Genomic DNA, 144,179 nt, shown 5'->3' on the forward strand with positions numbered 1-144,179 from the left:
TTCACATGGAAAAATATTAAAAAATGCATACAAAAATACTTGAATTTATAGAAAAATTAATAACAGGCAAATTGTCCATCGGAATGATGGGCAATAAAAAGAAAAAATGTTCAAGAGAAGGTGGAGGTGAGGGTTGTCATATCAAATTGTAGTTCTGATGCGAAAAAGGCATGTTTGCATGGAAACACATGAAAGGGACATAAAATTCTTCAAAAATTAATAATTCAAGATCCGTGGCTCATAACAGGGGGCTGTAAAAAGGAAAGGTAGCTAGGTCAAAGGGACAAATCGGGCTATTAGGTTGGATGGGAGTTTTGGTGAATGGAGGATGCGTGCACATGGAAAAACATCAAAACAAGCGATAAAGGAAAACAAAAAAGGAACGGTCACAAGAAGGGGGTAAAGAAGGATGTGTAGTGAACGGGGATCACGGGAACATGGCATGGGAACATACCAGTCACACTGACGGTAAATAAGGTGTAAGAGGGTATTTTGAGGCATCACAGAAATTATCAAGAAACTCTCTTTTCACCTTCTCAAGCTTCCATGGCTTCTTCTTCTTCTTCCTCTTCTTCTTCCTCTTTCCCTCTTTCTCTCTCTTCTTCTTGCCTTTCTCTCTCCTCTCCCTCTTCTTTTGCAGTCCTTCTCTCTCTCCTTCTCCTTAGTTAGGACAGTTAGGTCTCTTTCATTACAAGTGGTATCAGAGCTTTGTCCTTAATCCTTCTCTTTCCCCATAGATTTAGGGCTCTCACAGCTTCCCACAGTTAGAAAGCTCCAGTTACATCTCTTTCATAGGTACACAGGAGTACTCAGGCAGGCTATCAGCCCTCTTCAAGACTGTGGCAGGCTTTCTTGGAGCTTTCCTAAGAACCATGGACAAATCTGGAGGCGGGCAGAAAAATTTGACAGGTCGTCATTAATTTTCATACAAGTTTTTTAGGGTTTTGGGCAAAAAGGAGGGTAGCATAGTTAGAGAAGGCCAAAAACTCAGTTACTTTTCAAGAAGACCTTCTCTCTCCTCTTTTCCCCAAGCTGTCATGGAAGCTCTAGCCCAAGAAACTCAGAAATCTTGCTCTCCCCCTCTTCCTCAGCAAGAATGGTTTGTCCCAAGGCTTTCCCCTTAGTTGGAGCATCACATTGAGCAGCAGCAAGCCTAATCTAGCCTACCTGTGGCCACCCCAGGAGCAACCCGAAATTTGCGGTGCAAAAAATGGGCTACTTCCTGGCCTGCAGGACAGCCCTCCCAGCCCTCCTCTCCTTTCTGGCTTCACTCCTGGCTCTTGGCAACCTTCTTGGGCAGCATTAGAGGCATCTTCCTCAGCCCTTGGACTCCCCTTTGCACTTCAAGAAACCATGGTTTGGTGTAGTCCATGGCAGCTATGGAACCTTGGCATCAAGCTCAAAAATCTTGAAGATTTTGGTCGCTTCTTGGTCCCCGGGAGCCCCTCTTCAACCTAGCTCAAGATTTCAGCCAATCAACAAGCACAGGAAGAAGATTACAAGCAAGATTTGAGGGCATGCACTTGTGGGCAGCCATGGCTATGGAGTAGGACTTCAATTTTAGCAAGAACTCCTCATGGGAAGGTCCTGAACCATCCTGCCCCAAGCGTGACTTCACCCTTTCTTGACGGAGCACAACCATTTTGGAGCTATGGAGCATGTGGGATCAAGTGGAGCTCTCATGAAGGACTGAAGTGGCATTAGTGACTGCCTTCTTCTCCAAAAGACTCAAGGTAACCGATTCTTGGCTCTCATTCTCTCCGTTTAAGCCTCTTGTTGAATCCCATCCACTTGTTTGAGAGAATGTATGAGTCCAAGTAGATAATAGGAGTCCCAGACCTTGAATGCATGCTGAGTATTAATCCCAGTCATTTCCCTTTGATCTTATAGTACTGAAATGCATTTTACTCATGCTAAAGCTTCATTGTGATTATATTTTGCTTACCCATAACCCGTTTGGCTTCTTGTTTATTGGCTGAGCCAAGAAGTGATAAAAAATCCATTGTATAAGGGTGAGTAGACAGTGAGTCACTGCCGGTAAGCTCTCTATCCCTATTTCCCATTTCAATTCCATGCACTTCATGAAAAGCCCAAAATTTTGATTCCTGAAATGCATCTCATGTTGGTTGTTTAATTAATAAATGTCTGCCATGTATATTCCAGGTGAGGAAAAGCCCGATGCCAGGCGAGGTGGCAAGACAAAAGAGGGGTGACCCCCCCTTGCCATCAAAGACCCTGAAGGGTGCACAACCCGCGGCCCGGGGGGAACTTTGCCCACCTCCCGGTGATCCGGAGCCCAAAGAATTATTGCAGGTGCAGGTACATTTGATGGAATAGCTCGAACCCTGATCACTTGAGTCTACAAGCCCCTACATGCATTGGTAATGTCACGAACCACTTGGTAATGTATGGTGGATGCAATGCAAGAAGGGCAGGGTATGCAGTTATGGAATTGGCCTTAGAAATGAGCTATGAATGCAAAGGATGTATGGCTTCATGGGGCATTGAGAGCCACTGTTGAGGCCCTGGATGTCTGGGATAAGACCCTCAACATTGGGATAAAGTATGCTCCTTGAGGGAGTCTTTGCAGGGTATTGCAGACAGCCAGTCCTACACAATCAGCCCGTAAAAGTTGATTACAGCAAAGCCTTCTTGTGTGAATGAGGCAAGATCTATAGCTTGATTCGAAGAGGGCATCTTCCCCTTCGATCTGAGCTAAAAATATCCCCATTCTGCCTTACGGTTTGGGAGATACACTCAGTTTTGTGCTCAGAGGTACTGTGGGACAGGCAGTAGTCCTACACAATCAGCCCGCAAAACTTAATTATAGCAAAGCCTTCTTGTGTGATTGAGTGCAAGCTCTATAGCTTGATTCGAAGAGGGCATCTTCCCTTAGATTTGAGCTAAAAACCTCCCCATTTTGCCCTACAATTTGGGAGATACACTCAGTTTTGTGCCCAGAGGTACTGTGGGACAGGCAGCAGTCCTACACAGTCAGCCCACAAAAAGTGATTATAGCAAAGCCCTGATCATTTACTGTCGGATATATTTTTACATAGCCTCGTAGAGGGGATAGAGTCTTTCATTTGAATCAGAAAGTTTGGCAATCGGAGTTCCCTAGCTCAAGTTATCGTCATTTCTGTAACAAGGGGTCTGATGGACTACACTTGGGATGGCAGGCCACAAGGGTAAAGCAAAGGCCCAGGAGGAATTTCAGCATGAAATAAGGGACTCCCGTGCCTCAATGAACGATCCTAGCTCAGCCCAGGAGGATCCTGAAGACATGTTTGAAGAGGGTGCCCCCGAGATAAACCGCTTATCTCTGCTCAACCAAACCTTATGCCAACATGAGACCCGTCATGCTGAACGACATCGAGAGATGGAGCAACGCCACAGGGAGATGGAAACCCGCCAAGATCACCATCATTCCGAGATGATGGCCAAGATGGACTAACTCATAGAGTGCATGGGCGCCCTCATCCCCACCATTTCCCCCCCCCCCCTCGGATCGACCCAAGGAGTATGTCCCTCCCCATGAGGCTAACCACCCTCCCCCCTTGGAGACCGGGCGCAGCCCACAAGGTCTCGGTGGTACCCATGGCATTCCCCATAGAACTTATGAGACGGGTGAGCCCTCCACTCAACATGATGAGCCCCTCCTTCCCTCCCCCGTTACGAATCCTTCAAGCCCATCATTGGCACCCCAACTCCCCCGTAAGGGAAGCTACTTGCACACTCAAGGGAATGGCTCCAATGCAAATCTTGGGCAACATGAAATGCACGGAGTGCATGGGCATCATGCACATGGCAATGGGTAGCATGCATATGGCAATGGACAGCATGCATATAGCAATGGGCAGCATGTATATGGTAATGGGCAGCATGGACATTTTGGACAGCAAGGTCCTAATGGGCAATTGGGTCCTCATGTAATGCATGGGCAGCATGGCCCCCATGGGAATTTTGGACAGCAAGGCATGTATGGGCAGCATGTAGCACGTGGCATTCATGGGCAGCCAGGCCCAAATGAGCTACGTGACAAGATTGTGTTTACAAAATTCAATGGGCAATCCTCATCCCCAATTGAACTAGAGGAATGGACCTCTAAATTGGATGCTTATTTTCTCATCTACCCCCGTACCGATGAGGCAAAGATCATTTTTGCCTCCCTTCATTTAGAAGGTTTTGCCACACATGGTGGAGATTTGTTCAAAGAGAAAATCAACAGTTTCGTGATTGGGAAGAGTTCAAGATGCATATGATCCAAGTTTTTGTCTCCCTGGTGAAAAAAGAACGCTTGGCCAGGCAGTGGTATCATTTTGATCAACAAAATCTCACCGTGAGGGAGTACACCAACCAATTTATGAACCTATCCATATATGTTGTGTCAAGATTGTGGGAGAGAAGGAAGGAGTCTCACTTGTAGCTTTCTTGCTTGCACAATGGGGGAATACACACAAAGGTGGAGGCTGAAAAACAGTTTTCCTCTTCTTAGTTGTGTAAGCCAAAAGAACTGAAGTACATAGAAATAGAAGAACCCTATATATGGGTCTCAAACCAAACTCAACTAACTAAGGTGGCATACTAACTGAGCCACGAACTAGAGTAGATAAGGATAGCTGTCATCTAGCTATTATTCATGGGCGGTGTACCAACCGCATCTGCAACTGACAAGTCGGTGACATAAATGAACAACGGTCACCCTGGCATATCACAAGTGGAGCTCGATATCTCAACACTCCCCCTTGAGCTCAATCCCAATTCCTACACACCAAGCAGGTCTCTGAACTTGCGCAGCTTCTCTGTGCCCAATGCCTTCGTAAATATGTCAGCTACCTGATCCTATGTGCTGACATAAACTAGATCAATAAGGCCTAGTAAAACCCTTTCCCGCACATAGTGATAATGCACCTCAATGTGCTTTGTTCTAGCATGATAGACTGGGTTATTTGCCAAGTGTATACTACTCATGTTGTCACAATAAATGACAACTAGCCCATCTGTAGGTTGATGCATATCATAAAGTAGCTTATGCAACCAAGCTACCTCACATGCAGCCATTGCTGCTCCCCTGTACTCAGCCTCCGTGCTCGACAAGGCAACTGTAGGCTGTTTCTTGCTGCTCCAAGTGACTGCAGCACTCCCAAAAGAGAACACATATCCACTGGTAGATCGTCTATCAGAAATACTACTAGCTCAATCAGAATCAGTGTATCCATACAACTGTATCTGAACCCCAGTCTCATAAAGTAGTCCATACTGCAATGTGGACTTCACATATCTGAGTATGCGTCTAGCCGCATCTAAATGCGGTTTCCTTGGAGCCTGCATAAACTGACCTACCAATCCAATAGCATAGCTCAAATCTGGCCTGGTAATAGTCATATAAATCAAACTTTCTACTATGCGTCTATACATAGTAGGGTCTTCCAGAAGCTCACCTGCATCTGCGCTCAGCTTCACATTCTGCTCCAAAGGAACTGAAATAGGCTTACAGCCTGTCATCCCATATTTGGACAGCATGTCCAATCCATATTGCCTCTGTAAGAGCCATATCCCACTTGGCGATCTAATCACCTCAATGCCCAAGAAATAACGCAGCTCTCCCAAATCCTTCATCTCAAACTTCTGCTTCAATAGCATTTTCACATGAAGGATATCTTCATCACTATCACCTGTGATAATCAAATCATCAACATAAATGACAAGCAGCATAATACCTTTCTCTGTTTTTCTCACATAAAGTGAGAAATCTGCCTTGGAAATCTGGAAGCCAATAGTGACAAGATACTGTTCTATCTTGTCAGACCATGCTCTAGGTGCTTGCTTCAAGCCATACAATGCTTTCTTCAACCTGCAAACAAACTCAGGATGAACAGCATGGACATAACTTGGTGGCTGCTCCATATATACCTCTTCTTGTAAATCACCATGCAAGAAGGCATTCTTTACATCCATATGATGTAAAGACCATTCCTTTGATGCAGCCATAGCAATGACTGCTCTTACGGTTGCCATCCTTGCAACCGGACTGAATGTTTCTTCATAGTCAATGCCATATGTTTGTGCATACCCCTTGACTACTAATCTTGCCTTGTATCTGTTCACAGAACCATCTGCATTGTGCTTCACCTTATAAACCCACTTATAGCCAATTGCATTCTTATCTTTAGGCAAAGGTACCAATTCCCATGTAGCATTTTCTTCCAAGGCATCCATTTCTTCATCCATGGCTTTCTCCCATTTTTCTTTTCCCATGGCTTGCTCAAAAGAAGTGGGTTCTGGTTCATGTATCACTTTGACCATATAGGCATAGTGAATGGCTGTAAATCCATCATATTTCAGCCTATCCACAGGATACCTAGCTCTGGTAGACTTGCACAAAGTAGGTTCACTCCCAGGTGCTCTCAAAACATCTTTGGTCTTCCTTACTCCAGGTGTAACAATAGAAGGAATACCCAACTCATCATCAATGCTCTGTTCTGAGCCACTGGATTCACCATCCACATAAGAGTGACCTGCATTCACATCAAACATGGGCTGATCTACCTTCTCTTTTCCTTTTCGTGAAACCTACATACCACTATCTGCATTGTTTTGAGAAGATTCTCCTGATCTCAATCTGCCTATCCATGGCAAAGAATGTGAACCACTGCTAGAGGACGCTCCAGGTCCACTAATATTTTGTGATTGCTGCTGTGAATTCTGTGCAGCATTACCATTTTGTGCATCTACATCATCAATCACATTTACTGGTTTATACTACTACTCATCTCATCAAAAACAACTTCTCTGCTCACTGTAAACTTACGAGTAGAAGGGTTATAGCATCTATACCCTTTCTGCCGCGCAGAGAGTAACCAATAAAGATGCACTTCTCAGCTTTTGGATCCAACTTGGATCTCAACTCATCTGGCACATGAACATAGGCAATGCAACCAAAAATCTTCAAATGAGAAATATATGGTTTCCTACGAGTATACCTCTCCTCTGGAGTCATCCCATGTATTGCTGCAGTGGGAGTCCTGTTCATTATGTAGACTGCTGTAGCAACTACTTCAGCCCAGTAAAAATCTGGCAAGTCTTTTTCATTGAGCATGGCACGAGATACCTCTCCAATATGCATGTTTTTCCTTTCTGCAATTTTATTTTATTGTGGGGTATGACGGTATGAATATTGCTGGTTTATGCCATGCTCTTGCAGAAACCTTGCAAACTCATTTGAGAGGTACTCTTCCCCTCCATCTGACCTTAGGCATTTTATTTGCAGGCCTGTTTCTTTTTCAACCATAGCTTTAAGAGTTTTGAAATTCCCAAAAACTTCACTTTTCTTTTGCATAAAATACACCCAAACTTTTCTACTATAGTCATCAATAAAAGTGACAAAATAATGACAGCCTCCAAGAGATGCAACTTTAGTAGTCCACACATCAGAGTGGATTAATTCCAATGGCTTCTTACTCTCTTGAACATGTCTAGGAAATGGTTTCCTTGCCTGTTTTCCAAACTGACAGGCTTCACATACCTTATGCATTTCTGCAACCTTGAATTTAGGCAATCCTGCAACAATATTTTGGGCCTGCATTGATTTAAGTCGCTGTACATTAACATGACCAATGCGTTTATGCCAGATATCAATATTTGCAACTACATCGGTCCCATGTGCAAACATTGTTGCACTCAATTCAGACATGTCTGCATCCAACGTAAACATTCTGCCCTTCTTCTTTCCTTTTGCTATCAAGCGACCTTTATTTTTCCTATCCTCAACAAAGCATCCATGAGGATTAAATATGACCTGCAAGCCCTGCTCAACCATTTGACCAACAGAAACCAAATTCTTGGTGATATTCGGGATATGAAATACATCGGACAGGTATTTCTTTTTCCCATCCTGCATAGATAAAGGAATTTTTCCAATCTGCACAATAGGATGTGTAGTATCATCACCAGTCTCCACAAATCTTGGTTTTTCCATTTTCCTTGCATCCTCCATCCATTCTGCATGACCTGTCATGTGGTTGATGCACCTGAGTCAACATACCATACATCGTTGCTTTCTTCTGCACTTGTCACAGAATTGTTCATGTGCTGCATCATAAACAAATGCTCATTTCTGTCATCACCCTGCCTACTAGAAGATGGATAATTGCCTTGTTGCAATTTCCCATTCATGATGTCATTCTGCTTTTTATAGCAGTCTTTAGCCATATGACCCATTTTACCACAGTAGTAGCATTGAACATTGCTGTTTGCATTTTGGTCTCTTTGCCATCCACCACGACCTCTTTGGCTCTCCCTGCCTCTAGAGTTACCACGTCCTCCTCCATAGGACTAGTTTTCTTGAGTTTGCTGCATATTTTGATTTCTACCACGGCCTCCAGATCGGCCTCCTCTACCTCTGCCTCTACCTATTCCAGCATTTGAGTAGAAGACATCTTCTTTTGAAGTTCCTCCTGAAGAAGATGCACCACCATTTCTCTGCTCCTCAGAAATTAGAAGAGCAATCAACTCCTCAAAATCAGGAAATCTTTCACGGACGAAAATGGATGTTCGAAACTGTGCATAATCCTTTCCTAGACCATTCAAGGTCACAGAAACTAAATCATCATCTTCCACTAGCGACCCAATGGAAGCAAGTGCATCTGCAATCTTCTTCACCTTCATGTGGTAGTCATTGATGCTCATATTTTCTCTTTGCACATTGTGCAACTCTTGCTTGAGCTGCATTTTCCTGGCTTGCGTATTTGTGCTATACATTTTTGACAGAGTATCCCATGCCTCTTTTGGCGTACTTGCATCTTGAATATGCACAATCATAGAGTCTGAAATGCTAATAGACAGCCAGTACATAACTTTTCTGGCTCTCTCATGCCATGATTTAAATGCCTGCATTTGCTGTTGATTGGAAACATCAGGAAGAACTGGTTCTTCTTCATTTCCTGCAACAAATTCCCAATATCCTTTTCCCATAAGGAAATTCGTCATTCTGAACTTCCATGCTTGGAAATTGTTCTTGTCAAGCTTTTCAGTGACAATCTGTGAAAGAGAATCAGATGCCATTACAGAACACTGCAAAAAATTTTGTCACTGCAAAGAACACAGCTTCAGCCTCACAAGGGCAAATCTGCAGAACTGACAAAAGTGGTATTTGACCACACAGTCACTTCCTAGTGACAATTTTGCATCAACAGGCAACAAGGATGATTCTGTAACTCCCAATGTCTCTGTGCACAGGTATACGATGCAATTTCTACAGTAACTTTTCACTGACTTGTAGAACAGTGGTCGCACAGCATAAAACACGGCCTTTTCCTGAGTGCGTGCAGAAAACTTCCGCCTCCAAAATAGGCCCCGAAACGGCCTCAAATCAAAAAAACAGGGTCACCAAGGGCTAAAGCCCTTACCCGCAACATATACTGCCCTCTTGCTTCACCGCAAAGGGCGTCTCAACCTGAGACAATGCACTCTTGCACTTTCCGGCTGTGCTACCTGCAGAGACTTGCTCCCAAAACAGAAAAATGAAAGCAACACTAGTCCTCTTATCAGAGCACCGCGAACTTGGCTTGTTTTCTTGAGCTCCTTACCACGAACAAGGCTCTGATACCATGTCAAGATTGTGGGAGAGAAGGAAGGAGTCTCACTTGTAGCTTTCTTGCTTGCACAATGGGGGAATACACACAAAGGTGGAGGCTGAAAAACAATTTTCCTCTTCTTAGTTGTGTAAGCTAAAAGAACCGTAGTACATAGAAATAGAAGAATCCTATATATGGGTCTCAAACCAAACTCAACTAACTAAGGTGGCATACTAACTGAGCCACGAACTAGAGTAGATAAGGATAGCTGTCATCTAGCTATTATTCATGGGCGGTGTACCAATCGCATCTGCAAACTGACAAGTCGGTGATATAAATGCACAACGGTCACCCTGGCATATCACGAGTGGAGCTCGATATCTCAACATGTTGAGGCAGTCAGTGATGAGGCCAAATTGCATAAATACATTTATGGGCAAGATGCGCATCTTTCAGCTGATGTAATGGCTCAAAAGCTAGCCACCCTGTTTGCAGCCATAGAATTGGCCGAACGCTATGGTCAAAAATACCGCCGCAATGAGAGCATGCAGCCCATTGCAGGACAGCAAAGATACCCTATCAAGCAACCCCCATATGCTAATAATTATCGCAGCAACAATGCAGGGAATGGAAACCCCAAAATTCCTACTTACCCCACTTTTAATGCTGAAAGGAAATATTGCAGTTTTGGGACAACACCACCCCCCAAAAGTGACCCAAAGTATGCTGAAAATAAGGCAAGGAATGGCTTCAGTCCTAACCATCAAAAATTCATTCCTCCTAAAGTTGTCAAGGATAGAAAAGCCAAAAGGCTTATGCTTTAAATGTGGGGATAAGTACACGACTGATCATGCATCCAAATGCCCCTTTAAGAACGCCACTGTCAAGTTTAATAGCATGTACATGCTGGAAGATAGTGACAAGCTGGAAGAGGACATGCATGATAACTCTCCAATAATGACACTTGCTGAAAATGTTGAATATTGATCCTGATCAGTTTTATGACTCACCAGACGGGTTCCCTTTTGAGCCCGGTGGCTGCCCCATTGATGACATGCTTGGGAATGATCCTTGGCACCCCTCATTCACCACTATATCAGCCTGCTCAATCTCCATGGATGCATGGACTGGCTCTAGGAGCCATCCTCATAGATAGTGGCAGCATGCACAGTTTTGTAAATAAATCAACTCTTGGCTGTTTGACATGTGTTCCCACTGAATTACAGCAACCTCTTCGGGTTCAAGTGGTCAATGGAAATGAGGAAGTGAGCTCCCATGTATGCACACAAGTGTCTCTTATGCTGGCTGAAAATTACACAGCAAAGGTGGACTTAATTACCCTTGATATGGGCCCCCTGGATGTTGTTTTGGGATGTGATTGGCTTCAGCAGTTGGGAAAAATCTCTATGGACTTCTCTCAGCTGTATATGGAGTTTATAATGCATGGGTAGCTTGTACACTTGGAGGGAATAAAAGAAAATGTAGATTTTCAGCTTATAACAGCAAGACAACTCAAAAAAGAGTTCAAGAAACACTCCCAAATCTTTGTATTGCATTTGCATAAGGATAATGATGACCAACACACCTTGGGGAAGTAAAATGCAGTACTAAAAGCGCTTTTGGCTGAATATGCGGACCTATTTCAGCCCCCTACTACCCTTCCCCCTCAGAGATTGGTGGATCACCTGATTGACTTGGAGCCCCATGCCAAGCCCATCAATAAACTCCCATATCGACTCTCTAAATGTGAGAGAGAGGAAGTAGCAAAGAAAGTCAAGGAGCTCACTGAGATGGGATTCATAGAGCCTAGCTCTTCCCCTTATGCCTCCTCGGTTCTATTGGTTAAGAAAAAGGACAGATCTTTCCGGTTGTGCATTGACTACCGTGATCTCAATAAGATCACCGTCAAAAATAGATATCCCATCCCTCGAATTAATGACTTGCTTGATGAACTCAAGGGAGCACGCTACTTCACCAAGATTGATTTGCGATCCGGTTACCACCAAATCAGAATGAGGGTGGGTGATGAAGACCGTGGCTTGTACCATTTCCTTGTCATGCGATTTGGGCTCACTAATGCACTTGCCACATTTTAGAGCTTAATGAACAAGATATTGCAGCCATGGCTTTTCCAGTTTGTGTTGGTATTCTTTGATGATATACTCATTTACAGCAAGTCGGTGCATGAGCATCTGAAGCATGTCAGGAAAATTTTTGATGTACTAAGAGAGCACCGGCTATTTGCCAAAGAAAGCAAATGTGTCTTCATGCAAACAGAGGTTGAGTACTTAGGACACATCGTTAGTGAAAAAGGCATCCAAGCTGATCCTAAGAAAGTGCAATGTATCCGGGAGTGGCCCACCCCCACTACCACTACCTCCTTGCGTGGTTTTCTTGGCCTCTCCTCCTTTTATCGGAGATTTATTCGCCATTATGCCACGATTGCAGCCCCGTTAATAGACAAGTTGAAAAAAGAGGCTTTCCTATGGGATGAATTGGCTGACCGTAGTTTTCAGTAGCTAAAAGACTTGCTCACTTCAGCCCCCATCCTCGTATGCCTCAACTTTTCAAAGGATTTTACCATCCAGTGTGATGCTAGTGGACGGGGTATTGGTGCAGTCTTGCTGCAGGAACATGGGGTAATAGCATTTGAGAGCCAAAAAATGGATGATAAAGAGAGAGAGTTCCATGTTTATGATCAGGAGATGTTGGCAGTCATTCATGCTATCAAAAAGTGGCATCACTACTTATATGGCAACAGATTTAAGGTGAAAAGTGACCACCGTGTGCTCAAATATTTCTTGACTCAGCCCAACCTCACTCCCAAACAACGTAGATGGGTGGCTACCCTACAAAACTATGTTTTTGAGATTACGGCCCACACCCGTGGCAAGGACAATGTAGTGGCTGATGCACTCTCTCGCATGTGGGCATGCAAGGTTTCATCCATCACTGAACTCCACCATGATTGGATTGAAGAGCTCCAAGAGGCATACTTGTTGATGCTGAATTCAGCCCTCTTTTCCAAAAATTACAGCAAGGTGTCATGGATGATAATTCCCAATATCAGCTCCAGAATGGCCTCATTTGGACCCATGACCGTATTGTGATTCCCCATGCCTCTCCCTTCACCCAAAGAATCCTAGAAGAGATGCATTCTTCACCGATTGCTGGCCACTTAGGGGTCTTCAAAACATATGACCGAGTTTCAAAAAGCTTCCATTGGAAAGGCCTATGGCGGGATGTTAAAGACTTTGTGTCTAGATGTGTGCCTTGCCAACAAAATAAAGATAGCTCTCTTAAACCGGGTGGCTTGTTGCAGCCTTTACCTATTCCCGAAGGAAAATGGACTCACATTACCATGGATTTCATCACTAGTTTACCTACAACCAAGAAGGGTTGGGATAGCATATATGTGGGAGTTGACCGACTCACTAAAGCAGCCCATTTCATCCCTACAAAATCCCAGTTTACAGCATCCCAAGTTGCCACTTAGTTTATGGAGGATGTTTTTAAGTTGCATGGCTTGCCCCAAGTCATAGTACATGACCGAGACACCAAATTTATGAGTCAGTTTTGGCAAACCATTTTCAGCTCCATGGGGACCAAATTGGCTCCGTCCACAGCCTATCATCCCCAAACGGATGGGCAGACCGAGAGAGTCAATAAGTGGCTTGAAACTTATTTGCGACATTTTTGTCATGATGTGCAGAATTCTTGGGACATATGGCTGCACTTGACTGAATTTTCTTACAACAACTCCACTCATTCGAGCATTGGAGTCTCTCCCTTCGAAGCATTGTATGGTTATCGGGTGACCTTTCTGACCGTGATCTTCAATGAAAAGCTCAACCCCCTAGGAAAAGAAGAGTTGGACCGCATGCAAGCTCTACTTCAACAATGCAAGGTAAACCTCAAAAGGGCTCAAGAGCACATGAAGCTCCATGCTGATGCAAAAAGAAAACCCCTTGACTTTCAAGAGGGTGAAATGGTACTCCTCAAGGTTCCCAAGTCCCGTTATGCCACGCTAAAGGACGGATCTTGTAACAAGTTGGCACACCGTTACTATGGGTCCTACAGGATCATTAAGAAGGTCGGGGACTTGGCTTACCGTCTCCAACTCCCTCCCACCACTAAGATCCATGATGTCTTTCACGTGAGCCAATTGAAACCTTTCATTGGCACTCCTAAAGATCATGTAGAGGAGCTACCACCCATAGATGAGGAGGGCCTTATTCAGTACATTCCTGAAGCGGTCATTGGGCAATGTGAAAAGCAACTCCTCACCCGTTCCATACATGAATACCTGATCAAATGGCAAGGCCTACCAATAGAGGAAGCCTCTTGGCACCCAGCATCTATATTGGATGAATTTCCACACCTCAAGGAGCCTGTGTTGGCTTGAACTTAACCATGACACCTGTTTTGGGCTGCAGTCTGCATCTGGATAGCCACCTGTTTTGTACAGATTTGGTCCTGGTCCATTTTCAGCCCTATCCTCCATACATGGGCTGAAAGTACACCTCGAGGGCTCCGTGCCGACACCTTACTTGCCCCGATCAGAGTTCCCTAGTGGAAGTTATGGCTGTTTTTCTCTAGCCATACCATCTCGGACTACACACTAGTGTTTACAAACCATCCCATCTCATAAAGTTTTTGTCCTAAAAAACAAGGGATGTAGTCATGGACTGTAAGATGTGCTGTAGGAAATCAGCCATAATTTTGTGTAGGAAACTCCGAATGGGACAGTTGAGGTGTCATTACGGAGTCCATGAGATGTACTTTCAGCCCATGTGGGTGGGGTGGGGCTACAATCACTAGTAATTCCTGATTGCAGCCCCGCCCCACCCACATGGGCTGAAAGTACATCTCATGGACTCCGTAACGACACCTCAACTGTCCCATTCGGAGTTTCCTACACAAAGTTATGGCTGATTTCCTACAGCACATCCTTACAGTCCATGACTACATCCCTTGTTTTTTAGGACAAAAACTTTATAAGATAGGATGGTTTGTAATGAATGGGGATCATGGGAACACGGCATGGGAACATATCAGTCACATTGACAGTATATAAGGTATAAGAGGGTATTTTGAGGCATCATAGAAAATATCAAGAAACTCTCTTTTCACCTTCTCAAGCTTACATGGCTTCTTCTTCTTCTTCCTCTTCTTCTTCCTCTCTCGCTCTTTCTCTCTCTTCTTCTTACCTTTCTCTCTCCTCTCCCCCTTCTTCTGCAGCCCTTCTCTCTCTCCTTCTCCTTAGTTAGGATAGTTAGGTCTCTTTCATTATAGGATGAGTGGGTGGGGAAGGGAAACTATTAAAGTACAATTGGGACATGGTATACATGCATGATAAGATCATAGTATATGCATGAAGGTATGCAACATTGACACGCATGGACGCATCCCCATACTTAAGACCTTACCAGGAAGGGTGAATTGAACATCAAGGACCTAAGACTGCACATTAGATCCAACTACAGATATCTCCACACTTAAAGCATGACTGTCACTAGAAGCAGAAGGTGTAGGGTTAGAAAAACTTGGCCAAGGATTAAAGTTGATTGTCAATGTCACGTGCTGTGTCACCATCAACTGCAAGAGGTACCAAAGTATCTTCACATCACATGTTCAGCAAGGCAGGGACTATGTAGCAGCACCCAGGGAGGCAGCTATGTTGAGGGAATTGTGGGAAATCGTTGATGGCGAAGGATATTGCACTTGGCTCACAGTCACTTATATAAGAATGAAAGAAAAGTCACTTGCCCCACAATGGACATTGCTCGATTGAATAATGATGGAAACCTAGTCTCACACTGGTTTAGAAATTGATAAGGAAAATGGTTCAGAGGGAGTATGCCAGTGTGCATAGTTGATGGTGCATTAGTGCATCCATCCTTGTCTGCCATAGGTGCAAGTAGAAAGGCCAATGAGCCTTGTAGTGCAGTGTACCAAATAGGGTGATGTATCCTGTGGTGATGGCAGGGACCCATCCCGTATGCGCATAGGGAGATGAGAACGTTCTTGACACCAAGTGTCATAATCTCCCTCAATGCGCACCTCTCAATAATTGTTTGAGGAAATATCATTCACACTCAATCCCCCCTCTATCTCACGCTCTGTTGATAGATATAGAGGTTTTCCCATTCCTGAAACCCATTGATGTTCTCCTCAATGTCACATGTGCAGAGGGTGTATGCCTTGTGCCCAATTGATGGTACAATTATGCATCCCACCATGTGCTGGCATATGGTGCAAGAAGGAAGGCTAAGGAGCCTTATAGTGACGGGCACATGAACAAGTTTGTGCTTTGTGCATTGAGAGGCCCATCACGTGTGTGCAATGCTCCATTCACACCTCTCACCTCCAAGTTGGATATAAAGGGTAAGGATTGGTCACTCATTCCACCCTCTATCTCACACTCTGTTGATAGATATAGAGGGTAGCCCATACTCACATCCCCATCCAGTTAGGATGAAAGCTCACAACACTCTAGGTTTGTTGATGAGGATCAGCTTTGTTTTGTTGATGGTGTCAACCTAGATTGGTTGATAAAGAGGAATACCTAGGGAGGTAGCCAACAAGTTCAATGCTTGGATTGCATGTTGGAAACTTAGTCTATTGTAGGAATCAGAAGCACTGATGAGGTTACAGAATTCAACGCACCAAGGGAGGCAGCTCAAAGACTTCTTCTATAAGATTTCAGCTGATCTTGGACTGCGAGGTGTTACTACCTTTTCCATAACCAACTTCCCGTACAATGGTGTGTGGCACCTTTTCTTGGAACAAGCCCTGTTATGTCGGAGAATTGCTTCCTTTTCTCCCATAACAATTTTATCTTTATGTTTTTTTTCTTCTCTTTTTTTTGCCCTATTCCCGAGGTTGTTTCCACCTTTTCCCGAAGAATAGGTTGGCATGCCAGGGACCGAATTCCTTTTATCCTATGATCAATATATATATATATATATATATATATATATATATATAAGATTGTTTTTGAAGAGTAGAATGGCAGGAATGCCCTATATCAGAACCATCCTTGCCACCTCTACTGCATCATACGAAAAGGAAGCCGAGGAGGAGGGAAAGCTGGCTGCGAGGGGCTATCAGAATGAAACCACATCATCAAGATCAGCAAGAGGGTTATCAAGAGCATTAGATAAAGCTGTATTGAGCGTCAATAAGGAGTGAGGAAGATATTGATGGTGATTGTCAGGATCTCTAGGGAGAGTAATACTTCTTGAGGTGTTAGCCATTGATAAAGAAGGGATCATCCAAAGCATCAACTATCTTTGAGTCATTAGGATTGATGACAAGTACCTTATAAGGGCCCACCCAACATTGTTGAAGCTTGCATGGAAACTTACCAAATTGAGAATCATAAGCGAGGACTAAGTTGCCTTCCTTGAACTCCTTCTGCTTAATGAAGCTATCATGATAGGCCTTTCTATGAGCTTGCGTGGCTTCCATTCACTCTAGGGCCATCCTGCAAATCTCATCGAGATACTCCAACTGTAAGAGACAATGTTGCAGGGACTTGTCATCTAACAATCATTCTTTGATGGCCACGTGCAAAGAGGGTAGCTTGCGTTCAACAGGAAAGACTGTTTCTGTTCCATACACCAGCTGGAAAGGGGTTTAGTTGATCATCCCAATCACAATGATATGCGGCTTCGTTCTTGTCAGAATCGAGTAGAGGATGCAATTGGTAACTTTGAATTGGCCATTGGCTCTACGTAATAGGGTGTGGACTTACAATGACAGATCTTCTGTCAACTCTTCCATGATCTTGTTAAGAAAGTGGGTACCTCGGTCACTGACGACTCTAGGGGATTGCCAAAATGGGTGATGATGTTCTCATACAAGAACAAGGCTATGCTATTACCATTGCTCCACTTCAAAGCTTTAGCTTAACACCACTTGGTTATGTAGTCTATACAAACCAAGATGTATCTATTCTATTTCCTTTTGGTTGGCGGATCAATGGGGCCCATAAAATCAATTCCCCACTTCTCGAATGGCTTTAGGAGAAGAATAAGTTTTAGGGGGATGGCACTAGATTTGGTAGGCTTTCCCATTCATTGACAAGCATAACACCATTTGCAGTAATCATAAGTATCCTTATGGAGGGTCGGCCACCCACCAGTATCATGCAAGTAAGGCCTTTTTGGCTATCGCCTCTCCTGTGAAGTGTCCACCACAGGGTTCATCATGGCATACTTTCAATACGATACCAATCTCTTATCTTGCCACACATATTTACAAGACTTCATCCTTGTCTTTCTTGTACAGATCACCTCCCAACAGGGTGTAGGGGGCTGATTCTAATAGAAGCTTCTTCTTCTCATGGCTCGAGATACCTAGGGGTACTGTTGGGTTGCCAGGAGGTTGGCCAGGAGGTTGGCTATGTTTGCGTACCATGGGATAACTATTTCAACTAGAAACAAGGAATCATTAGGAAGGTCTGGATCATCTTGCTCTTCTTCATCATTGCTTTAAGGGATTTACAACAAATGATCAGCCAGAACATGAGATCGACCAAGTTTGGTAACCACTTCAAAGTCGAACTTCTAAAACAAAAGAATTTATCACATCATTCTTCCCTTCACATCGGACTTGCTCATCAAGAAGGATAGGGCTTCATGGTCCACATAGAATCTGAAGTGCATTGACAATAGATAGTGTCAAAACTTCTCCAAGGAAAACACCATTCCAAGGCACTCAAGCTCCATCACTGTGTAGTTTTGCTCTTTGTCGGTTACTTTCTAGCTTGCATAATAGGTAGGTTGATCTAAATTAGACGGGCCCTTTTGGCATAAGACTACACCTAGGCCTTCAACTGATGCATCAGTGTGTGCATGGAATGTCAAGATTGTGGGAGAGAAGGAAGGAGTCTCACTTGTAGCTTTCTTGCTTGCACAATGGGGGAAGACACACAAGGGTGGAGGCTAAAAACAGTTTTCCTCTTCTTAGTTGTGTAAGCCAAAAGAACTCTAATACAAAGAAATAGAAGAACCCTATATATGGGTCTCAAACCAAACTCCACTAACTAAGGTGGCATACTAACTGAGCCACGATCTAGAGTAGATAAGGATAGCTATCATGTAGCTATTAATCATGGGCGGTGTACCAACCGCGTCTGCAACTGACAAGTCGGTGACATAAATACACAACGGTCACCCTGGCGTATCATGAGTGGAGCTCGATATCTCAACACTCCCCCTCGAGCTCAATCCCAATTCCTGCACACCAAGCAGGTCTCTGAACTTGCGCAGCTTCTCTGCGCCCAATGCCTTCGTAAATATGTCAGCTACCTGATCCTCTGTGCTGACATAAACTAGATCAATAAGACCTAGTAAAACCCTCTCTCGCACATAGTGATAATGCACCTCAATGTGCTTTGTTCTAGCATGATAGACTGGGTTATTTGCCAAGTGTATACTACTCATGTTGTCAAAATAAATGACAACTGGCCCATCTGTAGACTGATGCATATCATAAAGTAGCTTATGCAACCAAGCTACCTCACATGCATCCATTGCTGCACCCCTGTACTCAGCCTCTGTGCTCGACAAGGCAACTGTAGGCTGTTTCTTGCTGCTCCGAGTGACTGCAGCACTCCCAAAAGAGAACACATATCCACTGGTAGATCGTCTATCAGAAATGCTACCAGCCCAATCAGCATCAGTGTATCCATGCAACTGTATCTGAACCCCAGTCTCATAAAATAGTCCATACTGCAATGTGGACTTCACATACCTGAGTATGCGTCTAGCCGCATCCAAATGCGATTTCCTTGGAGCCTACATAAACTGACTTACCAATCCAACATCATAGCTCAAATCTGGCCTGGTAATAGTCATATAAATCAAGCTTCCTACTATGCGTCTATACATAGTAGGGTCTTCCAAAAGCTCACCTGCATCTGCGCTCAGCTTCACATTCTGCTCAAAAGGAACTGAAATAGGCTTACAGCCTGTCATCCCATATTTGGACAGCATGTCCAATCCATACTGCCTCTGCAAGAGCTGTATCCCACTTGGTGATCTAATCACCTCAATGCCCAAGAAATAACGCAGCTCTCCCAAATCCTTCATCTCAAACTTCTGCTTCAATAGCATTTTCACATGAAGGATATCTTCATCACTGTCACCTGTCATAATCAAATCATCAACATAAATGACAAGTAGCATAATACCTTTCTCTATTTTTCTCACATAAAGTGAGAAATCTGCCTTGGAAATCTGAAAGCCAATAGTGACAAGATACTGTCCTATCTTGTCAGACCATGCTCTAGGTGCTTGCTTCAAGCCATACAAGGCTTTCTTCAACCTGCAAACAAACTCAGGATTAACAGCATGCACATAACCTGGTGGCTACTCCATATAGACCTCTTCTTGCAAATCACCATGCAAGAAGGCATTCTTTACATCTATCTGATGTAAAGACCATCCCTTTGACGCAGCCATAGCAATGACTGTTCTTACGGTTGCCATCCTTGCAACAGGACTGAATGTTTCTTCATAGTCAATGCCATATATTTGTGCATACCCCTTGACTACTAATCTTGCCTTGTATCTATTCACAGAACCATCAGCATTGTGCTTTACCTTATAAACCCACTTACAGCCAATTGCATTCTTACCTTTAGGCAAAGGTACCCATTCTCATGTAGCATTTGCTTCCAAGGCATCCATTTCTTCATCCATGGATTTCTCCCATTTTTCTTTTCCCATGGCTTGCTCAAAAGAAGTGGGTTCTGGTTCCTGTATCACCTTGACCATATATGCATAGTGAATGGCTGTAAATCCATCATATTTCAGCCTATCCACAGGATACCTAACTCTGGTAGACCTGCGCAAAGTGGGTTCACTCCCAGGTGCCCTCAAAACATCCCTGGTCTTCCTTACTCCAGGTGTAACAATAGAGGGAATACCCAACTCATCATCAATGCTCTGTTCTGAGCCACTGGATTCACCATCCACATAAGAGTGACCTGCATTCACATCAAACATGGGCTGATCAACCTTCTCTTTTCCTTTTCGTGATACCTGCATACCACTATCTGCATTACTTTGAGAAGATTCTCCTGATCTCAATCTGCCTGTCCATGGCGAAGAATGTGAACCACTGCTAGAGGACGCTCCAGGTCCACTAATATTTTGTGACTGCTGCTGTGAATTCTGTGCAGCATTACCATTTTGTGCATCTACATCATCAATCACATTTACTGGTTTATACCAGCTACTCATCTCATCAAAAACAACATCTCTGCTCACTGTAAACTTTCGAGTAGAAGGGTTATAGCATCTATACCCTTTTTGCTGCAGAGAGTAACCAATAAAGATGCACTTCTCAGCTTTTGGATCCAACTTGGATCTCAACTCATCTGGCACATGTACATAGGCAATGCAACCAAAAATTTTCAAATGAGAAATATCTGGTTTCCTACCAGTATACCTCTCCTCTGGAGTCATTCCATGTATTGCTGCAGTGGGAGTCCTGTTCATTATGTAGACTGCTGTAGCAACTGCTTCAGCCCAATAAAAATCTGGCAGGTCTTTTTCATTGAGCATGGCACGAGACACCTCCCCAATATGTCTGTTTTTTCTTTCTGCAATTCCATTTTGCTGTGGGGTATGACTGCATGAATATTGCTGCTTTATGCCATGCTCCTGCAGGAACCTTGTAAACTCATTTGAGAGGTACTCTCCCCCTCCATCTGACCTTAGGCATTTTATTTGCAGGCCTGTTTCTTTTTCAACCATAGCTTTAAGAGTTTTGAAATACCCAAAAACTTCACTTTTCTTTTTCATAAAATACACCCAAACTTTTCTGCTATAGTCATCAATAAAACTGACAAAATAATGACAGCCTCCAAGAGATGCAGCTTTAGTAGTCCACACATCAGAGTGGATTAATTCCAATGGCTTCTCACTCTCTTGAACATGTCTAGGAAATGGTTTCCTTGCCTGTTTTCCAAACTGACAGGCTTCACATACCTTATGCATTTCTGCAACCTTGAATTTAGGTAATCCTGCAATAATATTTTGGGCCTGCATTGATTTAAGTCGCTGTACATTAACATGACCAATGAGTTTATGCCAGATATCAATATCTGCAACTACACCGGTCCCATGTGCAAACATTGCTGCACTCAATTCAGACATGTCTGCATCCAACGTAAACATTCTGCCCTTCTTCTTTCCTTTTGCTATCAAGCGACCTTTATTTTTCATATCCTCAACAAAGCATCCACGAGGATTAAATCTGACCTGCAAGCCCTGTTCAACCATTTGACCAACAGAAACCAGATTCTTGGTGATATTCGGGACATGAAATACATCGGACAGGTATTTCTTTTTCCCATCCTGCATAGACAAAGGAATTTTTCCAATCTGCACAATCGGATGTGCAGTATCGTCACCAATCTCCACAAATCCTGGTTTTTCCATTTTCCTTGCATCCTCCATCCATTCTGCATGACCTGTCATGTGGTTTGATGCACCTGAGTCAACATACCACACATCGTTGCTTTCTTCTGCATTTGTCACAGAATTGTTCATGTGCTGCACCATAAACAAATGCTCATTTCTGTAATCACCCTGTCTACTAGAAGATGCATAATTTCCTTGTTGCAGTTTTCCATTCATGATGTCATTCTGCTTTTTATAGCAGTCTTTAGCCATATGACCCATTTTACCACAATAGTAGCATTCAACATTACTGTTTGCATTTTGGCCTCTTTGCCATCCACCACGACCTCTTTGGCTCCCCCTGCCTCTAGAGTTACCACGTCCTCCTCCATAGGACTGATTTTCTTGAGTTTACTGTATATTCTGATTTCTACCACGGCCTCCAAATCGGCCTCCTCTACCTCTGCCTCTACCTCTTCCAGCATTTGAGTAGAAGACAGTTTCTTTTGAAGTTCCTCCTGAAGAAGATGCACCACCATTTCTCTGCTCCTCAGAAATTAGAAGAGCAATCAACTCCTCAAAATCAGTAAATCTTTCACGAACTGAAATGGATATCCGAAACTGTGCATAATCCTTTCCTAGACCATTCAAGGTCACAGAAACTAAATCATCATCTTCCACTGGCGACCCAATGGAAGCAAGTGCATCTGCAATCTTCTTCACCTTCATGTGGTAGTCATTGATGCTCATATTTTCTCTTTGCACATTGTGCAACTCTTGCTTGAGCTGCATTTTCCTGGCTTGCGTATTTGTGCTATACATTTTTGACAAAGTATCCCATGTCTCCTTTGGCGTACTTGCATCCTGAATATGCACAATCATAGAGTCTGAAATACTGATAGACAGCCAGTACATAACTTTCCTGGCTCTCTCATGCCATGCTTTAAATGCCTGCATTTGCTGTTGATTGGGAACATCAGGAAGAACTGGTTCTTCTTCATTTCCTGCAACAAATTCCCAATATCCTTTTCCCATAAGGAAATTCGTCATTCTAAACTTCCATGCTTGGAAGTTGTTCTTGTCAAGCTTTTTAGTGACAATCTGTGAAAGTGAATCAGACGCCATTACAGAACATTGCAAAAAATTCTGTCACTGCAAAAAACACAGCTTCACCCTCACAAGGGCAAATCTGCAAAACTGGCGAAAGTGGTATTTGACCACACAGTCACTTCCTAGTGACGATTTTGCATCAACAGGCAACAGGGATGATTCTGTAACTCCCAATGTCTCTGCGCACAAGCATACGATGCAATTTCTACAGAAACTTTTCACCTACCTGTAGAACAGTGGCTGCACAGCATAAAATTGGGCCTTTTCCTGAGTGCGTGCAGAAAACTTCCGCCTCCAAAACAGGCCCCGAAATGGCCTCAAATAAAAAAAACAGGGTCGCCAAGGGCCAAAGCCCTCTCCCGCAGCATATACTGCCCTCTTGCTTCACCGCGAAAGGCGTCTCAACCTGAGACAATGCACTCCTGCAATTTCCGGCTGTGCTACCTGCAGAGATCTGCTCCCAAAACAGAAAATGAAAGCAACACTGCTCCTCTTACCAGATCACCGCGAGCTTGGCTTGCTTTCTTGAGCTCCTTACCACGAACAAGGCTCTTATACCATGTCAAGATTGTGGGAGAGAAGGAAGGAGTCTCACTTGTAGCTTTCTTGCTTACACAATGGGGGAAGACACACAAGGGTGGAGGCTGAAAACAGTTTTCCTCTTCTTAGTTGTGTAAGCCAAAAGAACTCTAATACAAAGAAATAGAAGAACCCTATATATGGGTCTCAAACCAAACTCAACTAACTAAGGTGGCATACTAACTGAGCCACGATCTAGAGTAGATAAGGATAGCTATCATGTAGCTATTATTCATGGGCAGTGTACCAACCGCGTCTGCAACTGATAAGTTGGTGACATAAATACACAACGGTCACCCTGGCGTATCACGAGTGGAGCTCGATATCTCAACATGGAACTCCTCAAACAGGAGGTTGTAGGATGGGTGCTTCAATCAAACACTACTTTAGGGTGTTGAATGCCTCATCACAATCAGTGGTCCATGTAAACTCGACATCTTTTCTAAAGAATTTCTGCAAAGGGGATGCCTTTGTCGCAAACTGCACAATGAATCTTCTGTAATAGCCCACATGGCTGAGAAATCCCCTCAATTGTTTCAGGCTGATTGGGGTTGTTAAGGCAACAATATTCTCAACCTTAGCAGGATGTGTTGCTATCCCTTATTCTAAGACAATGTGGCCTAGAAGAACTCTTGATGAGACACCAAAGGCACATTTGTCAGGGTTGAGAGAAATCCCATACTCTTGACATATGTCAAAGCACTGCTCTAAGTGCCCCCAATGCTCACGAATTAGGCTATAGACATAGAAGTCATCGAGGTACACCTCAATGAAATCATCTAGATGGTTTTGAAAGGCAGCCATCATCACTCATTAGAAAGTAGCATGAGCATTACAGAGCCTAAAAGGCATCACTCTATAAGCATAGGTTCCCCATTCGGTTGTAAAGGTTGTTTTTTATTGATCTTATTTTGAGACCTGGACTTGATTGTATCAGCTGAATCCATCCAAGAGGGAATAGAGCTCATGGACTGCCATTATATCCAACAGTTGGTCTGTGAAAGGGATAGGGAAATGATCCTTCTTCAACTTGGAATTTAGCTTTCGAAAGTCCACACATATTCGCAGTTTTGCATACTTGTTAGGTACTACCACAATGGGCAAAACCCATTCACTCTTAGCCATTGGATAAATGAACTCAGCTTCAAGGAGATTCAATAATTTGGTCTTCACTAGGATATAATAATTTTAATTCATACACCTTTGTCTTTGCCTCTCATGTTTGGCATCAAGCTCTAAGTCGATGTGGTGTTGGCATATTGTGGGATCAATCCCCTTCAAATCTTTGTACGACCATGCAAACACGTCTAGGTTCTCCTTTAGTAGGTCTCACAAGACCAATAGTTCTTCTTGTGGAAGATTTAGACCCACTTCAGGTGACGTTCAATACCATCAACGTCCACGAACGTCAATTGATTTTCACCTTTCACTTTGCGGATGAATGTCCCATGGACTGCTTCTAGGTAAAGGTCTGTGACTCCTTCAAGGGAGCGGTCTCCTCTGCTAATAATTCACTGGAACTTATGTCCTGTTTTAATGGAGGCTTAGCTTGTTCTTTGGGAGGATGAAAGGGTATCATTGTGGTTTCTAGTTTGGGTTGGGGATAAGTTACTTCTTAGCTCGAGGACTCATCCTCTGAAGATGCATCCAAGAATGTCACATAACATGAACCTTCTATGTTCTGTTTGAACTTACAAACTTGGGGTTGTTGGCAAGGTGCATTATCATCATCTTCTCTTAGGAAGGGTAACTTTGGGCGAGAAGAGCCACTGTTGAAGGAAATACCGTTCTTCTTAATCCATTTCTTATAAAGGCTTTGCTTATGACATGACTCATTAATAAGTGGTGCACAGATCGGACGTCGTATGCGTGCGTAGTGAGCGTCAGAAGGTCCCCAAGAACAAAAGAAGTTTACTTTTGCACAAAAAACAAGGAAGAAAGCTTGCACGACATGAGACAAGAGACTAATTGGGTGCAATCTCCCCCCATACCTTGTGTGAGCACTCCACAAAGCATGTATTTTATATATTATTCATCTTGAAGCTCAAAAAATAGCCCAATTTACAATTAGCACGCTTTAGCTTTTGTGTTTGCTTTTGTGCCACTAAAGAATTAAAGCTATTGGGCGCCCAAGGAGTCAGGCGGTACCCAAATACAATGTCCAATACAAATATTTAAATCGTCCGCCCATGCGCATACAAAAATAATAAATAAATATCAAGCGCTTTAGTAAATAAGTGCGACAAAATATGGGCGCCATGCCTAAGATACGCGCCCATCAAAAATTGATGATAATTTGAATACACGCTATCCTCCAATGCTTCCCAATGCCACCGCTGCTAGCTCTATACATCAACTGAAGCATTCACAATTATTAGAAAAATAATACAATTAAACTGACAAAAGTGAATACCTAGCAGTCTTCAGCTACAAAAATAAACTGGTTAGAACTCAATCCTAACCTTAATTTATTACAAGTGCGCACTCCAAACTCATAAACGTTTATTAATTTAAATATGTATTTTGCGGAATCACCCGCTATGGAATCACCCACTTACACATTAAATTAACAAAAACCCCGAAAAAGATAGGCATCCCCATCGACTTTTCGCACAAAGAATCCACCTTGTGTATGAGCCCCGGTAATAAAATTTTACAAAATCCACCGCAAAACCTCACGGAATCCACTGTGGAATATGCCTCCTGGCATCATATCCCGGAGGTGGGATAGCAATTGCCCTCAATTGCTATTAGCTCAATGTGGAGCTAACAGTGTGGGGAAAGCACTTAGGTCTCTAGCGTGCATCCATTGGGCCTCTTCAATAGGATGATTTTTAAACTTGACCAAATATCTAGAATATCTACGGCCAGTTCTAGTGGTCATAAAGTTAGTATCTATAATAGTTTCAGGCTCAAGGATTTCAGTTTCGTCGTCTAGCAAAGGAGGGTTTTCATAGACAAGGTATACAGGTAGTTGTCCTCTAAAGGGTCATAATAAACTGATATGAAAGGTGTTGTGGATTTTCCAATGTTGTGGTAATTCTAGTTTAAATGCATTGTCGTTGATTTTGTGTATGATCTTGAATGGTCCATAAAATCTTCGTAACCAAACATAATCATCAACTTTAAAACTCATAGCTTTTCTTTTCTTGTTTGCTTGTTTTGTGTATGATTGCTGGCTTTGGCAATCATATCTTTAACTTCATCAAAAATAGTAGCATGCATGTTGGCAATATCATCAACAGTTTGAATTTTGTTTGATAATGATGTAACAGGTGTAGGCAAGTGATATCCATAAATAATTTCAAATGGTGCTTTCTTTGTAGCTGTATGTGGTGTGTTATTATATGCAAACTGAAGTAAATGTAGATATGTATCCCATGTGTGTGGTTTTAAAATTGTGTAAGCATGCAAAAGATCTAAAATAGTATTGTTAATAGCTTATGTTTGACCATTTGTTTCAGGATGAAATGCAGATGAAAAATCAATCTTTGTTCCTACGTTAGCAAACAAAGTAATCCAAAAATTATTGCAGAATCTAGAATCATGATAAGAAATAATGACTTTTGGTAAACCATGGTTAGTAAAAACAGTTTTCAAAAACAATTGAGCAGTTTGAGATGCAGTTAAGGTTTTCTTGCATGGAATAAAATATGCTTGTTTGCTAAACCTGTCTACAACAGTTCAAATCAAATCATATCATGATTAGCTTTAGTGTTAGGTAGATCAGTGATAAAATCCATTGAAATCTGTTCCCATGGTCGTGATGGAATGGATAATGGCATTAGTAAACCATATTGTTTACCATGGTGTCTTTTAACTCATTGACAAATTAGGCATTCAGATACAAAATTAGATACATCAGTGTCCATATGTGGCCAATAAAAATCTTCAATCAATGTACGCAAAGTAGATATAATTCCTCTATGACCTTGATATGGGGGACAATGAATTTCATGCAAAACAAAAGATCGAAATGGAACAGTTACACATAATCTTTTTTCATAAAACATAAATCCATTAGTGTAAGACAATGAATCAATAGGAATCCAATTATTTGCAACTAGTTTATTCCAATCAGCTTGAAAAGTAGGATCTTGGTGATAAGTATCTTTCATAGGAATAAGGGAATCAAATGATATCACATAAATATTTTGAATTGTCGGTCTTCTACTCAAAGCATAAGCAACAACATTCTCTTTTCCAGGTTGATATTGTATAAGGGGATGAAAACTTTGAATAAAAGTAGCCCATTTAATGTGTCGGTGAGATATTTGTGGTTGACTAAGAAGATGTCTAATGCTTTGTTGGTTAGTTTTGATCATGAATTCAGATCCCATTAAATAATATTTCTATTGATGTAAGGCTTGTACTACGGCTAACAATTCCTTGTCATAGGTAGAATATTTAAGTTCAGATGGTTTGAGTTTGCAGCTAGAGTAAGCTATGGGATGAGAATCTTGCATAAGGATTGCTCCTATTCCAGATTCACTAGCGTCAGTAACTACTAAAAAGAATGGTATATTGAAGTCAGGTAATTGTAATACAGGAGCATGAGTTAAATCATGTTTCAACAAATCAAAGGACTTTTGTTGATTATTTGACCAATTATACACGATACCCTTCTTTAAAAGTTTTGTCAAAGGTAATGCAAGTAATGAGAAATTGCTCACAAATTTTCTGTAAAAGCTAGCAAGACCTAGAAAAGAACGTAATTCATGCACATTTTTGGGTATCAGCCAATTTAAAATTGCTTCTATCTTTTTAGGGTCAACTTTAATACCTTCTGATGAAATAATATATCCTAGATATTCAATTTTTGTTTGGAAGAATTCACTCTTTTCTGGATTAGCATATAGTTGATTGTCTTTTAATAACTTAAAAACTAAAGACAAATGTTCATAATGCTCATTCTCATTTTTACTGAAAACTAATATGTCATCAAAGAAAACAATGACATAATGCTGATGTTTTAGAAATATGTGATTCATCATACGATTGAATGTGGCTAGTGCATTAGTTAAACCAAAAGGCATAACCAGAAATTCATAGTGTCCAAATTGTGTTCTAAATGCAGTTTTGAATATATCAGATTTTTCCAATCTTACTTGATGATATCAAGATTTAAGATCTATCTTACTGAATATGGCAGATCCTTGTAGCTTATCCATAAGATCATCTATCCTAGGAATCGGGTATCTATTCTTAACAATAATTTTAGGGCACGATAATCAATGCACATGCGATAAGTATTATTTTTCTTCTTCACTAATAAGACAGGTGCACCAAATGGAGAACTACTAGGTCTAATTAATCCTCTGTTAAGCAATTCGTCTATTTGGTTTTGAATTTCCTTCTATTCAATTTGGTTATGTCTATATGGTGCTTTACATGGTGGTTGTGTTCCAATAATTAAATCTATCTTATGATCTTCAAGACGTGCAGGTGGTAATCCAGGTGGTAAGTCAGCAGCAAAACAATCTTGGAATTCGGAAAGAAATTGTGCATGCCTAGGATGCATATGTTTTTCTTTAGCTTGAATTTCATTCACCCATATTAAATAGGATTTTCTACTTTTACGTAATGCACGTTTCGCCTGAGTATGAGTAAGCAATGGAAAATTATTGGAAGCATGCATACCATGCAGTGTGATTTGTTTTCCTTGAAAATCAATTTTAATTGAATGTGTAGAATAATCTATATCAGGATTGTATTGATGACGCCAAGGCATTCCTAAGATAATGTCACTAGACTGCAAAGGTACAACTAAGAAATTTCTTCTCACCAATTTTAATTTCTAAATTATGCACCTCTCGTGTTCCATTATATCTCGTACCTAGGAATGCAGCCTTGATGCGATAATGTGTAGAAACAGTATGTAAATTCAATTCTTTAACCAATTTTGCAGAAATAAAGTCATGTGTGCTCCCATCATCATGTAAAATAGTATTTTCTTTACCATGCATAGAACATTTCATTGTTAATAAGGAATGGGGAATTGGCATACCTGGCAAAGTATCAGAAGTAGTACCAATGTTGTCATCTTCTTCCGTAAAGTCTGGCATCTCTTCACGTTCTTCATCTTCTATTGCTCCCTGATAATTGATATAAATAGATGGCTTTTTGGATTGACAATTGGCTGCTAGATGTGCAGGTTGATGACATTTATAACAAACTATGGGTTTTGCTTTAGATACATTATTAGTAATGGTAGGAAGTTTAGGAATGTTGGGATTTGATTGTAGAGATGGCTTAGGGTTCGGATTTGTGTTTGATGGCAAGGCAGGTGGTCGTGCCCAAGATTTACGGAATGAAGATGGAAGAAAACGACGTTGATTGAATCTTTAAAAATTTGAATTGAATTGTTTGGAACCAAAGTTACCATTAGTTGGGAATTGTTGTGGTCACTTGTCTCGTCCACGAATTTTGTCTTCAGTGTCATGGGCCAAGGAAATTGCATCTTCAAGGGTTGTTGGCTTGAACATATTGACCTCCGCATAAAAATGTCCAAGTAGGCTAGACATAAACTTGCGTTTATGAGTTGCTCCAGGTACATCTTCGAGCATTCGTAGTTGCAATAGAGCATTTTAGAAACGTTCAGTATATTGTGAAATAGGTTCGCGATCCCTTTGTTATAGAAGATCTCATTGTTTGATTGCTTTTTTGTGGAATTGGGGAGGAAGGAAATTCTACAAAAATTTCTTTTGGAAAGTCTCCCAAGTAGTGGGACAATCAACGCTTTTGCGGACCACAGTCCACCATAAGGATGCTCAGTCAACTAAATGCTTAGTGACACATTTAATTTTTTCTTTCTCAGCATATGTTTCTTCATGGAAATAATCATCAAATTGACTGATAAAAGCAAGGATAGTCTTTCCATCGCGTGATCCATTGAAAGTACGGAATTTGAAGTTTTTTTTACTTATCTTTGTTTCTTTCCGAATAGATTGGGCTTCAAGTGTTGCATCGATGGTACGTCGTATAAGATCTTCAGGTTGCGATCCATCTTGGTCAGTGGTAGATCGTTGCAGATTGGCCAATTGAGCTTGCAAAGCTTGTCATGCTCTTCGTTCTTCTTGAAGCTGCATCATAATCAAATCCAAATTTTGCTCCATTGTTGGTTCGGGTAGATCACCTTCAGCCATAAAATCTTCCATAGTTTGATCAGTCATCCTGCAAAATTCCAAAAGACCTCACACACTCGAAACCTTGTTACCGGGATGAGCGTAACTCAAAGGCAGGTTTATAAGGCTTGTATATATATTTTTTAGTTTGGATTTTGTAGTATTTCTCCTTTACGATTGCGAAATTCGATGTCACAATCACCTTCCAAGAAAATAATTATGCGTATAGTTTGCATATAGACTGCGTATAGTCTGCGTGTTGATGATTGTTTACTGTAATCTACTTCTGTTAGTTCATAGGTGTGAACACGGGCTTCCAGAGGGTAGTAAACTGATTCATAAGTTGCTGAATACGAACTGCTGCTATAGTAGTTGTTGAAGATGACCTTTATGACCTTAGTGACTTGGAGTGACTTGGAGTACTTGAGGGTTTAGTCTTTTATGACTAAGCTTGGATTTTGAGGACCTGAGTATGTCATCGCCAGATTCGGCGACGGGAAGTACGTGCTATCGCTGCCGACGGGTGAATTTGAGTAATGAAGCTTTTTATTAAGCTTCTTTTGAAGCCTAATAAGCTTATTATTAAAGCTTGAAAAGCTATGGATGAAATTTCTTATCTGTTCTCCACGACTTCATGAAGAATCTTCTCGCGTGGTCCTCTACCTGCAGAGGCCGGTCCCTTGTGATCTGAGTGTACAGCAGGGGGTTCTTGACTACCAGGAACACGCTGGTATCGATCGTTTGCCACGAGACTGATTGTAGAGCTTGATCGTTCCAAGAGCTCTGCCTTCACGTGTGATGGTAAGCAATTGGAAGCTCTCGATCTCAGCTTCGCTCTGATACCACTGGTGCACAGATCGGATGCCGTATGCGCGCGTAGTGAGCATCAAAAGGTCCCCAAGAACAAAAGAACTATACTTTTGCACAAAAAACAAGGAAGAAAGCTTGCACGACATGAGACAAGAGACTCATTGGGTGCAATCTTCCCCCCCCCCCCACTGTTGCTAGCTCTACACATCAACTGAAGCATTCACAATTGTTAGAAAAATAATACAATTAAACCGACAAAAGTGAATACCTAGCAGTCTTCAGCTACAAAAATAAATTGGTTAGAACTTAATCCTAACCTTAATTTTTTACGAGTGTGCACTCTAAACTCATAAATTTTTATTAATTTAAATATGTATTTTGCGGAATCACCTGCTATGGAATCACCCACTTACACATTAAATTAACAAAATGCCCGAAAAGGATAGGCGTCCCCATCGACTTTTCGCACAAAGAATCTACCTTGTGTATGAGCCCCGGTAATAAAATTTTACGGAATCCACCACAAAACCTCACGGAATCCACTATAGAATATGCCTCCTAGCATCAACCAGTCAAAAGGGTACCATAATCATTCTGTCGCACAAAAATGGATCTTCCACTTTAGAAACTTCTTCCTCATCTCTGCCTTTTGCGAGTAGGATTTACTCTTCTAGCTCGCTTCCATAATCTTCATTTGCATTATCACCTTCGTCCTCTTTAGGTTCTGTTTCTGCCTTAGTGGGGGCTCTATAAGAGAAGATCAAGCTCTTTGTTATGTCCTCTACTTCTACTTTTGTCTTTAGCTCTGTCTCTGCAAGACTGCCATGTAACACGGAGAACAATACATCCATGCTTCTATCTTGTTAGAGGTGATTTTAGAATTCAATTAGGCTTTAGGCAAGAGGTATTCTCCCATGGACAAAGACTTATATTCCTTCGGTAGTTGGCTTACAATGCCAACTATTAAGGACTGTGCCTATGTTTTCTTGGAAAAGATCTATTTGATGGCCTCTTCATCTCCTAATGAACCATCTGTTACTTCATTTAAGGCTTCAGTTACGACTTCGATGGATGTGAATCCATTGCCTTTTTGCGATCCATACAACTTCAACACCACTTTGTTGGGTTCTTTGCCTAGGGTTAGAGTTCCTTTGAACCAGTTGGTTCTTGCTCTTGCTTCAAAAATGCAAGGTATTCCCATCAACAAGGGGTGTGAGGTCTCATAGGAATTTGGTTTGACCACCAGATATGTCAGCCAATAATTATTTTCTGCAAGGATTTTCTTCATGTATGGGAGAATTCCCAATGGCTTGATTCTACTTTGGTCTGCAAATCTGATAAGCCATTGCATAGGCTGCATTCCTTATAAGCCTAGATCCTTCATTGTCACATCCGTCATTATGTTTACTGATGATCCTGCATTAATCAATGTATCTGCTATAAAGCATCCTTCAATTCACATGCCAAATCTCTGGGGTTCCCCGATCTAGGAAGGCATTAGCCACATCTACTTCCTTTATGGGTTTTGAGGTTCTGTTGGACTTGGTTGTCATGGAGGGAGAAATTCTTAGGCCTCTTCTTCTTGTCAGTATGCTTTTGAATTTCTTTCAATAGCTAGAAGACAAAATTAGAAACTGTCAGAATGTTAAGTTTGGTTTAAAAGTGTCTAGGTCTTTGATCAAATCATACTCTTTGAGAGGACCCATAGGCTTTTCAAATTGGCTGGGAAATGGGGCCACGCCCACTTTTATCTTCCCTTTTTCTTCCAAGAATGGCAACATTTGCACTTCTTCTCCATGAGGAGGTACTTCGGTATCCTCTATCTCCCAGACCTTTGGTCTTACCTCTGTAACTCTCTCTATGACTCTCTGTGGCTGTGTACTACTCTATACTTCATTGTTCTATTTTTCTCGAGGAAGGTTGAGCTTCATAGTCTTGGCAGAGGGAATGCTCTCTTTTGGAACTATGGGTTCTCCTTTCTTTGCCTACGTTATTGCGGCCACTTCCAATTCCACCAAATTGGAAGCAGGTTCTTGGGTCTTCTCTTGGGTATTGATAGTAGCTTTCATAGGATCTGGACTTGGACAGTCTTCTGCAATGTGGCCTTCTCCTTTTGCATCGATTGCATAAGGGCTTGTAATCCACATACCTTCTAGGATTTGGACAATTTGGTGAGATATGACCCTTTTCTCCACATCTCTAACACTCCACCTCTGATCTTTGGCCACCACCAAACTGTCATCCTCTGTAAGTCTGAGAGGGAAACCTCCTTGGACCGAAAGTAGGACTGAAATCCCTAGGATTTGGTCCAATGTCGTGCGTTATCATTTTGGATTCTAGCAAGTTGAATCTTGTGTCTTCATCTTTCTTTCTTCGTTCGTGCATCTCTTTTAGAGATCAGATATCCTCTGTATGGTTCTTCCTCAAATAGTATGAATAGAAAGCTCTAGGAATAGTTGGGTTTCGAGTATATTCAGTGGCTAAATGTCTCACTTATTCATCTTTAATGTCTGTAGCTATTCTGTAATCACATCCATAGGATATTTCTTGATGGTTGCAACTGAGTTGCATAGGTAGTCCTTTAGGTTTTCACCTCTTAGAGTACTTGTAGTAGGGTTTTGGGAAGCTTCTGTGATCACTGCATATAGTGGTTGGGTTGATCCAGAGGATCCTTTGTTCTGGTTTTAATTCAAAGCTCGTATTGAGAATTGGGGTTGTTGATTCTAGTGGGTAGGGTTCCATTGTTATTGAGTCGCCATTAGAGAGACTATTTAAGCCCACTATTGTTGTAGTTGAACCATCATTTGAGGCACTGTCCTTTGTGGCCACTATGGATTTGATGCATAGTACTACACCATTGTTTGCTAAGACAATGTGGCCTAGAAAAACTCCTGATGAGACACCAAAGACACATTTGTTGCGGTTGAGAGAAACCCCATACTCTCGATATATGTCAAAGCACTGCTCTAAGTGCCCCCAATGCTCAAAAATTAGGCTATAGACATAGAAGTCATCAAGTACACCTCAATGAAATCATGGAGATGGTGTTGGAAGGCAGCCATCATCACTCGTTAGAAAGTAGAATGAGCATTACAGAGCCCAAAAGGCATCACTCTCTAAGCATAGGTTCCACATTTGGTTGTGAAGGTTGTTTTTGATTGATCTTCTTCAGAAATTTGGACTTGATTATATCCGTTGAATCCATCCAAGAGGGAATAGATCTCATGGCCTGCTATTGTGTCCAATAGCTGCTGGTGAAAGGGATAGGAAAATGATCCTTCTTTAACTTGGAATTCAGCTTTCAAAAGTCCACACATATTCGCAGTTCCCCGTACTTCTAAGCACTATCACAATGGAGGAAACCCATTCACACTTAGCCACTGGATAAATGAACTCAGCTTCAAGGAGATTCAGTAATTCGGCCTTCACTAGGGTAGAATAATTTAAATTCATACACCCTTGTCTTTGCCTCATAGGTTTAGCATCAGGCTCTAAGTCAATGTGGTGTTGGCATATTGTACGATCAATCCCCTTCAAATCTTTGTACGACCATGCAAATATGTCTAAGTTCTCCTTTAGTAGGTCTCACAAGACCAATACTTCTTCTTGTGGAACATTTAGACCCACCTTCAAGTGATGTTTAGTACCATCAACATCCATGAATATCAGTTGCTTTTTGCCTTCCACTTCGCAGATGAATGTCCCACGGACTGCTTCTAGGTAAAGGTCTGTGACTCCTTTAAGAGAGAGGTCTCCTCTTCTAATAATTCACTGGAACTTGTGTCCTCTTTTGATGGAGGCTTAGCTTGTTCTTTGGGAGGATGAAAGGGCATCATTGCGGTTTCTGGTTTGGGTCGGGAAAAGGTTACTTCTTAGCTCGAGGACTCATCCTCTGAAGATGCATCCAAGAATGTCACATAACAGGAACCTTCTATGCTTTTTTTGAACTGCCAAACTTGGGGTTGTTAGCAAGGTGCATCGTCATCATCTTCTCTTAGAAAGGGTAACTTTGGGTGAGAAGAGTGACTGTTTGAAGGAAAGACCATTCTTCTTAATCCATTTCTTATAAAGGCATTGCTTATGATGTGACTCATTAATCAATCCAAAGGGTACTATAATCATTCTATCGAACAAAAAGGGATCTTCCGCTTTAGAAACTTCTTCCTCATCTCTGCCTTTTGTGAGTAGGATTGACTCTTCTAGCTCACTTCCATAATCTTCGTTTGCATTATCACCTTCGTCCTATTTAGGTTCTGTTTTTGCCTTAGTGGGGGCTCTATAAGAGAATAACAAGCTGTCTGTTATGTTCTCTGCTTCTCATCCTGCTTCTAGCTCTGTCTTTAGCTCTGTCTCTATGAGACTGCCATGTAACATGGAGAACAATACATCCATGCTTCTATCTTGTGAGAGGTGATTTTAGAAGTCAATTCGGTTTTAGGCAAGAGGTATTCTCCCATGGACAAGGACTTTCCTTCCTTGGGTAGTTGGCTTACAATGCCGACTACTAAGGACTTTGCCTTTGTTTTCTTGGAAAAGATCTGTTTGATGGCCTCTTCATCTCCTGATGTAGCATTTGTTACTTCATTGAAGGCGTCAGTTATGACTTTGATGGATGTGGATCCATTGTATTTTTGCAATCCATACAACTTCAACACCGCTTTGTCGGGTCCTCTGCCTGGGGTTAGGGTTCCTTTGAACCAGTCCGTTCTTACTCTTGCTTAAGAAAGCCAAGGTATTCCCAACAAGAGAGGGTATGAGGTCCCATAGGAATTTGGTTTGACCACAAGATATTTCAGCCAATAATTCTTTCCTACAATGATTGTTTTCATGTATGGGAGAATTCCCAATGGTTTGATTCTACTTTGGTCTGCCAAACTGATAAGCCATTGCATAGGCTGCATTCCTTATAAGCCTAGATCCTTCATTGTCACATCCGGCATTATGTTTATTAATGAGCCTCCATCAATCAATGTATTTTCTATAAAACATCCTTTAATTCACACGCCAAATCTTTGGCTTTCCCAGATCTAGGAAGGTGTTAGCCACATCTACTTCCTTTATGGATTTTGAGGTTCTGTTGGACTTGATTGTCATGGAGGGAGCAATTCTTAGGCCTCTTCTTCTTGTTAGTATGCTTTTGAATTTTTTTCAATAGCTAGGAGACAACATTAGAAACTGTTAGAATGTTAAGTTTGGTTTAAAAGTGTCTAGGTCTTTGATCAAATCATACTCTTTGAGAGGACCCATAGGCTTTTCGAATTGGCTGGGAAAATGATGTCATACCCACTTTATCTTCCCTTTTTCTTCTAAGAATGACAACATTTGCACTTCTTCTCCATGAGGAGGTACTTCGGCATCCTCTATCTCCTGAACCTCTGGTCTCGCCTGTAAAATATTACACGGCGCAGCGAACAGAATCTGAGAAAGAGATAGAGAGTACACAACAGATAAGAGGAGAATCAGTAAAATTCTTTAACTCCAAACAACTGATACAAAGATGGCTCTGTCCACCCGTGCGCTTCCACTAAATGAAGCTTAGATGGCGATCTAGACAGAAGATAGGTGAAGAGCTTAAGGCTAGCTGGAACAACAACTCTGACTGGGTGAAAGATAAGTGTGAGATGGCTGCGAAGGGGTTTAGCTTTTATAGCCCGTGAAGGTCGTTAGGTCGGCCTGCTGACCGACCTACCATATGAGCCTCCACTAGTCGGCCAAGGAATATTCCAGGGAATATTCCCTTTACCATCGGGCCGGGGGCGCTGCCCCCGGACCCCCGCCAGGGGGGCCGCTGGCCCCCCTGGGACCCCCCAGCCAGGGGCCGCTTCCGCGGCCCCCGGACCCCACAATAGGGGCCCCTTTTAACTCCCTTACCACGCAACTCAATGCAATGTGTCTCGAGTTGCTACCAACTTAACCACTCCGTCTAACCCAAAGATTAGACCCACAACAGTCACCTTTTTGCCATCCGGTCACATAGACCTCATCTGATATACAAGTCAGGACTCAACCAATGTCCGGGCTCACATTTGGCTTCTCCTCATAATGGGGGCCTTACAACTTTGAGCAGCATGGATCATTGGTAGCACCTAATGAGGGTGGGGCATTGATCATATCTAACACCCCCCCTCAATGTCCACCCATAGGTGAACTATCTCCTCGGCCCAATGCCGAGTCTCTGAAGATGAACTTGAAGCAGATCCTTCGTAAGTGCTTTGGTGAAGATATCTGCTCCATTCTCCTCTGTTGGACAGTAGACCAATTCCACTATCCCATCCTCCATCAAATCACGCACATAGTGATACTGGATCTCTATATGTTTGGTGCGTGCATGAAACACTGGATTTTTGGCAATGGCGATGCAACTCTGATTGTCACATCTCAGCACAGTTGGTTCTTCATCCTGCACTCCCATATGCCATAGAATCCTTCTCAACCATACGGCCTCACATGCAGCAAAACAAGCTGCCTTGTACTCTGCTTCGGTAGAAGACAATGCCACTGTTGGTTGCTTCTTACTAATCCAAGAGAAAATTCCTGAACCCAAAGAGAAACAATAACCAGAAACTGACTTCCTGGAATCAATGTCTCCTGCCCAATCTGAGTCACAGTTCCCCACAAGAGAAGTTCCGAAACTGTATGTGATACCATAGTCAAGAGTTTTCTTCAAGTATCTGAGCACCCGCATCCCAGCCTTCCAATGACTCTCATGAGGTTTGTTTGAGAACCTGCTCAAAACACCAACAGCAAAACTGATATCTGGTCTGGTGTTACACAAGTAGATTAGACTGCCGACCAACCTCCTATACCTCCCAATGTCTGCTAGTGCTGATGTATCCTCAACGGATAACTTTACATTCACCTCCATAGGTGTAGCTATCTCCTTGCACTCGGTCATGCCAAATGCCTTCAAGATCTCCCATGCATACTTCTTCTGAGAGATGAAGATCTTTCCTGGCTCTTGCCAGACTTCAATCCCCAAACAATAGTGCAGCAAGCCCAAGTCTGTCATTTCAAACTCAAAACTCAAAGCCTTTCGAGTTTGGTTGATCATATCTTCATAGTCACCTGTAATAAGAAGGTCGTCCACATATAGGACAATCACTACAGACTTTTTACCATCCCTGTAAACATACAAGTTAGCATCTGAGGCACATCTTTTGAAGTTTAAGTTTAAAAAGAACCTATCTATCCGCTGGTACCATGCTCTGGGGGCTTGTTTCAGCCCATACAATGCCTTCTTCAGTTTACACACTTTGTTCTCAGAATGGGGGGCCTCAAACCCTGGTGGCTGAGCCACGTACACCTCCTCCTTGAGGTCACCATTTAAGAACGCTGACTTAACATCCATTTGGTACACTGGCCACTTCTTGTGGGCAGCCACTGCAAGTACCGTGCGAATAGTGGTCATTCTGGCAGTTGGGGCAAATGACTCTTGAAAATCAAACCCTTCAACTTGTGAAAATCCTTGGGCAACCAGTCTAGCTTTGTACTTTTCTAAGGTACCATCAGCCTTGTACTTTACCTTCCAGATCCACTTGGTGCCAATAATCTTCCGCTTTGCTGGCCGATCCACTAGCTCCCAAGTGTCATTCTTCATTATGCTGTCATACTCCGCCTGCATAGCAGCCTTCCATGATGGATCTGCAAGTGCTTCTTCTAAGTCAGTTGGCTCCTTTACTTCTCTCATAATCTCAACCATCAAGGCCATGTTGACTATGTGAGCAGAAGCCCTCCTTTGCTCCTCTATTCTCTGAGACCTCCTTGGTCCGTCTGCCTTCTCCTCAACAGATGCAGGCATAGGATTATTGTGGTCATAGAGCTGCTTCACCCAGCGCGGCAATGGCTTTTCCGGTGGGGTGATGTCAGGTTGGTGAACTTTTTCCTCATCATCTGAAGATGATGCTTCCTCCTCCTTAAGGATAGGGATAGCTCTCGGGACAGGTTCATAGTGGACTACTTCTTCGCTTGATGATAAAGTGGAAGACCTTGCCTTCTCCTCCTCCACTGTATGCGGCTCCTCCTTGAACACCACATCACGGCTCGCGATGATCTTCTTTGCCTCTTGGTCATATAACTTGTAAGCCTTCTGCTCATCACTATAACCCAAGAAGATACATTTTCTGCTTTTTGGTTGTAACTTGTTTCTCTTCTCATCTGGAACATGTGCATAACATTCACATCCAAAAATTCTGAAATGTGAAACAGATGGTTTCTTACCAGTGTAAGCCTCATGAGGTGTTTTTCCCTTGAGAGCCTTTGTGTAGCTCCGATTTAGAATGTAGACTGCAGTATTAACAGCTTCAGCCCAAAAATGGTTAGGCAATCCCTTGCCCTTTAGCATGCATCTTGCCATCTCCACAATGGTACGATTCCTGCGTTCCACAACACCATTCTGCTGAGGTGTGTGAGGCGTCGTCAATTGACGCTTGATCCCTTTGCTCTTGCAAAAGCCTTCAAACTCCTTTGAGTTGAACTCACCACCACCATCTGTTCTAAATTTCTTCACACTTTTCCCTGTTTCATTCTCAACAAGTATTAGCCATTCTTTAAACTTACCAAAAGCTTGAGCCTTATCACGAAGGAAGTACACCCACATCTTCCTACTGTAGTCATCGACAATCAACATAAAATAAGAAGATCCCCCCAAGGCCTGTGTAGGCATCTTACCACACAAGTCAGCATGCACCAACTCTAGAGGAGCATGTGCTCTATTCTTGCTTTCTTGTGGAAATGCCTTTCTCTGTTGCTTGCCCATCATACAAGCTTCACATGGTTCCTTCAATTCAGTTATTGTAGGTAGGTGAGCAACCATACCTTGCTTTTGCATCTCCTTCAATACTGCAAATCCGATGTGTCCAAACCTTTCATGCCAAAGCTTACTTGTGCCCACTCCAGCGGTGGCTGTAAGAGCACTTAGCTCATACAGGTTGTTCCTTCTTTCTCCTTTGCCAACAATTGTGCCAGCACTATCAATAATTTCTGCACCTGTCTTCTTGAACCTCACTTCATGACCAAGATCAGTTATGGCAGCAACTGATAAGAGATTTCTCCTGATTTCGGGAACATACAACACATTTGAAAGCTTTTTGACTTCACCATTTGCAGCAACAAAAGAAATAGTACCTGTGCCCGCAGCAGGGCATTTAGCATCATTTCCAACCGTCACAGTGATGGATTCTTGTAGAGGCTGCATAGAACTGTATAGACCTTTCTTGTTGGTCATGTGACGGGAGGCCCCACTATCCAACACCCAAGAGTCAGTGGTAGATTCTTCTTGCGCCGAGGAACACACTTCCTCAATGGTCGCCATGAATAATTCCAACTCTGCTTCAGCCGTATTGGCTGTCTCTTTCCCTTTAGTTTTAAGGGTACCATTCTTTTCATCTGCCTTCTTGACACGACAATCTGCAATTGCATGTCCTTTCTTCTTACAGTAGAAGCACTCTCCTTGAAACTTCTTCTTGCCGCCCTTTTTCTTTTGTCACCATCATTTTTGGTGGAGGAAATACCTTTGCCTTTTGCATTGGCAGAGAATGCAGCATCTCCATTGTTGCTTCCTTCTCGGGCTTTCAGCCTCAACTCCTCCTCCATTAATAATGCACAAAACTCCTCAAAAGTCAAAGCTTGAGGTCTCACCTGAGTATTAAGGGCAGTTACTAGTCCATCAAACTTTTGTGGACAAATCCGAAGACACCTCCGAGCTAGCTCTTCGCTAGTCTTTTGTATCCCAGCGCCAGCCATCTGGTCGCGCAGATTCTTAATCCGAGTGATGAATGCTTCAACCGTCTCTCCTTCAGCAAACTTCTCCGCTGCTAGTTGATTCTCCAAGTTTTGAATCCTTGTTTGGTTTCGTGTTTCATACTGACTCCTTAGTACATTCCAAGCCTCTGACGCTTTGGTTGTATGCTGAATCAGAGTCAAAACACTGTCAGAACAGCTTGTAACTAAGGCACACAATGCATCTGCATTCCTTCGTTTCCAAGCTCGTAGAAGATCTGCATTCGGAGGAATCATCACACTAGGATTTGATGGGTCGGGGGTAGGCTGTGGTTCTGCGTCAGTCCCCAGCACAGTCTCCAGAAGCTCATAAGAATCAAGGATAGTTGTAATTTTGAACTTCCACAAGGTGTAGTTTGTACCATCTAACTTGCCTTCGCTGAAGGTTGGTGGACGAATCCTCAGTGTTTGAATAGCCGGTACAGCAGCACCACCTCCTGCACCGCTTCCTGATGCGCCAGAACTGCTTCCCGGAGTCGACATCGTTTCTCTTTGCTGTTGAAGCCTTTGCCTCTTGCACGCTCTCCGATCTCTAGAGCCCCCTGGGCTCTGATACCATGTAAAATATTACACGGCGCAGCGAACAGAATCTGAGAAAGAGATAGAGAGTACACAACAGATAAGAGGAGAATCAGTAAAATTCTTTAACTCCAAACAACTGATACAAAGATGGCTCTGTCCACCCGTGCGCTTCCACTAAATGAAGCTTAGATGGCGATCTAGACAGAAGATAGGTGAAGAGCTTAAGGCTAGCTGGAACAACAACTCTGACTGGGTGAAAGATAAGTGTGAGATGGCTGCGAAGGGGTTTAGCTTTTATAGCCCGCGAAGGTCGTTAGGTCGGCCTGCTGACCGACCTACCATATGAGCCTCCACTAGTCGGCCAAGGAATATTCCAGGGAATATTCCCTTTACCATCGGGCCGGGGGCGCTGCCCCCGGACCCCCGCCAGGGGGGCCGCTGGCCCCCCTGGGACCCCCCAGCCAGGGGCCGCTTCCGCGGCCCCCGGACCCCACAATAGGGGCCCCTTTTAACTCCCTTACCACGCAACTCAATGCAATGTGTCTCGAGTTGCTACCAACTTAACCACTCCGTCTAACCCAAAGATTAGACCCACAACAGTCACCTTTTTGCCATCCGGTCACATAGACCTCATCTGATATACAAGTCAGGACTCAACCAATGTCCGGGCTCACATTTGGCTTCTCCTCATAATGGGGGCCTTACAACTTTGAGCAGCATGGATCATTGGTAGCACCTAATGAGGGTGGGGCATTGATCATATCTAACACCCCCCCTCAATGTCCACCCATAGGTGAACTATCTCCTCGGCCCAATGCCGAGTCTCTGAAGATGAACTTGAAGCAGATCCTTCGTAAGTGCTTTGGTGAAGATATCTGCTCCATTCTCCTCTGTTGGACAGTAGACCAATTCCACTATCCCATCCTCCATCAAATCACGCACATAGTGATACTGGATCTCTATATGTTTGGTGCGTGCATGAAACACTGGATTTTTGGCAATGGCGATGCAACTCTGATTGTCACATCTCAGCACAGTTGGTTCTTCATCCTGCACTCCCATATGCCATAGAATCCTTCTCAACCATACGGCCTCACATGCAGCAAAACAAGCTGCCTTGTACTCTGCTTCGGTAGAAGACAATGCCACTGTTGGTTGCTTCTTACTAATCCAAGAGAAAATTCCTGAACCCAAAGAGAAACAATAACCAGAAACTGACTTCCTGGAATCAATGTCTCCTGCCCAATCTGAGTCACAGTTCCCCACAAGAGAAGTTCCGAAACTGTATGTGATACCATAGTCAAGAGTTTTCTTCAAGTATCTGAGCACCCGCATCCCAGCCTTCCAATGACTCTCATGAGGTTTGTTTGAGAACCTGCTCAAAACACCAACAGCAAAACTGATATCTGGTCTGGTGTTACACAAGTAGATTAGACTGCCGACCAACCTCCTATACCTCCCAATGTCTGCTAGTGCTGATGTATCCTCAACGGATAACTTTACATTCACCTCCATAGGTGTAGCTATCTCCTTGCACTCGGTCATGCCAAATGCCTTCAAGATCTCCCATGCATACTTCTTCTGAGAGATGAAGATCTTTCCTGGCTCTTGCCAGACTTCAATCCCCAAACAATAGTGCAGCAAGCCCAAGTCTGTCATTTCAAACTCAAAACTCAAAGCCTTTCGAGTTTGGTTGATCATATCTTCATAGTCACCTGTAATAAGAAGGTCGTCCACATATAGGACAATCACTACAGACTTTTTACCATCCCTGTAAACATACAAGTTAGCATCTGAGGCACATCTTTTGAAGTTTAAGTTTAAAAAGAACCTATCTATCCGCTGGTACCATGCTCTGGGGGCTTGTTTCAGCCCATACAATGCCTTCTTCAGTTTACACACTTTGTTCTCAGAATGGGGGGCCTCAAACCCTGGTGGCTGAGCCACGTACACCTCCTCCTTGAGGTCACCATTTAAGAACGCTGACTTAACATCCATTTGGTACACTGGCCACTTCTTGTGGGCAGCCACTGCAAGTACCGTGCGAATAGTGGTCATTCTGGCAGTTGGGGCAAATGACTCTTGAAAATCAAACCCTTCAACTTGTGAAAATCCTTGGGCAACCAGTCTAGCTTTGTACTTTTCTAAGGTACCATCAGCCTTGTACTTTACCTTCCAGATCCACTTGGTGCCAATAATCTTCCGCTTTGCTGGCCGATCCACTAGCTCCCAAGTGTCATTCTTCATTATGCTGTCATACTCCGCCTGCATAGCAGCCTTCCATGATGGATCTGCAAGTGCTTCTTCTAAGTCAGTTGGCTCCTTTACTTCTCTCATAATCTCAACCATCAAGGCCATGTTGACTATGTGAGCAGAAGCCCTCCTTTGCTCCTCTATTCTCTGAGACCTCCTTGGTCCGTCTGCCTTCTCCTCAACAGATGCAGGCATAGGATTATTGTGGTCATAGAGCTGCTTCACCCAGCGCGGCAATGGCTTTTCCGGTGGGGTGATGTCAGGTTGGTGAACTTTTTCCTCATCATCTGAAGATGATGCTTCCTCCTCCTTAAGGATAGGGATAGCTCTCGGGACAGGTTCATAGTGGACTACTTCTTCGCTTGATGATAAAGTGGAAGACCTTGCCTTCTCCTCCTCCACTGTATGCGGCTCCTCCTTGAACACCACATCACGGCTCGCGATGATCTTCTTTGCCTCTTGGTCATATAACTTGTAAGCCTTCTGCTCATCACTATAACCCAAGAAGATACATTTTCTGCTTTTTGGTTGTAACTTGTTTCTCTTCTCATCTGGAACATGTGCATAACATTCACATCCAAAAATTCTGAAATGTGAAACAGATGGTTTCTTACCAGTGTAAGCCTCATGAGGTGTTTTTCCCTTGAGAGCCTTTGTGTAGCTCCGATTTAGAATGTAGACTGCAGTATTAACAGCTTCAGCCCAAAAATGGTTAGGCAATCCCTTGCCCTTTAGCATGCATCTTGCCATCTCCACAATGGTACGATTCCTGCGTTCCACAACACCATTCTGCTGAGGTGTGTGAGGCGTCGTCAATTGACGCTTGATCCCTTTGCTCTTGCAAAAGCCTTCAAACTCCTTTGAGTTGAACTCACCACCACCATCTGTTCTAAATTTCTTCACACTTTTCCCTGTTTCATTCTCAACAAGTATTAGCCATTCTTTAAACTTACCAAAAGCTTGAGCCTTATCACGAAGGAAGTACACCCACATCTTCCTACTGTAGTCATCGACAATCAACATAAAATAAGAAGATCCCCCAAGGCCTGTGTAGGCATCTTACCACACAAGTCAGCATGCACCAACTCTAGAGGAGCATGTGCTCTATTCTTGCTTTCTTGTGGAAATGCCTTTCTCTGTTGCTTGCCCATCATACAAGCTTCACATGGTTCCTTCAATTCAGTTATTGTAGGTAGGTGAGCAACCATACCTTGCTTTTGCATCTCCTTCAATACTGCAAATCCGATGTGTCCAAACCTTTCATGCCAAAGCTTACTTGTGCCCACTCCAGCGGTGGCTGTAAGAGCACTTAGCTCATACAGGTTGTTCCTTCTTTCTCCTTTGCCAACAATTGTGCCAGCACTATCAATAATTTCTGCACCTGTCTTCTTGAACCTCACTTCATGACCAAGATCAGTTATGGCAGCAACTGATAAGAGATTTCTCCTGATTTCGGGAACATACAACACATTTGAAAGCTTTTTGACTTCACCATTTGCAGCAACAAAAGAAATAGTACCTGTGCCCGCAGCAGGGCATTTAGCATCATTTCCAACCGTCACAGTGATGGATTCTTGTAGAGGCTGCATAGAACTGTATAGACCTTTCTTGTTGGTCATGTGACGGGAGGCCCCACTATCCAACACCCAAGAGTCAGTGGTAGATTCTTCTTGCGCCGAGGAACACACTTCCTCAATGGTCGCCATGAATAATTCCAACTCTGCTTCAGCCGTATTGGCTGTCTCTTTCCCTTTAGTTTTAAGGGTACCATTCTTTTCATCTGCCTTCTTGACACGACAATCTGCAATTGCATGTCCTTTCTTCTTACAGTAGAAGCACTCTCCTTGAAACTTCTTCTTGCCGCCCTTTTTCTTTTTGTCACCATCATTTTTGGTGGAGGAAATACCTTTGCCTTTTGCATTGGCAGAGAATGCAGCATCTCCATTGTTGCTTCCTTCTCGGGCTTTCAGCCTCAACTCCTCCTCCATTAATAATGCACAAAACTCCTCAAAAGTCAAAGCTTGAGGTCTCACCTGAGTATTAAGGGCAGTTACTAGTCCATCAAACTTTTGTGGACAAATCCGAAGACACCTCCGAGCTAGCTCTTCGCTAGTCTTTTGTATCCCAGCGCCAGCCATCTGGTCGCGCAGATTCTTAATCCGAGTGATGAATGCTTCAACCGTCTCTCCTTCAGCAAACTTCTCCGCTGCTAGTTGATTCTCCAAGTTTTGAATCCTTGTTTGGTTTCGTGTTTCATACTGACTCCTTAGTACATTCCAAGCCTCTGACGCTTTGGTTGTATGCTGAATCAGAGTCAAAACACTGTCAGAACAGCTTGTAACTAAGGCACACAATGCATCTGCATTCCTTCGTTTCCAAGCTCGTAGAAGATCTGCATTCGGAGGAATCATCACACTAGGATTTGATGGGTCGGGGGTAGGCTGTGGTTCTGCGTCAGTCCCCAGCACAGTCTCCAGAAGCTCATAAGAATCAAGGATAGTTGTAATTTTGAACTTCCACAAGGTGTAGTTTGTACCATCTAACTTGCCTTCGCTGAAGGTTGGTGGACGAATCCTCAGTGTTTGAATAGCCGGTACAGCAGCACCACCTCCTGCACCGCTTCCTGATGCGCCAGAACTGCTTCCCGGAGTCGACATCGTTTCTCTTTGCTGTTGAAGCCTTTGCCTCTTGCACGCTCTCCGATCTCTAGAGCCCCCTGGGCTCTGATACCATGTAAAATATTACACGGCGCAGCGAACAGAATCTGAGAAAGAGATAGAGAGTACACAACAGATAAGAGGAGAATCAGTAAAATTCTTTAACTCCAAACAACTGATACAAAGATGGCTCTGTCCACCCGTGCGCTTCCACTAAATGAAGCTTAGATGGCGATCTAGACAGAAGATAGGTGAAGAGCTTAAGGCTAGCTGGAACAACAACTCTGACTGGGTGAAAGATAAGTGTGAGATGGCTGCGAAGGGGTTTAGCTTTTATAGCCCGCGAAGGTCGTTAGGTCGGCCTGCTGACCGACCTACCATATGAGCCTCCACTAGTCGGCCAAGGAATATTCCAGGGAATATTCCCTTTACCATCGGGCCGGGGGCGCTGCCCCCGGACCCCCGCCAGGGGGGCCGCTGGCCCCCCTGGGACCCCCCAGCCAGGGGCCGCTTCCGCGGCCCCCGGACCCCACAATAGGGGCCCCTTTTAACTCCCTTACCACGCAACTCAATGCAATGTGTCTCGAGTTGCTACCAACTTAACCACTCCGTCTAACCCAAAGATTAGACCCACAACAGTCACCTTTTTGCCATCCGGTCACATAGACCTCATCTGATATACAAGTCAGGACTCAACCAATGTCCGGGCTCACATTTGGCTTCTCCTCATAATGGGGGCCTTACAACTTTGAGCAGCATGGATCATTGGTAGCACCTAATGAGGGTGGGGCATTGATCATATCTAACACCCCCCCTCAATGTCCACCCATAGGTGAACTATCTCCTCGGCCCAATGCCGAGTCTCTGAAGATGAACTTGAAGCAGATCCTTCGTAAGTGCTTTGGTGAAGATATCTGCTCCATTCTCCTCTGTTGGACAGTAGACCAATTCCACTATCCCATCCTCCATCAAATCACGCACATAGTGATACTGGATCTCTATATGTTTGGTGCGTGCATGAAACACTGGATTTTTGGCAATGGCGATGCAACTCTGATTGTCACATCTCAGCACAGTTGGTTCTTCATCCTGCACTCCCATATGCCATAGAATCCTTCTCAACCATACGGCCTCACATGCAGCAAAACAAGCTGCCTTGTACTCTGCTTCGGTAGAAGACAATGCCACTGTTGGTTGCTTCTTACTAATCCAAGAGAAAATTCCTGAACCCAAAGAGAAACAATAACCAGAAACTGACTTCCTGGAATCAATGTCTCCTGCCCAATCTGAGTCACAGTTCCCCACAAGAGAAGTTCCGAAACTGTATGTGATACCATAGTCAAGAGTTTTCTTCAAGTATCTGAGCACCCGCATCCCAGCCTTCCAATGACTCTCATGAGGTTTGTTTGAGAACCTGCTCAAAACACCAACAGCAAAACTGATATCTGGTCTGGTGTTACACAAGTAGATTAGACTGCCGACCAACCTCCTATACCTCCCAATGTCTGCTAGTGCTGATGTATCCTCAACGGATAACTTTACATTCACCTCCATAGGTGTAGCTATCTCCTTGCACTCGGTCATGCCAAATGCCTTCAAGATCTCCCATGCATACTTCTTCTGAGAGATGAAGATCTTTCCTGGCTCTTGCCAGACTTCAATCCCCAAACAATAGTGCAGCAAGCCCAAGTCTGTCATTTCAAACTCAAAACTCAAAGCCTTTCGAGTTTGGTTGATCATATCTTCATAGTCACCTGTAATAAGAAGGTCGTCCACATATAGGACAATCACTACAGACTTTTTACCATCCCTGTAAACATACAAGTTAGCATCTGAGGCACATCTTTTGAAGTTTAAGTTTAAAAAGAACCTATCTATCCGCTGGTACCATGCTCTGGGGGCTTGTTTCAGCCCATACAATGCCTTCTTCAGTTTACACACTTTGTTCTCAGAATGGGGGGCCTCAAACCCTGGTGGCTGAGCCACGTACACCTCCTCCTTGAGGTCACCATTTAAGAACGCTGACTTAACATCCATTTGGTACACTGGCCACTTCTTGTGGGCAGCCACTGCAAGTACCGTGCGAATAGTGGTCATTCTGGCAGTTGGGGCAAATGACTCTTGAAAATCAAACCCTTCAACTTGTGAAAATCCTTGGGCAACCAGTCTAGCTTTGTACTTTTCTAAGGTACCATCAGCCTTGTACTTTACCTTCCAGATCCACTTGGTGCCAATAATCTTCCGCTTTGCTGGCCGATCCACTAGCTCCCAAGTGTCATTCTTCATTATGCTGTCATACTCCGCCTGCATAGCAGCCTTCCATGATGGATCTGCAAGTGCTTCTTCTAAGTCAGTTGGCTCCTTTACTTCTCTCATAATCTCAACCATCAAGGCCATGTTGACTATGTGAGCAGAAGCCCTCCTTTGCTCCTCTATTCTCTGAGACCTCCTTGGTCCGTCTGCCTTCTCCTCAACAGATGCAGGCATAGGATTATTGTGGTCATAGAGCTGCTTCACCCAGCGCGGCAATGGCTTTTCCGGTGGGGTGATGTCAGGTTGGTGAACTTTTTCCTCATCATCTGAAGATGATGCTTCCTCCTCCTTAAGGATAGGGATAGCTCTCGGGACAGGTTCATAGTGGACTACTTCTTCGCTTGATGATAAAGTGGAAGACCTTGCCTTCTCCTCCTCCACTGTATGCGGCTCCTCCTTGAACACCACATCACGGCTCGCGATGATCTTCTTTGCCTCTTGGTCATATAACTTGTAAGCCTTCTGCTCATCACTATAACCCAAGAAGATACATTTTCTGCTTTTTGGTTGTAACTTGTTTCTCTTCTCATCTGGAACATGTGCATAACATTCACATCCAAAAATTCTGAAATGTGAAACAGATGGTTTCTTACCAGTGTAAGCCTCATGAGGTGTTTTTCCCTTGAGAGCCTTTGTGTAGCTCCGATTTAGAATGTAGACTGCAGTATTAACAGCTTCAGCCCAAAAATGGTTAGGCAATCCCTTGCCCTTTAGCATGCATCTTGCCATCTCCACAATGGTACGATTCCTGCGTTCCACAACACCATTCTGCTGAGGTGTGTGAGGCGTCGTCAATTGACGCTTGATCCCTTTGCTCTTGCAAAAGCCTTCAAACTCCTTTGAGTTGAACTCACCACCACCATCTGTTCTAAATTTCTTCACACTTTTCCCTGTTTCATTCTCAACAAGTATTAGCCATTCTTTAAACTTACCAAAAGCTTGAGCCTTATCACGAAGGAAGTACACCCACATCTTCCTACTGTAGTCATCGACAATCAACATAAAATAAGAAGATCCCCCCAAGGCCTGTGTAGGCATCTTACCACACAAGTCAGCATGCACCAACTCTAGAGGAGCATGTGCTCTATTCTTGCTTTCTTGTGGAAATGCCTTTCTCTGTTGCTTGCCCATCATACAAGCTTCACATGGTTCCTTCAATTCAGTTATTGTAGGTAGGTGAGCAACCATACCTTGCTTTTGCATCTCCTTCAATACTGCAAATCCGATGTGTCCAAACCTTTCATGCCAAAGCTTACTTGTGCCCACTCCAGCGGTGGCTGTAAGAGCACTTAGCTCATACAGGTTGTTCCTTCTTTCTCCTTTGCCAACAATTGTGCCAGCACTATCAATAATTTCTGCACCTGTCTTCTTGAACCTCACTTCATGACCAAGATCAGTTATGGCAGCAACTGATAAGAGATTTCTCCTGATTTCGGGAACATACAACACATTTGAAAGCTTTTTGACTTCACCATTTGCAGCAACAAAAGAAATAGTACCTGTGCCCGCAGCAGGGCATTTAGCATCATTTCCAACCGTCACAGTGATGGATTCTTGTAGAGGCTGCATAGAACTGTATAGACCTTTCTTGTTGGTCATGTGACGGGAGGCCCCACTATCCAACACCCAAGAGTCAGTGGTAGATTCTTCTTGCGCCGAGGAACACACTTCCTCAATGGTCGCCATGAATAATTCCAACTCTGCTTCAGCCGTATTGGCTGTCTCTTTCCCTTTAGTTTTAAGGGTACCATTCTTTTCATCTGCCTTCTTGACACGACAATCTGCAATTGCATGTCCTTTCTTCTTACAGTAGAAGCACTCTCCTTGAAACTTCTTCTTGCCGCCCTTTTTCTTTTTGTCACCATCATTTTTGGTGGAGGAAATACCTTTGCCTTTTGCATTGGCAGAGAATGCAGCATCTCCATTGTTGCTTCCTTCTCGGGCTTTCAGCCTCAACTCCTCCTCCATTAATAATGCACAAAACTCCTCAAAAGTCAAAGCTTGAGGTCTCACCTGAGTATTAAGGGCAGTTACTAGTCCATCAAACTTTTGTGGACAAATCCGAAGACACCTCCGAGCTAGCTCTTCGCTAGTCTTTTGTATCCCAGCGCCAGCCATCTGGTCGCGCAGATTCTTAATCCGAGTGATGAATGCTTCAACCGTCTCTCCTTCAGCAAACTTCTCCGCTGCTAGTTGATTCTCCAAGTTTTGAATCCTTGTTTGGTTTCGTGTTTCATACTGACTCCTTAGTACATTCCAAGCCTCTGACGCTTTGGTTGTATGCTGAATCAGAGTCAAAACACTGTCAGAACAGCTTGTAACTAAGGCACACAATGCATCTGCATTCCTTCGTTTCCAAGCTCGTAGAAGATCTGCATTCGGAGGAATCATCACACTAGGATTTGATGGGTCGGGGGTAGGCTGTGGTTCTGCGTCAGTCCCCAGCACAGTCTCCAGAAGCTCATAAGAATCAAGGATAGTTGTAATTTTGAACTTCCACAAGGTGTAGTTTGTACCATCTAACTTGCCTTCGCTGAAGGTTGGTGGACGAATCCTCAGTGTTTGAATAGCCGGTACAGCAGCACCACCTCCTGCACCGCTTCCTGATGCGCCAGAACTGCTTCCCGGAGTCGACATCGTTTCTCTTTGCTGTTGAAGCCTTTGCCTCTTGCACGCTCTCCGATCTCTAGAGCCCCCTGGGCTCTGATACCATGTAAAATATTACACGGCGCAGCGAACAGAATCTGAGAAAGAGATAGAGAGTACACAACAGATAAGAGGAGAATCAGTAAAATTCTTTAACTCCAAACAACTGATACAAAGATGGCTCTGTCCACCCGTGCGCTTCCACTAAATGAAGCTTAGATGGCGATCTAGACAGAAGATAGGTGAAGAGCTTAAGGCTAGCTGGAACAACAACTCTGACTGGGTGAAAGATAAGTGTGAGATGGCTGCGAAGGGGTTTAGCTTTTATAGCCCGCGAAGGTCGTTAGGTCGGCCTGCTGACCGACCTACCATATGAGCCTCCACTAGTCGGCCAAGGAATATTCCAGGGAATATTCCCTTTACCATCGGGCCGGGGGCGCTGCCCCCGGACCCCCGCCAGGGGGGCCGCTGGCCCCCCTGGGACCCCCCAGCCAGGGGCCGCTTCCGCGGCCCCCGGACCCCACAATAGGGGCCCCTTTTAACTCCCTTACCACGCAACTCAATGCAATGTGTCTCGAGTTGCTACCAACTTAACCACTCCGTCTAACCCAAAGATTAGACCCACAACAGTCACCTTTTTGCCATCCGGTCACATAGACCTCATCTGATATACAAGTCAGGACTCAACCAATGTCCGGGCTCACATTTGGCTTCTCCTCATAATGGGGGCCTTACAACTTTGAGCAGCATGGATCATTGGTAGCACCTAATGAGGGTGGGGCATTGATCATATCTAACATCGCCTCTGCAACTGTCTCTGGGGCTCTCTATGGCTCTGTACTGCTCTATACTTCATTGTTCTAAATTTCATTGTTCTATTTTTCACGAGGAAGGTTGAACTTCATAGTCTTGGCAGAGGGAACATTCTCTTTTGGATCCACTCAATTCGTGATAGGTGGAATCCCTTGGGAGTTCATATAGTATGTCCTTCTTCATGAAGGTCATCCTCTCCATCTCATCTCAAAACCTCAAAATAAGTATGTGCTTCTTCATGAAGGTCATACTCTCTATCCCATCTTGGAACCTCAAAATGAGAGTGCGCTTTTGGGCTTCTTTCTCAACTCTCTAGGATTTGGGAAATGGGTGTATCTTCCTCTTTGTATCCGAGGCATATGCACAAATTCTTACCCTCCTCATAGAATGATGATCCCTCTTTCTCGAGTGTGCCATTTACCCTGATGAGATATCCTTTCTTCGTAGAAAGCCATGGAGGGATGTTGTAGTTGACAAGCACTATAGGCCACACACTGTAAGAAGTTGAGCGCAGACCAAATGGGTTCACATCATCCATTGCGAGACCGAGCCGAAGATTCCTTGGCTCTCGCGTAAAGCCTAGGAAGGTAGAGTCAATGTGGCTCCATGCGCGCGAATCCGCTGATATTCGTTGAACTCCATCTGTGGACCTATTCTGCACATGCCACGTTGTCAAGCTTGCCATGCCGGACGTGTGAAACATATGGTTTATGCGGGGGATGAGCGGAAAGTGTCTAAGAACTTTTTGAGGGATGGTTTGCCCTTGCAAGTCCTGTCGATACCTGTGAGCACCACACTTTGGACATGTCTCCATAGTCTTGTATTCATCTCGAAACAGTATGCAATCGTTGATACATGCATGGATGTTATTATAGTCCATGCCAAGCTTCCGTAAAACATGTCGTGCATCATCACGAGACTCAGGCATGGTATTTGTAGGTGGTAATATATGATATTTCAATAACCTGAAAAAAATCATAAAACACCTTGACAAAGCACAAATACTTGTAATAATAGTGTCAAAAAAAAAATCAATGAAGCCTATGTACAAGATACCTGAATAACTCGGTCACACTCGTATCGCTCCACCCGTATTTTGCTTGCACACTTAAGAGTGCAAGCAATGTCTTCAACCGAGATACTCGGAACCCATCATATAATGGTATGGATGCTTCCTCTCTAAGCGGATCAGATGTCTCGACATCCATGGGAATCAATGCATCGATCATTGCCTCCATCTCAAGCTCCAAGATTGTAGGTAGGTCGGGAAGGTTGTCTGTTTCCTCTGGCATTGACAGTATAGATGGGCCTTGCGAGTGGTGGATTGGCTCCTGCAATCCATCCATCGAACGTCCACGAACTCTTCTAATTGGCCGCAAAGGGTGCACTCCCCCTTGGGTCGAGACATCACCCCCTGGATAGAAAATTTGCCAACAAGACCCAATCTTATTGTGTATGGTTTTCAATTAGCTTGCGAGTACAATGCATGATTAATATTAACTTCAAATTACCGTTTGCTTAAAATCCGCAATCGCCTGATCAATGATCTCAGATTGAAACTCGCCAAATCGTCGTACGTGTTCTATAGACAATCGGTGTTTTCGTCTAATTGCCAACTTGCATTGAGAGCAAGGACATGGGACACGCTGATTAAGATATGCCTCGCGATCTTGAACAATAAGACCTTCTTCGTTTTCCATCTTATCTACATTACAACAAACGAGGCTCAAATGGATAGCTTTATGGAGATGTATGTCAAGTTGCAAGTTGACCATAAGCTCTTGCATTGTACATAGTAGTTGAGAGATTTATTAATGTTATATCTCGGCCCTATATCATGCTCAAGGATTTGTTTGTCCCGGTAGATAATTATTCGTTATTGTTAAAAAAAAGAGCATTGGTTCATAAGGTTCATGAGTCGAAGACTAAATGTTTGGACTTGACTAAAAGATTGTATAATGGCTTAGATGCTAAAAGGAAAAGTGATGAATATGTTACTTCATCATTGCAACAAAAAGATTGGTGACAAGGATGCTATGATTAATGAAGTTCTTCACGAGGTGAATATAGAGTTGAAGGGGATGGAACACGATTCTTCTTTGGGATTTAATGGTGATAAGTCAATTATTGAGGTGTCTTCTTGTACAACCATTATACCTTATATACCTAGCTACGGTCTCTAGGTTATGTACTTTGAGTATCTTAGAGGGGCTCTACTAGGATTACTTATACAACTGCACTAGAGGGCTTTGAGTATAAGTAATCCATTTATGAACATCATTGAGGATCTCTTAGTCTAATAATAAATCAGTCTCAACAAAAAGCATCTTAGAAATGTGGTTTTTTTGTCCTAGGATCGCGTATTAAAATTAATGCCATCTATGAAATTTATCAATTATAGTAATAAAATTTGTTTCAATCAATTCTACTCATAGTCATAAGACCTGAGAGAAAATATCCTATGCTCAATTCAAGGGATTCTTCTTCTATAACAATACTTTTGGGTTCATTTTGATGAAGTACTGTAATGACCATTAGCTAGGGTATCATTTTCTTTTAGTCCTTCCGTTGACTAGTTGGCATGAATTCTAATTTGTTATGCCTATAAAGTTAATACAAAAACAATGAATTATGCATATCACAATTAGATCCCCTACTTGGACATTATGAAGGACATGACCAATTTTAAGCCATCTTAAAGAGTCACCAATGTACGTGGCCCATGGCAAAGCACAACGGTCTTCTTCCTCTCCTTCTCTCACGACGGTCGCTCTAACCCTTGCTCTCGCTCTCAAAACACACAATGTGCAAACGCGAAATGAAACCGCGCTCGATTTCGGCCCGCTTTTTTTCCCTATGGAGCATCGCTATTTGCGTCCATCGAAAAAGCGACGCCAATAGCGACGCCGCTACCCGCCGTCGCTAATCGGCGTCGCTACCCGCCGTCGCTAATCGGCGTCGCTACTAGCTCAAATCCTTGTAGTGAAAGACACAAAGAGGACCAAATCATCACATTGCCAAGTGAAGGAAAGGCTTGTGAAGATTACGGATATGTTCCTAGCTGACTTAGTTGACCTCATAGAAATAGTAGTGGGTCAAGAGGTAACTATTATGGCATGCACTAGCTCGAATGAGAACAACCTAGACCTTCGCCTTGGCCTTAGTATAGCTGAGCACCCGATGACATTCGAGGACATGTCACACAATATGACTAGCAAACGAGGATAGTACACCATAGAAGATTAGTGGCAAACATTGTAGCCGACCTTGAGGAAGAGATAAGACTATCAAGGATGGCATTTCAATGCATGGCAAGTTATAGTCAGGAGGAAAGGGCTCAAGGACTACATTTGGAGAGGGAGCTTAATGAGATTCATAGGATCCTAGCCATATCAGGTAGGAATAGAATGGGAGGCAATGCCAATAGGAAGAGAGTTCTGGAAGTCAATCTTACACTAAGAAAACTACTCACCAAGAGATTGCTAGATACAACTAGCACTGATCTCAGTGGGGCAGCCTTGGTGGCATCATTGCTAGTTGGGCCGGGAGTTACCCCAAATGCAAGAAACCAAATGAAATTACCTATAGTTGTGAAGCAACTTGATAAATATACCAGGTAGGGAATGCTTTGTTGAGTAGTTTGAGCAAGTGTGTGAGGCTAATAACCTCACATAACCTACTCACTGAGCACAGGCATTCGATCTATCCCTAGGAGACAAGGGACGAACGCAGTTCACCAGTGCTGAACATAATGACTTCACCTAGCTGAAAGATCTCTTCATCAAGAGATTATTGAAGGCAAGTTACTTTGATAACCTCATTGTTAAGCTAATGAATTTCAATTAGAAAGACAAAGAGGACATAAGAGATTATATTACCCATATAAGAAGTCTCTTTAAGAGGATACTTGCTACTGAGTGACAATGAGAGAGTAGTCTCTACATGTTCATTAACGGGATCCACAACGAGGAACTATGTAAGGCCCCGGCAAGAAAATCAAACATGCAAAGGAATGTGCTTGTGAGATTCTTTGAGGAATCTGTACAAGTCAATGATGTCAACCTAAAAGTAGAGCTGGCTAGATTGTAAGAGTTAATACAAAGATCTATGTGACCCCACATGCAGGTTTTACACTATGGACGAAATCACCTACCATTTGAATGCCCCGATCCCAATCAAGGTCTTATGCCAATTTTGGAAGATTTGGACATGATTCCATGTAATGTTGGTTACCAAAATAGTTTCCTTAGCAATCTTACATGTAGCCATACTATCCAGGGGTCAGACAACAATATTTCAAAAGGGGAGGCCCTTTGCCACTCCATGCACCCAATGATTCAAAGAAAGATACACAAAGGACAATGCACCAAGGACACATATAAACCCTATAAGGATACCTATACCTCTTGCACCTATCATAGCCCATCCACCAAGCAAAGCTCTAGTGCACTTTGTGGAGGAACCCCTAGAGGAAGATTCTTATTTGAATCCTTATGTCTATTATAATGAAGAAGGAAATCCACTATTGATGGATTACAGACCCATGCCAATCATGGCCCCAAGCAAAGAAACAGGTAGAGGCCTATGAGGAACTTAGAACCAGGGACCCATATCATGTTGGAGATGTGGTCATCCAAGTCATATCTCATCTCACTACCCTAAAAAGGAGTAAGCAAATAGAGAGAAGGATGATTTGAGGTGCCCCAAATGTGGAGTCATACATCTATTTGCTAATTGCCCTAGGCGAAAGCCCTCCACTAGATCAGAAATTGCACTATCTATGGTTCTCGAGCTCTTTTGTATCAAGTTGCATGATAATGATGCCACACCTATTCTATTTGCTGATTTCCCTAGGCGAAACCCCTCCACTAGCTCGACAATTGTACCATCTATGCCACTCAAGCTCTTTTGTGTCAAATTTCATGACAATGATGCCACACCTATAATTACCCTATAAGTCATGAGACAAGCTCAAATGAAGTAAGCTGATATCTCACTACCTGGGCCTAGCAACTTGGATGCATCCTCCATAGGGAAGAAGAATGAATGATAGAGGAAAAAGATAATTGATGTAAAAATAGTGCTCAAAACTAAGAGTGAGACCATAATAACCAAAGGTAAGCAAGTTACGGATGTCGAAGTAGAGACATTGGCTCCTAAGATGAGAGAGAAGAAAAGCACTAAGGTTGGAGAGTACCATGACCCCAACCAATAGCTAAAGGTTGCAGATAAGGTGAAGGAGTGGATAAAAGAAGGAAAGACTCACCTTCAAGATACTGAACCTATAGTTGAGCAAGAGATTGAGGAACTCTCAACCATGAGTGCAATAGTCTCACCCACATATTTGAGGGCACAGAAGAGACAACACCACCATGTGAGCAGCTGCATGGGCAGAGTGAGATGACAAGGAATTAAAAAAAATGAGAGTGTCATTGGGAAAACTGCTTAAACAAAACCACGCACTTTGGCAAGAATTGAAGCGATGGGTAGAACACAGTAATGACCATAAGCCGCAAGACTTTCCAAACCACCATGCCATGACACACATACAAAGCCTAACACTAAATCCCATGTCTAAGTCCCTATGAATAAATCTCTTTTGGGAGTGCACTGAGTTGCACACAGTCTTACCTATCATTGCCTTAGGAGATGCTACATGAAAGGGGATAGTGGACATGGAAGTAGGGGTTAGTATACTTAGTCATGCAATCTCGCAAACTTGAGAAAACCCACCGATGGAAACCATAAGGTTCAATGTCAATCTAGCAAATGGGATGAAGGTTAGACCCTTTGGAGTCCTAAAGGAATGGCCACTAAAGATAGTGGAAATCCAAATCTCGGTGAACTTCATAGTTATAAAGGGAGTGGATTATGATATCCTTCTAGGGAGGCCATGGATGAGAAAAGCTAGAGTAGTAGAGGACTGGGTAGTGGCCTAATATTCTTGGGCAATAGATTTGAAGTAGTTAGAGTAGAAATGGACACTAGGAAGACTTCACCCGCGTGGATTTAGATACCATCTCTAACCTATTGAAGGAGGACTCAAAGTTGAGAGAGGCAATTATGGGCCTCTAACAAAATACATTCCTTTCCCTGAGGATGAGCAGGATTGGATGCATGTGTTGGCAACCATTGATCTCCCATTCTTGGAGAAAGAGGAGTAATATAGGCAAGTTGTAGACTCCACTAGCAACCCTAGCCCATACTACCTGTGTGCATAATGTCCGAAAGCCCCACGGGCCACCAACATCAATCATCTGCCATGTCCCAGGAAGTAAACTTGAACTTCACAAAATTCTCAAGCACTTGTCTAGAAATCTTGTGGACAAACCAATCACCAACTTGAAGCCCCTCAAGGATCTTATGGGAAGTAGGGAGTGGCAAAAATGGATCAAGGTGTATGACCTAAATTTGTCATATAATTGGGCTCTCATGACAAGTGAGACTCCATCCGAAAAGTAAGAACCCTACAAGAAACCTATAGACCCAGTCTAAAAATTCTAACGATGAGTACGAGGACGGTTGCTCCACTAGTGAAGAAAGCAAGGAGGAAGTATAAACCATAGAATATGATACAAAAGGAAGGATAATTGAACATATTAGAGTAGATTCTAAACCCCAAGATATGAACATGTTCTGAGTAAGAAGAGGAGTTGCCAAGGTAGACTACGATCGAAATTGGCTAGAGTGTCTTGAGGTGGTAAATCATGAGTAAGTAGGATTATCTCATCCTTGCCCCCCACCACTATTTCGAGTTGAGACATCTTCAGAGTTGTGAGCACCAAGGGAGACAAGTTCTTCCAGTGAGGAGGGCGAGTAAAATTCCGAGTTAGAGGAAAGCTCCAATAGTGACCCCAAGATACCTCAAGCACTTGGTACCTGGCACACTAAGGGAGACATTTCAATCCACCACCTAAGGTGGTGTAGGAAGCTAAAGGAAGAAAAAAGGAAATAGTCACAATCGATAGAAGCTAAATGGCAAAAGAAATTCTAGGACCTATCAAAGCGTTTCATGAGGTATAAAAAGGGTGACAGAATAGTGGTGTTGGTAGGAGCCAAATGGAAGGGGCAAGCAAGTGAACCCATTGAAGGATCAGCCAAGGTTAAGGAGGTCAACTTGGGAAGAGAGGAGGACAAGCCTCGACCAATGTACATAGTAAATGACCCAGCTGAGAAGGAAGAGAATGATCTTATAAATCTCCTGAGAGGGAGTTCACTGATGTGTTTGCATGGTCTTTAGATGAACCAAAGGGAATAGATTTGAGTATCATGACTCATAACATTTCAATGACCCTCGACGCAGCACTAGTCAAGCAACCACCACATGCAATGAATCCTAAGTATACACATACCGTAAAGGAGGAGATTGATAAGCTATTGAAGGCAAGATTCATTTACGAGATAGAGCATACAGAGTGCATATCACCCATAGTCATATTCATGAAAAAGAATGGGAAGATTTGAGTGTGTGTAAACTATAAGAAGGTCAATGCAACCACTGAGCAAGACAATTACTTGCTATCATACACGGAACACATGCTAAAGAGAGCGGCAAAACAAGAAGCCTACAACTTTTTGGATGGCTTCTTAGGCTATAACCAAGTGCAAGTCCATCCAAATGATAGGCACAAGATGACATTTGCCACCAAATGGGGTGTCTTTGCCTACTTATTCATACCATTTGGATTAACTAATACTCCTGCTACCTTCCAACGTCTCATGTGTTCAAGGACATGCTTAAGAAATGATTGGAAGTCTTTGTTGATGATCTATTCCTCCACACCAACTAGGAAGAGCACTTGGAAAAGATGTGACTAGTCTTTGAATGGTGCATGCAATATGGTCTCTCCTTGAACCCCTTAAAGTGTCAATTTTGGGTAAAGCACGGTTGCATCTTAGGGCACGTTGTGTCAAAAAATGGGTTAACCACAAACTTTTCTAAATTCAAGGTGCTTATAGATCTTCCCCCTCTGACCAACTTTAAGGGATTTCAATGTTTCTTAGGCAACACAAGATACTACCAATGGTTTCCACTAAACTATGCATTGATTACCAAACCTTTGCATAAGCTATTTATAGTATTTGAGTGGACCCAAGAATATCAGCAGGCCTATGAGAGGCTTAAACAAGCTCTAACTTCACCTCTTATATGAAGAGCCCCAAATCGGTCCATCACGTTTCACATGTACATTATTGCATCAAGATTATCCATGAGAGCAGTGTTGTGTCAACCTAGCAAACATAAACTAAACTATCTAGTGATTTCTGCTAGCAAATAGCTCACATAGATAGAAAATAACTACTCCACAATGGAGAGAGAAAGGCTAGCCATGGTGTTTGCGGTAAAGACATTTAGACACTATCTTCTAGTAACACCCTTCATCTTCTTTGTGGACCATTAAGCATTGCTTTATCTTGTGAATGAACCTTGCTCAATGGTTACTTGTACTCTTTGAATTTGACTTCTCTGTGGTCATATGCAAGGGAAACAACATTATTTGGCAGCTCATATGTCCTGCATACCCACAGAAGAGGATGCTAGACAAGGAATTAGTGATGACCTATTCAACTCACACCTTTTTAAAATGTCTGATGAATAAGAACTGTTTAGAGTAAACTTCACACCACATTGGGTGGATGACATAGTCCATATACTCAAGAATGGACTACCAAAACAATCAATAGAGAAAGCTAGATTAAAAAGAATTGTCTTGAAGATCCAAGAATATCAGTTAATTGCAGGCCAACTATATCAAGTGGGACAGGATATGGACTATTAAGAAGGTGTGTTTGTGAGCACAAAAGTATAATGTACTCAAGCAAGCACATGGTAAAATAGCTGGAGGGCACTTCAATGGGGACACTATCACATGCAAGATGCTCTAGTCCCAATTGTGGTGGCCAATGTTATTCCATGATGCAACTAAGTTTGTAAAGCATTGTGATGAGTGCCAATGAGCCAAAGTCCTTACTCATATGGACAAAATGAAGTTGACCCCAGTGATTGCATGCCAACCATTCGAGAAGTGGAGAATCAATTTCATTGGCCTAGTGAGTCTTCTAGCTCAATACTCCCACTCAAGGCAAATACATCATTGTTGCCATGGACTATCTCACCAAGTGGGCAAAAGCTCAAGAAACTCACAAAAATGATACACCATAGCCAAGTTTCTTTGGGAGCAAATAATCTCGTGGTTCAGTTACCCCATAGAGTTGGTTAGTGACCAAGGCACACACTTTATCAATGAAGTGATCGCTCACTTGTTATCCACCTTCCTAATAATCCATAGGACTTCCTCTCCATACTATCCATAGGCCAATGGTGCCGAATCCACAAACAATATCTTGGTGGGTATTCTAACGAAAGTCATATCTGCCTCATGCAGTGACTAGGACAACAAACTTATGGTAGCTTTATGGGCATACAGAATGGTATACAAAACAACCACAGAATAGACTCCATTCAAGCTGACCTACAAAAATAAATTTGTTTTTCTAGAGGAATTCTTTGTTCTGATCTTGAGAATAGTATGCCAAGAATTATGGGAGGACCAAGAAGCATGGATAAATCACCTAGTTGAGCTAGAATGCCTCTCTAAAACCAATCTCATTACAACCCATGCTCTAACCTACAAAAAGGCATGCTACAAGAGTTGGCTTGACAAATATGTTAAGCAACCTAATTTTGGGCAAGGCGGCTTAGTCTTGCTATCCTATATCAAAGAAAACGAGCAAAAAATGAAGTTTAGGGGATTGGGACCCTTCAAGGTTGGTACTATCGGTAGAACGGGGGATGTGGAACTACAAGCCCTAGAGGGACAGGGTATAGGTTTCTTTAATGAAAGCCACATAAAAAAGTACTATCCCCCAGATTCATATCCACTTCTCATGAACCTTTGAAAATGGACCCATAATTGAATGTGATGGTTGTGACCATCACAGAGCTTGAGGATGTGCATGAGGAAGCAATAGCACCAACCTACATGTGGATTGGTGTGACCTCCCAAACAATACATATCCTTGATGCGCCATTGACGAGGGAGCTAATGCCAATATCTTAACGCATGGACAGTGGACCACATTGGGTCAATCCCAATTGCAACCAACCAATGCAAAACTGAGCCCATTTGGGGGACAGTCCTATCATAGAAAAATGCAAATTGATGGTTTTTATCAAGACAACTAAGAGTCTACCCCTCATTTTCTACACGTGCTACCCAACAAGCAAAGTCTTGGCAAGGAAACCCTATGGGGACGAATGTTCAAAAAATGAGTTCATTGCAATGTATACTACGATGACTTGTAGTGCATCCACCTTGCCATCGGGCATGTTAGAATTGTAATGGATTTGAGTAAGAGCACTGTAGCTATCCCAAAATCTATAGTGCTTCTGGTAGCTAAACCTAGTGTCCACCCCAAGGAGGAGAGTGATACATTTTGACGTGCTTCCATAGTACCTTCCCCTATGCATCAAAGAACCAAGACCCAAACACACAAGTGAATTCCCAAGCATAAACCACAATTTCAAAAATGTGCAACACCAGGTGTGCATAATTTCCATTACTCATGCTCTAGGCCTAAACGATGGAGTTGGAACTCCTATAGTGCACATATGATTGAGCAACGCTAGGTCCCAAGGGCCTTGTTGTGAGCCCAAGGATACTATGAGGGTAATACCTCATAGTGGGTGCCCAAACTCACAAATGCTAACTCGGATCCTCAATCTCAGGCCCCACAAATCAAGCTTCCTCAACGTCAATCAAAAAAGGAGAGGAGAAGAACCAAGACAGAAGGTGATAAATCCTTTAGTGCTCAAAGGGTCTATCGATCAACCAAGAGTCCATGAGAAACCAAACAAGGCTATGCCCTAAAGGCTCTAATATAATCACCACGAACCCCAATACCTACACATCAATTGAGTTGCAAACCTCACAATCCAAGCCTACAACACCCACTACAAATCTTCCAGTGGAAGTGTCGTGAGTCAACTTGTCCTGCTCAAGCCAAACCCAAGCCACCAAAACACCTTAAGTCACCGCCATGATGACAATCCATTCTTGAAGTGGCATCTAATATGGCACATGGCCACAGGGGCTGATTTGGCTACATGCATCCAATGGCTAGATTCAACTTTCACACCATTCGCTATAAGTTATGAACGTTTAGACCTAGGCCTACTTGATGAGCCTATAGAAATGAGATATGTTCCTATCATGTTCTTGGGAAGAATACAAATTTATATTTATTAAAAAAATTTGCTATTGCAAGCAAGATGATTGGTGATGAAATCTCACGAGAAAAGGTTGGAAGGAAATGCTTGATCACGTCTTATCAAAAAAGAAAAACTTCCATGCCAATCAAAGAACTCTATGAAATCCAATAACTCATTGAATCTGAGTCCAATTACATATGTAAGTGGTATAATTTGTGGCTTTCACGGGCCCAAGAGGGACACCAAATCATGACCACTAAGTAGCAAAGACGTGCCATCAAGATTTCTGAGTACAACCCAACCTATGTGGCCCCCACCTCATTTGGAGTGTTGGCCTTAACTAGGAATCAAAAATTAGAAGACAATGTCATGCTTCACCCATGCTTGGATAAGATTCTAATGAAAGAGGAACTCCACATTGCAAGTTGGCTCAACTCAGGTGACCTCTTGACTGATGTATTGACTTACATCATGCAAGTAAGCATTCGGCCACGTGATTTGGACTATTATGTGACAGATGGTTTTTGACTCCGAGAACTGCTCAAAAATAGCCAAAAATTTCGAATGTCAAGGGAAAAATAGACTTCGTCGAAGGTGGCCGCTACAATTACTACGATTTTAAGCGACAAAGCCCCAAAAGTGCTTTAAAGACCCACCGAGTGGCAGTTGGGGAATTTTCATAATTTCTTGGCATATCAGACGATATTCTCAGAGATGCCCGACAGTGGGGGACTTTGAGATATACGCCCAAGAATTTTCAAATCACAAAATGGAGGTGAGACCAGGAATTGGGGATGGCCGAAATGGAGGACCCAAAAGAGGGTCAAGTTAAATGAGTTTAAGGCCAAAGGGTGTGACCTTTCGGGGCTTCCCTTGGAGCCCCCAATCCAAAATTCACTTCCATGGGGGGGGGGGGGAGCGTTTTTTTTCCTGCACATGGCAAAAAAAACGGTGACTCCCCCCTCCTCCATGGAAAAATTGGATATGGGGGTTGAAAAGCAACCCCCCTAGCAAAAGCATTAGAGATCTTGAGTATTTCCATGCTCTCCATCACCAGTCTTTGCGCATCCAATGGCTACCATGACATAGAGATACAAATTTAGTCTTTCTCTCTCCTCTTTCTCTCTCTTAAAAGAGGCAATTCATGTGGGAAGAATCAAGAAGAGAATCAAATGGTAAACGCTTGTCCGGCATGGTACCAATCACTCCCAACTCGATGGAGGGCTAGAGTTGGTTGTTTGGAGGTGGGCTGAGCCTTTAATGAGGGTTGATCTACAGTCCCGCATTAGATTTCAAAACCCACAAAGAAGGAAAAAAACGGTAACTCTATTTTACAAAGGAAATTTACTTTTTTTAAATATTTGATTGAGCCAATGCTGTTTTTATGGAGTGAAAATTGGTAGACATGCTATTTAGTGTTTTTTTAATGCTCTGATAGTGGAAAATTAGAAAACACAAAGTCAAAATGCTAGAAATAATTTTTAGAATCCTGTAAAACACAATTTTTATGAAGAAAATGGGATTTTTGGTGTTTTCGAGTGGGATAAACCAATACACATGGGATAAAATGCCAATAAAATCTATATATTCTGCTGTTCTAAGAATCAAGAGCCACAATTCTAAAAATATATCAATTTTTTAATTCAAAAATAGAGAAAAATAAGGAAAAAATAGAAATATGTCTTAGAAAAAATAGAAAATATATAATAAGTGGTTGTGAATGTATGGTAGTGGTAGAGCATGTGGTTTGGCGTTATTTTTCCCTATCTTTTTGTCACAGTGCGTGATTTATTGCTTTTTATACATTAAACCATGACAAAAAAACCTCTGTGCACCTATGCAATGAAGCAAAACCTAAACAGTGAGGGGGTGGAGAATTTTGTGCAACAGTTTGAGGGCTAAAATAATATGAATTCCGGTCCATTCTAGGTCCCATTAGTGGTGCATCTGCCAGGAGCCACCTCAAAGTGGTGGTTTCTGAATCTAGGGTCTCTTGGGACCTACTTGTCAATTGATGTCCTTTGAAGAGATCTGTCAAGCCGAACTCCAAAAAAACGAGAGAGCCGAGAGGTCTAGATGGAGTGCCGAAATCAATTGGCATTATTTTCCTAAAAGGAGCAGTCCTGAACCTATTCAAGGGTGGGGTCTTAGTAACCTTAGCATGAGAATCAAAGTCCATCAAGAGGTGGAAGTTCTAGTACTTTTCCCCTCCTGATTAATCTACCCACTTCGAGTGGTGTGACAGTGTTGCCTGTCCCGATTCTATTAGCAAATCTGATCATTGCCATGGCGCAACCTATCGCAATCCCTATAGGAATGATGGATTTGCTAGCCTTAGGTTTCCCTTAGGATATAACATCAAATCATGTACATAAAAATAAGAAGTACATGAATGTATATATATGCATGTGGGATAACGATGTGATATTCTTTTCATCCTAATATTAACAAATAAGGTGTCTAAGATAATTTACCTGATGCAAACCATTGAACCTTGTAAAAATAAGAGGATTGTGAAAAACAGATGGATGACCCTTGCAAAATTAATTGGGGGGAGAGAGAGAAGTTGCTAATTTAGAGAGTGAGAGAGAGAGAGAGAAAGTGGGGGGAGAGAGAGAGAGGTTGCCATTTGATAAAGAGAGATAGGGGGAGAGAGAGAGAGAGAGAGGGGGGGAGAGGGAGATAGAGTGTGTGTGTGTGTCTTTGTGAGTGCACAAGGGGGGAAGAGAGAGAGAGAGAGAGAGAGAGAGAGAGAGAGAGAGAGAGGGTGTATATGTATTTGTGAGTGACACAAGGAGAGAGAGAGCAAGTGAGAGAGAAGGTGAGTGTAAGAGAGGGAGAAGCAAGAAGCTGATATATATATATATATATATACATATATATATATATATATACATATATATATATATATATACATATATATATATATATACATATATATATATATACATATATATATATATATATACATATATATATATATATATATATATATATATATATATATATATAGAGAGAGAGGGAGATGGGAAGGAGAGAAAATAGAGAGATAATAATGGGTGGAAGATAGGAGATAGAGACCTGTACTTGAGGTAATTAACATGCTGGGAGAAACATGGGAGGGGATGATAGTGGTGGATGTGGTGGAGGTGGTAGTGATAGCAGTGGTGGAGAGACGCTTTGATAGACACGCCCAGCGTCTAACGTGGGCGTCTATGCCTCGTTTCTGTTGTAGTGTTTCAATTGGTTGAAATGTAAAACCTTTTCCATGTTTCATTAGCATTTGCATAAAAGAGTGTTTTTCAGTCGGCGAAAGGAAAGAATTTTCACCTATTTTGAGCTCTTTTATACTTTCAGATGTGAACTTGTGACCAATGTTGGAAGGATTACGAAGACTTGGCTGATTTGTTGCCCTATCAGTCAACCCTTCACTTTCAAGAGGTAGTGGGACAGGCTTGACTTTTTTATCCACCGTCTTGTATTTTGTCTCCACTTGCGCTTCAGCCTTGTTGAGTAAACCAATGTCTTCCTGCTCAACAAATTCTTGAATTGTTTGATAAAAATCTAATGTACATACTTTTATGGATTGATTTTTAGCCCGATTTTCTATATGATTAGTTGCATATATTTCATCCAATGTGTTAGTAGTAATTAGTCCAAAAAAAATGCTCGAAATATCTTCATTTTCAACCATCATGTCATAAGTTTTTAGCAACCTCTTTACATAACATAAATATTTTCTTTCAAATTTAGTCATGGCTGGAAGAGACTTATAATAGCCCATACTATTGGCTGTACATACATACAGATTTTCCAGAGACACAGTTTCTATAGCATAAGGAGGTTCAATCTTTTTACATGACGCACTGCCATAGCCTTCTTTTATAGCAGTGCAATTTGAAAACCCTTGAGTTCTTGGGCATTAGGCATAGGATAATCACGCAGTCGATTTCTGTTTCAATTATGGTTAACACGCACAATAAGAAATTGGGTAGCTCGTTCATTATCCTTGCTTCGGATTCGAGCATAGGAAGAACCATCATCAAGAGCTTTTGTGTCCAAGCGAGCTGCTTCAGGAATGTAAGATTTCCCAAGAATGATAGGGTAACTATAAGAGTCTTGAACAAAAAAGTGAAAATTATCTTTTATGTCTCCAATAGTTACCTACACATTAGGACATGTAGCATATAACTCTCCAGAAGAGTTGTTTGCAACTCTCATTTTCCAACCTGGATCAACATCTATGGGCCATCTGCCACTTTCATAGAGACTCCTTGCCATGACATTTATCATCGAGCCATGGTCTAAGAGTGCAATACATGGTGTTTCTTTTTCTCCAATTTTGACGATTGTCTCCATTGTTGCTCTTGCCCAATGCGTACGAGAGTAGTGACTACTTGGAATGAACCGAGCCTCTTTCTCCTCATGCATGTGCTATAGACAACCTTCTTTTTGAGAGGTAGGTTGCCCAATTGGTTTGGACCAGTCAACCATTACATTTTCAGCTTTCACTTTAATTTTTGCATTCATGTTTTCTTTATCTTCAGCTTCAATTGCTGTAATTAATTATTTAACTTAATGCCAGGAGGCTTATTCCACGATGGATTCCGTGAGGTTTTGCAGTGGATTTTGTAAAACTATACTTATTTGCTCGAGGAAGTTACTATATGTATATCCTCTACATCATGTGCGTTCAAGGCCTATTTGTAAAAATCCTTATCTGTGAAACTTTTTTTGAATAAAACATAACCCTTTTCTATTCAATCTGTAAATAACCCCTTTATATTACGCCCTTTTGTATGTAAAAAATGTATAAAAATGGTATTTTAAAAATACATTATTTTGAACTCACGTGATGCACACATATATTCATGAGTAACTAACCCAAGCTTATTTACCGAGGCTTGTATACAAGGTGGATTCCTTGTGTTAATTTAATGTGCAAGTGGGTGACTCCATAGCGGGTGATTCTGTAAAATACATATGTAAATTAGTGGACGTTTATGAGTTTAGAGTGCGCACTGGTATTAAATTAAGGTTAGGACAGAGTTCCAACCTATTTATTTATTTTGTAGCTGAATACTGCTAGGTATTCACTTTTGTCGATTTAATTTTATTATTTTCTAATAATTGTGAATGCTTCAGTTGATGTGTAGAGCAGGCGACAATGGCGTTGGAAAGTAATGGACGATAGCGTGTTTTCAAGTTATTTAGAAAAAATTATCACTTTTGATGGGCGCACGTCTTATCATTAGAGATGTGGCGCTAATATTTATTTAGGCGCACTTATTTATTGAACTGCTTGATATATATCTATTATTTTGTATGCGCGTGGACGCACGGTTTAAATATTCATTATTGGACATTGTATTTGGGCACTGCCTAACTCTTGGACTGCCCAACCGCTTTATTCTTTATTTGGACAAAAGCAAACACAAAAGCTAAAGCATGCTAATTGTAAAATTGGGCTATTTTTGAGCTTTGAGATGAATAAATTTATAAACACATGCTTTGTCACAATGCATGGGGGGAGATTGTACCCAATTGGTCTTTTTGCCTCATGTCATACAAGTCTATTCTCTTGATTTTTGAGCTTAAAGTAGAGTTGTTTATTCTTGGGGACCTTTCGGCACTCGCTACATATGCATACAACATCCGATTTGCGCACCATAACTGCTTCAAGATTAATTCCTTGTGAAGTTAGCTTCTTTTCATCCTACACAAAAACTCGAAGAACTTGCAAAAAAGAATGTAGTGTTTCTTCAGCTTCATCACCAACATATTGTCTTTTCCTATTGATTACATTAATAATTGCATCATGGAATTCACGTTTGGCAATTCCAAGAATTTCACCTAAGGTGAATTCAATTTTGCTTCTTAGAATTCGTTCTTCTAGGACTCGTTTGAGATTAGTTGCAGATTCTATGTCAGACTGCAATTTTTAGCTTGGTTGCTTGCCTTTCTTCTTTCCTTTGGTCTTCTTTGTTTGTGGTGCATCTTCCATCTCTTGATCTAGGGTTATATTTTCAGCAAGCTTTGGTTGTTCAGGCGTTCTTCTAGTTACACGTTTCGGAGGGCCAAAAGAGGAAGGCCTTGGTTCATCTTCTCATCTTCTCTTTTCTTCAATCAAGACTTCTTTATCATTGATGTCAGCCAAATGTGCAAAGGCAGAAAAAGAATCTACTAGTTCTTTCCAACCAGTTATTTCTCAAATGCACTAGTTGGCGTTAGTCAAATCATCTTTGGCTACTTTTTCGCATTCCATTTGATCTAATGCATGCATCCATACTTTAGATTGCACATTAGCTTTATATGCTTTCAAATTTGATCTAGTTGGCTCAATTCACAACCCATAGGTAGCTGCATCAATTGTTGCGTAGGCATTCTTTACAGATAAATGTTCTAATCTTTTCTTCATTCCACCATTGTCAAAATTTGGCTCCAGTGGAAGACTAGTTTCAGCTACATGAATTTTTTCATCTTTTCAAAAGATGAGCTTCTATGCTTCAGCCTCATGGAAGGCAGAACACTCCCTCTTGTCATGTTGTTGGCTATCACACCAAATACAATGCCTTTTAAAGCCTTCTCTCATGGGTCTTTGAGTTGATAATCGTCCTCGTTCTTCAACTTTGACATCCATCTTCTCCACCTTGGAACTGATTTCTATAAGATTCAGATGAAGGTCATGTATGCTCTTAATGAGTTCATCCATGACATCATTTTTAGAAGAAACAAAAGAAGAAATATTTGGTTGATTAGTTAAAGGAATAGGGGATTTTGAAGGTGGAACAAGCTCCATCAAAGGAGTTGTTGAAGTTGAAGTAGAGCACAATCTTAGTCGCATCCAATCTCTTTGAGCAATTATGTTAATTGCATCAGTAACATTTGTCCATGCAGCCTTGACTCCTGATTCAGAGGTAGCATCTTCTAGGCGATCAACAAGCTTCTCTTGCAGAATGGGATCTACAGCCTTAAGGAATAATTCAATCTTTTGACCTTCCATACTTTGTTGGTCTTCAGCATCAGGTTGCCCAAATTTACTTTCAAACTCATGGTATAAAGCTGTTGCAGCTAAACCTTTGTTGGGTTTCTCAACCCAATCAGTGAAACTTTTCTTCGTCTCATTAGGCGAGAGTCTTCTAAGAAGAATTCTTTGTGTAGGGATTTTTTGAATGCAGCCCAATTCGTATCTCGTTGCAAAAGACTATGGATTCTTTCTCGAAGACCATGCTTGGCTAGTTTGGTAAAATAATGACTCCATACATGTTGCGGTTTACCAAAGATGAGAATTTTCTCAACATACAAGTGAATAAAAACAGAGACATTGTGACCATTAAATTGTTTTAATTCCCTCCTAACTTCCTCTAGGGCCTTGATAGCTGTGAAATCAATCTTCTCTTCATCTTACCTTTGTTGTTGTTGTTGTAACATTTGGTTTATTGTTGCCGAGTCTGCTCCAGTATGTGTACCAGTTGTTGTAGAGTATCTCCTGAATAATCCCCCATCTTGGAGTTCTCTTACATCGACCTTCACGTCAGGTTCACCAATGTTGCAGCGCGTAGGGTTGAAGGTCACCACAGGGGTTTGGCAAGAAAAGTAGACAAGATAGATGGAGATGTGTCTTCAAGAGATAAGTAGATTACAATGAATGATTAAAGATTCAAGAGGTACTTCATGGTCAATCACAGGGGATTGAAAGAGAAGAATGTATGGGGGCTCAAGAGCTTAGACTCCGGAGATGGTAGAGATAAAAGAAGGATTGAAGGTTTCAAGCTAAGTTCTTGAAGATGTTGATAGAGCTTCCAACTGCATGTTCTTAGCAAAGATTACAAGAGTATTATCTCAAATCAAGCTTGTTTTCTTAACTATAAGAGCAATCACAAATTATAAAATCAAGTACAGTATGTTGTCATGTATTATAAACAACTCTACATCCCGTCATTCAAACATGATACTATAGTATGAATCATCTTTGCATGATTACATTCAATGTAGACTATTAGGGACAAAAGCTTATGAGTCAATTACAAGGCTTGTAGGGCAAAGAGAATTGCTTCAAGAGAGCTTCAAATTGAGTTCCTTTGATGATAGCATAAACTTCCCCTAACATAGTGTTGGTGCATTTGGTGTCAATAGTCCACCACGAGGGTAAGAGACAACAAGGTGAAGGTAGATTCAGGGAGAGGAGTAGACGAAAGAGAAGGGGTTCGAAGAAATTGAAGACGTAGAAGAATACTCCCAAAAAGAATTAGAAAATGTAGAAGAATACTAACAAAAATGAAGCCTGTCAATTTATTTCAGCATTATGAGAAGATAAAACTCTAATATACAAAAACGTATATAAAATAATACCTTCCTCTATGCTGCTGAGATCGCCAATCCGATGCCTCCATTGGCTCCGAAAGGGGGGTAAAATGCCAGCACACGTGGCCAGAATTCTGCCAGATCACTCCTTCTTTATCTTCCCATTCAGAGTGCTATTCACTACGTGAAAACAACAATCGCGCGTCGCGCGATTTCGTCAGTCTCTCTTTTTATATAAAATCCTTTCAAATTGGTTGAAAGATGCATGCCTTCTTGTCTAGAAGTTGTCTACAGTTTTATGGATTTTTACAAGAGATAATATCTAAAAGATCAAAAATTGGCTAAAACTTGTCAAAAAATCTAATATTTTTGAACCATGGATACTAACACTAATGTTTAAACTGGCATTGGCTCTCTAAATTAATAAGAAAGCCACACTCTAGATTTTTTTACAGGGTACGCGCGTAGCGGTAGGACACCGTCACCTCTCATAGTGGGCCACCAGACAATTACAACCCCTCATCTCTGGTTGCTCCTCATGTGCATAATAACCTCCCCCTTCCTTACTCTTTCACACTGCCACTCCCAAACCCAATGCTCCTTACCCTACCCTCCATCTCCCCCTTATCATAACAAGCCCCCTTACACCCCCAAGCCTCCTAAGTACTCCTACCCACCGCCTCCCCATTACTAGCTGCTGGCTTTTGCTTAGCTTTTGAAGGGCGGCTGCATTCGGTTTCCTTACTAAAGCAGACAACATTGTCATAACTTTGTGTACAAGTTCGCATCATAGTCTCATCAATAATGTGAACGGTTATTCATGCAAAAGGTGAAAATGTCTACTGCCTATACTGTAGTCTCTAGGGTTAAAAACTTCTCCCCAAATCCTTAAGCAATCACTCTAATTTAGATTATAAATGGAGTTGGAATGAATGATAGTTTGGCTCTTGTTAATACGCATTGCTCTTAAGGACAACACATTTACTTGAAGATAATAAACTTCATATGCATTTTGTCGTAATGAGTCATTTTTGTGTTCTCTCTCCTACTTATGTATCTTTTTGGATCGAATGTGTGTATGTGTGAATTTCTATGTTCCTTTAAGGTAGTGCTCAAGCAAACTCCCATGTGCCTTGCACTATATAGCAAGTATTCTTATGTGCTTAACGTGTGAAGCAACATATTGAGTAACAATAAATGATTCTATTGCCAACAAGTAGTAGCACAGATGGTTTAAGGAGGTGAGTGAGATGGTTTGGGAAGGTGAGTGGGTTGCAAGGTCTTTGGTTAAAACCCCCCAAGCGAATAGTTTGGTGGCATCTTATCCTTTGAGACTGAGTGAATAAAGTTGGGTTTCCAACCGTTAATGTCAAATCCGCTACATTATGACAAAAGAAAAACAAATGAGAGAGAGAGAGAGAGAGAGAGAGAGAGAGAGAGAGAGAGAGAGAGAGAGAGAGAAGGTTAAAGTGAATACATTCAGATTTTCCATTTGGTGTAGTGTTTGGATCAAACTAATTTAAATGAAGGTCTCTATTTTACATGTTCAACTTTTCAAAGAGCTAAGTGAGCTCAGATAATACTACACGGGATTAGGCCCAAAAATGGCCTCATTGACACATTCTCTTAACTAAGAAAGAAAACTTACGAGTGCGTCTACGATCATAAAAACAACCATATTAGTATCCAAAATCATGCTTATTTTCTGACTTATAAACGTAAAATTTCACACTTTTTTACATGCAACAAAACCTATACTTTTCACGCTTCATCAAATGCAATTTGTGCGAACAAAAAAGGTAGGGAGCTACTAGTTGTAGATATGTGGCTTCAACCACAACTTTGTAATCAACAACTCCCTAGTTTTTTCCCTCTCGTTAGACACGATAATATAGTTTGAGTCAACAAAAAATTATACACAATAAGAATTACACAAGACCCAAGATGAACCAAATGGTAAAAGAAAAGTTATTGAACTATATATTCATAATAATACAAATTGCATGAGGCTATTTAAATCTTTAGTTACTTAAAAGCTTTTAGAAAGTATAAGATGATAATGATGCAAAATCCATGACAAGTTGGCGTGCATTGCAAAATAGGAGGTATGATAAAGCCTAAAGACACATGGCACATCCTACTAAAACATGTCCATAAATATTAGTCTAACTCCTATCAATAGATGAAGTGCCTTCACTATTAGTATCTATAGGATGATGACGATCCGCAAGAACTTTTGCGACTTCTTCAAAGATGTTACATATCTAACTCTCGTATATAGTTGAGATGACACATATACAAAATGGCTTGGTGTAGTCAAGCCTTCAATATATTCAGATAAACAATATTAGCATCTATGGAATATTATAGTACTCGACCCAACAAAGTTGTCACTCCTTGAGTTAAATTCACAACATGTTTATATGTTGCCCTAGTCTCTCCCCTTTTTTCTCTCCCTTTCTCTTAAAAATAGAAGCTTGCATCTCGTAGGTGCCCATTAAGGAATATTGTTCATCTTCATTTTAGACTCAAGGAAGTTACTAAATACATATCCTTTACATCACGTGCATTCAAGGCCTATTTATAAATATCCTTATCTGTGAATTTTCCATGAATAAATCATAACCCTTTTCTATTTAATTTGTAAATAACTCATTCATATTACACTTCTCTATATGCAAAAAATGGTATTTTAAAAATACCTTATTTTGAATCCACGTGATGCTCACATATATTCACGAGTAACTTACTCGAGATTATAGATAGAACCATAGAGGAATGAAACCTAACACCAACAAGCCTTAGATATGTGTTGCCACAATACATATGAAAAAATATTAAAAACAACAAACAAAGGTCTAAACATCCAAAACAAATTTATCCTAACTATATAACCTAATATCTTTTGAGAAGATGATTCTCTTAATGCTAATAAGGCTCCCACACCTTCAATACAAGCTCTAGCACTCGGTAGCACCCTAAACTTTACTCATAAACTAGATGAATTTGAGAAGAAGAAACTATGAGTTGATCAATAGCTAATGTAGACAACAAAACACACACTAAGCATAGCAACAACTATTATCACTTCACAGTTAGCAACCCGTGGTGGGGACTCTAATTTTCAAACACCTTAATAGAATCCTTGCAAAGAAGCTATAATCTTTTATAAAAGTATTACAATTTCATGGAATATATGTCTACCCATTAGGCTTACTTTAAATACATATATTCACATACATCCCTTTGCTTTTCCAAAAAAGTCTCAATGGAGTAGTTATTATTGGTCTCAATAAGGTAAGTGTCTAACTATTATCTACATTTATACAAAACACATTATTAGAACCATCTATGTTAAAGTGTATTGCAAGTATTGAAATTGGAATGAGGTTGCTATCCTTGTTACACTTACTAAGACACTAGAAAAAATTGATGAAAAAAACACATAGCAACTCAAAGTTATAAAAAAACAATACTTGAAACCTCCTATAGTTTTAGGACACATGTCATTGAGAAAATATTATATCAATTCTACCACATGTAAAAGAAGGCCTCTTTACTACAACCACATAGATTATTCTTTTTAGATACATATATGTTATTTTCCAATGTCATGATTTGAACAATTCCAAAAAGTATTTCTACTAATGATCAAAGTCATAGTATAACATAATAACTCACATCTTAAGAAATTAAGAAGAAATGTTAATTTGAGCAATAAAAGTCACCAAGTAGAGAAAATGCCTACCCAATCATTTGTTAAGGATTACTTTTAGACATAACAAGAGAGATGTCTATTTTTAAAATATGCATTTTCATATGACTAATTAACTAACACAAATAACTTATATAATAAGAGCCATTATCCTTAACTTTTAATATTCAATCACATAGGGCAAATTGACATCACGAAAATAAGTTTAAAACATCTGTAGATTATATCATATGGACCAAAAAACATATTTTGTAACCTAAACTATGCTATATATGTTTTCTTTTAAGGTATGTATATCTCTATTAGTAGTTTTGTGTGTGTGTGCACGTGCACGTGCACGTGTGCACGTGCGCGTGTGCGTGTGCATGTACGCACGCTATAACAAGAAAATTAGAAAGATAAGTAACAACATTAACACCATTAGAAACTTAAGAAGCCACAAGATGTTGAATTGAAAGTATTATAGATAGAATAGTAGCCTCTAAGAGATAGCTATAGGAATTTTTTGAGACACTTTACATGGAAGGAAAGAGAATCGTGTGTGTGTGTGTGTGTGTGTGTGGAAGTGAGCAAGGGAGCATGCATATGTGCATGAGTGAGTGAATGAGTGAGTGAGTGTGCTTGTTTACTGCAACACCAGCAATAGGAAAAAAGCGAGAAAATAGAAAAATCTAAGAAGTAGGAAAAGGCATAGGGCAGGCATGGAGAAGGCACCCATAAGAATAATAAGTCTGAAAAAAATCCAAAAGTATGGAAACAACTGCCAAAAGTCCAAGGCGCAGCCGTCGAAGTTCAGAGGAGTTAAAAGCAAGAAAGCGCACCTTTAAATGCAAAAGCACTCTCAAATCCTTGTAAAAGAGTGCTAGGCTACCTCCTATGAAAATTGTAAACTTAGAAGGACGGTAGGACTAGCTAGAAAGTGAAAGAATGGAGAAAAAGGGCCTAGGCCATGGCCGGCCATGTAAAAATTGAGAATGACCGCCCGTGGGAAGTAGGATATGTATATAAACTTGAAAAGTGAATGAGAAGCTCATTCTTGTGTGTGGCAAAAATCTTATTTTTCTTCTCTTTTTCTTGCCTTCTTACTTGTGCTTGAGAGAGGCAGTGAGTGAGTGTGTTAGAGTGAGGGATCAAGGAGAAGAAGCTCCCCATCTCCTCTCTTCATCTTCTTTTCTTCTCTACTCTTCTCTTGTCTCGTGCAGCTATGGAGGACGGAGCTTGTTGGAGAGGGATTGAGGTTGGTTGAGCTTGCCTCAAGGATTGTGGAGCTACTGGCGTGCATGGGAGAGGAGGGTACTCGATCGGGCATCAAGATAAGCTCACTACAACCCATAGGTAGGGAGGGCGTGCCGACTATGTGAGAGGTAGACATGGCCTCTCGGCTTGAAACGCTTGACCAATAAGCGGTCTGTAGGTCTCACAGGTTGAGCTTGTAGCTCCCTTCATTTTGGTTCCATTGCTAGGACTGATGGAATCGAGAATTGAGCGTCGCGCGCTTCCAATCGAGCATAGAGGTTTGATATTTGAAACAAGTAAGTATTTTGGTTTGTTGTTGAGTAGGCAAGTAGGTAAATCAAACTCAGCCCAACTATTTTTTATTTTTGTTGCGCTTGGGTAGGATTACGACCAAGGAAATAGGGAAAACAAAAGGGTTTTCTGCTGCTAAAAATAGGCTGAAAACTGGGAGAAAGGGGCATAAATCCTAGATCTTGAGTAGATGGGTGCTAGAGGGGCAACCATAAGGTTGAAGGAGACTTGAGCAGGGCAATAAGAGGCTCAAAAGGTCAAGGGAGGCCGCATTTTGCAGTCTGACATCCAGAGAGAGAGAGCTTGAGAGAGAGTGTGTGAGTAGAGGAATAGAAGGAATTCGATCCGTTCGTTTTGCTCTTGCCTAGCCATTCTAGATGTTCCTTGACCTTCTCTGAGTTGTACTTGTTTGATCTGGAAAGTTGAAGCTTGTACCAGGACCCCCACGCGTAGCATTCATCGCTCGTGTCCTCACAATTGCATTGTGGCAAACGCAATCAGACTAGGCTGTAGGTGTCCGAGTCCCAGAATTGGACACTCGAACTGTCCAACTCTCGAAGTTGGACCGTCTCACTTGACCAGACAGACCGTCTGACTTGACCAGACAGACCATCGGACTCAACCAGTCGGACCACCAATCGACTCTACCAGTCGGACCCTGCAATGTGGCAGTAGGATTCATTTTTAGACTTGGACCCACCTGTCCGATCAGACCACCAGTCAGACAGTCGGCGGACCACCAGTCGGACCACTCGTCCAATCGAATGCACCACCTTAGACTCGGACCACCCAGTCCGATCGGACCAACTCCAGACCAAGACTAGGATCGGACCACCCAGAATCGGACACACCACCTTAGACTCGGACCACCCGATTGGACCAACTCTAGACCACTCGGTCCAATCGAATAGTCCGACATGGATAGTCGGACTATCTCCAGAATTGGAGGGTCCGATTTTGGGAATCCTACCACCATGGCAGACCATTTTAAACTGGTAAGTGAGCCACCTCCTCATGGCAAGGCCACTCCGAACACGTTCCCAAACATCCCTGAGTACCTAACTCGGCTCTCAAAAGCCAGAAATTGGAGAAACCACACCTAGGCAGCCTAGAGTCAACCTCTAGTAGCAGGCCATAGAACATGCAAGACTTAGAGCTAAAACTGACCCTCAGATTCCAATCCAGCCTTGACGGTGTCGTAGATTTCGTGTAAGGACTGCTGAACACGGAGTTCAAGTTGCAACAAGGAAAGAGGCTAACAAGAAGAAATCGAAATTTTGATGCCTAAGTTCACTATATTCCTTGTCAAGTAAATTACATGAGGTTCATGTTCAGAAAAATCTGTAGTATCTCATAATCTGTTTTGCATTCAGGTGTTTGAAGACAGTTATGCCATTGGCACATAGACTTGAAGAGTCTTAAAGAGTTCTGCTGGGCAGCAATCCTTGTGAACAATTCTCGATCTAATCATTTGAGCAATCAACCCATATGATGGACCAAAAAACGGGCCGGCACTGGCTCATGCACTAGCCGGACCTCGTCACTATGCACAAGACAACCCCTCGGCCTCGCGGCCAGGAGCGTCTATCAAAATCTCTGCCTTCCTAAACATTGCGTTTGTAATACGTTGTAGTCCAACTGATCCTAGCCCAATATTACTCCTCAGAGAGAGTCCCTTTCACATAGCCAAAAGGCTCAAATCACATACACATGGGGTTCCTCCTACGGCTGAATGCCGTCAACCCTCTGCGACTCTCCTACACCTTGGGGATTGGCCCCTCGATGCGTCGCTCAACATTTAGACATTTCGCACAAACGTCGCTCAAGGTACCAAATAAACGTATCCAGGAATGTACCATTTCCTCACTTGCTGTCCCCTATAACCCTCGTCTATCCTACAGCATAGGAACCTCACGCTCTCAACGGTGGGTCAAGGGCCTACTGAAGACAATTGCTATGCATGTCCAGGAGCTAACTCTGATACTTTTAATTTCCTCTAAATGATCATGCAAAGAGGTGGATGCCTAGTGCTCAAACATTTTAAAAACCAGCAGCGTGCAAGTGCAAAACATCTCTTTCATGCTTTTCTTTCTAACCGCTTTGTGCTTCGCTGCAACACCTAGCACCGAAGTGATCTTCGTGCTACTAGGTTTTAATTTTATCATTATTATTCCGTCCTAGATGCAATGCATATAAAATCAGCAAATTATTCCTCATGCTCAACGGCATTTAACCATTTTTTCCACAACTCTACCCTTCCCCGCTGATAGTGCATCATTACATTCATTTCTTTTAGGGTTTCCTTGTCATTTTATATGGAGAAAGGAAGGAAACACGCACTAAAACAAATAAACAAGGCTGAACTGAAGCACAACTTCATGCCCCAGCCTTGCTATACATCAACAAACATAAATCCTATTTTTCTATATTTTTCGTAGCCCCAAATGTATTTTTCCCCTATTTTTCATGGTGTTTTTATCATTTTTCCCCATTTTCTTCATTTTCTTGTATTTTTTAAATTGCTGAAAATGAAAACCAATTTGTGGGCTGTGGCCCTTAGTTCATTTGCAACAAAATTGAAAGATTAGTTGATGTGTATCGACGGTTTTCCCCATTTATATGCCCAAAACCCTTGTTTTTCCCCATTTTTCATGGTTTTTGGGTTTCTTGACATTATTTCGAGCCATGAAATGCATGTTTTTCATAATTTCTAGTTATAAACAGTAAGAACTCAGAAGAATCAGCAACATAATCAAATCTTAGTCCATATGAACGGCATTCCATCAATCAAAAGCATAAAACACTAAATTTTCTTTGTAATTTTTTAGTTTACCGCTTAAACGCGTGTTTCGGGTTTTGTGTCCATGGCTGTAGATTTGGAAAACAGCAACACTTCATGTCCAGCAACATCACAAATCACCATTCTCAGCCCGTGGAGCAATCCGGTCCATGCCGGACAAGTCTCCATCATTCTTTCTTCATTGCTCCTTCCCACACATGAACTGCCTCTTAGAAGAGAGAGAGGGAGGAGAGAGAAAGACTGAAATCAGAATTCTTCATAGAGACCACCATTTCTCGGGCGAGAGGCGGCGATAGAGTCCACAGACAGAGGGGAATGAAGCCCCATAATCCATTGGGGGGGTTGTTTGCAGCAGCCATGATGCCTCTCATCCATTCATGGCGCATTTTTCGGGCGCCATCTTCTTCCACGTTCTTTCATGCCTCTTCATTCTCTCTCCACGTTTTTTGCTTCATAAGGTGCATAAATTTTTTGGGGGGGGTCCAAACTCAAAAGGCATGCTCAAATTTGGCCTCCCAAGTGTCCACCTTTTCATATCTTGACCGTTTCCTTGGCCATTTCCCTGTCCGGACTCCGAATTGAGCTCTGAAAAATCCTGGGGGTCCGGCTTAGCATCCCACATTGGCCAGTAGCTTGTGTCAACCCGCATGACTGTCTGAAAAATTATGAAAAATCACCAAGTGTCGCTCGGGCGCCTTTAAAGCACTTTGGCGCTTAAAATCGTCCTAGATCGAGCCGCCGCCTTTGACGGTGGATATTTTTCCCTTGATCTTCATAATTTTTAGCTATTTTTAAGCACTTCCCGTCACCTAAATTCCGCTCTCACCATAAGTCTACCCAACATTCAGCACCAGTTCAAGGCTGTTCTCAGCATTCAAATTTCAGCAAGAGTTTGCCACAGGAGAAGACAATAGGAGTGGACAGCAGAGAAGAGAACACCTTCAACTTCCAAGCATCAAATACAGCAACCATGTTGATTTAGGCTGGAGGGAACTCTGAAGGCAGAAAAATGATACATTTGAACTGATGAATTCAGGAATCTGTGTAGGAGTACAGCTCGTTTGTAAAGGCTAACATATGGAATTGAAACTGAAGAGGGAACTGGGTTAAGGTTATATATTTCAGTGCAGACGTTGATGATGGCGCTTTCCCCAGTCGCCTTATCTTTCCTTTAGGCTTCTTTGCTTTGATTTCAGAACTCCCTCCGTAGCTTAGATAAGGCTAAGCAACAACAAAGTAGTGATGACAGAATAGATCAGGTAAGACATCATGCCTGCTCTGCTGGTTAAAATCGACATCTGTTTCAAAAGCTTGCCTTGATTGCATGACTCACTTCTGTAGTTCCCAAGTTTCTCATCGATTATCAGACAATAGTATTTATACCAGTCAAAGTAGTTGAAGTGTTGTCTTGAAGATGAAGATAACTACATGGACAGAACATAAGCCATAAGCAGAGAGCATGAGAGCTGAATGGCCAATGAGGCTTGTTCACAACTTACAGATGTCCCTTTTTGTCTGATTATGTGGAACGAAGATAGAAACAATTTCAAAATCTGAACCACAAGAATAGCCACTTCATAGACCTTTGTATGTACCATCATACTGCCATAGCCACAAGAAGGGTGGTATCAGCTTGTCTTCCTAGGGCTTTGTATTCTGCCATATTATTCATAGACCTTTGTATGTACCATCATACTGCCATAGCCACAAGAATAGCCACAAGATCCTTTGTATGTACCATCATACTGCCATAGCCCTGCTAGACGAATTCGATCGAGTGGCTTTTCAGCTGATTCCACGAAATTGGAACCAGTTTGCCGATTCATTGGCTAATCTTGCGTATGAAGAGGACCTCTTCTTTAATTGTGGCCCTTGTCCCGATATATCTATTGATGGTGAGACAGGACCTGGTCGTTTGTGGGGTATGCTTTCTGAACATGCCCTCTTTGGCAGACGATGGTTGATTTGGGTGATGCAGAGGGTAAGCGAGACTCATCTACCTTTATTATCTCAGACCCATAGACTGATTCGACGACATGTGATGCGCACACCTCTTGCGATGTGCGCAGGAGGGATAGGTCATAATTTAATGCACCTAGTTTAGGGCTACAAGCCCTGTTCCCCTGGGAATAGTATGCTTTGATGTCTATCATGGTTGTTTCCAGGTGGATGTTCTGCCTAGTATTGTTTGATTTCATTAGGCCAAGAGGGCCGATTTAGTTTTGTAGCAAAGTCATGTCTGATTTCATTAGGCCAAGAGGGCCATTTCCCTGTCTAGTGCGGGTGCGTTTAATTGGGTTTTTGTTTAGTGTTGTGCTGGACAGGTTTCGCGGGTTGTGGAATTTTGTGGAGCCTGGAGGAGCCTTTGCTGCGATGGAAGCTTCTTGTGGCCACTCCAGGTGATATTTCTCCTTTACGAGTACCTTTCTTTCCTGTTATATGTGTATTTGTACTTGTTGAGGGGATACTTTTTGTTGGGGACCGGCGACCAAGGCATGAAGTCCCAGGTTTGGGCTAAGTATGTTTGAGGAAGGTCGGAGTAGTCATTGCCTCCTGTAAAGACATTGTTAGACATTGAAAGACCTGTTTTAGACAAGGTATCGGCCTCGGGTCTGACTCGTCCCCAGGAACCTACCAGGCCTTCGCAAGGCAATGATCAACTGCTCATCTATTTTCATTTCTTTTCTTTTCATTGATAGGGGTTAGAACCCCTTTTTACACACCTTCGTATTTATATTCATCTTTTAGGATATTCAGGATTTCTTGACATCATTATTATTATCTTCTAGCAGGCTTCTCTAACTGCCTCACTACTAACAAGAACTCCTAGAACGGCTGCCTAGCAGGTTAGCAGAACAGAGCCACGAGGACTTTCGTCTAAAACAGGTCTTTCAATGTCTAACAATGTCTTTACAGGAGGCAATGACTACTCCGACCTTCCTCAAACATACTTAGCCCAAACCTGGGACTTCATGCCTTGGTCGCCGGTCCCCAACAAAAAGTATCCCCTCAACAAGTACAAATACACATATAACAGGAAAGAAAGGTACTCGTAAAGGAGAAATATCACCTGGAGTGGCCACAAGAAGCTTCCATCGCAGCAAAGGCTCCTCCAGGCTCCACAAAATTCCACAACCCGCGAAACCTGTCCAGCACAACACTAAACAAAAACCCAATTAAACGCACCCGCACTAGACAGGGAAATGGCCCTCTTGGCCTAATGAAATCAGACATGACTTTGCTACAAAACTAAATCGGCCCTCTTGGCCTAATGAAATCAAACAATACTAGGCAGAACATCCACCTGGAAACAACCATGATAGACATCAAAGCATACTATTCCCAGGGGAACAGGGCTTGTAGCCCTAAACTAGGTGCATTAAATTATGACCTATCCCTCCTGCGCACATCGCAAGAGGTGTGCGCATCACATGTCGTCGAATCAGTCTATGGGTCTGAGATAATAAAGGTAGATGAGTCTCGCTTACCCTCTGCATCACCCAAATCAACCATCGTCTGCCAAAGAGGGCATGTTCAGAAAGCATACCCCACAAACGACCAGGTCCTGTCTCACCATCAATAGATATATCGGGACAAGGGCCACAATTAAAGAAGAGGTCCTCTTCATACGCAAGATTAGCCAATGAATCGGCAAACTGGTTCCAATTTCGTGGAATCAGCTGAAAAGCCACTCGATCGAATTCGTCTAGCAGGGCTATGGCAGTATGATGGTACATACAAAGGATCTTGTGGCTATTCTTGTGGCTATGGCAGTATGATGGTACATACAAAGGTCTACGAATTTTACCAATAATATGGCAGAATACAAAGCCCTGATTATGGGTTTGAATATTGCAAAGAAGGGTATGTACCCTTTCACCAACAACTGGTGGATACCACCCTTCTTTGCAATATTCAAACCCATAATCAGGGCTTTGTATTCTGCCATATTATTGGTAAAATTCACCCCGAGATAAGCAGCTAACTTCATGACAATGCGTCGTCGGGGGTCTCGGATGACAACTCCTACACTTCCTTTTTTGCATGCACCCCTGGACGCCCCATCAAAGTACAAGGTGTACGTCCATAAAGGGTTTACATATCCTGCCATCCTGAACTCTACTCGTAATTATGGTAATCGAAATTCAGCATATTCAACGGGTGGACTGTAGGCTCCATCCCTCCATCATCATTGAATTCGACAGGGATGCTCGTCAAAATTTGTAGGCAGTGATGGCAGAAGACCTTGATTTCCCAAATGAATGTCCCGCCTTCTTGCTCAATCACCTTGTATCCTTTGCTCCACCAAATGAGCTTTCCCTGATGATATCTCTGTTCCAAATATGGGTGTTCTAAATAAGGGATCAGACGACCCATCAACCTCTATCACAATTTCCTTGCAGATGCTTGATCAATCGTGCCTAGACCTGCAAGGCAGTCATAGCATTAGTGCAATCAGAAATAATAAGGTTTAATCTTATTAAGATTAACCTTATTTTTAAATTCTATCCCCTCAAGGTCAGCTAACAACACTGTAGATTTATTCTTTCCTATCCTAACGATCTTATAGGGCCCATCCCATTTGGGTTCTAGCTTGCCTGGGAATAATTCACGTCGTGCGTCATAATACAGAACAAGCTGTCCTTTCTTGAAGGTGTATTTCTTGGCTTTGAGGTCGTGTAGCTTCTTCATTCGGCGCTTCGCCACTTCTTGGTGCAATAAGCTCTGCAACTTAAGCTCATCTAAATGTGCCAGTGTCGTCAAACGCTCAAAAAGAGCGTCTTCATCGCTCAAAGAATGATTGATGGCAAACCGAATAGTCGGCAGCTCAATTTCTAGAGGCAAGACACACTCCTCCCCATATACTAACTTGAACGGGGTATGGCCAGTGGCTCGTTTGAAAGTCGTATTATAAGCCCACACTGCCACGTATAACTTTTTATCCCAATCCCGTTTCTTTTCCGACACAATTTTGGACAGGATGCCCACAAGCTGCTTATTGGTACTTTCGACTTGCCCATTGGCTTGCGGATTATAGGGGGTTGTCTTGTTATGCTTAATGTTCCACAACTCTGTCAAACCTTTGATCACCTTATTCAGGAAATGGGTTCCGCGGTCCGACACTAATTCTTTCGGCGGACCAAACCGGCATATTATCTGCTCTAAAAGGAAACTAGCAGTTTCTTTAGCATCATCTTTCCTTGTTGCACGTGCTTCTGACCACTTTGTGAAGTAGTCAGTTGCTACAATGATGTACCGCTTTTGTGTAGTCGATGACGGAGTAATAGGACCCACAAAGTCTATTCCCCACTTCTCAAATGGAAGTATCGCCATAATAGGGGTGAGTGGTCGTTTCCTATTCTCTCGACTATCATGTCGTTGGCAAATATCGCATCGCTTAACATACGCAAACGCATCCTGGAAGATGGCAGGCCACCAATAACCTGCTCTTAAAGCCTTTTGTGCTGTAAGCCGTCCAGCAAAATGGCCACCGCAAGCAGAATCATGGCACTCCTCCAAAATGAATGGCACCTCGTCAGGCATCACACATCGGCGATAGATATCATCAACCCCTTTCCGATATAATGTACCTGCGATCAAAGCAAACTTTAACGCTTGCTGCTTAATTTTCCTTTTCTCAGCCTTAGATAGTTCGGATCCCGCCTCTCCCGTTGATAAATAATGCGTAATTGCAGCATACCAGGAGGGAATAGATGCCGTATCTATTTTAAATAACATCTCCATGTCACTACCTTCAGCCACAGATTCTTTCGGCTCCCCAAAGTCCACTAGACATTCCACGATGCCTTGCAACCTTGGTGGCTTACTCTTGATTTCATAATCAAATTCCTGCAAAGTGATCAACCACTTCGCTAAACGATCAGGCGGCTGTAACTTATTCATCAATAGTCGAAGTCCCTCCGCCTTCGTATAAAGCACGACTTTCTCATAGAGAATGTAATGCCTGAACTTCTTGGTCCCAAAGACCATTGCTAGACATAATTTCTCCATGTAGGTGTAATTGATTTCGGATACCCCCAGCTTCCGACTAGCAAAAGCAATCGGGTGGTACCACTTCTCTTCCCAAAATTGGGCTAAACAGCAGCTGATACTATACATGGTGGCTGCTGAAAATATATAGAACACCTCACCTCTTTTAGGTGCTTTTAAAACGGGCGCTCTTGCTAGCTCTTGTTTCACATCCTCGAATGCTACCTTACAAGGGTCACCCCACACAAACGAACAGCTAAAGGACAATAAATTTGTAAGCGGTAACGTTCTTTCTGCTAAGGCATTAATGAATCTACGGTAGTAACCAACCGAAGACAGAAAGCTATGAACTTCTTTCGGAGTGCGTGGTGGACCCATGGCAATTATAACTTTGACCTTTTCGGGGTCTGTCGCAATTCCTACCGAACTGACCACATGGCCCAGCAATAGCCCATAAGGTACTCCAAAAGCGCACTTCCGTGGGTTTAAGGCGATGCAGAATTGTCTACAGCGCTCAAAGCATTTTCTCAAAATGATCAACTGCCTTTCTCTCACGGTGGCGGCCCCTAAGTCATCAATAAACACCCTCAACTCGTCAGGGGATATGTCACCGAATGTCTTATCGGCTGTTCGTTGCCACGAACCAGGCGCATTGCATAAACCAAAGGCCATCACGTGGTAAGCAAAAGTGCCAAATACAGTGATAAAAGTTGTTTTCAACTTGTCCTCTTCTGCAATTGCCATTTGGTTGTATCCTGCAAAGCAATCCATAAACGAATATATCTCCCTACCCGCTAATTGATCCAAAATCTGGTCAATAAATGGCAATGGGTAGTAGTCCTTAACTGTCTGCTTATTCAGCTCCCTAAAATCTACACATAAACGGATTTGATTATTCTTCTTCTTTCTAATCACAACTGGCGAACACCATTCCGTGTGTTGCACAGGAAAAATCAAACCCGCTTTTCGAAGCTTCTCTAACTCCTCAAACAGCCCGTCCCTCAATTCGAAAGGCATACGCCTTACTTTCTGCCGTACAGGACGACTGCCCTCTTTCAACGGAATTGTATGAACAGCAAGACTGGGAGGGATGCCTCTCAACTCATCATAACTCCAGGCAAAGATATCACGGAATTCCTGGATCAAGGCCACATAGTCCTCCCTTTCTGCTGAGCTGAGCATAGAGCCTAATTTGATTGGCCGCGAATCATCAAGCGTACCAAGGTCTAGCTCGATAACATCTGCATCTCTTATACGATCTTGGGCCTCTATCGGCTCGTTCAAAGTGATCTGATAGATATCCTCCGTGGTGGATCCCTCTTTGGACTCATCACTCGATGATGCCTCACTAACAGATGAATCTTCTAATGTCTCCAATTCTGTAGAAGATAGAGGAGCCCTCTCACTCTGCGGGGACTCAGGATAAGCATCAACCACCACACGCTGAGCACCTCTGCCGAATATTAATCGACCGGCGGGTATATCCACTTGGCAATCCGCTTGCAAGATCCAAGGTCGTCCAAGTAATACTTGGTAACTTGGCCGCCCTACAAAACGAATCACCCTAAAGTCCAACATGCATTCTACATTTGCAACAGTGACATGGACCTTAGTAATGCAGCCTTCCGGCTGTCTCAAACTGTCATCTGCCATTCTGAGAATTGTGGAAGTATCTTTCTGAATCGCAAGACCTAACCTTTCCATCAGTTCAGAACTCATAATGTTAACAGATGATCCCGTGTCGACAATGGCATAATCTACTAATATCCCATCGACATAGGCTGCAACCCTTGGGCAATGCTTCTCAGCATGCTCGAACCAGTCATCACCAACTCGCGCAATACCCAAAGGTTCTACAATATACCCGGTACGTAGGATCTTTCTAAATTCCTTACGCACTCCGGGGGAAAGCTTAATAAGCTGCAAAAGGTTCACATCTGGCTTGACTTCGCAAAGAGAGCTCGCCAAATCGAATTCATGATAGTTCGATAGAGCTCGCTTTTCACGCCAAATCATCCGCTCTTTAGGTCGCTGAACTGGCTTTATTGCCTCTTTCTTAACTTTCACCTTCTTCTTTGGTGCTTCCTTATCGGCTTTACTCTCTACGGGCTTCAAAGGTCCCCCTTCTAGGGCAGGATCCAAAACTTGCGTTCCTTTGTCGCCTTGTTTAGGGTTTCCGTCGACAGGCTTATCCATGTCGACTTCTCTACCCTTTTTACCTCTTGTAAGGACAGCTCGTATATTGGAGGTTTCAGCATCATTAACGCGTACAGCCTCAATCAAACTAACCCCACTACCACTTGGTAGCTCTTCCACTGTAGTCTTTGGTCGTTGAAGTATTTGTTTAGGCCCATTTTCTGGCTGGGAGTCATTTCCTTGGGCACGATGATTGACAGGCCCTGGTTGCCGACTTCCTCGCTGGAGAGAACTGATCTTACTCCAGCAAGTAGCTGCTAGATGGCCGGATTTTCCACAAATATCGCACTTAACATTTGGGCAATTTCGTGGATAGTGCTGCCCACCACACCATTTGCAACTAAACCTCGAAGGTGCACCCTCCTCTAGGTATCTACTTCCTATTAAATTTTGTTGTTTTTTAAGGAAGTTGACATCAACGGCTATTTGTCGATACTGCTCCGTAATCATGTCGGTATAATGCTTCATCATGTCCTTAACCTCGCCAAGAACATTGGAAGAACTCGACTCATAGCCTTGGTCATTTCCATGTCGTTCAATCGGCCTAACAATTCGATTAGGCACAGGCTGTTGAGCTGCAGACATGGTGTTAGAATTGACCGCCTGGCCTCCACTACTTGGAGCCATTTGACTGCCCGTAGGCATCGACATGCTAGGGGGAGCTGGTAATAAAGGGACATTCTGTATCATGTTCCCTCTCCCATTAGGGTTAGCCATCGCTATCCCTTGACCACTACTGCCATTCGCTATTGCCATATTGTTTCCCAATACTAAACCCATATTCGAATTGCCTCGAGAAGCATAGGCTGCTTGTAGTCGAGATTCCACCTCTTGTGCTCGTGTAATGGCAGTATCTATATCCCCCAAGGGGACACTACTCAACTGCAATTGGATATTGAAGTCCAACCCATGTAGGAAATATTGCAATTGGGCAGCTGCGGGGATAGGAATAGAGGTGTCCAACTTGCGGAAGACCTCTTTTATCTTCTTCGCATAAGCACGAATATCCTCGTGTGGATCTTGGCGGGTCACGTTGAGTACACGCAACCAATATTGCCCACCCCTTTCAGGGGCAAACTCCCTTCGAAAAGCTCCATAAAATGCATCAATGTTCAATATGGTTCCGGCTTCTAAACCATGATACCATATAGCAGCTCTTCCTTTGAGAGTCATGTTGAAGAACATCATTAAATGCCCTTCTTCTTGAATGCGACAGTTAAACATCAGCTTTTGAAACTCCCTAATGTGGAGTTCCGCATCTTCCTCAACTAGCCCATTAAAAATGGGTAGCGGGTAACCTAGAGCCGGCAAATCCGTCGTTCCTGCTGGAATTGCAATAGGCTGCGCCATGACGAGGATTGGATTTGCACTAGGAATAGGGAACGGTGGGGTTACACCTCCCGCAATTGACGTGGACTGGCTTATGGAAGGAAGGGGAGCACTAGAGCTTCCACCTTCTCCTAACTTACTGCTTGTGGTCCTAAGACCACTAGATCCACTCCCTCGTAAGGGTTCAGCACCGCTACGCTTAGGGAAATATCTCCTAAAAATTTCAGCACGTCGCCTAGCTCTTTCGTCTCTTTCTTGCTTTTGGATTTCTGCTAGACGATGCTTATCAATAAATAACGGATCAATCTCAGTATCCTTTGGCATAAACTGCTAGTTGGTCCTTAAACAACCAGGATTCGAGAACCGCCACTTTTAAGCAGCTCCCGGCAGACGCACCACTGATGGACCAAAAAACGGGCCGGCACTGGCTCATGCACTAGCCGGACCTCGTCACTATGCACAAGACAACCCATCGGCCTCGCGGCCAGGAGCGTCTATCAAAATCTCTGCCTTCCTAAACATTGCGTTTGTAATACGTTGTAGTCCAACTGATCCTAGCCCAATATTACTCCTCAGAGAGAGTCCCTTTCACATAGCCAAAAGGCTCAAATCACATACACATGGGGTTCCTCCTACGGCTGAATGCCGTCAACCCTCTGCGACTCTCCTACACCTTGGGGATTGGCCCCTCGATGCGTCGCTCAACATTTAGACATTTCGCACAAACGTCGCTCAAGGTACCAAATAAACGTATCCAGGAATGTACCATTTCCTCACTTGCTATCCCCTATAACCCTCGTCTATCCTACAGCATAGGAACCTCACGCTCTCAACGGTGGGTCAAGGGCCTACTGAAGACAATTGCTATGCATGTCCAGGAGCTAACTCTGATACTTTTAATTTCCTCTAAATGATCATGCAAAGAGGTGGATGCCTAGTGCTCAAACATTTTAAAAACCAGCAGCGTGCAAGTGCAAAACATCTCTTTCATGCTTTTCTTTCTAACCGCTTTGTGCTTCGCTGCAACACCTAGCACCGAAGTGATCTTCGTGCTACTAGGTTTTAATTTTATCATTATTATTCCGTCCTAGATGCAATGCATATAAAATCAGCAAATTATTCCTCATGCTCAACGGCATTTAACCATTTTTTCCACAACTCTACCCTTCCCCGCTGATAGTGCATCATTACATTCATTTCTTTTAGGGTTTCCTTGTCATTTTATATGGAGAAAGGAAGGAAACACGCACTAAAACAAATAAACAAGGCTGAACTGAAGCACAACTTCATGCCCCAGCCTTGCTATACATCAACAAACATAAATCCTATTTTTCTATATTTTTCGTAGCCCCAAATGTATTTTTCCCCTATTTTTCATGGTGTTTTTATCATTTTTTCCCATTTTCTTCATTTTCTTGTATTTTTTAAATTGCTGAAAATGAAAAACAATTTGTGGGCTGTGGCCCTTAGTTCATTTGCAACAAAATTGAAAGATTAGTTGATGTGTATCGACGGTTTTCCCCATTTATATGCCCAAAACCCTTGTTTTTCCCCATTTTTCATGGTTTTCGGGTTTCTTGACATTATTTCGAGCCATGAAATGCATGTTTTTCATAATTTCTAGTTATAAACAGTAAGAACTCAGAAGAATCAGCAACATAATCAAATCTTAGTCCATATGAACGGCATTCCATCAATCAAAAGCATAAAACACTAAATTTTCTTTGTAATTTTTTAGTTTACCGCTTAAACGCGTGTTTCGGGTTTTGTGTCCATGGCTGTAGATTTGGAAAACAGCAACACTTCATGTCCAGCAACATCACAAATCACCATTCTCAGCCCGTGGAGCAATCCGGTCCATGCCGGACAAGTCTCCATCATTCTTTCTTCATTGCTCCTTCCCACACATGAACTGCCTCTTAGAAGAGAGAGAGGGAGGAGAGAGAAAGACTGAAATCAGAATTCTTCATAGAGACCACCATTTCTCGGGCGAGAGGCGGCGATAGAGTCCACAGACAGAGGGGAATGAAGCCCCATAATCCATTGGGGGGGTTGTTTGCAGCAGCCATGATGCCTCTCATCCATTCATGGCGCATTTTTCGGGCGCCATCTTCTTCCACGTTTTTTCATGCCTCTTCATTCTCTCTCCACGTTTTTTGCTTCATAAGGTGCATAAATTTTTTGGGGGGGGTCCAAACTCAAAAGGCATGCTCAAATTTGGCCTCCCAAGTGTCCACCTTTTCATATCTTGACCGTTTCCTTGGCCATTTCCCTGTCCGGACTCCGAATTGAGCTCTGAAAAATCCTGGGGGTCCGGCTTAGCATCCCACATTGGCCAGTAGCTTGTGTCAACCCGCATGATTGTCTGAAAAATTATGAAAAATCACCAAGTGTCGCTCGGGCGCCTTTAAAGCACTTTGGCGCTTAAAATCGTCCTAGATCGAGCCGCCGCCTTTGACGGTGGATATTTTTCCCTTGATCTTCATAATTTTTAGCTATTTTTAAGCACTTCCCGTCACCTAAATTCCGCTCTCACCATAAGTCTACCCAACATTCAGCACCAGTTCAAGGCTGTTCTCAGCATTCAAATTTCAGCAAGAGTTTGCCACAGGAGAAGACAATAGGAGTGGACAGCAGAGAAGAGAACACCTTCAACTTCCAAGCATCAAATACAGCAACCATGTTGAATTAGGCTGGAGGGAACTCTGAAGGCAGAAAAATGATACATTTGAACTTATGAATTCAGGAATCTGTGTAGGAGTACAGCTCGTTTGTAAAGGCTAACATATGGAATTGAAACTGAAGAGGGAACTGGGTTAAGGTTATATATTTCAGTGCAGACGTTGATGATGGCGCTTTCCCCAGTCGCCTTATCTTTCCTTTAGGCTTCTTTGCTTTGATTTCAGAACTCCCTCCGTAGCTTAGATAAGGCTAAGCAACAACAAAGTAGTGATGACAGAATAGATCAGGTAAGACATCATGCCTGCTCTGCTGGTTAAAATCGACATCTGTTTCAAAAGCTTGCCTTGATTGCATGACTCACTTCTGTAGTTCCCAAGTTTCTCATCGATTATCAGACAATAGTATTTATACCAGTCAAAGTAGTTGAAGTGTTGTCTTGAAGATGAAGATAACTACATGGACAGAACATAAGCCATAAGCAGAGAGCATGAGAGCTGAATGGCCAATGAGGCTTGTTCACAACTTACAGATGTCCCTTTTTGTCTGATTATGTGGAACGAAGATAGAAACAATTTCAAAATCTGAACCACAAGAATAGCCACTTCATAGACCTGCAAGCCTAACATATATGCCTTCTGCCGAATGCTGCTGCGTATGATTGCGATGGAGGATCTACCTGCTGTCGAAGTGGAACAAGGATGCTAAGAAGCCCTAAACGGGCACACGAAGAGAGAACAACTCGAATTTGCCTTTCAGCCGAACTAGATGGTGATTAGCTGAGGTTCAATAATGATGAAGCAGAACTGAGAAAATCTTTTGTCAGAAGAAGCAAAGCGAAGCAGCAGATCAACAACAATTCAGTAAGGATGATGATGACAGCATGGGCACCCCGCAGTAAGGTGCTGATCATATCTGGAATATGCTGAAATGATTACACCCCATGACACTCCATCACAGTTCGGAAGCCGATCGAAAACACTGCGTGAATCTTCCAAGCTTCCACACTTAGCATACCTATCAATAAGAACATTTCCAACAAGAAGGTCCGATTCAAAGCCACTTTTGATAGTGTTCCGATATACTAAGCGACCCTGGCACAATGTTCTGGAGTTTGTACAGTTCTTCAAGGTTCCAACAATGTCTACTTTGCTCAGTTTCATGGCAAGTCCCCGAGCAATGAATCACTAACTCCACCAGCGGCATCTACTGTGCCGAATGTCATGGCAAGACTCCATACAATTCTTCAAGCTGCTAACGATGTCTGCCTGCTCCAATCTGGGCACAGCCCGCCATTCATAGCCTTTCAAAAAGCCCCCTTTTCTTAGCTTTTTCCCCCCCCAATCTCAACATAGCATTCATAAAGTTATTCTGAAAGTACAAAGCTTTTTATCTTTCCCTCCAACTTTGAAAACAGAAAGCCTTCTCTTTTACTACCTCAATGGTTTCTCCCATGAATCCTGTATCAAATGCACCAATTTATAAGCAACCTTTGAAATCATATGTAGCAAAAGATTTCTGTTGTGATCCAACAAAGCAAGGTCCATAAGTTCAGCCATGGATGACATGAACCACAAGCATCAGAAAAATAGCACGATAGCACAATCTGATTCAATGCTTCAATGACCTTCGATGTCACAAAGCTCTCTGGTTCATCTCCTCCATCCGCCTCATGTCCGCATTCTCCGTATCCCCTCCTTTCTTTGTAGTCTTGACTTCATTGGCATGGCGAATTCTAGCATATTCAGGAGGGAAGAATCAATCTTTATTAATGTTAGCTTATACTCTGCCTCCTTTGATTCCACGATTTCTTGCACTTTTCTTGGAGATCATCATTGAAATTATTAGCTTGATAATGTCCTTTGGCATCAGTTTTTCATATTTTTCTGTCACACATACAACATGCATACAAACGGAAACACACATAAACACAAACAGACAAGTGGAGTATGTACATTGGATGCGGGTACTGAAAGGACGGATTATCTTAATGCATCAATCACACATAATGAATCACACGCGAAAAGATAACACAAATGCACAACAAAAATGGAGGTGTTTACGGCTCGGATGCGCAGCAGCACGACATCTACCCCCTCTAAACTTGTGCATCCTCCAGATGAGCCAACTATCCAGGATCATCCAAGTCCACAAACAGGTCCAGTCCTTCATCAGTTTCTAGTAGACCTGTTTCTCCATCAGCTTCATCATCCATATTCTCTACTTCTTCTGCTAGACTTTCTTCTACCTGCTCTTCTTCTGCCAATGCTTCAAGTGAATACTCTTCATCTTCTCTTCTCTTGAAAATCTTGATTCGTTTTCCAGCAATGGGCACCCTCAATACCGTCCCATCTAATTCAGCCAACTCATAGGTAGCATTGTAAAAAACCTGTTTCACCTCATATGGTCCAAACCATCTTTGAACCATTTTTCTCATGCTACTATACTGATTCTCTAGGCTACTGTCGTAGACTAGAACCCAATCTCCCTCTTTTATGGCTCTAGGCTGCAAGCGATGCCTCAAATCAAACTTGTCCTTGTTTCTGAGTCGGACTGCCTTCAAACGATCAACTGCTAAGCTGCACATCTTCTGTTCTTCTCTCTAGTTGACGAATCCGAAGAGCTAGTAGCTCCTCCCTTGATAAATTCTCTTGCCATGGAAGAGCACTCCACGTGAGAGCACAGATTTCTGTAGGCATGATAGGTTTTTGCCCATACATCAACTCTGTAGGCATATATCCAGTAGTCACGCTATGTGTAGAGCGGTCTGCCCACAATGCAAAAGGCAGTAATCTCAGCCAATCTCCAATCCGACCTCTACAAGCTTTTGCTAATGCCTTAACTATCGGCGGATGTCCTCTTTCACTCTTGCTATTTCCCTCTGGATTATAGGCAGAAGTAAGAGCCAACATAATCCCAAGCCGTGATAAAAATTCTCTAGCTTCATCTGCATCTAGCTCTCCACGATCAGCTGTAATCTTGCGTATACATCCATACCTGCAAACTATTTCTTCCAACAAGAATTTACATACTGTAGTGGTGGTCTTTGTCCGTAAAGATCTGCCTTCAACATAGTTTGTAAGATCCTCCCTAGCCAAGACAAGATATCTCATCTGCCAAAGTCCCACTGGCAAAGTAACCAAGTCAACAACCCATTTATAATGAATACATAGTGGATAGGTCGGATGCAACTCATCACGATGCCGCACTAAAGAGTAAAGCTGACAGTCCCTGCAAGTCTCCACAAAGTGGGAAACATCTTTATACATCCCTTTCCACCAGTATATTTCTTTGATTTTCTCATAGGTAGCCCACACACCTCTATGACCAGCCCATGAACTCTCATGAAACTCTCGCATAATCTGTATCTGCATCGCTACCTCACAAACTACTCTCAAGGGTAAGCCGCCTCTCTTCTTTGGATGCTTCCAAAGAAAACCATCTTTCAAGAAATACCCATAAGCCTTTCTTCTGATTTTCTTGAATTCATCATCTGTCCAATCAACTCTTCGAGTCAATGAACTTAGATACTGTCCAATTTGCAGCCACTCATCAACATAGAGTTCTTCAATAAAGGTTTCAACAGTAGATACATGACAATCATGAACAAGGACAGAAGCTGCAAACTCTATCTCATCATCTTCTGCAAGTATTGACTCCTCATCTTCATATCTCGCTCTAGATAGCATGTCAGCAACTAGATTATCTTTCCCTGCTATGTGTCGAAATTCTGGATTCAATGATTTGATGTAGGCAATCCACCGAAGCATCGCTATATCTGGAGTCAAACAGCTAGTAATCATGCCAGGAAAAGGCAAACAATCTGTTTCCACAACAACTGAAGCTCCAATAAAATACCCTTTATCACACTTTAGTGTAGTGACTACTCCCCACAACTCTCTTTTAATCTGTGGATATCTCCTCTGTCGCTCATTAAGAACTTTAGCTCCAAAGCGGATTGCATATCTGTTTCCATCAGCATCATCCTGTCCCATTGCCCAACCTATGCCAATAGGGCTAGTATCAACTGTCAACATGATTGGCCGTCCACACTGATAATCCGCCTTGCGAAGAGTAGGAGCTGACTGCAACAACTTCTTGAGTTTACGCATGGCTTTCGAATGCTTCTCATCCCAATGAAATTTCTGCCCCTTTCGAAGCAGCTGATAGAGAACATCTACTATGTGAGCAAAATGAGGAATCCAAATCATGTAAAATACACAAGCTCCCACAAATCTCCACACCTCTGAAGTAGTCGAGCAATACTCTGCAATCCTGCTTATGGCATCCACCTTTGCAGGTGAAGGCTTCCTGCCATAATAACCAACCATATGCCCAACTATGATGACTTTAGTAACACCAAAGACAGATTTCAGCCCTGAAAGAGTCAAGTTCATCTCCTCTAATCGTGTCAATATTTCCTCACAAGCAACCAAGTGTTCAGCCACAAACTGTCTACATCCTCGCAAATCAAAACTCTCATTCTTTTCTTCTTCTGCACAACCCTTAATAGGCACATCATTTAGGAAAGGCATGGTATACTGTGGAATATAGTCTTGTAGAACTCTATGCATAGCATTCATCATATGAGCAACTGAGTTGGTGGCACCTTGAGGCAAGGTACACATCCTCACAAGACCAATAAGTGTCCGCATAGTAGTAATATCCCTACTTTCCAAGGCAAGTTGAAACTGATCATAACCAGAATATAAGTCACCTAGAGAATAGATGGCTCGTCCTGCAAAAGCCTCAGCAAACTCATCCACAACTGGACCTGTTCCCACATTCCCGATTGTCACTTTGTTCACGGGCTGCATATCCTGAATAAATCTCAAGGTACATTCTTCTTTGGTACAGTAAACCACTTGTTAGAATAGGGCGCAGAAGAGGGTTCCAAAATCCCCATCTTAATCTTCTCATTCAGCAACTCTATCAGCTTTGGCAAGTGTGCTCTAGGCACAGGTATAGGACGTATATTCCATGGCACATGAGGGACAGTGAAGATGACCATAGGCGCAACCAATTTGGGACTAATGCAGCCAATTTCATGAGGAAAGAAAGAAAATGCCTTACCATGACGTCCAAGCATCTCTCTAAAACATTCTTTTTCCACTGGAAGCAAGAAATCATCATTTCCAATCTTCAATTCTGCAAGAGTTTCAGCTGTAAATTTATGTCCAATATTTGTAGGATTTCTCAGCATAGGCTGCTTCATAGCTTTTTCTATCTGCTCATCACTATTAGGAGGAAGCGGCCCTACAACCGGCTTAACCTTCTTATCAACTGTTTTATAATTCGTGTCAACCTTGGCATCAGTCAGGCACTCTTTTCTTTGCTGCAATTTCAGCAAATTTTCAGCAACTCTCAACTCTGTTGGGCTGAAAGATTTCAGCCCTTTGCTCTATGGACTGCATGGGTGCAGCCTGAAACTCTGTATGCTGAAATTTTTCAGCATTAAACTCTGTTGGCTGAATGGATTCAGCCGTCGGCTCTATGGACTGTATGGGTGCAGCCTCATTCTCCATATACTAAATTTTTCAAGCATTTAACTCTGCTGGCTGAAAGGTTTTAGCCCTCTGCAACTCTGTAAGCTGATCAAGTTCAGCCATAGATTCAATTTGCTGAGTTTTCTCAGCCTCTAACTCTGTTTTCAGCATAAAATCAGAAATTTCATGAAACATATCCAAGGTTTGCACAGTTATGATCTTTGAACCCTTACATACATCAGTTTTTAGCATTGTACCCATTTCAGACAATGTATCCGCATAAGACATCCCTTCATACAGCCCATTTGCATGCTCTTCTGCTTGCAAAATACCTGCAATCTTCAACTCTTTCTCCTTACGACCAATGTACTGCCTGGCAGCTCTAGACAAATCTGAAATTTTCTGATAACTCACTGAACTATTTGAAGAAAAACCAACAAAATTAGTGGAGAAAGAATGGCTGCCACGAGGCGAGATCTCCTCTTTTCTCCGCTTCATACCATTGGCGTCTCGCAAGACAGTGGTACCTAATGAAAATCCAACTCCTTCGCAAGTAGTGGTGCCTCACGCAAGGAGTCCCTGTTTCTCGGATGATTTACCCCAATAGTCATAAACTGAACAGCTCGCATACCATCCTTACTGCGTATCCGTGCATAGGCTGAGCCGTCATCCATCACTTTCGTCTCCATTCTTGCTTCTGTAATGAAAGGCTGTCCAAGAATAATCGGATAAGAGCAAGAATCCTAAACAAAGCAATGATAATCCTCTTCAACATTACCAATAGAAATTCTGATGCTCGGACAAGCAGCATACATATCGACTGAAGTATTATTGGCGGCTCTCATGCGCCAGCCATGCTCTGCATCCATAGGCCACTTGCCACTCTCATAAACACCTCGAGCAATAAGATTAATCTCGGAACCATGATCGACTAAAGGGACCAAAGGAATCTGTTTCTGTCCAATCCTTACCACCGTCTCAGTGGTTGCTCTAGCCCAATGACTTCGTGAAAAATGGCTGCGAGGAATGAGGATAGGGGTATCATCATCTTCATACTGCATAGGCTGAACTATTTTCTCCAATTGCGGATTGACAGAAGCATTCTCAACCATCACTGCATCATCATGCTCTTCCCCAAGAGCTCCATGCCATAATCCCTGTAAAGCAGGTCCTTCCATCGCATGTCCTTTCCTCCGCAAAAGATCCTGCATCTGATCCTGTATTTCTCTTCTAGCAATCCCAAGAGCTTCTCCAACAGTAAAAGTGACTTCACTATTCAAAATTCTTTCATGAAAAATCTTACTCATATCCGTCTGCATATCAAGGTCTGACAAGAGCTTGAATCCTGGCTCCTTTCTTGGTTGCCTCTTCTCTTTCATCTACTTGTCTCCCATAGGTTGTTCAGGACCTGATTGAGCTGGAGAACTTGTCATAGGTGGAGCTGTAACAGGTGGTGAAACAAAGTCACCCCCTCTAGTCTTTTTGGAGGTGCTGAGACCCTCCTCATCTCTTCTTCTCTTTTCCTCAACCATGGCATCTAAACCCTGTGTTTTCACCATATAGGCAAAAATAGAAAACCTGTCAATAGGAGAATGTAACGTGTCCCCTAGTATCATCTGGGACACATCTTAGCAGTCCATCGGAAAGGATGTCTAGAAAGCTCCACCCGACACTCCCATGGAATGTTACGGGTTTTGCGATCTAGTTCTTCCCGCGTCTGCCACATAGCGGAAGTATCCTGGCCGTTCCCACTTAGGATCGACAGGAATTAGGGTTTTCCTAAAAGGGTCGTTAACTAACAGCGACTAGCGTCAAACCTGAGCGAACTACTTTACGCAGAAACGCCAAGTCCTAAGCGGATTCACGCTGCACTTGGTTCAACGAGAATGGGAAACGAGAGGGATGCAAAGCTCAACCTCTCTGCCATAAGGTATAGTCCCATTCCGTTCCCCTAAAACAGCGTAAATCGAGTAAGACGTAACTCTAGGTCATCGTTCTCATTATTCTTTTTGATGATGATGATCATTCCGCTGTTCCTCGAGATTTTGAGAAAAGTTCCCGGCTAACCGGGACCACCCAACCGTAGGACAGACCCATGGCCCATCCTCCGCACTTTCCTCGGTTTATTTTAGTTATGTAATTATCTAACACATTAATTTGACATATAACAATCAGCTTCTTTAATTAATCTTGTTTAAGCACTGGTTCCTTCACGTAATCTTATCACGTGACATATAAAAACAATATCAAGCAAGTTCTTTTAACATCTCATCATTTTATCTTTGAATTACAAGAAGTTCCGCCCGTAGGCTTGTCCATAATCTGCCCGGAGGCTAACAAGTAATCTCCAGGGATCACTATTCCAAGCTTCCACCCGTCAACTAGTATGCAGGCCTCGGGATCCCAATCCCGAGTCGCATTAGCCTCTTGCGCAGGACCCGGAAGGCAAGGGATTTACGGCCAGAGCCCCCCATGGCACCCAAGCGTCCTCCTGCTCCAAGTAGAACTCAACGGAGAGACCTCTCGCGGCGGGTTCGGTCCACGTTCCCGGCGCGGTCAAACAATCCCCTTGGTTAGGGTCAGGCAGGCAGTCGGGGGTAACTGAAGCTGCCTCTCCCTTCAGGCTTTTAACCTGAAGTATAGGTACTTATTTAATTTGTAATTCATAAATCAAACAGAGCCCCAAAATCTCTAGCAAGCACAAACATTTCCATTAACCAACCCAGTTGTATGGCAAACTGCTAAGGAAGTGTTCTTTCCTTTTTGAGTGTATCAACAGTCATTCTCAAGATGTCTTGTAACTTGGCAAGATCCCTTATACTCGGGTGAAGGGTATACCCAACTTGGTTAACCCCAAGGTACCTTAGATATGCTAGTTTCTATTTTACAACTTTCCTTATTTAGAAGGATATCCAAAACTACGTCTTTTTGCAAGATAACTTGCGTAAGGATCTGCCGTCCTTGAAGAGGTTTTTTTTTCCCTTTTCTCCTTGTGAATCAATCACAAAATGATTTCATACATGTTGCGTAAGTCTGGCGATGGAATAATCTGTTTAGATTCCTTAAGCTGACGTATGTCAGGTCTAGGGTTTCTTTATTTAAGAACCTTAGGGACAAACCCTAATTTCTTATCTTTATGAATTTATTGTCCCTACGGTAAGGAAAGTAGTCAAGAGTTTAGGTTATGAATATTTCTATGTTTAGATTGGTTCGGTTATCTTTTGGAAGGTAATCTTACTCGTCTTGTCACGATTTTACTATTATTATGACAATTAACCCTCCTAATCAATACAGTTTAATTTGGCATATAGTATAATGCCAAGATAATACAAAGACGACAATACTCCTTGGGACAAAAGGCCTAGCTGAGAATTTAGTGTATACACACTTTATTAGTTCCAAGTCCTCAAATAGTAGGGGAAAAATGTTAATAGAGTGTCATCCAGTAATTTCCCATTACATTTTCTTTCCAAATGAGTTCGTATATCTAGTTTTTATATTTGTTAATTCCTAACATTTAACTTCCGTTTTCTTTAAAGATGAACTCATGCCAAATAACAACAGTTGCCTTGCTAAGATGTGCAACTGGCAAAGATAACTCCCTATTAATTTGAGTATCGAAGAACCCTTCCATGACTTTAGCCATTGTACCATGATTTGTTGCAAAAGGAATAAGACTAATGGCGCAAGATATAATTTGAATATATTACTATAGTAAATGGTTAATCTTGCCTATAATTTTATAATGCTTAATGCAAGTTGAAGAAACTATGTTCTATACATTATCATTTGTTCAATTAGACTAAACTCCTTTACTGTAAATAAGTCGGAACAATATATTCTATCCCTATCAATTTCTCTTTGCCTGATTGATTTAAAACTAAGAAGAAGAAAAACCTAGTTTTGGGGTGAGATATCCACATGGATACCCGGAGATGACCCTCCCGCAGCTACTCCTTGAACTTTCTTAGGTGGCATCGCAGTTCGATTGTGAAGGTAGCTTTTACTCTTTCTTTTGGAATTCCCCCGTCTCTCTTTCGAGCAAGGTGTCGTTAAAAATGGTTGAATCACGAGAAGGAATGATAGGACTTTTAGATTCTTAGATTCTTTGGAGAAAAGAAAAGAAAAAAAATTATCGAAGGAAATTATTCTCTTTCCTTGCACCTCCTTTACTTTTCCTTCTCTTTTCCTACTCCTCCTCCTTCACTCTTACCCTTCTACCTCCCTCTATTCCTTCTACCTTACCTCTTTTATCTTCTTCTACTCTATTACACTCTACTCTTCTTTCTCTTCTTTATCTTCTTCTACCCTATTCCTATTTATCCTTCCTCCTTCACTCCTCTTCCTTTCTTCTCCCACCTTATTTTTCTCTACTCCTCCTCCTTTACCTCACTCCTTCTCTTCTTTAACTTTCTTCTGCCTTATTCCTCTCTACCCCTCCTCCTTTACCTCACTCCTTCTCTTCTTTAACTTCTTCCGCCTTATTCCTCTCTACCCCTCCTCCTTTACCTCACTCCTTCTCTTCTTTAACTTCTTCCGCCTTATTCCTCTCTACCCCTCCTCCTTTACCTCACTCCTCTCTCTCTATCCCTTCCTATTTCCTTACGCGGATGACGTCGGTTGGGGGGGGAAAATGTATTTTAGTGAAGTCGACGTAGAAGGAAGTGCTGACGTCATGCGAGGCAGGGGTGGCGGCTCTACTAACCCAACTGGGTGGGGGATTTTTTTTGTCGAAGGGAAAAAGACGACTAGTCCAGGGAAGAAGGCATGTGGCTAGGAGGCGCCGACTGCCATCAAGGCCAATATCTACGGCCTGGGTGGAGAAGCGAGTGCAAATCTGTCACATCGGCCTGGTCTAGCAACGCTACGGAGGGAACGAATTTCCAATCAGCGGCCCGCAGCGACTAACGGTCTTGGCATACACAGAAGGCGTAGGCTCTATCTATTCGCCTTTTTCCGTTGTCTCCCTCACGGACAGAATATGTCACTTCTTCTCCTTTTTTTTTTCCCTCCTCTCCGTCGTCAATAGGAGATGAGTATTTATGGGAGGAGGGGGGGTAGGACCTTTCCTCCCACGTGGATCTTGCATGTGATCCCTCCTCTCCACGACTACTCCATCTTAGTTAAGCATCATTCTCTTCCCTCAGCCACGCTTCGGTTGAGGGAAAAAGAAAAAAAATTGCATAAATTCCCATTTTTATCCCTTGTCCTCCTCCCAAGAGGAGGTTCTTATGGGAAATACACGGTTTCGAAAAGCCGTGTCTTGTATGGACTCAGTGAAGGTGTGTTAGTTTAGACTATCCCGTCCGAAACCTCATTGTAACCTTATTATTTTCCCGAAACTTCACATGGCCGGAAATATTACATTCTCTCCCCCTTAGAAGAATCGAGATGTCCTCATCTCGAGATAAATTGGGGATATTGATGGTTGAAGGTGCCTTCGTCTACCCAAGTGGCATCTTCCTCGGGATAATCCTTCCACTGGATGAGATATTCTCTCAAGGTTTGGGATCTTAACTGTCTCTCCCTAACATCTAGAAGTCTATCCGGCCTTAGCTCAAGGACTCCTTGACTAGGCATTACAATTTGTTGGTCATCAAGTACATGGTTAGGGTTGGGTACATATTTTTTCAATAGGCTGATATGGAATACATTGTGAACCTTTAGGTTCTCACGGAGTTGCAATCTATAAGCATTGGGTCCTAGGCATTTGAGGATTTCATACGGCCCACAATACCTTGGACTTAGCTTCTTGCATTCTCCTAGGGATAGAGAACTCTTTTTAGGGTGTACCTGAATGAAGACCATGTCTCCTTCTCCGAAGACCCTCTCTTGACGTTTCAAATCCGCATATGCATTTTGTCTATCCTTGGCTGCTTGTATGTCTTGTCTTATTGACCTTATTTGGTCATCCATGTCCTCCAACATTTGTCTTGAAGCTTCAACTCTTAGGGTTGGATCAGAAAAGCTTAGGGGACTTCGACAATCATGACCATACAATGCCTGGAAAGGGGTCATTTGAATGCTCTGCTGGTAAGAAGCATTGTAGGCAAATTCAACTAATGGCAAGTATTGAATCCACCTCTTCGGCTCTCGACAGCAGTATGCCCTAAGCATATCCTCAATGATTTGATTCACTCGCTCTGTTTGTCCATCCGTTTGGGGATGGTAGGCGGTGCTAAAACAGAGTTAAGTCCCAATAGCTTCAAAGATAGCTCTCCAGAAGTGGGATGTGAAGATGGTGCGCAGATCGGACGCAGAATGCTCACGTGATGAATCCCGGAAGGTCCCCAAGAACAATGAACTCTACCTTTTTCCACAAAAAACCATGTAAAAGCATGCATGACAAGAGACAAGAGACAAATTGGGTTCAATCTCCCCCATGCCTTGTGTGAGCGCTTCACAAAGCATGTATTTTATGTATATTTCAATCTTCATGCTCAATAATAGCCCAATTTACAAAAATATGACAAGATTTTAGCTTTTGAGTTTGCTTTCTACAAAAATAGGAAAATAAAGCTAATGGACGGTGCCCATAGAGTTTGGCACGCCCAATCTCAATGTCCAAATAGAAATAACATATCCTGGCGCATAGGCGTATACAAAAATAATAATCAATAATCAATGTCTCAATAGACATAACAAAATATAGGCATGGCGCCTATCAAAATATAGTCCAAAGGTCGAATACTCGCTAGACTCCAATGCTTTCCTCCGCCACTGCTGCTATCTCTACACATAAACTAAAGCATTCACAATCGTTAGTAAAATAATACAATTAAACTAACAAAAGTGATTACCTAGCAGTCTTCAGCTACATAAATAAATCAACTGGTTAGAAATAAATCCTAACCTTAATTTATTACGAGTGCGCACTCTAAACTCATAAACGTTTATTAATTTAATATGCATTTTGCGAAATCACCCGCTATGGAATCACCCATGTATACACTAAATTAATGAAACGCCCGAAAAGGACAGGCGTCCCCATCAACTTCTCGCACAAAGAATCCTCTTTGTGTATGAGCCCCGGTCATCTAAGTTTACGGAATCCACTGTAAAACCTCACAGAATCCACCGTGGCACGGAATCCACCGTGGAATATGCCTCCTGGCATCATACCCCCGGGGTGGGATAGCAATTGATCTCAATTGCTATTAGCTCAATGTGGAGCTAACAGAGTGGGGAAAGCATTTAAGTCTCTAGCGTGCATCCATTGTGCTTCCTCTACAGGATGGTTCTTAAATTTTACTAGATATCTAGAATACCTTCGGCCAGTTCTAGTGGTCATGTAGTCAGTGTCTATGATGGCTTCTGGTTCAAGTATTTCAGTCTCTTCCTCTAATAAAGGTGGGTTTTCATAAACAGGGTGGATAGGTAATTGGCCTCTAAATGGTCTCAATAAACTAATGTGAAATGTATTATGAATTTTCCAATGAGATGGCAATTCTAACTTGAATGCATTATCATTAATCTTATGAATGATTCTAAATGGTCCATAAAATCTAGGAGCTAATTTGACAACTGGATGTCTATCTACACTTTGCAGTCTACGCTTTTCTATTCTAAGCCAAACATAATCATCAACTTTGAAATTCATGGCTTGTCTTTTCTTGTTAGCTTGTTTGGTATATGATTGTTGGGCTTTAGCAATCATATCCTTAACCTCATCAAAAATACTGTTATGCATAGTAGCAATATCATCAGCACTCTGAATTCTATTAGACAAAGATGCAACAGGTGTAGATAATCTATATCCATAAATGACTTCAAAAGGTGCTTTCTTTGTAGATGTGTGTGGTGTATTGTTGTATGCAAACTGTAATAAATGCAAATGAGTATCCCATGTCTGAGGTTTAGAGATAGTATATGCACGTAAAAGATCTAAAATGGTGCTATTTGTGGCTTCTGTTTGTCCATTTGTTTCTGGATGAAATGCAGATGAGAAATCAATCTTTGTGCCTAGATTTGCAAACAGTGTAATCCAAAAATTGTAACAAAATCTAGAATCTCGATTGAAAATAATCACTTTTGGCAATCCATGGTTAGTAAAAATAGTTTTCAAAAATAACTGTGCTGCTTGTGATGCTGTTAAAGTTTTCTTACATGCAATGAAATATGCTTGCTTACTAAATCTATCTACAATTGTCCAAATCATGTCATGGTTAGATTTAGTATTTGGTAAACCAGTAATGAAATCCATAGATATATGTTCCCAAGGTTTAGATGGAATAGACAAAGGCATTAATAATCCATACTGTTTACCATGATGTCTCTTTATTCTTTGACAAATCAAACATTCAGAAACGAAATTAGATATATCTGCATCCATATGCGGCCAATAAAAATCTTCAGTTAACATGCGTAATATAGATACCTCTATGACCTTGATATGGGGGACAATGAATTTCATTCAGAACAAAATATCGGAATGGAATAGTAACATACTTTTTTTTTTCAAAAAACATAAATCCATCATTATATGATAATGAATCAACAGGAATGAAATTATTTTGAACTAATTTTTGCCAATCAGAATGAAAAGTAATATCCTGGTGATATGTATCTTTCATAGCAATCAAAGAATCAAAAGATATGATAGAAATATTATGAATTGCAGGTCTTCTACTCAATGCATCAGCAACTACATTTTCTTTTCCAGGTTGGTATTGAATGATAGGATGAAAGCTTTGAATGAAGGAAGCCCATTTGATATGACAGTCAGAAATTTGGGGTTGGCTAAGTAGATATCTAATGCTTTGCTGGTCGGTCTTTATCATGAATTCTGAACCCATTAAATAATGCTTCCACTGTTTTAATGCTTGTACAACTGCTAATAGTTCTTTGTCATAAGTAGAATATTTGAGCTCAGAGGGTTTCAGCTTAGTACTAGAATATGCTATTGGATGGTTGTCTTGCATTAGTACGGCTCCTATTCCTGATCCGCTAGCATCGGTCACAACTAGAAAGAATGGTCTATTAAAGTCAGGCAACTGTAGAACAGGGGCATTAGTTAATGCACGTTTCAGTAAATCAAAGGATTTCTGCTGATTTTCAGTCCATTGATAAATAATTCCTTTCTTAAGAAGTTTTGTTAATGGTAAAGCAAGTAATGAAAAATTACGTACAAACTTCCTATAGAAACTAGCAAGACCAAGGAATGAGTGTAATTCATGTACATTTTTAGGAACAGGCCATTGCAATATTGCATCAATTTTCTTAGGATCAACTTTAATTCCTTCTTTTGATACAATATGACCTAAATATTCTATTTCTGTCTTAAAGAATTCACTCTTTTCAAGATTTGCAAACAATTGATTTTCTTTCAATAATTGAAAAACTAATGATAAATGTTCATAATGCTCTTTTTCACTTTGACTAAACACCAAAATATCATCAAAGAAAACAATCACACAATATTGATATTTCAGAAAAATACGGTTCATCATTCTACTGAAAGTAGCAGGTGCATTAGTTAATCCGAATGGCATGACTAAGAATTCATAATGGCCAAACTGTGTTCTGAATGCAGTCTTAAATATGTTGGATTTATCTAACCTCACCTGATGATATCCAGACTTAAGGTCAATTTTACTAAATATAGAAGATCCTTGCAGTTTGTCCATAAGGTCATCAACTCTAGGTATAGGATACCTATTCTTTACAGTGATCTTATTTAATGCTCGGTAGTCAATACACATATGATAGGTATTATTCTTTTTCTTGACTAAGAGTACAGGTGCACCGAATGGAGAACTGCTAGGTCGAATTAAGCCTCTATTTAGTAATTCTTCAACTTGACTCTGGATTTCTTTTTGCTCTATTTGATTGTGCCTATATGGTGCTTTGCAAGGTGGTTGTGTGCCAGGAATTAAATCAATCTTATGGTCTTCTGGACGTGAGGGTGGTAAACCTGGTGGTAGGTCTTCTGCAAAACAGTCCTTAAAATATGCAAGAAATTCCTTATGCCTAGGATGCATATGATTTTCCTTTGCATGCAATTCATTCACCCAAATGAGATATGATTTAGTATTCTTGCGTAGTGCACGTTTTGCTTGAGTATGCGAAAGCAGTGGAAAAATATGAGATGCATGCATACCATATAATGTAATAGATTTTCCTTGAAAATAAGTATTCATTGTGTGCATGGAATAATCTATATTTGGATTATGCTGGTGTCTCCATGGCATTCCTAAAATAATGTCACTTGATTGTAATGGGACAACTAAGAAATTTCTTCTTTCAATGTATGCACTGTCAAGATTGTGGGAGAGAAGGAAGGAGTCTCACTTGAAGCTTTCTTGCTTGCACAATGGGGGAAGACACACAAGGGTGGAGGCTGAAAAACAGTTTTCCTCTTCTTAGTTGTGTAAGCCAAAAGAACTCTAGTACAAAGAAATAGAAGAACCCTATATATGGGTCTCAAACCAAACTCAACTAACTAAGGTGGCATACTAACTGAGCCACGAACTAGAGTAGATAAGGATAGCTATCATGTAGCTATTATTCATGGGCGGTGTACCAACCGCGTCTGCAACTGACAAGTCGGTGACATAAATACACAACGGTCACCTTGGCGTATCACGAGTGGAGCTCGATATCTCAACACTCCCCCTCGAGCTCAATCCCAATTCCTGCACACCAAGCAGGTCTCTAAACTTGCGCAGCTTCTCTACGCCCAATGCCTTCGTGAATATGTCAGCTACCTGATCCTCTGTGCTGACATAAACTAGATCAATAAGACCTAGTAAAACCCTCTCTCGCACATAGTGATAATGCACCTCAATGTGCTTTGTTCTAGCATGATAGACTGGGTTATTTGCCAAGTGTATACTACTCATGTTGTCACAATAAATGACAACTGGCCCATCTGTAGACTGATGCATATCATAAAGTAGCTTATGCAACCAAGCTACCTCACATGCAGCCATTGCTGCACCCCTGTACTCAGCCTCTGTGCTCGACAAGGCAACTGTAGGCTGTTTCTTGCTGCTCCAAGTGACTGCAGCACTCCCAAAAGAGAACACATATCCACTGATAGATCGTCTATCAAAAATACTACCAGCCCAATCAGCATCAGTGTATCCATGCAACTGTATCTGAACCCCAGTCTCATAAAATAGTCCATACTGCAATGTGGACTTCACATACCTGAGTATGTGTCTAGCCGCATCCAAATGTGGTTTCCTTGGAGCCTGCATAAACTGACTTACCAATCCAACAGCATAGCTCAAATCTGGCCTGGTAATAGTCATATAAATCAAACTTCCTACTATGCGTCTGTACATAGTAGGGTCTTCTAGAAGCTCACCTGCATCTGTGCTCAGCTTCACATTCTGCTCCAAAGGAACTGAAATAGGCTTACAGCCTGTCATCCCATATTTGGACAGCATGTCCAATCCATACTGCCTCTGCAAGAGCTGAATCCCACTTGGCAATCTAATCACCTCAATGCCCAAGAAATAACGCAGCTCTCCCAAATCCTTCATCTCAAACTTCTGCTTCAATAGCATTTTCACATGAAGGATATCTTCATCACTATCACCTGTCATAATCAAATCATCAACATAAATGACAAGTAGCATAATACCTTTCTCTGTTTTTCTCACATAAAGTGAGAAATCTGCCTTGGAAATCTGAAAGCCAATAGTGACAAGATACTGTCCTATCTTGTCAGACCATGCTCTAGGTGCTTGCTTCAAGCCATACAAGGCTTTCTTCAACCTGCAAACAAACTCAGGATGAACAACATGTACATAACCTGGTGGCTGCTCCATATAGACCTCTTCTTGCAAATCACCATGCAAGAAGGCATTCTTTACATCCATCTGATGTAAAGACCATCCCTTTGATGCAGCCATAGCAATGACTGCTCTTACGGTTGCCATCCTTGCAACCGGACTGAATGTTTCTTCATAGTCAATGCCATATGTTTGTGCATACCCCTTGACTACTAATCTTGCCTTGTATCTATTCAAAGAACCATCTGCATTGTGCTTCACCTTATAAACCCACTTACAGCCAATTGCATTTTTACCTTTAGGCAGAGGTACCAATTCCCATGTAGCATTAGCTTCCAAGGCATCCATTTCTTCATCCATGGCTTTCTCCCATTTTTCTTTTCCCATGGCTTCCTCAAAAGAAGTGGGTTCTGGTTCCTGTATCACTTTGACCATATATGCATAGTGAATGGCAGTAAATCCATCATATTTCAGCCTATCCACAGGATACCTAACTCTGGTAGACCTGCGCAAAGTGGGTTCACTCCCAGGTGCTCTCAAAACATCCCTGGTCTTCCTTACTCCAGGTGTAACAATAGAAGGAATACCCAACTCATCATCAATGCTATGTTCTGAGCCACTGGATTCACCATCCACATAAGAGTGACCTGCATTCACATCAAACATGGGCTGATCAACCTTCTCTTTTCCTTTTCGTGATACCTGCATACCACTATCTGCATTGCTTTGAGAAGATTCTCCTGATCTCAATCTACCTGTCCATGGTGAAGAATGTGAACCACTGCTAGAGGGTGCTCCAGGTCCACTAATATTTTGTGACTGCTGCTGTGAATTCTGTGCAGCATTACCATTTTGTGCATCTACATCATCAATCACATTTACTGGTTTATACCAGCTACTCATCTCATAAAAAACAACATCTCTGCTCACTGTAAACTTACGAGTATAAGGGTTATAGCATCTATACCCTTTTTGCTGCAGAGAGTAACCAATAAAGATGCACTTCTCAGCTTTTGGATCCAACTTGGATCTCAACTCATCTGGCACATGTACATAGGCAATGCAACCAAAAATTTTCAAATGAGAAATATCTGGTTTCCTACCAGTATACCTCTCCTCTGGAGTCATTCCATGTATTGCTGCAGTGGGAGTCCTGTTCATTATGTAGACTGCTGTAGCAACTGCTTCAGCCCAATAAAAATCTGGCAAGTCTTTTTCATTGAGCATGGCACGAGATACCTCTCCAATATGCCTGTTTTTCCTTTCTGCAATTCCATTTTGTTGTGGGGTATAACTGCATGAATATTGCTGCTTTATACCATGCTCCTGCAGGAACCTTGCAAACTCATTTGAGAGGTACTCTCCCCCTCCATCTGACCTTAGGCATTTTATTTGCAAACCTGTTTCTTTTTCAACCATAGCTTTAAGGGTTTTGAAATGCCCAAAAACTTCACTTTTCTTTTTCATAAAATACACCCAAAATTTTTTGCTATAGTCATCAATAAAAGTGACAAAATAATGACAACCTCCAAGAGATGCAGCTTTAGTAGTCCACACATCAGAGTGGATTAATTCCAATGGCTTCTCACTGTCTTGAACATGTCTAGGAAATGGTTTCCTTGCCTGTTTTCCAAACTGACAGGCTTCACATACCTTATGCATTTCTGCAACCTTGAATTTTGGCAATCCTGCAACAATATTTTGGGCCTGCATTGATTTAAGTCGCTGTACATTAACATGACCAATGCGTTTATGCCAGATATCAATATCTGCAACTACACCGGTCCCATGTGCAAACATTGCTGCACTCAATTCAGACATGTCTGCATCCAACGTAAACATTCTGCCCTTCTTCTTTCCTTTTGCTATCAAGCAACCTTTATTTTTCATATCCTCAACAAAGCATCCATGAGGATTAAATCTGACCTGCAAGCCCTGCTCAACCATTTGACCAACAGAAACCAGATTCTTGGTGATATTCGGGACATGAAATACATCGGACAGGTATTTCTTTTTCCCATCCTGCATAGACAAGGGAATTTTTCCAATCTGCACAATAGGATGTGCAGTATCATCACCAGTCTCCACAAATCCTGGTTTTTCCATTTTCCTTGCATCCTCCATCCATTCTGCATGACCTGTCATGTGGTTTGATGCACCTGAGTCAACATACCATACATCATTGCTTTCTTCTGCACTTGTCACAGAATTGTTCATGTGCTGCACCATGAACAAATGCTCATTTCTGTCATCACCCTGTCTGCTAGAAGATGCATAATTCCCTTGTTGCAGTTTTCCATTCATGATGTCATTCTGCTTTTTATAGCAGTCTTTAGCCATATGACCCATTTTACCACAGTAGTAGCATTCAACATTACTGTTTGCATTTTGACCTCTTTGCCATCCACCACGACCTCTTTGGCTCCCCCTGCCTCTAGAGTTACCACGTCCTCCTCCATAGGACTGGTTTTCTTGAGTTTGCTGCATATTCTGATTTCTGCCACGGCCTCCAAATCGGCCTCCTCTACCTCTGCCTCTACCTCTTCCAGCATTTGAGTAGAAGACAGCTTCTTTTGAAGTTCCTCCTGAAGAAGATGCGCCACCATTTCTCTGTTCCTCAGAAATTAGAAGAGCAATCAACTCCTCAAAATCAGGAAATCTTTCACGAACTGAAATGGATGTCCGAAACTGTGCATAATCCTTTCCTAGACCATTCAAGGTCACGGAAACTAAATCATCATCTTCCACTGGCGACCCAATGGAAGCAAGTGCATCTGCAATCTTCTTCACCTTCATGTGGTAGTCGTTGATGCTCATACTTTCTCTTTGCACATTATGCAACTCTTGCTTGAGCTGCATTTTCCTGGCTTGCGTATTTGTGCTGTACATTTTTGACAAAGTATCCCATGCCTCCTTTGGCGTACTTGCATCCTGAATATGCACAATCATAGAGTCTGAAATACTGATAGACAGCCAATACATAACTTTCCTGGCTCTCTCATGCCATGTTTTGAATGCCTGCATTTGCTGTTGATTGGGAACATCAGGAAGAATTGGTTCTTCTTCATTTCCTGCAACGAATTCCCAATATCCTTTTCCCATAAGGAAATTCGTCATTCTAAACTTCCATGCTTGGAAGTTGTTCTTCTCAAGCTTTTCAGTGACAATCTGTGAAAGAGAATCAGATGCCATTACAGAACACTGCGAAAAATTCTGTCACTGCAAAAAACACAGCTTCACCCTCACAAGGGCAAATCTGCAAAACTGGCGAAAGTGGTATTTGACCACACAGTCACTTCCTAGTGACGATTTTGCATCAACAGGCAACAGGGATGATTCTGTAACTCCCAATGTCTCTGCGCACAAGCATACGATGCAATTTCTACAGAAACTTTTCACCTACCTGTAGAACAGTGGCTGCACAGCATAAAATTGGGCCTTTTCCTGAGTGCGTGCAGAAAACTTCCGCCTCCAAAACAGGCCCCGAAATGGCCTCAAATAAAAAAAACAGGGTCGCCAAGGGCCAAAGCCCTCTCCCGCAGCATATACTGCCCTCTTGCTTCACCGCGAAGGGCGTCTCAACCTGAGACAATGCACTCCTGCAATTTTCGGTTGTGCTACCTGCAGAGATCTGCTCCCAAAACAGAAAATGAAAGCAACACTGCTCCTCTTACCAGAACACCGCGAGCTTGGCTTGCTTTCTTGAGCTCCTTACCACGAACAAGGCTCTGATACCATGTCAAGATTGTGGGAGAGAAGGAAGGAGTCTCACTTGAAGCTTTCTTGCTTGCACAATGGGGGAAGACACACAAGGGTGGAGGCTGAAAAACAGTTTTCCTCTTCTTAGTTGTGTAAGCCAAAAGAACTCTAGTACAAAGAAATAGAAGAACCCTATATATGGGTCTCAAACCAAACTCAACTAACTAAGGTGGCATACTAATTGAGCCACGAACTAGAGTAGATAAGGATAGCTATCATGTAGCTATTATTCATGGGCGGTGTACCAACCGCGTCTGCAACTGACAAGTTGGTGACATAAATACACAATGGTCACCCTGGCGTATCACGAGTGGAGCTCGATATCTCAACATGCACCAATTTGAATTTCTAAATCTTGTACTTCTTGTGTGCCATTGTACCTAGTGCCTAAAAATGCAGCTTTTATGCGATAATGCGTAGGTACAGTATGTAATTTTAATTCCTTTACCAATTTTGCTAAAATAAAGTCATGGGTACTACCGTCATCATGCAAGATAGTTCTTTCCTTTCCATGCACCATACATTTCATAGTCAACAATGAATGTGGAGTAGGCATACCTGGTAAAGTGTCGGAAGTAGTAGTAGGATCATCCTCATCTTCAGTGAAATCTGGCATATCCTCATGTTCGTCTTCGTCCATGGCTCCAAGATAGTTGATATGTGCTGGTGGCTTCTTTGAATGACAATTTGCTGCGAGATGCCCTGGCTGGTGACACTTGTAGCATACTATTGGTTTGGCTTTGGTTACATTATTTGCAATGGCTGGAAGTCTGGGTACATTTGGATTTGCTTGTGGAATAGACTTTGGATTTGGATTGACAGTGGATGGTAATGCAGGTGGTTTAGGCCAATTCTTGCCGAAAGATGGTGATGAGAAACGACCTGGATTAAACCTTCTAAAATTGGAATTGAATTGTTTAGATCCATAATTACCGTTGGCTTGGAATTGCTGTGGTCGTCTGTCTCTTCCGCGTAACTTATCTTCAGTGTCGTGAGCTAAGGAGATGGCGTCTTCAAGGGTAGCAGGCTTGAACATGTTCACTTCAGCGTAGTAATGTCCAAGAAGTCCAGACATATACTTCCACTTATGCATCGTCTCTGGTACATCTTCAAGCATGCGTAGCTGTAGGAGTGCATTCCAAAAACGCTCTGTATACTGTGGAATAGGCTCATGATCTCGTTGTTGAAGTAAATCCCATTGCTTGATAGCTTTCTCATGAAATTGCGGTGGAAGGAAATTCTGCATGAACTTCTTCTTGAAATCTTCCCAAGTAGTAGGACATTCTATGCTCTTGTGGACTACAGTCCACCATAGTGATGCTCTGTCTATCAAATGATTAGTAACACACTTGATTTTATCTTTTTCGGGATAAGTTTCCTCATGGAAATAGTCATCAAACTGGCTAATGAATGATAAAACAGTCTTTCCTTCTCGTATGCCATTGAAAGTGCGAAACTTGAAACTTCATTTACTTATCTTGGATTCCTTGCGAATGGTTTGTGCTTCAAGAGTGGCGTCGATGGTACGGCGAATCAAATCTTCAGCTTGTGGTTCTTCTTTATCGGTGGATGCTCTTTGTAGTTTTGTCAATTGCGCTTGCAATGCTTGCCTAGCCCTTCGCTCTTCTTCCAGTTGTAGCATGATTAGATCCAGCTTTTGTTCCATGGTAGGCTCACGTAAGTCTTCTTCAGTCATAGGATCATCCATATGTGGGGTAGTCATCCTGTAAAACTCAATAAACCTTTCTCACTCAAAATCAGGTTAGCGGGATGAGCGTAGCTCAAATTCGGGGTTACAAGGCTATGTATTTTTGGATATTTCTTTCTCAATTTTCAGAAAATCTGCAATATTTCTGTATCCATTTGCTGAAAGTACCTCAACGAACTTGTAAGACATGGATGACCAAATCAAATCAATAAGATAGGACATCCAAGCCGCCAAGGATAGACAAAAGGCTTACACGGACTTGAAATAGGAAGATAGATCGTTCGTTGAAGGTGATATGGTCTTCATTCACGTACGTCCAAAGAAGAGTTGCCTATCCTTGGGAGAGTGCAAAAAGCTAAGTCCAAGATATTGTGGACCCTACAAGATTCCCAAGTGCCTAGGACCTAATGCTTACATACTTTAACTCCCTGCAAACCTAAAAGTTCATAATGTATTCCATGTCAGCCTATTGAGAAAGTATGTACCTAACCCTAGCCATGTACTTGATGATTAACAAATTGTAATTCCTAGCCAAGGAGTCCTTGAGCTATGACCTGACAGAATCCTAGATGTTAGGGAGAGGAAATTGAGATCCAGGACCTTGAGAGAATACCTCATCCAGTGGAAAGATTATCCCAAAGAGGATGCCACCTAGATGGATGAACGTACTTGCAACCAATAATACCCCTAGATTTTCTCGAGATGAGGACATCTCGATTCCTCTAAGGGGGAGAGAATGCAATATTTCTACGACAAAATATTATAAGACCCTAGATCCCGCGCAAAAGCAATTTGAAGTAATCTCCCACAACAAAAAAACTTTGGCCTAAGTGCTCCATCCTCGCGTAATAACAATATCATCCCCCCGGCGTTGTGCATAAGAAACCGTGTGCTTATAAACCGTAGTCACCACACGAACTCCCCTTCAAGGGAAAAAGGATAATGGGTAATTACAATTTTTATAAAAAAAAGCTCCCTCTCCTTCTCTCGTTGCATGGCCGGGAGAGAGAGAGTGTGAAGGAGTTTATGGAGGGGCATGATGAGGAAGGCATGCAGCTGCCACCTGTGTGTCCACACCCCCCCCTCCCAGTCCTTTAACCATTTCCCACCACCTCCACCTTATATGAACCCCCCTCCCAATCTTCAAGGCCATCGTCTGGCCTTGCTGCCTGTACCATCAAGCTGCCGCCTGCCAGGCTGCCGCCCCCATCGCCATCATCTTCCTCTTCCTCACACGATTGTTCATCATCATCCTCACCATCATCATCCCATTCGTCATCATCATCATTCACGTCATCTCTGAAAGTCAGAATCTTGAGAAGTGTCAAGTTCAGCCGTTGTTTTGGGGGTTTCATAGATCGTGTCGTGCAAGTCCTATTTCCTGTGCTGCGAAGGAGATCTCAGGCCGTAAGCAATTTCAGAATTCGTAAAAGGGGACCAAGGGAGAGTTTGTTGATTCGATACTATTTTCGTTAATGGCTCCTAAGAAAAAATCAACAGGAGCACACGCGGGAGCTTCCACCCAAAGCACGAGAATGGACAACGCCCCGATATTAAATGCCCAGGTTTCAAAAATTATCTTCGCATGGGAAGGATGCATAAAGCATGTTTTAATTCACATAGAAAAACTTAAATGCGTTGGAAAATTTATATATTTTTCTTCAATGTAAAAAGTTCAATTGCATGACGAGGTACTTGTAATGCTTGCACTTCCATGATCAAGGGTAGTCACATTTGAACATATGATACACAAGTTAAAGATGCACTTGTGCAAAGACGTCCTTGTTGCATCGCAAATATAGGTTAAATGCATTTTTGAGATGTTCTTATGTATTTGGAGGTTCACATTGTTGGAAAGAAAGGGGCATAATACAGCACTTGATGCACTTATATAATAAATTCCTTGTTGTGACTCGTATATAGGATAATTGTAGAAGGTTGTTTAATGATGAATAAATAGTTGCAATGAAAGGAAAAGATCTATGAACTTTGACAAAAAGCATATAGTATGCATCTCGCATGAAATGATAGATATATTTTAGGCTAAGTGAAGTGGTAAAAGGACGGATTAAATCAATGATGTATTCATTGGCATCTGGTCATGAAGGAATGATGCATCCATGCATAGAGTTCTTTTATCAAAGTTCACAATTGGGGAAAGGATGCATCTTCATTAAAATACAAAAGCTTTGAATTCGATGTATAAACGTAAAGTTTATAGGAGGTAGTTCTTAATGTCAATCAAAATCGTATAGGGCAAGGAAAGACGCAAAGATCATTGTAGATCCTATAGTTGCATAAAGGTGAAAGGCCTATGGTCTTGAAATTGCATATTCGCATGGAATGATACATCTCATAGTCCTTGCAGTTACTTACGTCTTTTAAGGAAAGTACCTGCAAGTTTAGAGGAAAGTATTTGCATCTTTAAAGGGAAAATCCTCTTTAATCGTAAGTTGGTTAGATCAACTAACAAATTCGCGTGTAATTAAGTAGCCTACATGAAATTCATAAAGGTATGATTAGCTATCATACGACGGTCACCTCAATGTGCTAGGTTGGGTTAAGTTATGATAAAATTCTGCTTAGTATCGCACTTAGGATGCCGATTTGATATTTTCGATCTTAAAAGTTCTACCCACATTCACGAAATGTTAGGTTATCAAAACAACCGTGCAAGAATGATCTAGGGTTCTCACCCTAAGGATTAGATGACAAAATGCTAGAATTCCGCAAGGAATTTAGGGACCCTAGGGCCAAAACGTTTATCAGCCTAGTAGGGTCAGGGTTTTGGATTGGAGTCAATGGGACTCCCAAACCCTATATCTTGATCAAAGGTATTCTTGATCAAGAAATATCGTATGATAAGAGATATGACCCCTCAAGTTAGGTACTGACACCTATCTTGGGCAACAAGTCTGTAAGGTCATATGCTCTTGCGTCTAAATCACAAGATAGTACTGCTACACCTTAGACCAAGCTTGGGGAGTTCTAATAACAAGTCTAATTCTCTAAGAATTGAGTAGTCGTCCTGCTACAACACTCTTCCTTGGAGACTGATTTGTCAAGCTAGGGCAGTTGTGAATTGCCAAGAAAGCAATTGACCAACCAAGTTAGGACAACGGGGTTGTCACTATAAAATAAGGAAATCTAAGGTAGTGATAATTTGGGGTCAATAGGGTATAAACCCTAACCCAAGGAAAAGGGTAAATAAGCAACCCAGCTTGCTAAATCTTTGGGATCTTGCCAAGTCACGAATGATCCAGGATCGAATGCTGGGAGTATTCGGGGAAAAGGAATCACACCTTAGCAGTTGGCCGTATGAACGACCACTGGAATGCTCGTGATTGTACACTTAGATACACTGTTCGTACTTCTTTGCTCAAGGAACTAATTCAAGAAAAACAACTAATGCTTCAAGTTAAAATCCTGGAGGGAGAGGCAGTTTTAGTTACCTCCGACTGTCTGCCTGACCCTATCCAAGGGGGTTGTTAGCCACACCGGGTACGTGGACTTAACGGGCCATGAGAGGGGTCTTCGTGGATACTGCTTGGAGCAGGAGGACGCTTGGGTGCCAGGGGAGGCTCTGGCCGTAAATTCCTTGCCTCCAGATCCTGCACAAGAGGCTGACGTAACTCGAGATGGGATCTCGAGGCCCGGATACTAGTCAACGGGTGAAACTTGGAGTAGCAATCATGAGGATTGCTGGGATAGCCTTCGGGCAGGATATTTGATGTATTCCAAAGACTATGATAAATAAAGATCAAATGTTGAAGAAGTAACTTGCTTGACATTGTTTTTCTATGTCAGTGCCTAAGTTACGTGAAGGAACCAGTGTTTAATTTGTTAATTAAGGAAGCTATTTTTGCATGACAAACATAATGTGGTAGGTAATTAGGTAACTAAGCAACCTGAGGCAAGTGCGGTGGACGTGACCCTGGGTCCGTCCTACGAAAGGGTGGTCCTGGTTAGCTGGGAACTTTTCTCGAAGGAATTCATAGCGAAATAGAGATGACTTAGAATCAATAGAGTTAGATTCCCTATTTATGTTGTTTTAGGGGAACGGAATGGGACTTTGCCTTACGGGCAGAGAGGTTGAGCTTCACATCCCTCTCGTTTCCCATTCTCCTTGAACCAAGTGCAATATAAATCTGCTTCGACCCTGATGTTTCTGCGCAAAGTGGTTCGTCGTCACTAGCAACTTCCTAGAAACTTGACTATTAGGAAAACCGTGATTCAGGTTTGTCCTAAGTGGGAACGGCCAGATACTTCTGCTTTGTGGTAGACTTGAGAAGACCTTGATTGCAAACCCTGTGACATTCCTTGTGAGTGCCAAGATGCACTTTCTAGACTCTCTTCCCGATGGGCTACTAAGACGTGTCCTAAAGTGGACAGGGGGACACGTTACACTAATACTTGAGCTACCATTCTTAGAGTTTACCTTACCAAGTCTCCATGAAAGTCTAGGAACCTTCTAGCCTTCACTCCACCAATAGATGGCTGTTTGGGGACACAATTTCCATCCTTAGACTTTTGAAGATCCAGTTCCATAACAACATTACCACCATGAAAACCAATTGTAGATAAAACTTTTTCAATCTTTGTTATAGCATATGCTCTAGCTAATAATGGCTTAAACTTCCATGAAAATCCTATATAAATATAAACAAGCTTTTCAATTATCCTACAAAGCGCATGAAGTGTATAGATATGGGCATTCACTAAAGGAATATCTAGGACTGGCTTAAACTGTGGATCCTTGTTCTGCCTAGAGGTTGCTCTATTCCAATTGCTTGAGTTCAACTCTATGGCTGGGGACATGCAATATAGGCAAGAAGATCTAGAATTGGCTCCCTTTGATACATTGTACATACATTTAAGTATCTTTAAGTCACCAGCTACGTGCCACTCGATCTTATAGTTCCAAAATCCTTCAACAAATACTCTTCTCTTGCTTGTTGTCTCTTAATAACATCAAGTATTAGTGTTGGATGAAAAACCCAATACAATATATCAAAATCCTCTGTATCTACTTTGAATGCTCTTAACCAACAAATATTGTGTTCCGATTGAACACTAAACGATATTGAGTTATCCTAATGATTTGATGAAAGTGCTTTATTCATCAAGGTAATAGAGTCTCTAGTTTTATACATTTTAGAATCCCACTTTCATCAAGTTTAACCACAAATCTAGCCACTCCTTGTGTCCCTTCTAGTGACAAGTCATAGAATCTAATCATTAAGCATTTTAGGGTGGGCAAGTCTAGGAAAATATTGTTAAATTCATTGAATACAACTTCTTTTTCTTGCCCTTGAAGCTAGCCTTGATATGGAAAGGCTCACCCAAAATCTCCAATACTTTGTTATTCACTATCCGTCTAATAGTTCTATCATAGATGGCCTTGGAAGTATGCAATTATGTACTTGTCCTTGCTTCTATTTGATTGTAAAAGCTGAAAACGTTTTATATAAGCATCTCGACTGATACCAATATTATCTAGTGTCTTCTGCACTAACTCAGTATCCAAAGAGAGATCCTTTATAAATGACTCCAAGCATTGTTTCTTTGCCTTTTTAAATTTCATCTTCTCCAGAATATCCTTTGAAACTATTGAAGGAAGAAGATGATAATAAAACTAGGATGCTTTCAAATAATCTCTTTCACTTGCATCCAGTTGAAGAAGAGACCTAAACAAAATCAACATAACAAATCAATACAATTAATTATAAAAAAAGTCATATTTCATATTTTTAAAGTGGAAAAAAATGTACCTTGCTACTTGGATTCTTTTACTACAACCACCACCTCCTCGTCTGAGATTCAATATATTTCTAAGATCCTTTTGTCAATTTCAAAGTTCTAAAATAGTTTACTTTTGTTGATAAAATTTGATGTGTTTCTCTAATAAATGAATCCTCAGTTAATAGCCTTATAGCTTCTGCAATAACTCATTGTTATGTTTTGATAACAGATGGTTCTCCAATTTGAGGACATCCTTTTCTACAACCAAGTTAAGTGTATAGCCTAGAAACCCATTATAACCATCACCAATGAACCTGAACAATGAATAGCTAGTATAGAAAGGCGGAGTGCTATTTTTATTAGGATCTTTGGGTTATAGCCTGCCATCTAACCAAAGATTAAGATTCTTCTTTCCTTAAAACCTCAGTATATATTCTGTAGACTTTGTAATAGTAATGGGTTTTGTTCTCTTCCTTATTGGTTCATACTCACTATCCAACTCAATATGAAAATGATAGAGAGGCCTTCTACTAGAGCTACAAAGATCATTGGATGATTGATCCATAGCTAAGGATGTGATTAGAGGACTATATTAAAAACGTATGCCAATTAGAAATAAGAAGGAAAACGAAGAAGAAACTAGTAAGGATGGGAAAGAAAGAAGAGAGTGAGAATGGAGGGAAGTAATCAAATGGCGAACAAAATTCAAATTGAATATTAGTTTATCACTTTAATGAGGATGAGTAAGATATTCATTATGACAATCTTTGTCACCTTTATGGCGGCCTATATTTCTAGGTTTGATGTGACTACGAGAATATCACGACAATGACTTATTAACAATTTTTTATATATTTACTTACCAAAATATAAAAGTTTTTAAAAATCTAAAAATGATTTATTTTCTTATTTCCTAAAATATTATCTCTCTCTAGGATCGCTTACAGAGCATTTTCGAGACCTCAAAACTCCCCTAATCAAGAAGATTTGAATGCAAAGAATCGAAAAGAAATGCATGATAGATGTCGATGAAATAATTGGCGATATTGTCTCACAATCACTTGCAATAAACGTATTGTGTAAGCATGCATAGAAGACCAGTTGGAAATGTTAATGGTGAGTGCTTGTTATAAGAGATGGCAGCATGATTTAGATTATTGATTTTATTGCTTTACATTGATTGGATATTAATTACTTCATTGTCTTAGTCAGAAGTAGATATCCACCCCTCTACACCAATCCCATTATGTTGTTTGGTTTCCATGCCTAAGATTAGACAAGTCACATCGAGGTACAAGCAACTCTTGAAAACCTTTTTCAGCACGGGTGATGGGTATATTCATAGTATCATTAGAGACTCCAAGGCACCAGTGCAAGGAAGTTGATGATATGATTAGAAATGAGTGGAACCCCCACTGTCTAAAGAAGCATGAGGACTTTGAGGCAAAAATCAGCAACACTCATTGGGACTTTTTGTCAAATTGCATGTTTTATGTTTGGGATAGTAACCATCAAATCACAGCATGGATGAATGAGATACGCACATGTGAGTGGCCCTAACAATATGACCTTAACATCTTGCAATGTATTTCTTACATCATCATTAACATAATTGATTGTTTGCAACAGTCTTTCCAAATAACATGAGACAACATGTGCACGTTGATTGTTGCCTTGTGAAAGTGACAAGTGTGGTAGAGGGGGAGATTTTGTTAGCTATTTCTCGTACAAGCATGCATGCAACGGAGCATATTCATGAGATCCTACTATAGAATCTACACAGACTGGCATGAAAGGTGGTTGTCCATACCTTGTATCCAGACCTTATTTGTGAATAAGGATGCTAGGGCATGTTGACCACACAACTATTTTTGACAAGCTAATTGATGAGGCAAAGGCATGGGTGAAAATGCACAAAAAGTCGGCACCCATTCCTACATGGTACAAGGCACCATTGATTGCACTTGCTCACATTATGTGGAAGGTAGGTACTTCACACTATCTTAAAAGTTTTTTTCCTGATGTATTTTTTCCTAATGTAATGATGTTGTCCCTAATTACCAAGTGTAGAACGAGTATGATATAGCAATGTGACCAATCAAATGGAAACATACACATCTCTCCGACTCTGAGTTTAGAACCAAGTGGGGCAAGGCATACTATAGTGTAAATGAAAAGCTCATCAAGAAAACTCGACATTTGCTAAGAGTTGCAGACCCCAGTCTTCGAGAGAAGTGGTATCACTAAGTTGCTACCTCATTGTACTTTCCATTTATATGTACTCAAACTACATTTCTCCAAAGTAACAATATTTTTGTCAATGCAAAACTATCTCATGCTTGGAGTGGGGCTCCAAGATGGGGGTTGTATTGAACGAGGAGAGAGTATACACACTGGCATCCTCAAAGCTAAACGAGGCTAATTTTGTAAGGATATTGAAGGCTATGGAGAGTTCTGACAGGAAAACTCAAACGTTGATGGGCATGCCTAAATGTAGGTTATTCTTGTTTGTCTAAATTATGTGCATCATAAGTTTGATGAATTGGTATTAAATGACATAACTTTGATTTGAGCATATGGAAATGCATCGTTTCCAAGTTGGATAATGCAAAAGACCTTTTGGGCTATATTGCAAGATGGCAGAAAGAGATTTCTTTTGAGTTGGGAGGACTACTATAACATTCAAGTGGAACATAGTTTATTCTTCCATTACACCCAAGAGATAAAGAGAAAACATAAATAGAAAATGTTTTGCACTATCTTCCATAATTTTAAGCCAGATGAAGATATAGAGTCATAGAAGTCAATGAAGTTGGCATCGTGGAGGCTTCTGTATAGGTAGTTCACAACATCCTTCTTTAATAGCATGTCTACGGTGCTATCTTGCCAATCCATTCCAAAATTGTAATGGTGACTTTTGAAGTCAGGTTCATGTTGTTAGATATGATCAATGCCCCACCCTCATTAGGTACTACCAATGATCCATGGTGCTCAAAGTTGTAAGGCCCCCATTATGAGGAGAAGCCAAGTGTGAGCCCGGACATTGGTGGAGTCCTGACTTGTATATCAGATGAGGTCTATGTGACCGGATGGCAAAAAGGTGACCATTGTGGGTCTAATCTTTGGGTTAGACAGAGTGGTTAAGCTGGTAGCAACTCGAGGCACATTGCATTGAGTTGCGTAGTAAGGGAGTTAAAAGGGGCCCCTATTGTGGGGTCCGGGGGCCGCGGAAGCGGCCCCTGGCTGGGGGGTCCCAGGGGGGCCAGCGGCCCCCCTGGCGGGGGTCCGGGGGCAGCGCCCCGGCCCGATGGTAAAGGGAATATTCCCTGGAATATTCCCTGGCCGACTAGTGGAGGCTCATATGGTAGGTCGGTCAGCAAGCCGACCTAACGACCTTCGCGGGCTATAAAAGCTAAACCCCTTCGCAGCCATCTCACACTCATCTTTCACCCAGTCAGAGTTGTTGTTCCAGCTAGCCTTAAGCTCTTCGCCTATCTTCTGTCTAGATCGCCATCTAAGCTTCACTCAGTGGAAGCGCACGGGTGGACAGAGCCATCTTTGTATCAGTTGTTTGGAGTTAAAGAATTTTACCGATTCTCCTCTTATCTGTTGTGTACTCTCTATCTCTTTCTCAGATTCTGTTCGCTGCGCCGTGTAATATTTTACATGGTATCAGAGCCCAGGGGGCTCTAGAGATCGGAGAGCGTGCAAGAGGCAAAGGCTTCAACAGCAAAGAGAAACGATGTCGACTCCGGGAAGTAGTTCTGGCGCATCAGGAAGCGGTGCAGGAGGTGGTGCTGCTGTACCGGCTATTCAAACACTGAGGATTCGTCCACCAACCTTCAGCGAAGGCAAGTTAGAGGGTACAAACTACACCTTGTGGAAGTTCAAAATTACAACTATCCTTGATTCTTATGAGCTTCTGGAGACTGTGCTGGGGACTGACGCAGAACCACAGCCTATCCCCGACCCATCAAATCCTAGTGTGATGATTCCTCCGAATGCAGATCTTCTACGAGCTTGGAAACGAAGGAATGCAGATGCATTGTGTGCCTTAGTTACAAGCTGTTCTGACAGTGTTTTGACTCTGATTCAGCATACAACCAAAGCGTCAGAGGCTTGGAATGTACTAAGGAGTCAGTATGAAACACGAAACCAAACAAGGATTCAAAACTTGGAGAATCAACTAGCAGCGGAGAAGTTTGCTGAAGGAGAGACGGTTGAAGCATTCATCACTCGGATTAAGAATCTGCGCGACCAGATGGCTGGCGCTGGGATACAAAAGACTAGCGAAGAGCTAGCTCGGAGGTGTCTTCGGATTTGTCCACAAAAGTTTGATGGACTAGTAACTGCCCTTAATACTCAGGTGAGACCTCAAGCTTTGACTTTTGAGGAGTTTTGTGCATTATTAATGGAGGAGGAGTTGAGGCTGAAAGCCCGAGAAGGAAGCAACAATGGAGATGCTGCATTCTCTGCCAATGCAAAAGGCAAAGGTGTTTCCTCCACCAAAAATGATGGTGACAAAAAGAAAAAGGGCGGCAAGAAGAGGTTTCAAGGAGAGTGCTTCTACTGTAAGAAGAAAGGACATGCAATTGCAGATTGTCGTGTCAAGAAGGCAGATGAAAAGAATGGTACCCTTAAAACTAAAGGGAAAGAGACAGCCAATACGGCTGAAGCAGAGTTGGAATTATTCATGGCGACCATTGAGGAAGTGTGCTCCTCGGCGCAAGAAGAATCTACCACTGACTCTTGGGTGTTGGATAGTGGGGCCTCCCGTCACATGACCAACAAGAAAGGTCTATACAGTTCTATGCAGCCTCTACAAGAATCCATCACTGTGACGGTTGGAAATGATGCTAAATGCCCTGCTGCGGGCACAGGTACTATTTCTTTTGTTGCTGCAAATGGTGAAGTAAAAAAGCTTTCAAATGTGTTGTATGTTCCCGAAATCAGGAGAAATCTCTTATCAGTTGCTGCCATAACTGATCTTGGTCATGAAGTGAGGTTCAAGAAGACAGGTGCAGAAATTATTGATAGTGCTGGCACAATTGTTGGCAAAGGAGAAAGAAGGAACAACCTGTATGAGCTAAGTGCTCTTACAGCCACCGCTGGAGTGGGCACAAGTAAGCTTTGGCATGAAAGGTTTGGACACATCGGATTTGTAGTATTGAAGGAGATGCAAAAGCAAGGTATGGTTGCTCACCTACCTACAATAACTGAATTGAAGGAACCATGTGAAGCTTGTATGATGGGCAAGCAACAGAGAAAGGCATTTCCACAAGAAAGCAAGAATAGAGCACATGCTCCTCTAGAGTTGGTGCATGCTGACTTGTGTGGTAAGATGCCTACACAGGCCTTGGGGGGATCTTCTTATTTTATGTTGATTGTCGACGACTACAGTAGGAAGATGTGGGTGTACTTCCTTCGTGATAAGGCTCAAGCTTTTGGTAAGTTTAAAGAATGGCTAATACTTGTTGAGAATGAAACAGGGAAAAGTGTGAAGAAATTTAGAACAGATGGTGGTGGTGAGTTCAACTCAAAGGAGTTTGAAGGCTTTTGCAAGAGCAAAGGGATCAAGCGTCAATTGACGACGCCTCACACACCTCAGCAGAATGGTGTTGTGGAACGCAGGAATCGTACCATTGTGGAGATGGCAAGATGCATGCTAAAGGGCAAGGGATTGCCTAACCATTTTTGGGCTGAAGCTGTTAATACTGCAGTCTACATTCTAAATCGGAGCTACACAAAGGCTCTCAAGGGAAAAACACCTCATGAGGCTTACACTGGTAAGAAACCATCTGTTTCACATTTCAGAATTTTTGGATGTGAATGCTATGCACATGTTCCAGATGAGAAGAGAAACAAGTTACAACCAAAAAGCAGAAAATGTATCTTCTTGGGTTATAGTGATGAGCAGAAGGCTTACAAGTTATATGACCAAGAGGCAAAGAAGATCATCGCGAGCCGTGATGTGGTGTTCAAGGAGGAGCCGCATACAGTGGAGGAGGAGAAGGCAAGGTCTTCCACTTTATCATCAAGCGAAGAAGTAGTCCACTATGAACCTGTCCCGAGAGCTATCCCTATCCTTAAGGAGGAGGAAGCATCATCTTCAGATGATGAGGAAAAAGTTCACCAACCTGACATCACCCCACCGGAAAAGCCATTGCCGCGCTGGGTGAAGCAGCTCTATGACCACAATAATCCTATGCCTGCATCTGTTGAGGAGAAGGCAGACGGACCAAGGAGGTCTCAGAGAATAGAGGAGCAAAGGAGGGCTTCTGCTCACATAGTCAACATGGCCTTGATGGTTGAGATTATGAGAGAAGTAAAGGAGCCAACTGACTTAGAAGAAGCACTTGCAGATCCATCATGGAAGGCTGCTATGCAGGCGGAGTATGACAGCATAATGAAGAATGACACTTGGGAGCTAGTGGATCGGCCAGCAAAGCGGAAGATTATTGGCACCAAGTGGATCTGGAAGGTAAAGTACAAGGCTGATGGTACCTTAGAAAAGTACAAAGCTAGACTGGTTGCCCAAGGATTTTCACAAGTTGAAGGGTTTGATTTTCAAGAGTCATTTGCCCCAACTGCCAGAATGACCACTATTCGCACGGTACTTGCAGTGGCTGCCCACAAGAAGTGGCCAGTGTACCAAATGGATGTTAAGTCAGCGTTCTTAAATGGTGACCTCAAGGAGGAGGTGTACGTGGCTCAGCCACCAGGGTTTGAGGCCCCCCATTCTGAGAACAAAGTGTGTAAACTGAAGAAGGCATTGTATGGGCTGAAACAAGCCCCCAGAGCATGGTACCAGCGGATAGATAGGTTCTTTTTAAACCTAAACTTCAAAAGATGTGCCTCAGATGCTAACTTGTATGTTTGCAGGGATGGTAAAAAGTCTGTAGTGATTGTCCTATATGTGGACGACCTTCTTATTACAGGTGACTATGAAGATATGATCAACCAAACTCGAAAGGCTTTGAGTTCTGAGTTTGAAATGACAGACTTGGGCTTGCTGCACTATTGTTTGGGGATTGAAGTCTGGCAAGAGCCAGGAAAGATCTTCATCTCTCAGAAGAAGTATGCATGGGAGATCTTGAAGGCATTTGGCATGACCGAGTGCAAGGAGATAGCTACACCTATGGAGGTGAATGCAAAGTTATCCGTCGAGGATACATCAGCATTAGCAGACATTGGGAGGTATAGGAGGTTGGTCGGCAGTCTAATCTACTTGTGTAACACCAGACCAGATATCAGTTTTGCTGTTGGTGTTTTGAGCAGGTTCTCAAACAAACCTCATGAGAGTCATTGGAAGGCTGGGATGCGGGTGCTCAGATACTTGAAGAAAACTCTTGACTATGGTATCACATACAGTTTCGGAACTTCTCTTGTGGGGAACTGTGACTCAGATTGGGCAGGAGACATTGATTCCAGGAAGTCAGTTTCTGGTTATTGTTTCTCTTTGGGTTCAGGAATTTTCTCTTGGATTAGTAAGAAGCAACCAACAGTGGCATTGTCTTCTACCGAAGCAGAGTACAAGGCAGCTTGTTTTGCTGCATGTGAGGCCGTATGGTTGAGAAGGATTCTATGGCATATGGGAGTGCAGGATGAAGAACCAACTGTGCTGAGATGTGACAATCAGAGTTGCATCGCCATTGCCAAAAATCCAGTGTTTCATGCACGCACCAAACATATAGAGATCCAGTATCACTATGTGCGTGATTTGATGGAGGATGGGATAGTGGAATTGGTCTACTGTCCAACAGAGGAGAATGGAGCAGATATCTTCACCAAAGCACTTACGAAGGATCTGCTTCAAGTTCATCTTCAGAGACTCGGCATTGGGCCGAGGAGATAGTTCACCTATGGGTGGACATTGAGGGGGGGTGTTAGATATGATCAATGCCCCACCCTCATTAGGTACTACCAATGATCCATGGTGCTCAAAGTTGTAAGGCCCCCATTATGAGGAGAAGCCAAGTGTGAGCCCGGACATTGGTGGAGTCCTGACTTGTATATCAGATGAGGTCTATGTGACCGGATGGCAAAAAGGTGACCATTGTGGGTCTAATCTTTGGGTTAGACAGAGTGGTTAAGCTGGTAGCAACTCGAGGCACATTGCATTGAGTTGCGTAGTAAGGGAGTTAAAAGGGGCCCCTATTGTGGGGTCCGGGGGCCGCGGAAGCGGCCCCTGGCTGGGGGGTCCCAGGGGGGCCAGCGGCCCCCCTGGCGGGGGTCCGGGGGCAGCGCCCCCGGCCCGATGGTAAAGGGAATATTCCCTGGAATATTCCCTGGCCGACTAGTGGAGGCTCATATGGTAGGTCGGTCAGCAAGCCGACCTAACGACCTTCGCGGGCTATAAAAGCTAAACCCCTTCGCAGCCATCTCACACTCATCTTTCACCCAGTCAGAGTTGTTGTTCCAGCTAGCCTTAAGCTCTTCGCCTATCTTCTGTCTAGATCGCCATCTAAGCTTCACTCAGTGGAAGCGCACGGGTGGACAGAGCCATCTTTGTATCAGTTGTTTGGAGTTAAAGAATTTTACCGATTCTCCTCTTATCTGTTGTGTACTCTCTATCTCTTTCTCAGATTCTGTTCGCTGCGCCGTGTAATATTTTACACATGTATGGGAAGATAGAGAGGGGGGACTATACAAACTCTACTAGGAGAGTGTGAGGACTTGGCAAACATGCAAGAGGATTAGTGCATGTATGAGGATTACAAATATAGCAAGAGTGGGACAATGAGGTATATCGAAGATGCCCTATTTTCCTTGACTATCCTAAAGGTGAATACCCCTCCAATTAGAAGGGTTTGTACCAAAAATACTCAATAAAAAAACAAACACAAGAGACACAAGGATTCGGAGGCATGGTAAGTAAAATGAGTTGCGTTCTTAGGAGTATATTGCATTTTTTGTCTCCTAATAAAGAGACTATGATGGGTTCACAAGAAATTGATACTAGTAGTGCAGTTACTATGAAAAGAAAACGTAAGAGCAAGTGCACATCCAATATCATTAAAGAGAGGCCAAGCAAAGATTCACAGCCCTCATCACCAATTAATTTGGTTTATCCACACCTAAAAGGTTTTATGTTTTGAAGTACTATAGCCAAGGCATGTCTTATGTCCCTCCAATGAAAATATTTCATTGAATATGAATCGTAACCACCAAACCATGCAGGCCCCTTCGTTGATACCACTAAAGAGCAGATCGCAATGGAAGGCATCATCGAGGAGGTCTGCAACATTGGCATGGATAGAAGAATACAAGAAGTTCTTCCAGATCTTGTGGTGGAGAGTGTTACCTTACAGTGCTATAGAGAGATGCATGATGATGATAAGAAGTAGTGAGGCATCACAGCGAATTAACACACTATTGTAGAGCACCAAGATGGTAAGCTTTCTTTTGTACAAAACTAGCCATGCTACAAAAAGAATGCAAGAACACAGACTAGCCATGCTAGGGGACATGGCAGCTATCTGTAAAAAAGCATAATTCGTGGTTTTTTTCCCACAATACAATGTCAGATGAGGTCTATGTGACTAGATGGCAAAAAGGTGACCATTGTGGATCTAATATTTGGGTTTGATGGAGTAGTTAAGCTAGTAGAAACTCGAGGCACATTGCATCGAGTTGCGGGGTAAGGGAGTTATTAGGGGCCCTAGCCAATGGTAAAGGGAATATTCCCTAGCCAACTAGTGGAGGTGCACATGGAAGGTCAACAAACACATGTGCATATGGAAGGCCAACAGATACATGTGCACATGGAAGGTCAACAAACACACCTACACATGGAAAATCAACAAACACAGGTGCATGTGGAAGGTCATCCATCATGACCCCCTTCACAAGCTATAAAAGGTAGACCCCTTCACAGTTTTCATGATCTATCTTTCATCCATTCTAGCTAGCCTTAAGCTGTTCACCTATCTTTTGTCTAGATCACCATCTAAGCTTCACAGTGGAAGCACACGGGTGGACAGAGCCATCTTTGTAACAATTTTTTGGAGCTAAATATTTTTTAAAAAAAATTCTCCTCTTATCTGTTGTGTACTCTCTATCTCTTTCTTAGATTCTATTCTATGTGCTGTGTAATGTTTTACATTGTATCAGAGCCTAGGGGACTCTAGGGATCGAAGAGTGTGCAAGAGGCAAAGGCTTCAACATTAAAGAGAAAGTATGTCATCTTTCGGAAGCGGTTTTGGCGCATCAAGAAGCAGTGCAGGAGGTGGTGCTACTGTCTGGCTATTCAAACACCAAGGATTTGTCCACTAACCTTTAGCGAAGGCAAGCTAGATGATACAAACTACACCTGGTGGAAGTTCAAAATTATAACTATCCTTGATTCTTATGAGCTTTTGGAGACTGTGTTGGGGACTGACGTAGAACCATAGCCTACCCTCGACCCATCAAATTCTAGTGTGATGATTCCTCTGAATGTAGATCTTCTACGGGCTTAGAAATGAAGGAATGCAGATGCATTGTGTGCCTTAGTTACAAGCTGTTGTAGTAGTGTTCTGACTTTGATTCAACATACAACCAAAGCATCAGTTTGGAATGTTTTGAGCATCAGTATGAAACGCAAAACCAAACAAGAATTCAATACTTGGAGAATCAACTAGCAGTGGAGAAGTTTGTTGAAGGAGAGACAGCTGAAGCATTTAACACTTGGATTAAGAATCTATGCGATCAGATGGTTGGCGCTGGGATACAAAAGACTAGCGGGGACCTAGCAAGGAGGTGTCTTTGGATTTGTCCACAAAAGCTTGGTGGACTAGTAATTGCCCTTAATACTCAGGTGAGACCTCAAGCTTTGACTTTTGAGGAGTTTTGTGCATATTGATGGAGGAGGAGTTGAGGCTAAAAGCCCGAGAAGGAAGCAAATACTACAAGAAGGAGATGGTGACAAAAAGAAGAAGGGCGGTAAGAAGAAGTTTCAAGGAGAGCTTCTACTACAAGAAGAAAGGACATGCAATCACAGATTGTCATGTCAAGAAGGTAGATTAAAAGAATTGTACCCTTAAAAGTAAAAGGAAAGAGACAATCAATATAGCTAAAGCAACGTTAGAGTTATTCATGGAAACCATGGAGGAAGTGTGCTCCTTAGCACAAGAAGAATCTACCACTAACTCATGGGTGCTAGATAGTGGGGCCTCCCGCGTCACATGACCAACAAGAAATGTCTATACAGTTCTATGCAACCTCTACAAGAATCCATTGCTGTGACAGTTGAAAATGATACAAAATGCCTTGTTGTGGGAACATGTACTATTTCTTTTGTTGCTGCAAATGGTGAAGTCAAAAAGCTTTCAAATTTGTTGTATGTTCCTAAAGTTAGGAGAAATCTATTATTAGTTATTGCTGATATAACTAATCTTCGTCATGAAGTGAGGTTCAAGAAGATAGGTACAGAAATTCTCAACAGTGCTAGAAAAGTTATTGGAAAAGGAGAAAGACGAAACAAATTGTATGAGCTAAGTGCTCTCATAGCCATCGCTAGAGTGGGCACAGTAAGCTTTGGCATGAAAGATTTGGAAACACTGGATTTGCAGTGTTGAAGGAGATGCACAAGCAAGGTATGGTTTCTCACCTACCTACATGACTAAATTAAAGGAACCATGTGAAGCTTGTATGATGGGTAAGCAACAGAGAAAGATATTTCCATAAGAAAAAGAATAGAGCACAGGCTCCTCTAGAGTTGGTGCATGTTGACTTGTGTGGTAAGGTGCCTACACAAGCCTTGGGAGCATCTTCTTATTTTATGTTGATTGTCGACGACAACAGTAGGAAGATGTGGGTGTACTTCCTTTGTGATAAGGCTCAAGATTTTGGTAAGTTTAAAGAATGGTTAAAACTTGTTGAGAATGAAACATGGAAAAGTGTGAAGAAATTTAGAACAAATGGTGGTGGTGAGTTCAACTCAAAGGAGTTTAAAGAATTTTGCAAGAGCAAAGGGATCAAGCGTCAATTGACGATGCCTCACACACCTCAATAGAACAGTGTTGTGGAACACAGGAATCGCACCATTATGGAGATGGAAAGATGCATGCTAAAGGGCAAGGGATTACCTAACTATTTTTGGGCTGAAGCTGTTATTAATATTGCAGACTACATTCTAAATTGGAGCTACACAAAGGATCTCAAGGGAAAAACACCTCGTGAGGCTTACACTGGTAAGAAACCATCCATCTCACATTTCATAATTTTTGGATGTGAATGTTATACACATGTTCCAGATGTGAAGAGAAACAAGTTAAAACCAAAAACTAGAAAATGTATCTTCTTGGGTTATAGTGATGAGTAGAAGGCTTGCAAATTATATGACCAAGAGGAAAAGAAGATCATCGCGAGCCATGATGTGGTGTTCAAGGAGTAGCCACATATAGTGGAGGAGGAGAAGGCAAGTTCTTCCACTTTATCATAAAGCAAAGAAGTAGTCCACTATGAACCTATCTCGAGAGTTGTCCCTATCCTTAAGGAGGAGGAAGCATCATCTTCAGATGATGAGGAAAAAGTTCACCAACCTGACATCACCCCACCAGAAAAGCCATTGTCGCATTGGGTAAAGTAGCTCTATGACCACAATAATCCTATGCCTACATTTGTTGAGGAGAAGGCAGACAAATCTTTAAGTCATCATTCTTAAATGGTGACCTCAAGGAGGAGGTGTACATGGTTCAACCACTAGGGTTTGAGGCCCCCCATTCTGAGAACAAAGTGTGTAAGATGAAGAAGTCATTATATGGGCTAAAACAAGCCCTCTGAGCATGGTACCAGCAGATAGATAAGTTCTTTTCAAGCTTAAACTTCAAAAGATGTGCCTCAGATGCTAACTTGTATGTTTATAGGGATGGTGAAAAGTCTGTAGTGATTGTCCTATATGTGGACAACCTTTTTATTATAGGTGACTATGAAGATATGATCAACCAAACTCAAAAGTCTTTGAGTCTTGAGTTTGAAATGATAGACAGGCTTGCTCCACTATTGTTTGGGATTGAAGTCTAGTAAGAGCCAAGAAAGATCTTCATCTCTCAGAAGAAGTATGCATGGGAGATCTTGAAGACATTTGGCATGACCAAGTGCAATGAGATAGCTACACCTATGGAGGTAAATACAAAGTTATCCATTGAGGATACATCAGCACTAGCAAACATTAGCAGGTATAGGAGGTTGATCTACTTGTGTAACACCAAACCAAATATCAGTTTTGTTGTTGGTGTTTTGAGCAGGTTCTCAAACAAACCTCATGAGAGTCATTGGAAAGTTGGGATGCGGGTGCTTAGATACTTGAAGGAAACTCTTGACTATTCTATAACATATAGTTCCAAAACTTCTATTGCGGGGAACTATGACTCAAATTGGGTAGGATACAGTTATTCCAAGAAGTCAGTTCACTAGTTGTTGTTTCTCTTTGGGTTTAGGAAATTCCTTTTGGATTAGTAAGAAGCAACCAACATTGGCATTGGGAGCAGAGTACAAGGCAGCTTGTTTTGCTGCATGTGAAGCAGTATGGTTGAGAAGGATCCTATGTCATATGGGAGTGAAAAATGAAGAACCAATTGTGTTAACATGTGACAATCAGAGTTGCATCCCCATTAAATTCTTGAAAAGGGGTCATTTGAATGCTTTGTTGGTAAGAAGCATTGTAGGCAAATTTCTGATAGGTTGGGTCATGACATGCCTCTTCTCTAGCTAGCTCAAGAATTGGGTTGTTTGGCATGGAAACCTTTGTGGCTATAGATCTTGCTGTTGATGGATCTTGCAAAATCAGAGAATTTAGAAATGCCTTGCGAGACTGAGTGCATCGGCAACTACATTCTCATTTCCAAGCCGGTATTTGATTTCAAAATTATATTCTTCCAGAACTTCGATCCATCGACGTTGCCTCATATTGAGCTCATTCTGGGTGAAAATCCATTTAAGACTCTTGTGGTCGGTCACTAAGGCAAATTTGTTACCCAGCAAGTAGTGTCTCCAAAGTTTGAGAGCATGGATGACACCCAACAACTCCAGATCGTGGGTAGCATAATTCCTTTCATGGATCTTTAGTTTCCTTGAAGAGTATGCTACGGGATGACATTCTTGTATAAGCACACATCTTAAGGCAAGTGCGCTAGCATCAGTTATCACTGCAAACTTCTTACTAAGATGAGGAAGTTTCAGGATGGGTGTTGATACCAAGCTTTTCCTTAGTTTTTCAAAGTTGGTATGTTCAGCAGGTGACCATACAATTGATACTTGCTTCTTTAATAGATCAATCAGAGGTGCTGCAATCAAAGCATAGTTTTTGATAAAGACCCTATACCGTCCTGCCAATCCAAGAAACTACGTATTTCTTTGATAGAAATTGGTGTTGGCCATTCCAGAACGTCTCTGTTGGTCGGGTCCACTGAAATTCCTTCCGCTGATACAATGAATCCCAGATATTCAATCTGTTGCTTGAAAAATGCACACTTCTTCTTCTTGGCATAAAGCTTCTGTGCTCTCATTGTTTCAAGAACAATGTGAAGCTGGGGTTCATGATCTTTTTCCTACTTGGAGTAGACTAGGGTATCGTCAAAGAAGACGAGTATGAAGTCATCAAGATAGGGCCTAAAGATATCCTTCATTAACTTGTTGAAGGTATCAGGAGCATTTGTCAGCCCGAATGACATGACTAGGAATTCAAAGTGTCCATACCTTGTGCTGAATGCAGTCTTTGGGATATCTTCTTCCTTGATCCTTATCTCATAATATCCAGACCTAAGATCTATCTTAGAGAAGATATTGGCACCTTGAAGACGGCCAAGAAGTTCATCTATTCTTGAAATGGGGTATTTGTTTTTAATGGTTGATTGATTCAACCCTCTGTAGTCAATGCATAACCGAAGCAATCCATCTTTCTTCTTCTGGAACAACACTGGAGATCCCCGTGGCGAACTGCTAGGATGGATGTAGTCGTGGTCTAATAGTTGCTTGAGTTGCTCCTTCAATTCAACCACTTCCAAGATGGACATCCTATATGGTCTCTTTGCGACTGGTGCAGCTCCTAGGGCCAGCTTGATTTCGTGATCGACTTCCCTTTGAGGAGGAAGTTCTGTCAGCTCTTCACGAAATACATGTACGTATTCCTTTAACCATGAAGGTTCTTCCCTAGATTCCTAATTCTGATCTAGCTTATTTAGTTTAATCAAATAGACAGGTAGGCCCTTCCTAACTCCTTTTATTATTCGTGTTGCTTTTGCCAACAACTGAATTTTTGGCTTACTAGCCTCTCCTTGAGTTGTAACTAGTTCCCCTTCCCAATTTCAAAAGGAGACTTGGCTCTTTCCATAGTGAATGTGGGCATCTTTGGGTATTAGCCAATCCATTCCGAGCAAACACGTGGACACCTAGGTTCATTACCTTGAATCTGACCGAAGTCGACTTTCCACCTAGTAGGAATTTCACCTTAGCAGTTTGCTTGGTACAAGAGACCTCTCGACCATTTTCTAATTCCACGAGTAAGGTAGGTGCATCTATTGTGGCTATTCCTAATATTTTTGCACAGATTGGTCAAATGAAGGAATGTATACTGCCACAATCAATCAAGGTTTTGAAGCTTTTACTTTGATAATCCGATGGAGTTTGAATCATCGAGAATTGGCGATTCGGGCCTTTCTTATGAAGAGTGGCATGAACCGTTGCCCTCTCAAGGTCAACTTCCATGGATGGATCTTCTTCATCACCCAACTCCTTGTTGGCAACACTGGAGGTTCTCCCTCTGGCCATGACAGTGGCTCCTTGGCCATGGACGGCTCCTTGGAATGGCCCTTGGTGGTGTTGTCCTCTGCTAAGCTTGAGACACTATCTTTTGAAGTGTCCATGCTCCTTGCAATGGAAGCAACGAGGATTGCGGCCATTACCTGGTGTAGAAACGAAGTTTTTGATGGCATTGGTCCTAGCTTTCTTCCTTTGTCCCTGATTTTGGTCCTGCGCTCTCTTAGCCTGAGACCTATAAATTCCCTTGTCCTAATCCCTATAAGACCAAGTCCTGTTGTTCCTTGGTGGCTGGTCTGCACCTCCTGTATTATTGGTGCAGCTCGAATGAGTGCGTCTTGTCACATTGATTCCAAGCAGGTGTTTATGGGTGGATTTAACCCAGCACAAAACTTTGACACCTGTTGTGTCATGTCCATTTGTGGTGTATACTTTAAGAGAGAGACGAACTTTGAATAATATACATCAAGGGATAGTCTAAGCTACTTCAATTCATAGAATTCATTCATCTTCTATGTGCGGTAGGCAGGTGGCAGATATCTCCGTCGCACAGCTTTTTTAAGCTTCTCCCAAGTGACTGACCCTTTCGAGATCCCCTGGTCTCTACACCATTGTTTCCACCAAAGTCTTGCTTCGCCGGTAAGTTTCAATTTGGCGAGCATAGCTTGGTTAGCGGGTGCAGTTCTTGTTGCCTCAAAATAATCCTCCATGGACTCAATCCAGACTTCGGTGCCAGTTTGAACAGTCTTTCCCTTACCATCGAATTCAGGTGGCTCGATTTGTTTGAGAAGGAACTTCTTCTCTTGATTTACAACTGTACTTAGTGCAGGGATCAGACTAGGAATCTGCACTTAGGGTTATGTCTCTGCAATAAGATTCTTTGCGTTAAAAACTTACCAAATGTTTCTCATATTACATTAATATGCCCAGTACAGCTTTTAGTCAAGTGACCCAATCACTCAACTCCTTTACCAACACTTACAGCCATGACAGACAATGATAAAAATCTTATTTTTTAATGAGGGCATAGCCCTTTTGTGTACATTTATTTTGCAAAAGTAGAACAAGCTAATTGGCACATCAGTTTGGGGAAAATAGGATTGTGTTACATTCAGCTACGGGGACTGAGTAATAATATGGAGAGGGGTCATGGATTTTCAGGAATTGATAGGTCATAGGAAGCTTGGGGTATCCCTTCCTTTGATACCCATTCTTCTCATAACGTCCCAGCACCTTGATTCTATCGGCAGGGATCACTCGAGTCACTTCTTCGTCCACATACTTGTTCTGCTTGACTTTTCGACCACCGACATGCACGGTTGCGTTTGCGTGAGCCTCGACAAAGATGAACAGCTTCACGATCTTTAAATCCTCCATCCCCTTGATTCTCTTCAAGTTGGTCTAAAGGTATGCAAGTCGGTGGGTTGCTATGTAATATATTCCTGATTCACTCGTCCATCTCCGTTCCACGTACAGGGGTGAAGGATTGTAGATGCGGTCTAGAATATTCATCATGCCTAGTCTCTGTCGATAATCTGAAGCACGTATTGCAATCATAAACATAACCTCGAACACCAAGAATTTGTTCCATGCTTCACGACTCTGCAGCCCAGCATCCATAAGTAAGTAAGAAAAAGTTCTCAATAGCAACATTGCTCTACTTCCCCCCATTAAGTTCCCTTATAAATATCAGATCCCGTTGGTTTGCTCTGATACCAACTGTAACATTTTCCCCCTATCCACTTGTAGGACATGTCTTAGCAGCCCATTAGGAAGAGAGTCTAGAAAGCACCGCCTTGCACTCATAAGGAATGTCACGGGGTTTTCGATCAAGGTCTTCCAGAGTCTGCCACGAAGTGAAAGTATCCAGCCGTTCCCACTTAGGACCGACCTGAATCAGGGTTTTCCTAATAGTCAAGTTTCTAGGAAGTAGCTAGCGACGAGCTCCAAACAAACCACTTTGCGCAGAAACATCAGGGTCGAAGTGGATTTATACTGCACTTGGTTCAAGGAGAATGGGAAACGAGAGGGATGCAAAGCTCAACCTCTCTACCCGTAAGGCATAGTCCCATTCTATTCCCCTAAAACAGTATAAATTTGGACTCTAACTCTATTGATTCTAGGCCATCTCTATTTCTCTATCAATTCCTTCGAGAAAAGTTCCCAGCTAACTAGGACCACCTTTCCGTAGAACGGACCCAGAGTCACGTCCACTGCACTTTCCTCTGGTTGCTTAGTTACCTAATTACCTACCACATTATGTTTGACATGCAAAAACAACTTCCTTAATGAAACAATTAGACACTAGTTCCTTCACCTAACTTAGGCACTGATATAGAAAACCAATGTCAAGCAAGATCCTTTTTCAACATTTGATCTTTATTTATCATAGTCTTTGGAATATATCAAATATCCTGCTCGAAGGCTATCCCAGCAATCCTCAGGATTGCTACTCCAAGTTTCGCCCGTTGACTAGTATGCGGGCCTTGAGATCCCATCTCGAGTCATGTCAGCCTCTTGTACAAGATCTGAAGGCAAGGAATTTACGGCTAGAGCCTCCCTTGGCACCCAACCATCCTCCTACTCCAAGCAGCACCCACGGAGAAGCCTCTCGCGGTGGGTTTGGTCCACATACCCGGCGCGGCTAACAACCCCCTTGGATAGGGTCAAGCAGACAGTCGGAGGTAACTGAAACTTACCCTCCCTCCAGGCTTTTAACCTGAAGCATTAGATGTTTTTCTTGAATTAGTTCCTTGAGCAAAGAAGTACAAACAGTGCACCTAAGTGTACAATCACGAGCATTCTAGTGGTCGTTCATATGGCCAACTGCTAAGGTGTGATTCCTTTTCCCCGAATACTCCCAGCATTCAATCCTGGATCATTCGGGACTTGGCAAGATCCCAAAGTTTTAGCAAGCTGGATTGCTTATTTACCCTTTTTCCTTGGGTTAGGGTTTATACCCTGTTGACCCCAAATTGTCACTACCTTAGGTTTCCTTATATTATAGTCAAATAGATCCTGGACAACCCCGTCGTCCTAACTTGGTTGGTCAATTGCTTTCTTGGCAATTCACAACTGCCCTAGCTTGCCAAATTAGTCTCCAAGGAAGAGTGTTGTAGCAGGACGACTACTCAATTCTTAGAGAATTAGACTTGTTATTAGAACTCCCCAAGCTTGGTCTAAGGTGTAGCAATACTATCTTGTGATTTAGATGCAAGAGCATATGACCTTGCAAGCTTGTTGCCTGAGTTAGGTGTCAATACCTAACTTGAGGGGTTATATCTCTCATCATATGGTATTTCTTGATCAAGAATACATTTGATCAAGATATAGGGTTTGAGAGTCCCATTGACCCCAATCCGAAACCATGACCCTACTAGGTTAATAAACGTTTTGGCCCTAGGGTCCCTAAATTCCTTGCGGAAGTCTAGCATTTGGTCATTTGATCCTTAGGGTGAGATCCCTAGATCATTCTTGCACGGTTGTTTTGATAACCCTAACATTTCGTGAATGTGGGTAGAACTTTTAAGATCAAAAATATCAAATCGGCATCCTAAGTGCGATACTAAGCATAATTTTATCATAACTTAACCCAACCTAGCACATTGAGGTGACCGTCGTATGCTAGCTAATCATACCTTTATGAATTTCATGTAGGCTACTTAATTACACGCGAATTTGTTAGTTGATCTAACCAACTTACGATTAAAGAGGATTTTCCCTTTAAAGATGCAAATACTTTCCTCTAAACTTGCAGGTACTTTCCTTAAAAGATGTAAGTAACTGCAAGGACTATGAGATGTATCATTCCATGCGAATATGCAATTTCAAGACCATAGGCCTTTCACCTTTATGCAACTATAGGATCTACAATGATCTTTGCGTCTTTCCTTGCCCTATACGATTTTGATTGACATTAAGAACTACCTCCTATAAACGTTACGTTTATGCATCGAATTCAAAGCTTTTGTATTTTAATGAAGATGCATCGTTTCCCCAATTGTGAACTTTGATAAAAGAACTCTATGCATGGATGCATCATTCCTTCATGACCAGATGCCAATGAATACATTATTGATTTAATCCATCCTTTTACCACTTCACTTAGCCTAAAATGTATCTATCATTTCATGCGAGATGCATACTATATGCTTTTTGTCAAAGTTCATAGATATTTTCCTTTCATTGCAACTATTTATTCATCATTAAACAACCTTCTACAATTATCCTATATACGAGTCACACCAAGGAATTTATTACATAAGTGCATCAAGTGCTATATTATGCCCCTTTCTTTCCAACAATGTGAACCTTCAAATACATAAGAACATCTCAAAAATGCATTTAACCTACATGTGCGATGCAACAAGGACATCTTTGCACAAGTGCATCTTTAACTTGTGTATCATATGTTCAAATGTGACTACCCTTAATCATGGAAGTGCAAGCATTACAAGTATCTCGTCATGCAACTGAACTTTTTACATCGAAGAAAAATATATAAAATTTCCAATGCATTTAAGTTTTTCTATGTGAATTAAAACATGCTTTATGCATCCTTCCCATGCGAAGATAATTTTCGAAACTTGGGCATTTAATATTGGGGCGTTTTCCACTCTTGTGCTTTGGGTGGAAGCTCCCGCGTGTGCTCCTCTCGATTTTTGCTTGGGAGCCATTGACGAAAATAATATCAAATCAACAAACTCTCTCTTGGTCCCCTTTTATGAATTCCAAAATTGCTTACGGCCCGAGATCTCCTTCGAAGTACAGGAAATAGGCCTTGCACGACACGATCTATGAAACCCCCAAAACCGCGGGTGAACTTGGTTTAGTGGAGCTTCAATAGAAGCTTCTCAAGCTTGTGACTTTCAGAGATGACGTGAATGATGATGATGACAAATGGGATGATGATGTTGAGGATGATGATGAACAATCATGTGAGGAAGAGGAAGATGATGGTGATGGTGGCAGAGCCTGGCGATGGCGGTAGCTTGATGGCGTGGGTGGCAGCTTGACAGTGTAGGCAGCAAGGCCGAACGATGGCCTTGAAGATTGGGAGGGGGGTTCATATAAGGTGGAGGTGGGGGGAAATGGTTAAAGTAGTGGGGGGGGGGGGGTGTGGCCACACAGGTGGCAGCCGCATGCGTTCCTCCTCATGCCCCTCCATAAACTCCTTCACACACTCTCTCTCCTTGCCATGCAACAGGAGAAGGACAGGGATTTTTTTTTAAAAAAAATTTGCAATTACCCATTATCCTTTTTTACTTGAAGGGGAGTTCCTGCGGTGACTGCGGTTTATAAGTACACGGTTCCTTATGCACAACGCCGGGGGGATGATATTGTTATTACACGAGAATGGAGCACTTAGGCCAAAGTTTTTTTGTTACGGGAGATTACTTCAAATTTCTTCTGTGTGGGATCTAGGGTCTTATAATATTTTGTTGTAGAAATATTACAATTAGATACAATCAATGGAAGTGCCTACATAATGTAGTTAAGGATCATGCTGATAATGGACAAGCTCGGAATAGAAATGCCAATGTTTGGGAAACACTAGACAAAGTATTATTTTATTTTGATAAAATAGAGTGGAATTATGATGATCTCAAAGACTTCAAAAACCAATTGAACATTTTTAAAAAAGAAATGATAGAAGCTTGGGGTAATCAACACTTCACTCACTATATGGTAAGAAGTTTGCATATGTATGTATCTTTATTGTCTGACTCATATAGGGTTTTCTAATTGAATTTCTTTATGTGTTATCTACACAACATATTTTATACAAGCATGCTCCATATTTTATCAAGAAATATGGATCTCTATCTATTTGGTCAACACAAAATCACATTATCAAGCAAGAACAAAATACTTTAGACACACAAGACATTGAGCTGGAATATACAAAGAAAACAGTTTATTAGAGGTCTTTCAATGGTTCTACAAACAAATTTGGCAAAAATTCAAGCTCAAAGACACAATCGCATCATCTTTGGCAAGGGCTATATCCACTATTACCCAAAAAAGAAAGGAGGGATATTTGAACTCTTGTGCAAAGCAAAGATATTCTAAATGGTTACAAACTAGACAAAGAGATAGAAAAAGATGGGTTTCAAGAAACCCTTAACATTTTTTATTCTGACTCTGTTGTAGAAGAGTCCTTAGTTTCAGGGAATTCACTAGGTCCTCTAAAGGAATCTTTTATTTCATCCCACTCGATGAGACCTCTACATTTAAGGAACTCTTGTTTCCTATAGCCTAGAAGGAGCTTCAAATTCTTGGAAACTCCTACATGGGAGAGCAAATAAGAGGCAAGAACTCCAAAGTATCCTACCCTAGATCCACTATATGCAGGCATGAAGCCAAAAACTCTTACAGCCTCTTCCTTCTCCACCAAAATTATCTTATTTGAACCTCTGTTGAAAGCTTGGGATCTAATCACCTTGGAGATAGCTCTCAAAGCCATTATTGGTAAGCTTGGAGAGCTTGACAACCTGCTATGATAAATTGCAACTTTTTGATTATTTAAGCTTCCAATATAATGACCAAGGCCTTGACTTTTGCCAAGCTTCTATGGCCTTGAGCCCTTGGCTCTTCCAAGAAAGTTATCAACATCTTCAATTTTTATCTGCCCAATAAACCACAATAGTATAAGATGTCAGTAGATATCCATAACATACTCTAATATAAATCACAATGGATATCTTAGAATTACCTTTCATACCTTAGGGTTTCATCTTCTTCAAGAAGACTACCATCATATAGATTTATTGAACTTTTGGGTTTCTCCTCTAATGGAGACTTTAGTTTCTCTTCATACCCCATGTTATCAATACCAAGTCTCTGTTGAATTTGTAAGTACTCTTCCTCTATAGGTATCCCCCCTTTTCATATTCCACGATCTGATTAATACAAGAATGCAAGGCTACAGAACTGTCTTGAAAATTCTCTCCCTCCACATCAAGAGTTGCTAGCAATTCCAATTTATAGCCTATAAAATTCTTATCATTTTGACCCCATGCAAAAAAAATTGACAAGCAGTAATCTTCTCTAAGATAAAAAAGGTATTGAATATCATTTAGTAATACATATCTCTTTTTGTTAATGACATAACTGGAAAATTTTGGGACACATTCAAGAGGACATGTTTTAATCTCTACACTCAACTCTATCTCCTTTTCTTCCACTTTTGCAATGTTCTCACTTTTAAACAAAGCAACATCAAATCACTACACTAATTGGTTCTCAATATCCTCCTCAAACATTTCACTCTTCTCTTCAACTTCTTTGTCTTTTCATGCAATATCCTCCATCTTCTTCTCTTGTATTGTATCTGAAGAACAACTATCCATATATTGAAGATATACAATAAATCTAACATCCTTCTGTACAAGAAGACATTGTTGCTGATTCTGATTAAAAGGATAATCTGCTTTCCACTTCTTGAAGTCTTCATCAATAAGGCTAAACCTTGTTTGGAAAGTTATTCTAGTAGCATTGGAAGCTTCCATTAGATCGCTATAATTGACAAATCCCTCAATCTCTAGGCCTTCCACAAGTCTATCATAAAACTCCCTGAAATCCTTTAGTTTATCTTCAAGATCCTTCAAAAGCTCTTGCAAATCAAAGGGAACATTGAGCATATCTTTGATGC

The sequence above is a fragment of the Lygodium microphyllum genome, chromosome 28, assembly GCF_053477565.2.
Source record: "Lygodium microphyllum isolate KBCC chromosome 28, Lygodium_microphyllum_v1.1.10, whole genome shotgun sequence".
In the NCBI taxonomy this organism is placed as follows: Eukaryota; Viridiplantae; Streptophyta; class Polypodiopsida; order Schizaeales; family Lygodiaceae; genus Lygodium; species Lygodium microphyllum.